The 144,179-nt window shown below is 49.2% G+C and overlaps 1 protein-coding gene across 4 annotated transcripts; it reads right to left on the bottom strand.

Annotated features, from left to right (window-relative positions):
- Window positions 1-58,428: 58,428 nt before the first annotated feature.
- ADCYAP1R1 (ADCYAP receptor type I) lies at window positions 58,429-113,874 on the bottom strand. 4 transcript variants are annotated; one of them, XM_060020685.1, is made up of 18 exons: window positions 113,490-113,874; window positions 102,276-102,414; window positions 100,661-100,766; window positions 90,021-90,128; window positions 89,529-89,573; window positions 87,973-87,993; window positions 86,694-86,735; window positions 84,052-84,161; window positions 83,419-83,516; window positions 82,807-82,939; window positions 81,806-81,959; window positions 81,313-81,373; window positions 80,562-80,631; window positions 76,208-76,299; window positions 69,187-69,270; window positions 65,911-66,040; window positions 64,458-64,499; window positions 58,429-63,234 (listed from the first exon to the last, which is right to left on the bottom strand). In XM_060020685.1, the coding sequence occupies exons 2-18, from the start codon at window positions 102,324-102,326 to the stop codon at window positions 63,046-63,048; spliced, it is 1,536 nt and encodes a 511-aa protein (XP_059876668.1). In that variant the 5' UTR covers window positions 102,327-102,414; window positions 113,490-113,874; the 3' UTR covers window positions 58,429-63,045. The 4 variants fall into 4 exon arrangements, with proteins under 4 accessions (XP_059876668.1, XP_059876670.1, XP_059876669.1 ...); XM_060020687.1 differs by lacking the exon at window positions 69,187-69,270; XM_060020686.1 differs by lacking the exon at window positions 89,529-89,573.
- Between the last annotated feature and the right edge of the window lie 30,305 nt (window positions 113,875-144,179).

Genomic DNA, 144,179 nt, shown 5'->3' with positions numbered 1-144,179 from the left:
TTTGTAGATCTCTGTTTCCTTATTGACTTCATATGATTTGAGGGCAAATTAAATGAGGCATTGCCTATTTTGATATTTCATATACATGCAGTCATATAATATGCAACCCTTTGTGCCTGGTTCCTTTTACTCAGCATGTTTTTGAAGTTCATCTACGTTGTAGAAAGTATCAGTATTTCATTTCTTTTCATGGCTGATACCCTATTAGTATGTACATACTACAATTTACTCATCATTTCATCCATTGCTGGACATTTGGGCTATCGTAGCCATTTTCTAACCACCCTTCCTCATTAATGATTTCCAGCGTGGTTATTCCTTTTTATTTTTAACTTGCTTCTATTATTTTGCAGTAAAAGACATTCAAGATCATTTGACACTTTAGTTAATGTTGAAAGACCCATATTCCAAAAATGCCTTACTTCTACAGATATATGTTTCTGCGAGAGCATCCTCCAAGACACAAATCATCAAACCTGAGTGGCTCAGTGAAAACTTTGGCGGGCAGACAATCATATAAAGAGAGACCTTTGGTTCAGTCAGTTAAGATGGCAAATGGTACATCTTCACGGCACCAGCCCCAACATTGGCATGAGCTATCACGGAAGAGGTCTTCCCTGGGTGTGGAAGGGCTCTGTCATCTCTTCTACTTCTGCCTAGTCACTCAGTCCCCTCATTACAGACCAACATCATGAGGACCTTTTCCCTAATTGGATATCAACTCCCAGGAAGAATAAGGAGTATGGTCCCATACAGAGATTACGGGGCCTGTTGAACTGATTATGTGATTAGGAAGTAAACTAAGTCCATGACCTCTCATATGGAGTATCCAAATGTAAGGATGACATCATCACTTGCTTTGTGGTGCTTTTCCCCTCCCCTTAGACTCTGCTGCTTCACATGATGAATTCTGTCCCTGAAACTGCCTCACCCAAAAAGTTGTATCTACACCTCACTGAAGGAAATGGAGATCTGGCAATGATCCAGTTCATTTGATCAACATAGCTGGCGGAACCAGATAATTTAAGCTCCAAATTTCCCCATTAATCAAAATTGTCTGACGACGGCTACATCTGCTTTTACTTTGGGTTGTATAGATACAGTCTAATTGTGCATTTCCTAAAAACTGAATTTTATCATCTGTAACATTCATAGAGCTCTTCTTGCCCACATTTCTTTCCCAGCCTGTTTGACTGAACAGATCACTCAGTAATTAAAATTCATAATCAACACATGTTGAGTGATTTTCCTCTTTCTTATGTTTTTACAATCCTTTCCCCTGACTTCTGGCTGGTTTGCCAACTGTCCCACTTTTCAGGAGTAAATACTAGAGGTTATCTTCCCAAGGGGCCACCATATTGGCTGCCTTTCTTAACCCTTTCCTCTCGTCTCAACCTCCCACCCCACCACCTCTGGAGGCAGGAACTTCAGAAACATTGACAGTTCTGACTATACCTCAAAGGCTAGTTGCAGAATAAAGTAGTAAATAGTCAGAGAAATAAAAAATGGAGACAACAGAGGGTCTGGTTCGAAGCAAATATACCACTGGCTTTAAGGCTATGATCTCCCTTTTCAGAAGGTCTGTGAGTCCTAGACAAGCCCATTAGGCATGTGCCCCTGGAATGGAGCCTGGCCAAGCCAAGCTTGTGTCAAACAAGGGGGAGGAAGGGTCAGTGGGCTGGTAGGCAGCTAAGGTTGCAGTTAACAGGAGTCAAGAAAGCCCTTTGTAAAATGTTTGCCTGGGGGCACAAAACAGATGCCTTCTGAAGAGGAAGACCAAGCTCATGAACCTGACTTAGTTTCTTTCGGAGTTGACCCTGCCGGGGAGAAAACAAAACTCACATAGCTTCTAAAGTAAACCTGAACCAAGATTATCACCAACATCCTTAACTGGAAACGGACCCTCAGAGTCAGGTCTTCTTCTGGAGTCCTTGCATCCTTCCCTGCAACACACCCATAGTTTCTTTTCTCCTCAGCACTTAGGGAAGCTTTCCTCATGAACAGATCTCTTTCATCCCACACAACAGTCCTGTTGCTCCGTCTTATAGAGGAAGCCACCACCAAAGTCAAACCTTGACGGGGCTGCCTGCCTCTGTCCCGTTCTATCCCACGTAGCTTTGCTTCTTGGGGCCCAAGAAGTTGCTGGTTCTTTAAAATCTTAAGCACTGAGATTCAAAGCTGCTGTTGTATAATCCAATGAGACAAATACTTTGAACTGGCTTGTGCATTTCTCCCAGAATTACCTTCACCCGAGTACATAAATGAGGATGCCTCCTCACTGTTCCATAAACTTGTGAAGCTGAGATGGTATTTTTAACGCACTCATTTTAAACAATGTCTGTGCCGTACCCCTTTTGCTTTTGCTGTTGGCGCAGGTGAGGAGCTGCCTAACAGCTGAGCTCCGGATCCGACATGTGTGGCCCGGGGCGGGCCTTGGATTTTTCAAAGGGTAACGTTTTCACACGTGGCAAAACCCTCAAGTGTTTTCAGTATTCGTGGCTCAGTATAGCTCCTTCGTGTGTATTTCACAGACAAGCGAGAGGCATCTAACAATGGAAATTCTATCACCTTATCTGTTTTACCTTCCTTCCATCTGGAAAGCGCGCGCGCGCGCGCACACACACACACACACACACACACACACACACCTCTAGGAAGTTCACTTTCTTCTTGAACTCCAAAAAGCTTTTATGATTGTACATAGAATCGTCTTAGAGTAGTTAGAAGTGCTATGCATATTCCCAAAGCCCTGAAGAAAACATGGTCTGGAATTGTTTACTCCAGCAGAACCTGCCTAGAAGCAATAAGATTTCCTAAAGTTCCCAGATAGATAGGACATTGACTTCCTAGCAAGAGAATGCTGTGGGCCATACCCTGAGGGCTGCGTGGAAATGAGGGTGCAGTGCCCTTAGTCATGCTTCAGAGAAACCTCAGATGGGGCAGGACTGCACTTTCTCAAAGCTGGGCCACCTACTCAGCTCTCTGTGTGGAGGAAAATAGGAAATTTTGGTCTCCCTATGGTGCCCCACAGACCATGCTACCTTTGGTGGTAAAGGGTTCCCGAACACACCACTGTGGCATTAAAGACTATTTTGAGCAGAGGCGTTTGAGTTCCTGAAATCTCTTTTCTGCCTAAAAGCAGAGTCTCCCAAAAGGACTCCAAAGAACTCAATCGTCATGAGTCCCAGAGCTTGCAACTGGGAAGACTGGCTCATCATGGGAGATGAGACACTGTCATAAAACTATCATGTCTCCCACGTTTTCTTCTAAGCATCCATCTATCTTTGCAAGAAGTCATTTATTTTCCTGTAAGTGCCCTTCTCCCTTTTCCTTTCCCCTATTAAGATGGTGTATAAGCCCCAAATTCTAAACACTTCCTTGAGTTACATCTTTCTGTGAATTCCCTTAAGTACATTTTAAATCTCTCTTTTCTCTTGCTGATCTCTCTTTTGTCAGTTTAATTTGCAGGTCCTCAAGTTCTGAACCTAAGAGGGCAGAAGAAAGGCTTTTCCTCCTCTACAGTGGGATCAGCATGTGCTGGGTATCCTCCCTTTGCCCACGCCCCCAGACCCACCCTCTCCTCTCTGCTCTCGGCTCTGCCCTAGGAGACTCACCTGTATGGACTACTTCAACAGGCCCGCCCCCTTGGTCCTCTAGTTTCCAGTTGGTTTGGCTAATGGGAAGCCTCAGGAAGAGCTCACAGAAAGAAGAATATGGTCAAGGTATTTATTCCCTCAGTTCCCTCCAGTGCTGTGAGGTCACCATGGGCTATGTCCCTCAGCTGAAAGCCCAGCTCCTGCAAGGGAGCCCACTCCACATAACTTCTCTGACTGCCTCTTCTTACCCTTTCTGGTCTAAGGGTGAGAGAGTCCTATCTAGCCCCTGGGTACTACTGTACCCCTTGAAACTTTCTGTAACCCCCTCTGCCTTTGTTCATGGTTTCATATGAACCCCTCCAAATTACCCAATTTGGATGTGTTTTTTTTTTTTTTTACCGGAACCCTTGCTCATATATAAGGAAGATGGAAGACAATCATGAATTTGGAGGCAATCTCATTACCTTTGAATGTAATCCCCATCTCTGGGGAGTCACTGAACGCCTGTTACACCAAGCCCTCTCTCCTGATTTGGCAGCAGGGTCCCAGCCAACTTTTTCATGCTCCTTTGGAGCCATGAAAGCTCAATCACTGCTCTGCCACTTTGGCCACTGTCCTTATGCTTACGGTCAAGGTGAGGGGAGTAAGTAACCAGGTACCACCACCAGCATGCCGCACTTGTGAGTAAAGGACAAACTGATCTTCTCTGTCTCTCTTTCATCAGAGAGTTGATTAAGTCTCTGCAGGATCCGGTGAGAAGACAGCTGAGCCAGCATCCACCATGTGCCCAGAAGAATCCTCTGCAGTTCCTTTGCCTCAGGTCTCAGTACAAAGCTGCACCCTCTTCACACCCTCCCCACAGAAGCCAAAGTGTCATTTAACAGAGCACTCTCCTTAGAGGTGGGAGGAAGCCTTTCTCTTCTCTCTTAGAAGAAAACTCTCATCCATCTATCTTAGCCAGAGTCCCCCCTGCATCCTCTCTCCAGTAGATCTCCCAGAAAGGGGGTGTCCCACCTAGGATACTACATGTTAGCTGCCAATGCAGGAAGGTGACCCCTTGCTTCTTGTCAGGGTTTATAAACAAAAGAGGAGTCACCTGGCCTCCCCATATGATAAGGGACACCTCTGGCCATGACACACTCACCTGCACTGTTTTCCCATTACCTAAAGGATTCCACCTAAACTCCTCCACCTGGCATTCAAGGTCCATCAGGATCTGCCCTCAATCTGTCTTTCCAAGTATAACTGAAACTCCTTATCAGGTGATAGGTTAGATGATCAGAGACCTTACAGGCCAAGTCAGGAGTCTTCATCTTCCTTGTAGGTGATGGGCCCTGGGCAGTGGGGGAGATAAGATGATTGCAATGAAAGGTCACCCAGACCCCATGCGGTGGAAGACCAGAATGGAGGTAGCCTGCGCAGAGGTGGGATAGGGAGGTTGGAAGGAGGGAGAACCACGGCTTCCTTGGAATGTGACCCTCCCCAAGGTCAGGAGAGGTTGTGAGTGAACCTGCACTCTGTTGAGAGGAGCACGTGGTATGGAACAAGCTGCTGGCAGCTCCCAGGGGGAATCGAGGGGTCAGAAGCTCAGCTGCTGCAGCCCTGCAGCCCACCTGACCCCCTGTACAAGGGAAACTGGAAAAGGGAGGGAGAGAGAGGTTCAAAAAAGGAAAGGAAGAGAAAAGAGAGGCCAGTTCGTAAAAGTCAAAGTCTCTGGGTTCTCCCAATGTCCTGAGCTGAGATTTATTCTCACACCCTCTCTAACCTTCCTTGGCATTCCAGAAAGCTGATCAGACCCTGGAACTCAGGGAGTCAGAAGGAAAGGGACATTCAGAAGTTAGGGTTAGGAGGCAGGGATTCCTGCACTGATAGCATCTCCCCGCCCTTCTGCCAGCCTGTGTGCTGAGATGTTGGCAGGGTTGCCTGGGAACAGTCATGAATCCCCAAGGTGAGCAAAGAGGCTGAGAATCCTTGTGTCCTGACTTCAAGAGATACACCCACCTCCTGTCAAAGACCAGAAGAGACAATTCACAGAAGAAGAAATAAAGGTTCAATAGCACACGTAATGCTGGACAACCTCACTACTGATGAAAAATGCAAATTAAGACATCATTTTTTATCTATTAAACTACCAAGCATTGAGAAAAAGATAATACCCATTATCGGGGAGAGTTTAAAGAAACAGAGCCTGTTATAAATCACTGGTGCTCATGTAAAGTGGAACTGTCTTCCTGGTACTTTTTAGTAAATATCAAAACCCTGAAAAGTGGCATACCTGTCACCCAGCCATCTCTCTTAGTGGATTTATCCCAAATGACTAATTAAGAATGTGACCAAGGTACTAACTTTCATCGGATGATTGCCTTATGTTCAATCCTCAGTCCTCCGTATCAAAGGACTGAAGATGGTATTTACCCCTCTTAACAAACAACTCCTCATTATGTTACCAGTTGAGTGAAAAGAATATTGATTTTTAATAAGCACATGTAGTGGCCATATAAACAAAAGTCCCACATTTCTTAACTTTCTATAATAGGCCTTAGTTTTGGGCTTTGTTTCTACCGTTCCTAGAAATAGTTCAACTCTACACACTTTTTTTTTTAATTGAAAAGACTTATATAATACATACGGCAAATAATTCAATATGGATTTGGTCCATGCTGGGTCACTCAAGAGAGATTAAGATGCAGTAACAAAAACTCTACAAATGTGTGTCATTTGTTACCACAAAGCTGTGTTTCTTGCTCATGTTACACATCCCATATGGGTAAATGGAGGGTCTGCTTCTCGTCTCCTCACTCAGGGACCCAATGTCCTGGAGCCTCTGTATCTAGAGCATTACTGGTCACGCAGGCAGGGGAAGGGAACCTGAGTGGGTACCGCAATAGCAACTCAATGCTCCGGCCTAGGACAAACACCCATCACTTGTTTTCTAGGAAGAAAAGAAGTCACATGGTTGCACAAATAATTTCAAGGGTGTGGGAATTGCCATTCTACTACGATTGTAAGGAAGAGAAGCAGAAGCAAGTGAATCAGCCTTGTTTCTACCACACAGGCCAGAGCCAGGGAGTTTGTCTCTAAGACGTGAGACTTAGTATCAGACTGCATACTTCACCCCTGAAGTTTTCTGAGAGCATTAGGAAAGAAGAAGAAACAGGATCAGTCCCCTTTACTGATGATTCATTCAGTGATTCGTTCAGCATTGTGCTAGGAAATTCGGAAAATACAAAGAATATAATCACAATGTTTCCAGGTGCTTAAATCTAGTGGAAGAGGTAATACTATAATATTGCATATAAATTTAATTTCTATAACATTGCATATAATATAGCATATAAAATGCAGGGGCTCCATGATAACTACTGACCACAATACAAGACTATTGTCTCTTAGCCTGTTTCAGGCTTCAGAATCACTCAGAGAGCTATTTCAGTGATACATAATCACGTTCCAGCGCCAGAAATATTGAATATTTGAATCAGCAAATATTCAGTGAGATAAAGGCCAGGCACATGAATTTTGATTAAAACTCCCTAGATGACTCTGGGCTCACCCCATTTTAAGAACCCTTGAAATATGAAAATGCAACAGTCATACTCTTAGGGACAAGTGGGTATTAGAGACACTAAACAGAGATTCAGAGGAGGAAGAGGAACCTGTAGCCGGTAGCCTTGTGGTCAGGAAAGTTTTCAAGGGAAAGGTGGCCCTGGGTCCATGAAGGAGGCGTAGGGTTTGGCTAAGTGGATACAAGAAGTGAGGAATGGCCAGGGTTCAGGAGTAGGTGTACGTATATATAAATTATACTAGAGGGATTAAAAAACATGTCAGTCAAGTGAGAACTTAAGTTGCAACGATGATTAAAAAGTGAATATTTAGGGCTTCCCTGGTGGCGCAGTGGTTGAGAGTCCTCCTGCCGATACAGGGGACACGGGTTCGTGCCCCGGTCCGGGAGGATCCCACATGCCACGGAGCGGCTGGGCCCGTGAGCCATGGCCGCTGAGCCTGCGCGTCCGGAGCCTGTGCTCCACAACGGGAGAGGTCACAACAGTGAGAGGCCCGCGTACCGCAAACAAACAAACAAAAAATGTGAGTATTTAGATTAGACCAATATCCAGCTCTATAGAAAGCCTTTGAATCAACGTAGTTCCTCAGCTATTTAGACAATGACAGGCAAGTGATAAGTGCTTCATTAATATTTGTTGAACTAATTAAATTATTAATTAATCAATTCTGAATTGAGTAACTGAAGATTGAATCTCAAAAGTCTAAGAAGGTAATTAATGGCTGTTTATGAATAACTGATATCCAACTTCTTTGGTTTTACTTGTCCCAGAGATCAAAACCAGAAGTGATATGGCCCTTTTGTTCTTTTTAATAATCTCTAAGCTACTCCTACTTCCATAAAGCATTCTCAAAGTTCACTGAATGAGCTGAAGGGGTCATTGGGATCTCCTAAAAGGCAGAAGCATTTTGCTATACTAGCCTCTCCTTTTAGGAGAGGCTAGTATAGCAAAATGGTTAAAATCATGACTGTTGGGGTCAAACAGACCTTGCTTTGTCACTTACAAGCTGTGTGACCTTGGACAAATCAGTCAACCTCTTTGGAAAGTTTAGATAATAGTATCTAACTCATACCTAACTCACTTGAGGATTAAATAATATCAAGACCATAAAGACAATTTAGAAAAATCTAGAACAATGACATGGTCAGGACCAGTACATCTTAACAATTACCTGAAACTATCCCCTGTGACAGATGAGGATATCAAAACCTGCGTTCAACTAAAGCCACAGAAAGACCCACATGGTAAAGCTCAAATATCAAACCACTCAGTGACCATACCTTGGTTGACATTGGATTTTAGACTTTATTAATTTATACAATTGCATTAAAAATGCTGGACATTTTGCCATGTGCTTAAACTACCTTGCCGATAGATGGAGAAAACTCCCTGCATTTTGTTTTCACAAATCACTGAGACACAGATGATTTAGCCAACAAACTTTCTTTGCATTGGCCTGACCTGTATTTACAAGGTTCTCTGTTGGCCATTCTACCTCGTTTTCTTCCCAGCCCTGTGCCACCAGCTTGAACAAACACGTGCATCTGCTCATAAGAAGCACACTCAGGTCTTTGTCTCTTCCAGGCAAAGAAACAAAACAAACAAGTAAACAGAAAAGGTTGATATGATAAAAATTGAGCCAACCATGGTTTTTGGCTATAGAACACCAAACTAGCTAAACTAATTTTAAAAATCAAAACAGACTTGACTGCATGAATGCACAATTTATTGGATACTAATCCAAAAGAGTGGGTTCATAGCTGGCCAAATAAAAGCAATAATAAGAGTAGTTAGCACTTTAAAGCGTGACACTGTGTGCCAGGAATTGTGCTAAATGCTTTGAATGGGTTACTGTGCTATCCACACAACAACCTAATAACATAGTACTATTTTATCCACATTTTGCATAGGAGGCAGTAATAACACTGAGAGGGTAAGCAATTTGCCTAAAGAAACGGCAAATCACTAAAACTCAAGTTATGTTACATGGACCTCAATTCCAACGCTTGGTTATTACCAATAATACCAACAACAGGATTGCTATGGATATAACACATGTTGATTTTAACACGGTCTTCAACAAAACTTCCTGAAATCCTTGTGCTCGGTATCTGAACAGTTTAGCTGGGTATTAGCAAAATGAAGTAAATGTATGGTACATTGATTCGCCCTGGCCAAGAAGTGTGGATTACTATCATTGCAATTCTTATTAAACTTTATGAAGGATGGTGTCTAGTTAGGTCCTATATAGCTCTGTCTTAATCAAAATATTACTGACTTGGGATGAAAACATAGAAGAACACTTAATATATTTACATATAACATATTTACATGCTACAAATAATGTTGTAAAAGTTATGAATAAGAAACTGAAGATTCAAAGACTCTCAATTGGCTCATTCTTTCAGTCCACAAGCATTTGTTAAGCACCTATGAAATGCCAGGCGCTGTGTTGGGCACACACAGAGTTAAGAGACACAGTCTCTGACCTCAATGAATTCATAATCTAGCCAAAGAAACTAATAGTCTGAAAAATGAACAAGTTGGTATTGATGAGACAAATACAGAATCCAGTTTCCGGACTCAAACAATCAGTCAAACAAGTACAGGATGGGGAGCGGGAAGTAATGTGGTTCAATAGCCCTCGATGTGAAAAAACTTTGGAGTTTATTTTGCTCCATGCTCCACGATTCAAGAGCAAAATGTTGCTCTGAGAGACACTAATGTACTCCTGGAACGTGTTAATGACGGTGCAGTATTTAGAATAAAGCAGGTGATAAACTAGCACTCCGGGAAAATCCGATCTAATCCACAGTTCCGGGTTCAATTTGGGTACCAAAATCTAAGAGGTGATGAGAGACATTTACAAACTGGAGAAGATCTAGAAGCTAATAGCAACCAAGATAATGATGATTCTGAATCATGCTCCATGAAGAATGGCTGGAGACCTGTGAAAGAGAATTCAGGAGCCTTGGTAGCTGTCTTTGAATATCCCCAGAACTGACAGGTGAAAAGAAGGATCCAGCCCCTCTCCAGAAGGCAGACTAAGTACTAACAGGAGGAAAATGTACATGGCGGGATCTTCAAACACCACAAATGCAGCAAAATCAATGGGAAAAGAAGACAGAAAAGCCTAAAGGCAGTGGTCTATTGTTGGATTAACTTTCTTACTACTTATCTTGTACAGGGTGTTTGCAGAGAAAGAATGGTACCCAAGATATTTCATAAGGGAAGATCGCAGTGAGCATCTTGTCCAGCAATTCACACCATAGCAAGCATTTTCATAAGCACCCCCTGCACATGAAGCCAAAGTAGGAGGGGGGATTGGTGGGGGGGGGGATCTCTGTCCTCTAGGAAGCTGTGATTGGATGACCTGAGCGTGAACAACACACAGCCAGCTGAACCACAGAGCAAGAAATAAAATACCCAAAGTCCCCATGAAAGTCCTGTTCCTTTGGAATTTGAACTTGACAGGGTTACTAAATCCTGAGAATTGTCCCTTGAAAATGTGTCTGGGGGCAGACTCTTCCTTTCCAACACCTGCCACCCTGATTGTTATCACCCCACTCCTGACTCCTTCACCAGGTTCCAAGGGACATTCCTTCTGCTTTAGTTGGACATTGTGTTTTTGTATTGGGATGGGGTAAGGGACTCACGAAATATATTTAAAGAAGATTACTCTGGTAGTCATGTAGGGTACAAATTGGAAGGAGTAAAATTGTGCTTCCCAAGATGAACCAGGGCATTCCCACCCCTTCCTGAAAATTCAAGGACTGCCTTTGTAATGCTTCCAATGGTAATAATTAATGTCAGCCAACAGTCACTGAATGTTTACCGAATTATCTTGTAGGAACTTTTTAAGAAATGAATTCTCTCGATTCACCATCACTTTACAGATAAGTAAACTGAGGGACAGAGAGGTTAAGGACTAAGGACTTAGGTCCTAAGGACTTAGGACCTTGTTAGTGATGATCCTTTGCCTCCCAGCCCACTCCCATGTGAACACAGGTAACCCGCCTCTGAAGTCCTCCAGTTAATTACTATGCTAGTTTGCCATCTAATAACTACTTTTCATATCATTTTAGGGCCTTTAAATTCGTAATCACTCTTAAGGATTTTTAAAAAAATAACGAACAAGATTACATATAGTAGAAATAACCTTCAGTTGAGACTTCTCGTGTGATAACCAAGGCTGTTTGTTTGTTTTCTCCTCTGGGCCTCAGTTTCTTTGTGGATAAAGGTTTGACATAAAAGGTATACGAGGTTTCTCACAGCTCTAACATTTTACGGCTCTTGGATGCAAGAAGTTGAACGCAGCCCAAGCAAAAATTAGAGATTATTAGAAAATATTACTAAGCCATCTAGAGCCATCTTTCTTTTCTTTTTTGTTTTTTACCATTAAGAAGTGAGGCTAACCGCATGAAATTGAAGAAAAATTTGACCTTTTCTGCCTTCGGAAAAACGCGTCTTCAGGAGGAGAACCGCGGGGAGGGGCGGCGGCGGGGTGGCGGCGCGCAGCGGCGGGGATGACCGGGATGCTCTCTGGGGCCTTCAGGGAAGCCGCGTGGCCCTGGCGCCCAGCTCCTATCTGCCTAGAGAGGCACGTATCCGGACAATCCCTGGATCAGACTGACCCCTAGGGGCAGCGCGGCAATCCGCAGCCAGGGCTCCCGCGCACACAAAAGGAGTCGCCGGAGCTTCCAGCTGGAGCGGGCCAACAAATCTGCAGCGAGTGCTCTCAGATGCAGACACCACAAAGCCAAAACATTAACATTTTGCTTGCTATTTATTCAGCTTCTCCGTCTTGAATTCCCCCTCGCCAAGTAGCCTCCAAATGTGTCTCTTTGGGTATCAAAGTGATCACTTTGGATTAAAGTATTCCTTCTCAAAAGATACCTTAATTAAAATGTGTGTGGTGGAGGGAGGAGGGTGGAGAGAGACCTCTGTACTTCTAATTCCTCTATGAAAAAGAAATGACTGGTTAAAGGAAAAGGGGGATGGCCTTTTCACAACAGGAATTAGGAGACACAAAATAAGTTATTTCTGGTAATTGTTCAAAAGCTTTGGATAATGATGACAATAATAACAGTATCAGGTAACATTTACCAAGTGCTTACTATATGCTGCTAGGCGCTGTTCTCATTACTTTCACTTAGCATACATATTATATTATAAGGCACAGAGAGGTTAAGTAACTTACCCAAGGTCACACAGCTGGCAAGTTGCAGAGTTAGGATTCCACCCCATAGCCTCCTTCCCTAACTGGTATACTGCGCCCCCTTCTAAGCTGTAGCACTCACAGCATTTTTCAAACCTGAATTTACGCACTCAACGACTTCAGCAAATAGCAAAATTTTATTAACACTTAGATAACCTAGCACTCCAGGTTCAAAAGGAAAAGCCAAGAGTTTCTCAAATAGGATGAAAAGAAGTAGGAAAAAGGAAGATTCATGCCTAAAAAGCTCTAATATCAGGCAAAAAATTATTGGCCAGAAAATATCAGTGAGGTGGACCCTGGAGAAGTATGCACCCTAATGTGGAAAACGTGCCCCATCCCCCCTGTACACCCAGAACCGCACCCAAGGCTCAGTGTCCAAGAAATGGTCCGTGACATTGTCTCTAAAGCATTCTTACCCCGTATTTCAAACCTGAGTCTGATCAAGTCTGTAGACCTAACTACCAATTTATGGGTAATACAGAAGACAGAAGAACATATTAAGCCATGCTACAGGAATGCAGTCAGCAAAAAACAGAATGTGGGAAATTCTATAGGACAAATGATCCAGTTTCTTTAACAAATAAATTATAAGGAAAAAAAGGGAATGTATAGATTAAAAGAGGTTTAAGTGACATATCAACCAAATACAATGGATGGACTTTCTTGGAATCCTGATTTGAATAACCAACTATAAAACTAAGTACATATACATTTATGAGACAGTCAGAGAAATTTAAACATTGACTATAAACTTGATATTAAAGAATGACTTTTTATTTTTTTAGATGTGATCATGGTATTGTGTTTATGTTTTTTAAAAGAGTCCTTGTCTTTTAGAGATACTTACTGAAGTACTTATGAATGAAACAGTATGGTGTCTGGGATCTGCTTTAAAATAGTCTATTAAAATGCTACTTACAGCAACATGGATGAACCTAGAGATTATTATACTAAGTGAAGTAAGTCAGACAGAGAAAGACAAATATCATGTGATATCACTTACATGTGGAATCTAAAAAAATGACCCAAATGAACTTATTTACAAAACAGAAACAGATTCACAGACATAGAGAACAGACTTGTGGTTGCTGTGTGGGGGCGGGGGGAGGGACGGTTAGGAGTTTGGGATTAGCAGTTGCAAACTATTATCTATAGAATGGATAAACAACAAGGTCCTACTGTATAGCACAGGGAACTATATTCAATATCTTGTGCTAAATCATAATGGAAAAAAATATGAAAAAGAATGTATGTATATGTATAACTGAATCACTTTGCTGTGTAGCAAAAATTAACACAATATTGTAAATCAACTATACTTCAATAAAATAAATTTTTAAAAATAAAAAATAAAAATAATCTATTAAGGGTAAAGTTGAAACAAGTCTGGCCATGTATTGGTTATTGTTGAAGCTGGGTAAGAGGTACATGAAGGGTCACTTTACTATTCTATTTAGTGTATACAGTTGGCCCTTGAGCAACAGGGGAACTGCCTAGGTCCACTTACACATGGATTTTTTTCAATAAGTGCATCCTACAGTACTACACAATCTGTGGTTGGTTGAATCCATGGGTGCAGGACTGAAAATACAGAAGAACCTCAGATACGGAGGGCTGGCTGTAAAGTTAGACTTGGATTTTCCACTGCATGGGGGTCAAGTGCTCTAAACCCTGAGTTGTTCAAGGGTTAACTATATACATGAAAATTGACATAATTTTTTTTATGAATGACTGATCTAACCATGGATAAATAAGGAACCAGGTGGAAAGACGTACATGGGTGCAAGTGCAGAGGTGGGCACATCCAGGCTGCTGTAAGGAACAGTGAGCAATTCAGACTAACACAGATTATGTAAAGAGGGGTGGTGACCCGTGGGTTTGGGCAGAAATGATGAGAACTGATTAGGAAGAGCCACGAATACCTGTCATAAAAAGAGCAGCTAACGTTCTTTGACAATTTCTATGTGCCAAGCATATAGTTTCCCTAACACTGTTTTGTGTTAGATCAATAATGAATTCCATCTTTCAGAAGAAAGTGAAGCTTACAGAAGGGATGTGACTTCTGCAAGCACACAGAGTCAGCAAGCTGAGGAACGAAGACCCAAACCAAAGAGTCTGACTAAATAGTCCACCGTCTTAACCACTGCTGGCGAGCAGTGTGGGATCAACTCAGAGTCGGGGCCGGGCTTACTCAGAGCTGTGCTCCGGGAAGATTCATCTGGCAGCAGCACAGGAGACGTCTTGGAAAGAAAAGAGACTGGAGGTGGGGAAACCAAAAGACCCTGTAGTTGTCAAAATGAGAGGCGGAGAAGGCTTGAACAAAGAAATGAGAGAGAAAATAAAGCGACTGAGAGGAGAAATGAAGAACGTTAAGAACACATAAGGGTCAAACAGCAGATTGCATTCAAATGACTAGAGAAAGGGAACCCACAAAGAGAGCTCTGAACTTGGAAGGATATTTAGGGAGAATAATTCCTTTCAACCACTGATATTGGGGGAAGAAGGACATATACGCTGTTACATTCGATGTACTTATGTTTGGGCGCACATTCTTTGCTGTGGAGTATATTCAGATGTCATTTTGCAAAATGATGCTTTGCCTCATGATTTATACACCATTATCTATTTAATTTCAGCTATGAAATTGAAATTAGACATGTCTTTTAAAGAAAAAAAAAGCAGACTTTGATGTATTTTTGTGCCTCGCAATTCCAGAGGCACCCTTGGATTCTGGTCTGGAAAATGGTGCTCCCTGGAGCCTTCTTGACAGATCTGGACAAAACAGCCAAGCCACCTAGAGCTGTGGGAGAGATTTAAATGGCCTCGAGTGAGAGGAAGAACCTTCTTATGTAGGCAGAAAATTGAATCCCTGATGCTCCAATAATGTCACCATGCTTGATTTATTAGACATGGAAGGAACTCTCAGCCCCTATGAGTGTGAAGCCCAGAAGGGTGAGGTGACAAGCCCGAGGTCACACAGCTAGATGTTGGCAGAGGCAGGCCTAGAAGTGAGGGCTCCTGCTGCCCTGTTTCATGCAATGTGTATGCGACTGGGCCTTGAGGTTTCTAAAACACAGCATCTTAGGAGCAATAGAAACATACTTAATAACCCCTCCAGTAAACTAATAATTTCTCATGCTTTTTCAGATTAAGAAACCAAAACGCAGCTTAACTGTCAAGGTAAAAATCTGCTCACTTGCCTGGTAAATAATTGGACTTTACAAGGGTCTACTCACCAATTTTAACAGGGATGAACATGGTTAATTGGCCGTACTCTGGGGAGAGCATCTTAGCCCCTTCATCCCAGGCACACCACCAGCTCATCATAGATATATTCTATGCCTACTTGGTGAACACACGATGCGGGGTTCTAAGAGAATGAACTGGACCTAGTTATGTCTCCACTCTATGACAAGATGATCTTAGGGAGGTTTTGTTCGCTTACTTTAAAGGCCCATTGAAAACTTAACAAATACAGATTTACTAGGCCCAAGACAGACACCTAAGAACTCGGACAGTTTTAGAAGAGTCCCTATACTCAGGGCAGGCGGGAGAGCCCGCCCTGGCCGCTTGGCCTGGCATCCTGATGGAGGTACACTGGGAGAGATGGCAGTGTCTTCGGATGCCAAGCCTGCCAGAGGCACTCAGAGACATCTGGTCGCTCTTTTAAGAAGGCAGAGACTCCAAACGGCAGGGAAAATTAATTCAATAGAGCAGAATTCGAACGCCATCAAAGTCAGGCAAGGAGCACCGAGAAACGGATCCAGGCTTCCTGTCAAACGATGATTCTGCATCTGAGGCAGGTTGAATAGTAAGCCTTTGGGGTCTGCTGGGAAGTCACCAAAATGGGAAGGAAACGCACAGCAGTGTACTAGTAGCAGTGTTCAATCGTACCAGTAGGAGTCAGTGCAAGTTGGCTGCTCCGTGCAATTTCACCCCCAAGACTTGCAGAGAGAGAACTTCCGCAGCAATGACCCCATCCTTGTGCAGACGGACAGCCTCAGAAATTAACACATTGTACCATGGGAGAATGTGGTCATAAAATTGGAGTGGTGGTTGGTCAATATACATAATAGATGAATAACCTCACTCATTTATTCACTTTCTGGGCCAGCCACTGTGCTAATACCAGAGACACAAGAATGAAGAAAACTTAGGCCACTTCCCTCGATGACTTAATGATCTAGCGAAACAAGATAAACACTTGTTTACAATATGGGGTAGGGTCCACAATAGAGGCATGAAAAAGAAGTGTTGTGGGAACTTAGAGGAGAAAGCAACTAACTCCATCTAGGGGGAAAACGATGGTCAGGAAGGTTGCACAACGGAAGTGACATCTGAGTAGAATCCATACGAGATTAGTTTACCAGGTTGGGCGAAATATCATTCCCAGGCTGCAAGGATGCAGCAAACTTGGAAACACAAGGAATAGCATCTTCAGCCTGTTGCTGTGGCTTCACAACCTTCCTTATCAGAGGACTTGTAGCTCTGATTATTGTCTCTCCCAAATGTATGCTTTAGGTCACTCACAAGAATTGTTTGACTAGTGCCAACTCTTATCATTGCTTGTTTATGGGCCAGTGATGGAACGAGCAAAATATTATAAAGCCTCCCTTTAATTTACAAAAGTACAAGAAAATAAACTTTTAAGGTATAGAGCTAAAATAGCCACTATTAAAATCCCTTCCACTCAGCCCTTAGACACATCAGAAAGAAGCAGCATTTGTAGTCGAGCACATGCCCTGCTGACCACCTCGCTCAGTATTATTGCAAGAGGAAGGAGGTTTTCAGTAGCCAGAGTTTTCTCATTTCCCACACAAATTTCCAGTCATCTTGGGCAACCACCTTGGATTGTTCCGTCATGTCATTTTTCAGAAAAGGCTTATTGCTTGCTTATCCCTTCGTGCAATGAAAGATGTTATGCTCCCTGAAAAATTCTATTTTTATTTTAAATGCTCAGTTGGGAACTTTAAACTTTGTTTTGCTAACTCATTTGCAACTGAAGCTGAAAAACAGCATATGATCCAGATTCTATAAATTTGCCTCCTAGCTTCAAAGACTTCCACTCCCAAGAGCTTGAACTCTGGTACTTCACACAGCCACGTGGCTGGAATGTGGCAGAGGACTAAGGGTAAAACTTTCCATCAGAATAGCATTTGGGGCTGAAATAGTCCCACAGTCACAACTGGGGCATCCCCACCCTTCTGTCTGGATTTTTGCTGCCCTCGCCCAGCCATCCTGGTTCCCACAGTGACCCCAGTAGGAAAAGAGCTAAAAACAGAAGCAGAACATAAAACGGTCATGGAGGTTCCCTCGTGACATCCATGCATAGAGGCTGCCAGATAATAGCGTTTATTCACCATTCTTGGTGTGCCAAGTGCTAGGAATACCATGACAAAAAAAAAAAAAACAAAGTCCAGGCACCATGGTGCATGCATTCCTGTGGGGAGACAGAAAATATATACCATCGTGTTAGTTATATAATGAAATGTAAAGCTGGCTAAGTGGGCAGACAGTGACGGTGTAGGTGGAGGCTATTTTTGTCCAGATGATCATGGACTGCTTCTTTGAGAAGCCAATATTTGAGCAGAGATTTGTCTAAAGGGAGGAAGAATCCAGACGAATATCTAAGGGAATTTGCTGCACTGTCTTCTGGGAAAGACATGTCGAAGTGCCTAGGCCCAGAGTAGGGGGGCAAAGGTGGACTCTGGTTCCCATTAGGAACCTGCCCAGGCATAAGCAGAGTGGTGATCCTGGTGGTCTGTTTTCTGTAAGAACTCTCAGTCTGCATCGCAGAAGTGCTTTGGCTGTGTCAGTGGTTACGATGAGTAGGTTTCATGAGCGCTCAAGATCCTGAAAGGAAAAGAATGATTCTGAGTTTCTAAAACCAGTAATCTACCCAGAGGAGAGAAGAATCCATTCAAATTCAAAACAACATGAACAAGGTGGTTATCAGCATGTGTTTCCAGGCCCCTCCCTTATAACCATCCCTGAACCTGTCATGGGAAAGTCAGGCTGATATTCAAATGGAAACACTGAGTCAGCAGTTAGCTGTGAGTATGGAGTCTGGAGTTAAGGTCAGGGCTGTGCATGTATATTTGAAGACTTTAACATGGTTACGGTATTAACAGCCAGGAGAATGCATGAGCGTACCCGCTGTCCTGCATATAAATAGTGAAGAGAAGGGGTTCTCTTTTCCTAGAGCAGATCTCTGGAGTTGCCCCCATCTAAAGGTCAGCAAAAGGCAAAGAAGGATGGGAATATGTGGCCAGTGAAGAAAGGGGAATATCATCTAGTTTAGTGGAACCAAAATGAAAAAGAACTCAAAAGGGGGGCAATGATAATTCTGACAAATGTTATTGAGCAGTTACTTAGAACCGACATTTGAATTCAGCAACCTGATCGTTGGTGCTCCTGACAGCAGTTTGGTTGTACTTAATGAAAGTAGGTATACATATATCAACACAGAAGGTCAAGCAGTCCCACTTACAGTGTGTAACCCAGAGAAGCTCTCTAATCGTCACATGGGGACATTTATTAGGATTTTCACTGTAGCAACATTTACGAGAACAAGGAATTGGATACAACAACAGGAAAATGGATAAATAAAATAGGAGTTTAAGCAGGATGGAATATAATTTAGCAGTCAGAAATAATGGACTAAATTATGTATGGCATTTTAGATAGATTTTTTAAAATAATATTCAGTGACAATAAAGAAAAAATTTCTTAAATTAAGAAATAGTAAGATTTAGAGCATGATACTACTATCACATAAAGTTTAAAATTACAAACTCAAAACAACACTACCTATTTTTTAAGAATATTAGGAAAGTAGACTGAAAGGACATAGCTTGAACATAACAGAGTGGGTGCATATGGAGTAAGGAGAATGGGGCTGGAGAGAATGAGGAATGGGTGGAAAAAATAAAACCAAACCAAAAAGATGGACCAACGTTGTTCATTGCCATGAACTGAGGAGTCTGACTGACTCAATTCTGTTCACCTGAGGTCCTTACTTCACGTCCTTGCAACAAGCAGTAACAAAGTTAAGAAACAAAGGGCAGAGTGAGAGGGGGAGTGATTTGTCACAAACTCGTTCCCTTTATAGGCTTCACCATCCCTATCCTCTCCCTCCCATCATCATCCTCTTCCTGATCTTTCTAAAACACCTCTGGTCAACCACCACTGCTGGATGTGTCTTTCCACATTTGCCCACTTAGGGCCTCTCTTCTTAGGACCCCTTGTGCACACTCTGTATACTGTCCTTGTATTGTCAGTACTCACCACAGTGTATGGGATTATCTGTTTCTACCTCTACCTGCCTATTCTGGGCTTCCCCAGAGGTTTCAGAGCCCATTTAGGAATTTTCTCAGCGATTCATCTAACATTTCTGCACTAATTGAGAACTGCATATACTGTTTATCCTTTCGCTTTTTTGCACAATGCCTGGCACATCTGTAGCCATAATTGTATTTTAGGTGTATGGAGTGAATGATTCAAAATACATGTCTCAGATGGACAGATTAGTAACATTGTGGAGAAATTATACCATATCTTCCTTCTAAAAGCTTTTATACTGTTGCCTTTAATAACTTTTGAAAAGTGATTTCTGTGACGGAAGAGTCAAATTTCCCATACAGAAGAATTCCAAATCATCGAGGTAGAGACTCTGCCCTCAGGGACAGGGAGCCTAACGCCCCACTCCTTAGGTGTGGGCTGCACACAGTGAGTGTGGGAAAATCGTAACTCTGCAGTGCTGAAATATGACAAACACTACCTCATCCAGGTTATCAAGGTCAATATGAACAATCATAAATCACATTGATAGGATGTACCTTTGCAATGCCGTCATGCTAATGGAACTTTACCTCTGTGATCTGCCCCCCAAAACACATAACCCCAGTCTAATCACAAGGAAAGCATCAGACGAATCCCCAAACACCTGACAACTGTTTATCAGAACAGTCAAGGTCATCAAACACAAGGAAAGTCTGAGAAATGGTCCCAGCAAAGAGGAGCCTAGAGAGACAGGATACCTAAATGTAATACAGTATCCTGGATGGGATCCTGGAACAGAAAAAAGACATTTGGTAAAAACTAAGGAAATCTGAGTAAACTATGGATTTTAGTTAATAATAACAGACTAATATTTGTTGACTAATTAATATGCCAAATATATTTATATATAACAAATATACCATACTCCTGTAATTGTTACTAATAGGGGCAACTGGGTGTGTGGTGTATGGGAACTCTCTGTACTATGTTGTCAATTTTTCCATAAATCTAACACTGTTCCAAAAAATAAAGTCTATTAAAAAATAAATTGGATTTTTAAGAGTGATTGCCAATACCGTAAGAGCAACGGCTATGTACTTTCCATTAGTGTTAGCGTTGTTAGCTCATAACCATAGGTTACCCCCTCTTCTGCCCTCGCCCAACTAGTTCAGCCCACAGGTAATGAACATAGTCACTCGTCTATAAGGCTGACACAACCAAAAAGAGTGTCAAGAAGTAAGTGCCGAGGAGACAAGTCAGCCCTCTGGCTCCTAGAAAGTAGAGCAGAATCAGGACTAGGAAGTCCCCCAACCAGTGAGTGTATGAGATGAGTCTCCTCTCAATGGAAAAGAGTCCCACCTACTTTATTGCACTGGTAGCAAGGAGGTGCAACCCCAGAGAGGAGCGATGAGAGACAGATACCAGAAGATAGAGAGATAGAGAGATAGACATAGAGATAGAGAGATAGAGATAATAGAGATAATGTACTAGTCAGGGTTCTTCAGAGAAAAGGAACCAATGGTATATATATGGTCACTTTTTGCACATTTTTGCAAAGACAATAACCTAATGCAATACTTTGCTGAGAAAATATGATTTTCTTTTCTGAGCAAACACATGTTTCTTTAGGATTAGGGGAGATCTGAATATGAAAACAGTTTATAAACTGTGATAAACTATTCACATATCAGTTATATTATTCAACCTTATTAGCACCTTAAGGTAATCAACAGAACCAACATACACTGATCTACAGGCTCGTAGCTAAAAACTCAAGAACCACTGCTGATAACAACTAAGAAACCTCAATTTGCAAAAGCCATAATGGAAAGCCCAGGCAGGTTACATACGGAGATTTCAGCAAGTTAATGTGGAATGGTGATGGACACTTAGGCAAAGAGACCGTCCTTCCAAAACAGATGTGAGAATTAAGCAAGTGGAAAAAAAGCTGAGTCAGAATAGAAGTGATCTTTTACATTAGTTGAAAGTGTTCCATTTTCTTTCTTTTTTTCTGGGTCATTTCCCGCAAGAGAATGGACTGTTAATTTAAAAAAAGAAAAAAAGCAAGATGATATTGGTATTTTCTGTATTGCTAACAGAAACAGCTGTGAAAAGAAGATAAGATAGTACTACCTCACAGGACCAGTACTGCCCAACCCTGCCAAGCACTTGGTAAGCTCTCAATAAAAGTTAGCAATTATTATTTATGCTTCAATTACTTAAACTATGCTCCCTTTACTACTTGGCTACTCTATCCTCATTCTTCTTCCAAATCTTAAGATTCAGAAACACAGATTCATGGGAAGTGGAAGGGGATGGAGAATCCATTCCAAAGACAGCCCAAACAGGGGGTCATCCTGCCTCTACATGATGCTTCCTCTAGGACGGCTAAGATCCCTTGTCACGCTAACCTACCACGAAGCCCTGCAACAGGAAGGCTTGCTGTGTCTTAAGCAGCCCTTTCTAACTTGGGACAGGTGTGTTTATAAACGCCCTTTTCCTTTTATTAAACTGAAACCTTCCTGTCTTACAGCCGCTACCGTCATCCCAGTTTGCTCTTTAGAAGCACGCAGAGTCAATCTCATTTTCCTTCCTGCAACCAGACGGCAGGATGTAGCCATATTCATCTACTCATCCCAGGCTCCATGTACCGGGCTGGCTCTGAGCTAGTGCTCAGATTTTTATTTCATTCACTAAGGCTTTAAATATTTGGAAGCAGCTATGAGGTACCTCCACGGCCTTAAGTGTCCCCCCTTGAAATCTAACTTTCCTGTTTCTTCCAAATTCCTCATCAACGCGATTCCCAGACCGTCACCATCTCAGTGGTCCTTTGGTGTGAGCACAATATTTCAGGTGCAATCTGGCCAGGTCAGAGAAGAAACGTCATCATCCTTGTTCTGTTCAGTTCATTCACTCACTGGCACCTTCTATCCTTGTTCCTAGGAAATTTTTGGAGTTCTCAGAATGGGAATTGTACCTGATACACAGCTCAACACACTTACTGTTGATGTATTACTACCTCTCCCTTCAGGGAAGAGCCCTCCCAGTTCCTTCTATATCTGTTGCGGCACTAACTTCAGCTCACCTGGACTGTCAGATTATTTGCTGCTCCTCGCTTTGGACACTGAGCTTCTTGAACTTTCCTGATGGACCTAACCTTTCTCCAAAATTAATTTTAAGAAAATAGAGTTTGATTTTTTTCTTCCTTTCACGTTGGTGAGTTTCTTATTCCTAATTTTTTCTAATTCCTTCTGATGGTCAATCTTTCTGTTTTTCCCTTCACTCAGTGGCCAACGTATATCTCTTCTTTCCTTTTGATCTATGCAGTGGCAGAAGACGTCAGCCATTCCCAGAGGAACTTGGCCTTCAGATACTAATCACCACCACGGGGGCAGGGGAGATAAAAGGAGAAATATTTTGCTAACTTGAGATTTAAAAAAACAAAACACTGCTTCCATACTTCTGCAGGCAAGTCAGCTACACAGATGTCTGAAACTTTGTGATTCTCCCAAGGAAGAGCCGACAGGTTTAATTTTAACACAATTCTTGAAAGAGCTTAGGGAACTCAGGATAACTGGTGTGCTGTAAACCTATGATACAACAGGACAGGAGGGGTGGGCATCCCCTAATAAACATGGATACTGGCCCTCAGATTTTCATATGATGACTGTTTTCAAAGGGAGAGTCTTTTATCTGAAGGATCAGATTGACAGGTAATGTTTTAGAAGCTCTTTCATCAACAAAATGGGTGGAGAAATACTAGCATAATTAACTATTTTAGCTGCTGCTTATTTTTTTTAAGAGCTGTGATTCCACAACTCTTAGTTCACTATTCTCTTTCTGAAGTAAGTTCCATTTCCTACATGGTCAAAGACAGTCTACCAACTTCTTCAAGGTCAAACTACAAACCAGTGGGATATCTGAAGTCAGGCTGCTTGGGTATGATCCTAGCTGAGTCAGACAGGAGCATGGGGTGTGGCGCATGTGACCCTCTGTGGGGCAGGTGAATGTCTAAGGGAGGGACGAGAAGGGGCTCGTGGGACTTCCCTGGCAGTCCAGTGGTTAAGACTCTGCCCTTCACGCAGATGTAGAGAATGGACATGTGGACACAGTGGGGAAAGGGGAGGGTGGGATGAATTGGGCGATTAGGTTTGACATAAATACACTACCATATGTAAAAATAGATAGGTAGTGGGAACCAGCGGTGCAGCCCGGGAAGCTCAGCTCTGTACTCTGTAATGACCTAGATGGGCAGGAAGCTGGGGGATGGGAGGGAGGTCCAAGAGGGAGGGGATATATGATACATATAGCTGATTCACTTCGTTGTACAGCAGAAACTAACACAACATTGTAAAGCAATTATACTCCAATTAGAAAAAAAAAGACTCTGCGGTTCCAGTGTAGGGGTGCTGGTTCCATCCCTTGTCAGGGAACTAAGATCCCACATGCCACGTGGTGCAGCCAGAAAATAAAAAAAAGAAGGGGCCCGTGTGAAGATGCTGCAGAAGTGAAAACGGCTGTCCTACAGAGTGCATGCGCGTAAACACTTGCGAGGAAAATCTACCAAAGTACCTCAAACCCACGACTCTTCCCACTTACACAATTTCACAGAGAATAATCACAGAGCTGGGAGAAATGTGGAGTGCGACACCAGGGAATCTGAGTTGAAAACAGAAGGAAATTCAGGTGGTGTTTTCATCTCTTCTTCCCTAGAAAGTTTTTTTTTTTTAACTTTTATTTATTTTTGGCTGCATTGGGTCTTCGTTGCTGCGCGCGGGCTTTCTCTAGTTGCGGCGAGCGGGGGCTACTCTTCCTTGCAGTGCGCAGGCTTCTCATTGTGGTGGCTTCTTTTGTTGCGGAGCACAGGCTCTAGGCACGCGGACTCAGTAGTTGTGGCGCACAGGTTTTGTTGCTCCGCGGCATGTGGGATCTTCCTGGACCAGGGCTTGACCCCATGTCCCCTGCATTGGCAGGCGGATTCTTAACCACTGCGCCACCCAGGAAGTCCCCCTAGAAAGTTTTGATTCTGGAAGAGAAAGGAGGCTGAGGTAAGTGACCAGTTGGACTGGATTTTAAGGTGCCTCTTACAACGCCAACATGATGCCTACTGGCATGAGTGCATCCAGTGGGAACCGGGAAGACATCGCTGGCAAGAAAATTCTGAATAAAGAGGGCTTTAAATCAGGCAAGAGAGAAGAGCGCCCACACGACACGGTAAAAACAGAGTATGATGGAAGCAAATCCACATTCATATATAAAAAAGAAGAGCATCTGGCTTCTTCAGAGAACCTAAAAATCCTAAACTCTTAATATTATTATTCTTATTAAATCTTTGTATAAACAGTTGATAGGATGACTTGAATTCAGCAGTGGAACACTATACATTGTCCCTTTCAAATGAATTTTATTTTATTTTAACAGAACCAAATGAGATAACGCATACAAAGGGCCCGTCAGTTAAAACTCTATTCATTCACTTATTCATTTATTGATTCTATGAAGATTTACTGCTCAGCAACTCCATGTCAGATCCTGCACTACAGACACCGCAGCTCCTTAAGAAAGTAAACATAACTACTTCTTGCTCTTATAAAGCTTACTAGCTAGTGAGGTCCCCATAGTACATGTCATGTCAGAAAGAGATATAATTGAAGTCACAGAGGGGGAAAAAAGATTCTAACAAATATCACGTGGAGAAAAGACCATAACGGGCAGAGCCAGAGTGAGACAGCTAGGTCAGCCCTGCAAGAATTAAATGCAGTCCAGTGCGATGATTAAGAGAATGGGTTTTGTTACCTGGTGGACCTTCTGGAAAAATGATTTAATCTGCGTGCCTCATTTTTGTTATCTGCAAAATAGGAATAATAATGCCCATTTACAGAGTTGTTGCAAGACATGAATGAAGGTATGCATATAAAGCCTAGGGGACATGGTTAAGTACCCAACAAATAATAATTTTTTAAAAAAATTAAAGAAACTTTCTGTCATACATTTCTGTACTATTTGCATTTTTACAATAAGTATGTATTATGATAATAGGAAAAAGGACAGAAAAGAGTCCTACCAAAAATACAAGGAAATATGCAAATTAATCCTCAAAAATGTTGATTTTGAAAAAAATACGAGGTAGGTGAAATGCTGATCTCAAAAACAAGGACAGAATTAGCCAAAGGCAACTTCTTTTTCCCAGAGGTCATGTTACAGATTTAGGGACCCACCCAATCAGCACCATCCTTGAAGAGGAGCACCCTATGTGCTGGGACCCAGCACTCCAGCTCTGGTGCCCGCCACACACTGAGCCTGCCAATGTCAGATACTGAGAAGGGAAATCCCAGGCCTGCCTCAGAAGGGGCAAAGTGTGGATTCTCTGGAAGGTCAAGCTACGTGGAGATTTTCCACACAGGCATCAGCCTGGGTAAAGAATGTTCTTTCTGATACACACAGAACTGGATATCAAGAGGATACTCTGCCACATAAAAAGGAATGGCGCTTCAGAAAACAGCCCCTCAACTCAACCAGTACAGACTGACCCATGTGAATCATTCAGACCTTTAGACATTTAATACATGCTGTGCGTTTGAGCTTTCCAAATACTCTGTGTTCTGTAGCAGAAAGAGTAGGGCTTGGATTCAGACAGATCTGACTTCAAATCTGCTTTCAATCACTTATTACTACGCGGTCATCTCTAGTTTACTTAACTATCTCCTTCTATGTACTGGACTGTAAAAATAGGGATAATACTACCTGTCTTGTAATAAATGATCTTTCGGTCTGTGAAATCTCCTAACCTAACGTCATTTAAATAGTAAATGCTGTAAATAGTAAATGGTGGCTGTTAATACCTGGCTTTCCAGATTATGATTACTTGATTAGTCAAGTATATTGAAAATTTGCCCAATCTTTACTTAAATTTGATCGTGTGAATTGAATCAGATATAGTAGAATGGACAAAATATTGGATTGGGGTATTTTATGGCCCCAGAATAATAACCACTGACTATTAAGACCTGCTGGTCTGCTTGTTTAGACTCTTTGTATGGAACTTATTCATATTTCTTTTGTCACAGATTCAAATGGATAAACAAGTGGTAGTTCCCAAATAATAATAATCTACGATTAGAACATGAAGCATGTTCAGGATGACTAAGACGGAAGCCTGGGGAGCTGTGCCTGGAAATCTTGGGCCTCTTTGATGTTTCCCTGTGCTTTCTTTCTCCTGCTGTACTATATTCTCTACTTGACTAAAGGCTTACAGGAGTACACTCTCCGGAGTTTTGTGAATCCTTTCAATGATTCAAACTTGTGTAAATGATGCAGGAACTGTTCTAGATTAGAAGATTTAAGAAATGCAACAACTAAGTGTAATGTGTAATCCTTTATTGGAACTCAGATTGAAAAAAAAAGCTATTAAGAACATTATTGAACAACTGAGGAAATTTGAATATGACTATATTAGATAACTGTATTTATCAATGTTTAGCATAATCATTATTTTGTGCTAATATATGAGAATGTTCTAATTCTTAGGAGATACATGACGAAATATTCAAAGATAAAGTATTATTATATCAACAACTTACTTTAAAAAAGTTTGGCAAATAAAAGTAAATAATGCACACATGTATAGACAGAGATACAGAGCAAATTAGTAAAATGTTAACAATTGGTAAATATAGATGAAGCATATATGGATGTTGGCTTTAATATCTTTTCAATTTTTCTGGACAGTTGAAATTTATTTAAATAAAAAGTTGGGAAAAAACTTTACTTAAACCATAAATTTAAAGATGTAAAATTCTGTTTTGAAAGGACACAGTAAATGTTGGAAAATTTTATCCAGAATGGCCAACACCAAGACAGAGTCTAGTAATTTTATCAAAACTTTAACAAAAAGAAAAGAAAACATATATTGGATATCCAGACAAAAAGACTAAGTCACTGTTAGGGGAAAGAAAATCAAACTGTCACTTTGTTTTTGACGGTAATGTGATATGCCAGATGATAGTAAGAGTAACAGTTTATATACTTAAAAAAATATAATGTGAGCCTTTTATATCGGACTAAACTGACCTCAAGAACAGAGGACATCAACATTTTAACTTTTTATTTTGAAATAATTTTATAGTTACAGAACAGTTACGAACAAAATAGTACAGAGAGTTCCTGTGTACCCTTCACCCAAGTTTCCCTAATGTTCTCATTTTCCATACCACAGTACAATTATCAAAACAGGAAGTGAGCACTGACAAAAGACTATGAACAAAACTGTAGCCCTTATTTATTCAAACTTCACCAGTTTTTCTAAATTGTCCTTTCTCGATTCTGAGATCTAATCCAGGATCCCACATTGCATTTATGTCCCTTTAGTGTCCACCAATTTGTGATAATTCCTCAATCTTCTTTGTCTTTCATGATCTTGGCATATTGAAAAGTACTGGTCAATTATTTCACATGAAGTCTCCCACTTTGGGTTTGTCTGATAATTTCTCATGATTATATTGAAGTTATGCACTTTTGCAAGAATATTTAGAAGTGATGTTGTTCTCTTTCCAGTGCATCATACAAAGGGTTACATGGTATCAGTATATCTTATTACCTGTGGTGTTAACTGATCACCTAGTTAAGATGGTGTCTACTGGGTTTCTCCACTACAAAGTCACTATTTTTCCCTTTGTAATTAATAAATTTCTTGGTGAAAATACTCTGAGACTAAATAAATATCCTGTTTCTCCTCAAAGTTTCATCCACTGATTTTAGCATCCTTTGGAGATCTTGGATCTTAAATCCAAGTTGTGGCATTTCTTCAATATTATGGTGTTTGCCTAACAGTGACTTTCTATTGCCTTATATCTTCTACATTTTTAAATTATTCTTCTTCTATAAGGAAGAGCTATCCCTCTTCCCGCTTTTTTATTTATTCAATGATTTATTTGTATCAGTATGAGTTAATAGCTATTAATTTTATTCTGTGGGTTATAACCTAATATTATCATTATTTATTTCGTTGCTCAAGCTGTTTTAGTTTTGGATATTGGGAGCACCATCTGATTGGCTCTTGTATCCTAGAAAAAGACTTCTTAAAAAAGAGATGTAAACATCACTATTAAAGAAAAGATTTAAACTCTTACCATTAAAATAAGAAAAAAAATTATGTTCATCAAAAGAGGTCACTAAGAGAATGAAAGGTAAGCCACAGAAGAGCAGAAGATTTCTACAATACTTATTACATTCAGAATAAGTAAAGGACTCCTAAGTCGGTAAGAAAATGTCAGCTGACCAAGACCAACAGACTTGAAATGGCACTTCAGGAAGGAGGAAATTCAAGCATCTAATAAACACACGAAAAGGAGCTCAACCTTATGAGTGATCAGGGCAGGGCAAATTAAAAACACAATAACATGTCACTACACACCCGCTAGACCGGTTTAAAATGAAGTACAACCGCTTTGGGAAGCAGGCTGTATTTTCCCACTATAGTTAGGATACCTGTAAACTATTACATGTTAATTCTATTCCTAGGTATATACCTAACAGAAATGCATGCTTATGTGTACCATATACATATATGATGACATTCATAGAAGCACTATTCATAAGAGCCACAATAATTGGAAATAACCAAATGTCTATCCATGTAGAATGGATACATTATAGTATCTTTACTTAATGGAATACCATATAGTAATGAAAATGAATAAACTATTACTATACATAACAACATTCATGAATCTTAAGAAGAAAGCATAAGCAAAAATTATATATATGTGTGTATATATACATATATATGTGTATATATATATATACACACACACACACACACAAGTGGTGTTAAGTGCTATGGTGAAAAAAATGAAATAAAAACTTTTAAAAATAATAGATGTAGAAAAGGTAGATTAGCCACGAGCCCTGAAATCAGTTAAAATTTTGGTGAATTATAAATTATAAATATGGTAGAAAATGGAATACAAATTTAAATGATTTTTTAAAAGAGAAGAGATATAGTAAAAATATAATAATCATAAATCAATTTAATAGAGTATTAAAAATAATTATATATGATTAATAGTCATAAACATTATAATCACATAAAATTAATAAGCTTACAATAAGAACAAATTCCTATATGAGTACATTTTAATTATTACCATTTTATATATTTTAATAATGAATAGAGAAAATCATTCCCCCCTCTCTTCTTTACCAAAACTTTCTTAGTAATTTCTTTCCATTTATTTTTATATATGACTTTCAGGATCATGTTGTCACATCCCAAAAAAGGCATATATTTCATAAAGCTTTTAAAACATATGAGTATAAATCAGCTCCCCTTGAATTTGGTGGCCAATATCCTTTTTCTAATTTCTGATTCTGTGTCTGTGTTTTCTTTTTTCTTGACAAAATCAGCCAAAGGCTTAATTATTTTACTTTCTCTTTGAATGAACTGTTAGGCTTATTTACTGGCTTTACTTATTTTCAATAAAATATGTTAATTTTTTCTTTAAAATATGTTAATTTTAATTTTCATGTTTATTATCATCTTCTTGTTTGCCTTAATCAAATAGCCACAAATTGGGACATCTTCATGACTCCCAATAGTGGCCGTATCTGTGCAACTCCAGACCCTTCTGGTAACAGACCCAACCCTGGTCAGAGGAGTGTGTACATAATTCAGCCCATCCTATTATCTTATCCTCCTGTCCACATTGATTAGTCCAGGTAAGTGAATTTGAATTCATCAGAATCCTTCAGGATTTTGCTCTAGCTCTTGGGGAACGTATCCTAGTCACTACAGTATCTGACTCATTTAGATGAGGTGAGGTTATGCTATGGTAGCAAAGCTCAAAATTTATTTCTCACTCACATGAAGTCTTCAGCACGTCCATAAGCACTCAAGAGCAACCCCTCGGGCTTCCCTGGTGGCGCAGTGGTTGAGAGTCCGCCTGCCGATGCAGGGAACACGGGTTCGTGCCCCGGTCCGGGAAGATCCCACATGCCGCGGAGCGGCTGGGCCCGTGAGCTATGGCCGCTGAGCCTGCGCAGCCGGAGCCTGTGCTCCGCAATGGGAGAGGCCACAACAGTGAGAGGCCCACGTACTGCAAAAAAAAAAAAAAAAAAAAAAGAGCAACCCCTCACAACTTGTAACTCAAAGATCCCTGTATCTTTGCTTCTCAACATAGCACTTCTAGGGTCACTGTGCAGGGGAGGACAGAACAAAGAGAACCCTTAAGTACCTCCAACTAGATATGGTTTGTGTCTCTTCCACGTAAAGCTCACTGACAACTTGGCCCCAAACTAACTGCAAAGGAGGCTGGGAAATGTCATAGTCCTTTGTGCAAGGAAGAGGCCACAGAGTAGTAAGCACATAGTGGCTTTCTCTGCTACAGACACTGAAATGGTCCAAGCCACGTCCCCCACTCTGGGAGAAACCCTCTGTGCAGAAGCTATGAGAGGAGTGGAAATTAAAAATCATGAGGGAAAGTCTGACAGCTTATGGTCTGAACCCACTTATCTTGAATGCCAGGCCCACCTCACCTTTCCACAGTCTGGGTAAGTGTCCATAAATCCCTCTTCTAGGCTTGAGTGAATTGGTATTGGGTTTCTGTCCTTTGCAACGAAAGAATCCTAACTAACATAGCTGAGATTTTTTATAGGTGTTTTTCTAACACTGATAGAACACTTAATTCACTGATATTTGTGATTTTTGTTTAGCTTCTAAAAAAAATTAATGTAGTGAGGAAATTTTTTGAGACCCTATATACTATACACTAAATAAAATTTTAGAAAAAGTGAATTTTTTATTGTGTATGCAGATTTTTATGTATTTACTAACAATCACATTAATTTTGAATGATCAGATATCCTATAATCTTATTCTGGTTTGTGGATCTATCAGAGGCTAAGGACTGCTTATTAAAGTGTCCAAATATAGTTGTGTGTCTGTCAACTTGTCCTTGTATTCTTAACATTTTATTTAATCGATATATTACTAAGTTATTCTGCACACAAATATTTAAGCATTGAGGATTATAAATTTCCCTTCACCATTGTGCCACATCCTAAAAAGTTTAATGGATTATACAAGTTTTAGTGTATAGTATTTTCATTTTCATTTAGTTCTAAGCATTTTTGAAATTTCTATTAAGTTTTCTAATGTACCTGAAGTCAGAAAACAAAATCATCTTGTTGAAATTGCTGTAAATTCTTATACATGTTTCATTGTGTTTAAGACGAACGCATACTCTATTTGACAGGTGCAGAATTTTTTGCAAGCTCCGTTAGCTCAAATTTATTAGATTATATATTTAAATTTTCGCTGGCTTTACTAATATTTATCTGCCTTTCTATAATTGGAAGGGCTGTGTTGAAATCTCCCATCGTGATGGTAACTTTGTCAATTTCTCTTTATAATTTTTATCAATCTGATGTATGTATTACTTATATATTTATATTTCTCTACATTATTTTCTTAGATGCCTAGAAATTTATAATGGTTATGTCTTCCTGGTGAATTAAAATTTTTATATTATGTAGTGACCCTCCTTGTCTTAAAATATTCTATTTGACTTAAAATTTTATTTTGACTAAATTTAATGATGCTACTCTAGCTTTGTTTTGGTTAGTGTTGCCGGGTATATATTTTTCTATCCTTCCACTTCCAATCTTTCCAGATTCTTCTTTTTTCTTATAAATAGCATAAATAGGTGTATTTTTTTCTTTTAATCTAAACTTACAGACTTCATCTTGTAACTGATGGATTTAGTTTACTTTTAATGTGATTCCTGATATATTCTGATGGTGTCTACAACCTTAATAACTGATTCATCTTTGTCTCACTTTTTCTATGCTGTTTTTTCTTCTCTTTTTTCCCCTTTTTATATTTAATAAACTTGTATTCATTCTTTTCTTCTTCCATTTTTGCTCCTCTACTGGTTTGGAATTTTACACTCCTATTTACATTTTGATTCTGTTTTCCTAAATTCCGTAAGTTGGACATTAATATTTATTTATTGATAAATAATATTTGCTTAGGTTTGTAAACTTAAGTATGTATTTATTTCTTACCTTTCCTTCTTGCATCTTAGATCAAAGACATTTTAGGATCATTTTCCTCCTACATGAACCAATGTTCCTTTAATGAATGTCTCTTAAAGGTAAATTACTCTTGTTTTCGTTTACCTGAAAACGCCTTGCAGGATAATTTTCTCGGTTGATAATTATTTTAAATCAACCAATTGAAAACATTATTCCATTATCCTCTATCTTCTATTATTGCCACTAACATCTCCTGTCAATTGATTTGTCTTTCTTTTATAAGTCCTGTCTTCTATTTCTAGCTGCTGTAACAGTAACAGAAACAGAAGAAACCCCTTAGCTCATATAAGTCACTGCCTAAATCTACTAGGAACACATTAGTAATAAGCAAACAAATATATATCACAAGACTTAAGTGTTATGAAAAAAAGATAATAAAGCTGTGTAAGAAGGAAAAGAAAGTGACAGTGAGTTCTATTTTCTATGTGATGGTCAGAAAAGACTTCTTTGGCAAGGAGCTCTTTAAACAGGGACCTTGCAGCAGTGAGGCTCTCTAAGGAAAAGCATCCCACGGACAGAGAATAGCCGTTGCAAATGCCCTGACACGGGAGTATGCTTGGTGTCAGAGATACAGTAAGAAGATCAGCGTGGCTGGAGTGCAATACACAAAGGTGAAGAGTGTTACAAGAAAATGTTGGAGAGGCAGCGTTGAACCAGATTACACTGGCCCTTTCAGGCCATTTTAAGGCTTTTGGAGAATTTTAAAGAGAGGAGTGTTATAGACTGAATTATGTTTCCCCAAAATTCATATGTTGCAGCACTAAATGTGACTGTATTTGGAGATAGGGTCCTTTAAAGAGGTAAGTAATATTAAATGAGATCATAAGGGTGGGGTCCTAGTCCAGTATGACTAGTGTCCTGATAAGAAGAGGAAGAGACACCTGAGATGCACATATACAGAGAAAAGGCCAGGTGAACACACAGGCAGAGGCAGCTATCTGCAAGCCAATGAGAGTTCTCAAGAGAAATCAGCCCTGCCAGTACCTTAATCTTGGACTTTTAGCCTCCAGAACTCTGAGAAAATAAATTTCTGTTGTTTGGGCCACCCAGTCTGTGGTATTTTGTTATGATAGCCCAAGCAAACTAACACAAGGAGTGACATGACCTGACTTCCATGTTTTCTGCAGGCAGTCCTTTCTTCCCAGCCTCTCCCCTCCAATTTAGGATATCATACTGTAACTCTGCCAGAACTTTCATCTCTTACCTCCAAGGATCTTTGGTTTCTTGGAATGGTCTAACATGGACTGATTCTTTGTAGTCTTCTTTCAATCTGCCATATAAAATCTTGCATAAAATTCCTTCATGTTTCTGGCATGGGGAGGCATCGTCTCTAGTTTCCAAGACTGTCATATTTTAGCCCTACTTTATATTCAAATAGCCGTTTCACTGAGAATCTGCAAATATGGTATTATATGTACATACTTACTTCTTCAGCTCTCCAGGAAGTCTGATGAACAGCCTATTTAAATGAATATTGGCTATAGTAACAGATTTGTTAAAAATTTCTTGATGCAGCAAGGTTATGAATTTAATAGTCTCTCTAGTTTATGAAAATCTTCTAACCTACCTGGTAATGAAGCAGCAGACAAACAACATCTGGGCAGATATTTATCTTGTTAAGTTAAACATGCACCTGGCCCCTTAATTATCAACTGTAATTGACAACTTCATCATAGCAGAGCACTTTTCTGTCCATGCCACAGTGGTGCAAGTAATTAGGTAATAATTAATGATTCTTTAAGTGCATTATTTCCTATGAGTTCAATTTTCACTGTATGTATATTTAAAGAGCAACAACTCTGTTTGTTTTACCCTTATAGACAAGGGTTAAAATGAATGAGAATCACTGTGCCTATCCTGGGTATCTGGAGGATCATCTATAATCATTTCTGACCTTTTTTTCTACTCAATGAAGTGCTTATTTTATTTTCATTCGGCCTTACCAAATAACCATAAAGTATTAGAGCTAATCATAGAGACCAAATGAATATACATTCACAAAGACACTCATCACTATGTTACACATAATAAGGAAACATGTAAATAACCAACATTGGAGAAAGGATAAGTAAATTATGGTACATGAGCTAAACAAAATATTATGCAAAAGTTTAAAATAATTTTGAAGACTATAAAAATATGAAAAAGTTATCTTAAAAAAATAAAAAATTCTCTGATTATAATTATGTAAAATATGTATGATAACAGGCAAATAATAAAAGGAAATAGGCAGTTCAGTAATGCCCACAAATGAAAATTATTTCACTAGAGAATATGAAAATGCATGTTCTATTTTAAAAAATGTTTCACTTACATTTTTGAACAGGTAACACATGCCCACAGTATAACATCCAAAACAAAGAGAAGGATATGCATTGAAAACTTAATGACCACCTTGAACCTGTCCCTCAGTGACCTTGTCCCATTCCCCAGCAGTAACTTTTGGAGAAAGTAGTAACTTTTACTAGTTTTTGTATATATTCCAGACTGTTTATGCATTTATATAAAAAAAAAAAGTATACATTTTTTTTCACACAAATTATAGCAGTAATATCATACACACTCTTCCATGCTTTGATATTCTCACTCAATACCTCTTGGAATAGTTACATGTCATTACATAGAAAGTTATCTCATTACTTTTAATGGCTATGATGTTTTATTATATGAATTTATCATAATTTATTTAACCATTCTGTATTCATGTACACTTAGGTTTATTCCAATCTTTTGCTATTTGAAATAATGTTCCAGACAAAAGCCAGAGGGATTCATTTAAAATTAAAATGAGATCAGACTTCTGATTTTTTTTTTTGGTTGTGTTGGGTCTTCGTTTCTGTGTGAGGGCTTTCCCTAGTTGCAGCGAATGGGGGCCACTCTTCATCGCGGTGCACAGGCCCCTCACTACCACAGCCTCTCTTGTTGCAGAGCACAGGCTCCAGACGAGCAGGCTCAGTAGTTGTGGCACAAGGGCTTAGTTGCTCCACGGCATGTGGGATCTTCCCAGACCAGGGCTCGAACCCATGTCCCCTGCATTGGCAGGCAGATTCTCAACCACTCTGCCACCAGGGAAGCTCCCAGACTTCTGATTTGAAGATAGCATTATAAAGTTAGAATTTTTCCCTTCATCTCCCCAGAAGTCTTTGTAAACTAAAAAGAACAGGAAATATAAACACAGAAACCACACACATTTTCTTTGTAGCAGTGGGTAAAGAGAAAAATCCTACAGATATCTATTCAGTTCATAGGGAAAAAGATAAAAGTGAAATGAATTTATACACCAAATCCTGGATCATAAGAAAAAATTCACCTTGATACAGAGCCCTTATTATTCTTCCACAGAAATCTCCTGTAAAAACTCATCCAGGAAAATTATATATACTTCAAATATTAGTAATCAGAGATTTATGCTTCTAATAATTACAGAGTAGCTGGTTTCAAATCAACTTTCCCACTAAAATCAACTAGAAATACTTGGAAATATGTTTTTAAAATATGCATTTGGAAGTTATTGGAGAGCTACAAAACAGTGAGAACTTGAGGAAACAAGTCCTAGAGAGAATGAGTTTACAATGAGGTGAGCTTGGCATTAATTTCATACTGCTTTTCTGATCAAGGAATTTGATGATTCACAAGTGGTGGCTAACAGACAGAGAGGCTGAGCAAGGACCTCCTACACTTTTATAAGACTTGGGGAAAATAAGTGGAGGGGGGCCCTAGTAAACAACCTAGGATTTTGGTTGAGAGCCCTAAAGAACCTATATTGTAGGAATAGAGATGAACCAGAAATACACCATCCCTAACAAAGACTGAAGCCCAGCTTCAAATTAACTCATTATCTGATTGTGTTAAAATTATTGTATCCTACCCTAACTGCCTATCAGGGGCAAAATAAACCTTCTCTAGGCATAGATAACACCATCCAGAGCATCTCTAAAATGTTTTTATATTCAATGTAGGGATTTAGTCAAAATTTGTTGCTACATCAGGAAATAAAAAGGAATGGTTTAAATCATGAGAAAAAAACAGATAGGGCTTCCCTGGTGGCGCAGTGGTTGAGAGTCCGCCTGCTGATGCAGGGGACATGGGTTCGTGCCCCAGTCCAGGAGGATCCCACGTGCCACGGAGCAGCTGGGCCCATGAGCCATGGCCGCTGAGCCTGCGCGTCCGGAGCCTGTGCTCCGTGACGGGAGAGGCCACAACAGTGAGAGGCCCGCATACCGCAAAACAAAAACAAAAACAAAACAAAACCAGATAGCAGACACAGAGCCACAATGTTTAGTCAATATTGATGATTCAATATTGGTTTTATAAGACACTGTCTTTAAAATAAGTGATTGCTGCTGTTCAAGAAATTAGGCAACAAGTTGGTAGGTTTGATTAGAGAACTGTAAACAGTACAATAGAAAAAAATAGAATCTTAATTTCAAAACCAAAATTAAAAACTCAAAAGATGTGTTAACAGCAACATATATATATATTATATACATATATATAATGTATATACATATCAATATAGAGAGAGCTCTGTATATCTATCAATCCACTGAGAGAGAGAGAAAATTAGTTAGCTGGGAATAGATCAGAAGAAAATATCAAAAGTAAAGGACAAAAAAGGAGGAGGATAGAGTAAGAGACATAAAAGACACAACAAAAATGTCTAATATGTATAATTGTACTCCAGGAGAGAATATAGAGAATCAGTGGGACTGAAGCAATATTTGAAGTGATACTAGACAGAAATTCTCTAAAACTGATGAAAGACATCAAGCCACAAGTTTGAGAAACACTATGAACCCCAAATAGGAAAATATAAAGAAAAAACACACCTACATTTATCACAGTAAAACTGCTAATGCACACACACACACACACACACACACACACACAAAATGTATTGAAAGTAACTAGAGGGAAAGGAGGCATTTCCTTGAAAGAATCAAAATAAGAATTACAGCATACTTCTCAATGAAAATAATGGAATCTAGAAGACAGTGTAATAGCATCTTCTAAGTACTTAAAGAAAACAACTGCTAAACTTGAATTCCTTCCCAGAAAAAAATATCCATCAAAAAATTTAAAAAGACATTTCAGAAAATGAAAAACTGGGAGAATTTGTTAACAGTAGATCTACAATAAATGAAATATCAAAGACATAAGGGAAATAATCCTAGAGTAATCATGGAAATGCAGAAAAGAATAAAGAGCAAAAGAAAGTTCAATATGAGGGTGAATCTAAAAATAAATATTGATTGTATAAAAATAATAATTGTTTAAAGGGATTAATAGGTATGTAAAACTAAAATACATGATAACAATTCTAGGGTCTTTGCATTAACAGAGAGTGGTTAAAATACTAATTTATGTTCCATTTTAATAAGTCAGCATTTGCAGATGACATGATTGCATGTAGAATATTTAAAATTTACAGATAATTTATAATGCTTGATAAGTAAGGTAACAAGTTTGTTTATGTAAAAATTAACTGTATGGGGCTTCCCTGGTGGCGCACTGGTTGGGAGTCCGCCTGCCGATGCAGGGGACGCGGGTTCGTGCCCTGGTGCGGGAGGATCCCGTGTGCTGCGGGGCGGCTGGGCCGGTGGGCCATGGCCGCTGAGCCTGCGCGTCCGGAGCCTGTGCTCCTCAGTGGGAGAGGCCGCAGCGGTGAGAGGTCCGCGTACCGTAAAAAAAAAAAAAAAAAAAAAAAATTAACCGTATTTCTTTAGGTAAGTAACAAAAATTAGAAAATAACATTTTTAAATATTATGCCATTTTCAAAAGTATCAAAAAGTTAAACACCAGAAATAAATGTAAGATGTCATCTCTTCACAGAAAACTGTAACATTTTACTGAAAAATATATTTTTAAAGAAATGGCTTAATATTACCATGTTTATGCTTTGGAAGACTTAATATTGTTGAAGGTGTCAGTTACCCCCAAATGGACCTACAGATGCAAAGGAATTTCAGTCAAAATCCTAGCCTATGTTTTTAAGGAAACTGACAAACTGATTCTAGAATTTATAAAAAAAAATGTAAAAGGGGAAAATAAGCCAAGACAATCCTGGGGTTGGGGGGGCAGGGAGAACTTTATTGAAAGACTTACACTACTAGATATCAAGATATATAATAAAATCACAACAATGTAATAATGGCGCACAGAGAGACAAATAGATCAATGGAATGAAACTGAAAGCCCAGACAGACACATACATGAACGCCTGATTTACGATAGTTGGTGATTGTGGTAGGCTGATAAAAATGGCTCCAGAAAGATAGCAAGTCATAATCCTCAGAACCTATGAATGTTACCTTATATGATAAAGCTTTTTGCAGAGGTGATTAAAAACACTGAGATGACTATCCTGGATTATCCCGGCAGGCCCTAAATGCCATCACGAGTGTCCTTACAAGAAAGAGGCAAAGGGAGATTACACACACCCAGGAGAAGGTGATTTCAAGATGGAGGCAGAGATTGGAGTGATGTGGCTATAAACAGGCATGCTGGCAGCCACCAGAAGCTGGAAGAGGCAAAGAACAGATTCTCTCTTAGAACTTCTGGAGGGAGTACAGCCCTGCCAACACCTTGATTTCAGCCCAGTGATACTGATTTTGTATTTCTGGCTGCCAGAACTGTGAGAGAATAAATTTCTCTCGTCGTCTTAAGTCACCAAGTTTGTGGAAATGTATTATAGTAGCCACAGGAAACTAATACACTGACACTGTGGAACACTGGGGAAAGGAAGGATGGCCTTGTCAGTAAATGGTGCTTGGTCAACTGAATAGCCATATGGAAAAGCAGTGAACATTGGCTTTGACTTCATATTATACACAAGCATAAACTTGAGATGAATCAGAAACTTAAATGTAAATGATTTTTAAAGGAACATCAAAAAGATAACATAGGGAACACATTCACGAAAATGAGATAGACTAAGATTTCTTAAATAGAACCCCAAGAGTAACTAAGAGAATGTACACAGAGAAGAAGATTGGTAAGTTGGCCTACATTGACATTAAGGTTTATTCATCAAAAGATTACATTAAGAGAGTAAAATTGGAAGTCATATAGTGGGAGAAGATATGATCAACTACATATAACTCTCAAGAGATTTGTATCCAGAAAATATTTTGAAAACACCTCCAAATAAAAACAGAACGACTGTCAACTCAATAGAAAAACAGACAGGAGATTTGAGCAGGCATTTGAAAAAATATAATATCCAACTATAAACTAAACACATAAAAATATGCTTAATGTCATTATTTAACAGAGGAATGAATATTAAAACTATAATGAAATATACTGTTACCTACCCATGAGAATAACTAAACTTTTAAAGATCGACATACTAAGTGCTGGTGAGCAATTTTAAACTCCATATACTGCTGGTGGGACTGTTAGGTTGTACAGCCAGCCACTTTGGAAAAGTATTTGTCAGTATCTCCTAAAATTTGACATATACATACCTTATTATGTCCCTGCTGTCTGATATTTGGGGGATGACTCTTTCAATTTCTGTGTCCTCATCTGAAAAATACAAGGATATAAAACAAAAACAAAAAGATTCTTACTACATAGGGGTTGCTGGGTAGATGAAAGGTAAACATCTTTATGAAAAGCTTAGAACAGTGCTTTGGTATGTAAGTTTAGTTTATCTGTTTTTCTTGGGGGGGGTTGTTTGTTTTTTTGCGGTACACGGGCCTCTCACTGTTGTGGCCTCTCCCGTTGCGGAGCGCAGGCTCAGCGGCCATGGTTCACGGGCCCAGCTGCTCTGCGGCATGTGGGATCTTCCCGGATGGGGGCATGAACCCATGTCCCCTGCATCGGCAGGCGGACTCTCAACCACTGCACCACCAGGGAAGCCCTATCTGTTTATTTATTTAACAAAATGAATGAATATGATTACTTCTAGTTTATTTCGGAAGGATCATAGCATACCAATATTTTTTCTACATGAGACCTGGACAAGGCCTGTTCAAACCAGTGACTGAAATTGTGCCTATTCATTCACTAAATATTTCCGAGGCTCCAAAGCTCCCATCAGCGGCTTTCAGTGACCCTGAGAATAAAGTCTGCAGTGGCGCCAATGGCTTTAAGAACTCTCCACTGGCCTTGGGGAGAGTCTAAACTCCTGAGTGCAACTTGGCAAACTCGGGCCTCTGGCTACATCTCCCCACCACTCCTTCTCACCATAATAAAACCCTTCAAGTGCCTCAGAAAAGCCATGTTCTCTCACCCCTCTGCTGCTTCCTCTGTCACAGGGTTTCTCAACCTCAGCACTATTGACATTTTGTGTGTGGGGGGGGGTGGGGGTCCGATGGGTGATTCTTTGTTATGGGGACTGTCCTCTTCACTGTAGGATGTTTAGCAACATCCCTAGCCTCTACCCACTAGATGCCAGTACCACTTCCTCCTCCTTCCAGGATGTAACAACCAAAAATGTCTACAGACATTACCAAAAGTTTCCTATGGGGCAAAATCACCCCTAGCTTCCAGCTGGGAACCACTGTTCTATTGTGAATGCTTTTACCCCCACTTGCCTGGCCAACTTCAACTCATCTTTAAGATTTCAGGTTAGATGTTACCGTTGAATCCCCAGTGTCAACACCACTGCTATATTCAAACACAGAGGTGATCAGACAAACAGCAGCATCGCTCAGCGCAGATGCAGAGGAATGGGAGGACCGAGGAAGTAGACGTGAAGTGAAGCACCACTGACTGGTAGCAGGTTGCACAGGAGGGTGAGAGCTCCGTAAGGAAACAGTATGACTCTGAAGTTCCTGCAATGATAGGGTTATGAGAGTGTAATATATCAGGAGGGAACTGGAAAGAGAGGATTGGGTGGGAGAGGATAAAAAGAAGGAAATAATGAGTTTGGTTTTTGAAACGATAGAGGCGCCTGTGGAAAAGCTCGCTGGGGATGCTCAAGAGAGGTGAGGGCTCACGCATGAGAGCAGTGAGCAGTTGCAGTACCTTCTTTCTTACCCAGAGTTAAATCTGTGCCCTTAGAGGGGCCATCCAAAATTGGGTAGAACTCACAAATTCCCTCTCCCTCCCTACCACCCCATGCCACACACACACACACACACACACACACACACACACACACACACTTGTCTCCTCTGCCTTCAAAATCACACAAAAACTGCTTCTGGAAAAAAGCCCAATTTTTAAATGGGGTTGGGATGGGGTGAGAAGATGGAGAGAAAAGTGGGAGAATGACAGTGGCAGAGAGGGGAAGCTATCTTCAGACCCTGTCTTCGCTCTGGGAGGAAGGACCTACAGAGCTGGCTCAATAAAGCACTTTAGTCTGAACAGCTGGTGCTATCTAGTGGCTGATTCTTATAACTACTGCAGTGGAAGTGCAACTGATACCTGCTTTGAGGACCGTCAAAGGCAGCCAGAGGGAAGGAATGGGGGAGTTAGGGAATCAGGAGAGGAGAGCGGTAGTGATTGGAAAGGCAGACATGAGATGTTCTTCTGGGACCCAGGATTCATACACCCAGCTTGGAACAGGGTTCCTGAACTACATTCAGGCTGCCCATTGGCGGTCTTCCATCTGCAGTCTTCTGTCAACTTCTGGGAGGCTGGCTTGTCAGAGCCACATCATTGCCTTATAATCCTCCCCGGACCCCTGGTCCCTTTTCTTTGCCTGATCAGAAGATCTCATGTCTGGTTGATGTTGTCCCTTTCTGATGTTTTCTTCCTGATTATTAGCAGTCTTTATTACTGGTGCTTGGATATAGTATTTCTTGTTTGGATATCCAACAAGCTTTTAATTAGAGAAGCAACAGGAAGAGATATTAAGCTGTATTAATGCAACTGAAAACCCAGCACAGCTAAAAGAAAGATAATCTCATAGATAACAGTATTGTTGAAAATTATGGGCACAGCTTCCAGCAAATAACTAAATGGAAAATCCCAGAGAGGGTCAATTGTTGTTAGTTGATATTTGTAGCAAAGTACAGCACCTAATAATGTGGCTGTTTCTTATCCTTGTGGGAGGCAAATAACAAGAGTTGGGATTTCCACTTTACATCGTAACTCTGGTTCTTTTTTTTTTTTTTTTCTGCGGTACGCGGGCCTCTCACTGTTGTGGCCTCTCCCATTGCGGAACACAGGCTCCGGACGCGCAGGCTCAGCGGCCATGGCTCACGGGCCCAGCCTTCCCGGACCGGGGCACGAACCCATGTCCCCTGCATCAGCAGGCAGACTCTCAACCACTGTGCCACCAGGGAAGCCCTCTGGTTCATTTTTAAGGGCCCCAGGTCCTGCAATAATGAGCATAATAAAAGTTTATCTTAGAAATAATCCTTTCACCATCAATTCCCAGAAAAAGGATCTCTAAGATGCTTTTCATCCCAAGGAATGTCACAAAAATGACCTTATATTAGGTCATCAGATAGACACTGAAATAGATTGTTTGCAAAAATTGTCACAATTATTCCCCTCCCTATATTTATTCCTTGAGTCTGGGCTGGCTTTGATTTGTTTTATCCCCCACAAAACACCGTGGAAGACACTTGCCAATTCTGAGCCTGGGCCTCACGAGGCTTTGTGTGCTTCAGCTCAATCTCTTAGAACCCTACCAGCTACAAAGCAAACAACTCCAGGCAGCCTGGTGGAGCTTGCAAGAACACACAGAGTAGAGACAACCATCCCAGCAAGACATGGTGACACATGGGAGGGACCAGCCAAGATGAGCAAAGCCATTCACAGATACCTGGGAGGGCCCAGTAAAAAACAGAAAACCACCCAGCTGATCCCAGCCCAAATCAGCAGTCTTCAGAATCATGGGCTGAATAAATGGTGATTGTTTTAAAACTCCTTTGGGGTGATCTGTGATATAGTAATAGCTAACTCTTATAAGCATTATGGCTAAATTACATCTTAGAAAATTTATATTTCCTGACTGAACAAGAAATCATGATGCCAAAAAGAAGAAATTTGAGGAATAGGTCAGATGGTATGAAGGAAGTTGGGCCTTCTCATGTTGCCTGTCTGAGGACTCCTGATTTCCCTCTGGAGTAATCCAACCCTTGCTGTAAATAACCCTATGTAATCGTTAGTACATTCTAGTTAAGCAGAGAGAGGCAAAATTTTAATAAACTATAATTCTTGTTGTTCCCACACTTACCTAAATTGTTATTTATTTTATACCTAATTTAATGTAATAGTTGATTTTCCTTACTGTAGATTTATTTCTACTTCAATTTATATCATTGTCTACAATCAGACCAATTTCTGTTTTCATGTCTCTTTCAAGATATTGCTCCCCTGCTCAAAATTCTTCAAAATCTGCCCACTTCTTACTGCATAAAAATGCCTCTGAAAACAAAATTAGTGAAATAAATTTAAAAATTGATAAACTGGACTTTATAAAAATTTAAGTGATTGTTCTTTTAAAGATACTATTAAGACCCAAAGCAATCTACAGATTCAATGCAATCCCTACCAAATTACCAGTGGCATTTTTTTACAGAACTAGAATAAAAAATCTTAAAATTTGTATGGAGACACAAAAGAACCTGAAGAGCAAAAGCAATCTTGAGAAAAAAGAACAGAGCTGGAGGAATCAGACTCCTTGACTTCAGACTATACAAAACTACAAAACTACAGTAATCAAGACAATTTGGTACTGGCACAAAAACAGAAATATAGATCAATGGAACTGGATAGAAAGCCCAGACATAAACCCACACACCTATGGTTGACTTATCTATGACAAAGGAGGCAAGGATATACAATGGAGAAAAGACAGTCTCTTCAATAAGTGGTGCTGGGAAAACTGGACAGCTACATGTAAAAGAATGAAATTAGAACACTCTCTTACACCATACACAAAAATAAACTCAAAATGGATTTGAGACCTAAATGTAAGACTGGACACTATAAAACTCTTAGAGGAAAACATAGGAAGAACACTCTTTGACATAAATCACAGCAAGATCTTTTTTGATCCACCTCCTAGAGAAATGGAAATAAAAACAAAAATAAACAAATGGGACCTAATGAAACTTAAAAGCGTTTGCACAGCAAAGGAAACTATAAACAAGACAAAAAGACAACCCCCAGAATGGGAGAAAATATTTGCAAACGAATCAACGGACAAAGGATTAATTTCCAAAATATATAAACAGCTCAAGCAGCTCAATATTAAAGAAACAAACAACCCAATCAAAAAATGAGCAAAAAACCTAAATAGACATTTCTCCAGAGAAGACATACAGATGGCCAAGAAGAACATGAAAAGCTGCTCAACACCACTAATTATTAGAGAAATGCAAATCAAAACTACAATGAGGTATCACCTCATACCTGTTAGAATGGGCATCGTCAGAAAATCTACAAACAATAAATGCTGGAGAGGGTGTGGAGAAAAGGGGACCCTCTTGCACTGTTGGTGGGAATGTAAATTGATACAGCCACTATGGAGAATGGCATGGAGGTTCCTTAAAAAACTAAAACTAGAATTACCAGATGACCCAGCAATCCCACTACTGGGCATATACCCAGAGAAAACCATAATTCAAAAAGACACATGCACCCCAAGGTTCACTGCAGCACTATTTACAATAGCCAGGACATGGAAACAACCTAAATGTCTATCAACAGAGGAATGGATTAAGAAGATGTGGTACATGTATACAATGGAATATTACTCAGCCATAAAAAGGAATGAAATTGGGTCATTTATAGAGATGTGGATGGATACAGAGACTGTCATACAGAGTGAAGTAAGTCAGAAAGAGAAAAACAAATATCATATATTAACGCATATATGTGCTATCTAGAAAAATGGTACAGATGAACTGGTTTGCAAGGCAGAAGTAGAGACACAGATGTAGAGAACAAACGTATGGACACCAAAGGGGGAAAGCAGGGGTGTGGTTGGGATGAACTGGGAGATTGGGATTGACACATACACACTAATATGTATAAAACAGATAACTAATAAGAACCTGCTGTATAGCACAGGTAAATCCACTTCGTTGTACAGGAGAAACTAACACAACATTGTAAAACAACTATACCCCAATAGAAAAATTTTAAATTTTAAAAAATGATACTATTAAGAAAATAAGGACAAGCTACAGACTGGGAAAAATATTTGTGAATCACTTATCTGATGAAGGACTTGTATAAAGAATATATATATTTTAAAACTCTCACAAATCAATAGTAAGAAAACAAACAACCCAATTTCTAGAAAAAAGGATATAAACAGACATTTAACCAAAGGAAAGATATGAGTGGCAAATAAATACAGGAAAAGCTGTTCGTCAGAATAGTTCATTAGGGTAATGCAGATTAAAACTAAAGTGGATATCACTACACACATTAGAATGACAAAAATAAAACTAATACATGAAAAGATACATGCACCTCAATGTCCATAGTAGCATTATTTACCATTGCCAAGATATGGAAGCAACCTAAGAGTCCATCAACAGATGAATGGATAAAGAAGATGTGATACACGTGCGCGCGTGCACACACACACACACACACACACACACACAATGGAATACTACTCAGCTATAAAAAAAATAAAATTTTGTCATTTGCAACAACGCGGATGGACGGACTTGGAGGGTATTATGCTCGGTGAAATAAATCAGACAGAGAAAGACAAATACTGTATGATATCACTTATATGTGGCATCTAAAAAATACAGCAGACTAGTGAATATAACCAAAAAGAAACAGATACAGAACAAATTAGTGGTTACCAGGGTGAAAGGGGAGGGGTAGGGGATTAAGAGGTACAAACTATCATGTATAAAATAAGTTACAAGGATATATTGTACAACACAGAAAATATAGTCAATATCTTATGGAGCAAAACTTTTAAAATTTGTGAATCACTGTATTGTATACCTATAACATATAACATTGTACATCAACTATACTTCAGTTATACTTCAGTGGAGGGTAGAACTTGTACTAGAACAAGTCTAACCTTCAGAAATAGAGGTCAAGAAAGTCACCACCTAGCTGATGCCTAGGATAGAGCAAGAGCCTGTTGCTGAGAGACAGGAACTGTAAGGTTGGGATGCTGATGTAAAGGCCACAATACAGCATGATGTGTGAAGTTGGAGAGCAGAACACAGATTTTCCAAGAATCAGGTTTTCAGTCAACATTTTAGAGAATCCCCAAACTAGCAAATGGGGGTCAGGGAATATTTATCCCCAAGAGCATCCCGTTTCTCAAAACAAGGCCAACAGGAAATGAGCTGCTGAAGCATAGCAGTACCTGGTAGGGGGAAATCCTCCTGAATCTTGCTTTCAAGTGTAGCCGTGGAAAACAAGGTATAAAGGAAATCCCTCCAGTGTGAAGCTTGAGCTCGGCCAGGTATGGTGAATGATGGGCTGGGGGAGAAAGAGAGCACAGAGGGCCACAAGGATCTGGGAGCGCCATTCTTTCCACAAGTAGCTAAGAACATGAGCTGCCTGCAATGTGCTTCTGTTCCCCACGGACAGCTAGTCTCAGCTGAGCCAGCCCAGCCCAAAGACCACCATCTCCGGAACCAAGTCTGGCTGTCTGAAACTGGGACTAATGGGAAGGCTGAGATGGGGTGGAAACCCCAGAGATCATCATGGGAAAGAACTTGTGTGATGAGCTCTAACAACCAAATGAGGAAAAGTTAGGGATGCTCAGAAAACATCCATGGCATTTGACGGTGCTGGCCTGGAGGGTATCTGCATTTCCAGCCCTTTGGGCGCCACTGTGCTGCTCTAAATCACAGGTCCTAGTGCCAACATCAGAGATAGAATCCTGGAGAGTCAGGCCATAGGAGCAACCATCCAACATGCGCTAATAAGAACAAATCAGCTTAACAGAATCAACTTTAAAAAATCAGCTCAGCAGATTTTTAAAAGAAAGCTACTTTTAACCAAGTCAGTGTTGGGTGGTGTTAGGGGTTCTGAAGAAGTATGAAGAAGCATCCTTCTTCAGAAACACTTTGGTGCTTCTTAAGGAGGCTAAAACCAGCCTCTGTGGGCCACTTTGGAAATTTTAGGCGGTGGGGGGGAAGGGGGTTTGATTATCACAGCAATTGGAGTTGGGGTGCAACTGGTACTTACTGGGCAGGAGCCAGGGACAGTACATATCCTGCAATACACAGGGCAGGTGCACACTATAAAGAATTGTCCCACATTCTGCACGACTTTCCAACATCCTAACAGACCTTTTGCCTTCTGTTATGTAGGCAAAAAACATGTAGGTTTTTAATTAAAACCTGGGCCAATTGTAGGTTACATTTAAACCTGGACCAGGAACACAACTCCTGGTTATACTTAAACACAAAGTATTTGGAGCGTAGTTTCAAAATACATTGCATTTTCCCAGGAAGCCAACTGCTTTGTTAATCAAGGGAGGGTTAAATTTTCATGAAAAACTTTACTGAGCTTTGTTCCTATTTTTAGATAATCACGTCAGTGACAACAGCACTGCCAGTTATGCTTGAGTCACTGGCATAGCTCTAAGAGTCTGCATTTGCAGCTGCTGTATTCCTAGTGCTAAGATGTATAGGGACAAGCATCTCCCTCTCTAGGTCTGCTAGCGTTGTCAGCTACTGAATATATATCATTACAATTTAATGCCCCTTTCTTTCTCCACATTGCAGTTAGACCACCATATCACTTTTTAAAATTAAATATATATGCATATTATATATAGGTATATGTATATAGATATATACATATAGACACAAACACACACACGTATACTATGAATTTCATTTTAGGAGACTAAAATGGGTGCTTCAGTCATAATGAGCTACATTCCGTGGCAGAAATGAACAACCCTGGGTTAACCCCTGTGACTTCAAAACGGCCAAAGTTTATTTCCAATGTAATCCGCAGATCCATACTGTTCTTGGCTCCAGCAGAGGCAACAAGAACGTGACAAAGCTTAAAGGGCTCTTTAATGCTTCAATGGCAAAGTGGTCCAGCTCACTTCTGCCACAGTTCGTTGGCCAGTGCGTGTCACATGCCTATGCCTGACTTCAAGGACCTTGGGTGAATGCCATCCCAAGAAAGAGAAGGATCGGAATATTCAGCAAAGCCCTAACGACAATCCCAAGTGTTATGTAAAAGGAAGGTAGAACTTCATAGGATCGTTTGCTGCTGCGTTAGGAAGATCCTATCCCATACAAACTGGAGAACGATAACTGGTTCTAAGGTCAGTCTGAATCACAGTGATCATGGGAGCCTTTGCGGAGGAGGTGAGATTTGAAAGGTAGATGCCGTTTGGTTCTGAAAATAGAGGATATTTCAAAAGCAGGTCGGGAAGATGGGAGAACTGGAGAATGACACACATTGAGTGCCTACTATATACAGGCAAGAGTGGACACTGTGTACAAAGTTTCTATGCAGAAGCCATTTGCCCTAAGTCACACACTTTGGGATTCCAGTGCAGGCTTGGCTACCCCAAAAGCCCAGGGGTTTCTTTCAATTACCCAGGCAGCCACTGAGCAGGACAGCAGGCTGAGCAAAGGCACAGTGGCTGGAAACGGCATCAGGCTTGTCGAATGGAGAGAGGACTATGGCCTGGTCACTGGGGACCATGGAATTCACTCATTAACACAAATGTCACTGGTTAATTCTCATGCAACACGATTTGTTTGTGCCCTTGGGGCACAGGAAGATGAATAAAACACTCTCTGCCTGGGAGACATCACAGACCAGAAAGAAGAGGGGTTACCTTGGGAAGGCACATTGGATTAAAGGACAGTGTGGTTCTGGGATACTGGCATGGAGAACGGGACTCATAGCTGTGCAGGACAAGTCAAGCCTGAACTCCCAGGAAAGCCAACTTCTCCTTGTCCCCAGAACCATCTGTCAGGCAGCCACAAGTACTCAATGCCAGCAATGGCAGGGACTTGCATTCTACGAGTTTACAGCATCCCCAGTTCTCTAGAGGGACTCTTCTCTGAATCCAGCCTAAATGAAACTCTTCAATGCTTGAACTGTGGAAAGCCTGAAGAACGTTCCAAGATCCCAAATTCAGGCTTTGGAAGTGTCTGAAACACGTTTGGGGTCAATGCTCTGTTTTAAAATAACCATCCACAACCGGAACTCAGTGGGAATTGACACTGACTGAAATTTGAACCATTGGATGTAAAAAATTATAACAATTGGGAGAGAGGTTGGACTGAACTACCTGTTCCCATGGGTGAGTGTTTGTAGAATGGTAGGAAAGAGAACTGGTGACATTAACCAGTTACCATGCTTTATTTTCACTATAGCACTTATCTGAATTCATCTAATCGTCCATTATTTGTTTTATTTCTTTCCTTCTCCACCAGAATGTAAGTGCCCGTGAAAACAAGACTGTCATATTTGCCGCTGTGTCCCTGAGGCCTGGAAGAATGCCAGGATCATAGAAGGCACTTGTCAATAGGTGTCTGTAGGATGAATGAATATTTTCTAATGTGCTCAAATCTAAACTAACCTTCAAGGCATGCTTTCCCTGATCCTGAAACTAGACATCATCTTTCCTGGGCTTCTTGGATAGCACGTTTTTGTCTGGATTCCCAAGAAGTAGAGCCTGAAATGGAGATTCTTGAGCAAGGAACTTATGGAGGGGCTGCCCTTGGGAGAAACTGTAGAGGCGTGAGGAAAGCAGGGAGGGGCAGGGGAAGGAGTAGGCAAAAATGTCGTTTCAGCAGAATCAGCCTCCTCCCGACCCTGCAGGGGGCTCTGGAGTGTACAGGGCACCACAGAGGCGGTCCCACCCGGAGGGCAGGGGGCGGGGGCCACATTGGTCAGTCTCCAGCCACAGGCAACCCCGGGTGGGAAGTGTGGAGAGGGGGTAGTGTTACCTCTCAGGCATCCCTCAGCAAGCGTCTGGAGAAGGGGCAGGTGTATGCTGTTAGCAGCCCACACCTGCAGCAACTGGACTGGCGAGGGAGCCCTGGGCGGCCACCAACAGCATCTGGGCACATCTCTCTGTTTGCCTTCTTTCAGCGTATTTATCAACTTCCCTACAAACAACAAGCTCCTTGAGACCAGCATCCTTATCTCTTTCACCTTCGTGTCCCCCAAAGCATGGGAGAGACGACATGGCAAACATCTCATTGAAAAAGTGAGGAAGGAATGAACAGATAAATGCAAACACTCATGTTTACAATTAAGTGTGAATATTCTTAGACACATATTCACTTCCTTAATGACACCAAACATATGTTTCTTACATTTATGTGACCTTCAGAAATAAATTTTCTGTATGATCAGGAAAACAGCGTAAGCGCGTGCTTCAGCAGGAAATGCGGAGGATTAAACCCACGGCAAAATCTTTCCACAGGCGATTTAAGATATAAGTTTTTCCACCCGATGTTAATTATATTAAATATCTTAACTTGCTCTTATCCCTCATTATCTCATTTATGAGTCACCGTATGGAAACAAGCCCGGTTAGCAGAACACTCCATTCTAGGGAGAGCTCCTGCGATCTCCGGGTTAGGGCCGGGCTCCCGGTGTTGATAACCAAGTGACCGACAGAGGGCAGTGCAGACCCATGCACCGATTTTTTGCCAAGACAAGTCAAGATGGGAGACTTTGCCCCTAGACATTTTGGTTGGAGGGAAGAATTGGCTCTTGGTTCCCGGGCTTTTTATATCTGCTGCTGCCTCACCTGCTTCAGGTTAAGTGACTGGTTGTGTCAGGACCTGTTTTCAGTTTTTCTCCGCTGGTGATGCAAATGAATGACGAGGCAGGACCACTCAGCAGGTCGTCTGCAGAGCCCATGAGGCCTGTCTTCTGCCCTCTGTGTGCTTCCCTGTTGTCTGCCCTGCAGGCCAGGGCCCAGCCTCAGGCCTTGGGTCACTGGGAGGCTTGGTGCAGCCTGGACGTCATGCAGGTCCACAGACCAGTTAGACCTCTCCTCAAACCTCAGTGTGTGGTTCCATTCAGGGATACGGCTCTGGCCAGTCCTGGGGTTCCAGTCAAAGCAATGGTTGCAGACGTTCTGGGGCCAGGGCTGGGTCTGACATTTTGATTGCTTGAGTGGGCCAAATACGGCAGCATTCCCTTAAACGTGCCTAAAGATAAAACCCATTCCATCTTCAACTCATCCCTTCCCCTGCATCCCTTTCACTCCAGCGAAAGGACTGCTTTCCGGCCAAGTTCCTTCCTGGGGGCAAATAAGGACTGAAAAAGGATGGGTTCCTTTTCCAGCAAGGCCTTTCCACCACCATCCCCACTGTTTCCAGGGCCTGGTTCTCACACCTGGCAGTGCCCTCTCCTTCCTTCAAGAGGCAGGGATGCAGACTGGACTCTCATGAGAGAACTCTCCATGGTTTCTACCAACACTGGGCCTGACCCAACCCATCCTGGAGGGAGAAAAGACTCCCAGCTGAGCCCCTCCCCTGAGCCAGCTGCCGGTCCTTTCCACCTAGCCCTTTTTGTGGCCTGGACTCAGCTCTAGAACCCTGGGGCAGGCTGGGACGAGCCCTGGATTTTGGTGAGAGAGGCTCGTGGTTCCTAAAGGTGCTAGGACCTGCCCCTAATAACCAGGGTTAGTAAGGACTGCAAAGTGACAAACCCCCTTTCGCGCCAGCTGCCCATCCTGCCACCACCAGGCGACTTTTAGGTCTCAAACCCCTGGGAGGTCTGGATGAGCCCTGGGCTCTCCTGTGGGGAGGCCACTGTGGTCCCTTCAAGCACTGCTGCCTGCCCTGTGGAGCCTGGGGTGAGGGGTGCCCCTTAACAGACACCACTCCTCCCAGCCCGCCGCTGGTTTCTGTCCTAATCTGCGTAAGTCAGGAACAGTTTAGGGACATATGTGTTTGCCTATGTATTTTCTGCTTTCTTGATTAGAATGTATTCCCTGTAAGAAAAAAAAAAATTCTTATCCTTAACTCATAGTTTTACTGCCAGGTACCTAAAGAACGTAAAACCTAACAGAGGTACCATGAATATTTCTTGTATAAATGTTTAAAACTCAGTGTGCCTTCAGTACAGAATTTTATGAGACAACATCTAAGAGGCATTTAATCAGATCTGGGCTCTTGGAAAGCTTTTCAGAAGAAAGTGAAAAAGTCTTCACTATAATTTCTCTGCTTCTAATGTTTTTTCTTTTCTCTCTTGTTTTTTTTTTCCCCCCTCATTCATACTCAAGCTTAAGAGCAAATTCTCATGGAAAAGTTTACTTGCCAAACCTCTGCCCCAGCTAGAGCAGACAGCTCTAACAGTCAAGACACGATATGCTACAAGAGACTGAAAACTGAACACCGTCTCACATGCGGGGCACTGTTGAACAGACCATGAGCATTCTGGAGATCCAGCTAAGAGGAAGTTCTGTTGGAGATACATTTAGTTTGGGTTATGATTAAGTAGTGTACTATTGCTTCAGTATATAGTTAGATTATCACTACCCTGTGTTCTACTCAGCATGACATACAAAGGCAGAGGGCCAGAGATCATATCATAACATGAAATGTCCTACAGTGTCCAGGACTGTGAGTAATGCTGGAGAAACAAAGTTTGGCGTGTATCGAACCAGGCAGTAAGCTGTGAAGAAAATCTTCCAGTCAACAAACATGTAAAATTTTAAGTGGAGGATTCTGTTCTCATTGGTGCTGAGTCCAAACTATCAATAATAAAACACATATTTTGACCATGGGACTGAGGTCCATTTCCATTATCTGTCTAGAAAATGATATAAAAATTGTTACCCAATAAAGATAGAATCAAAAAATGTACCGCCAAAAAGTAGGTTAAAACTATCATAATACAAATGTTATGTTATTTTTCTGGATTTTGTAATATGATAGTTATCAACTTTTTTCATCCTAAAAAAATCCATTTTTACACCTAATTTTGAATATTAAATTTTTCATTTTTTATTAAAGAGGACCTCCGCCAAAATTATATGTTTCAGGCCCCATAAAACCTAGATCTGCCTTTGTTCACATCAGATAAATTGGCCACAATCTGCTCTCAAATAGGTACAGTGTCTTGGAACTAACTGTCTGTGGGGCTGGAGCCAAGTTCACTCAGCTCTCTTCATGGTACTTACTGCACCGGCCCCTGCCTGTGCCAGTGTCCCTGGAGATGAAGAGTCAGGATTACCAACTGAGATCATGTTTAATGCATAGGAATAGATGCTTCTGCTAATGGAAGGAGTGTCTAAAGAAAAGGGGGTTGAGGAGAAAACCACAGACAATTCCCAAGCATCAGGGAAATTCGAAAGATGTGAGCTCCAAAAGAATATCAACTCAAGGAAAGCACTGACTGCCAAGCCATGCCCAAGTCTAGATCAAGGGCAGAGAGGAGGGACCTGGGGTGAGAGAGGAAAGGCAGTGAAAATATAATTGACTGAGGTAGGGGCTATCTGGAAGGCAAAGAGAGAGGAGAGTGACTGAGCGGGGTGGCCTGGGAGAAAGCCCTGAGCGCGCCAGAACAAAGATGCTTCCCGTTGAGCTGGCTGGGGAGAAGCCAGCTAAAGCTGGGGCTTCACTCCCAGACCCCATGAGAGTCTATGTGAATTGGAACAGATGTAAATGATGGTTTTATACAAGTCTTCCGGCACTCACGAGTGTAGACGGCTATCGGAAGATGGTTTGGGTTTGCTTTTGTTTCTGCTTTGAAATGGGCACTCAGTTTCTTTGAAAGTTGGGGTTGTTTGCAGAGTGAGAGGAGGTCAGTGTTCAGCCTGCTTGAATGAATTTCATCCGGCTTCACTGGCTAAGACGGAGGCCCTCTAAGGATTTAGATTCTGCTGTGCAGCCTATGATCTAGCAGGCAATGGACTCTTAGGAGCCAGTTAATTTCTGTGAGAAATGCTCAAAAAAGGACCATACCAGGACCAGGGTGAGGTGTGTTTGCTTTTTTATCAAAACACATGGGTGGTGCCAGGAGGTGACTGTGGGTGAGAGCAGGCTGTCACCCTCTCTTGCCCCACATATCCATCATTGACCCACATGTCTTCCAAATTATCTAAGTCAAAAGCAGTATGCCAGCTCAGCCAGCGAAGCTTCAGACTTTCTTTCCCTTTGTTGTGCATTGAATTGTGCCCCTACCCCCAAAAAGACACACTGAAGTCCTAACTCTAGGTACCTATCAATGTGACCTTATTTGGAAAAAGGGGTTTTGAAGATGTAATAGGCTAACATGAGGTCGTACTGGATTCGGCTGGGTCCTAACTGCTTTATTTTCTTCATAACATTTTCCTCTATCTGAAACCAGCGCATTTCTTTTCTTCTGTACTTGGGATGTAAGCTCCTGAGAGCAGGGCCCTTATCACAGGTGCTCACCAGGGACAGAACAGTTTCTGGCACATAGTAGGTACTCAAGAAATAATCATTAAATGAAGAGTCAGATGCTCAACAAGCATTTGGTGAATCAATAAATGAAAGGTACAAACCCTATTGCCACCATCCTCCTTCTAAAAGGATTTACACCCCAAGCCTGTCCTTTACAGAAACAGAGGAAATGACAATTTCAAGAAAAACTATCTCCATATGAACATAGACAATACCACATCTTAAAAGTTAGAAGAGCTCTTGGTGGCTGAGTTTCACACGTGGAATCCTTAATCTTGCATCCACGACAGGGAAAAAAGGCCATCTCTAAGATCAGATCAGAAGAATGGCTGTGACAGGCATCCAGCAGGGGGCAGCCTAAGATAGTTGGGAGGCTTAGAAGCACTTAAGTTGGGTTCACTTGAGGACAACTGACAAAAATTAAAAGACCAAAAAAAAAAAAAAGTGAACTACATCACCACTCTGATGGGCCCCCAAATTAAAAAGACATTAAATAATGTAGCAGCTGCGAGGGAGCAGAATCCACTCAGGAAATGCAGTCATGAGGGCGCAAGAAAGATGTAGGAAACCGGAACTGAGGCAAACATGCCCTCACACCTCACACCTCACACCAGAGTAGGTCCCTGTGGGTGGACATAAGCAGCTCCCTCAATTCTGACTGGGGACCATCTCGAGTTATTCTTTGGTCCAGGTTGGAGACTGCATCCCCCAGTCTGTTTCCAGTTGTAGAGTGGGACATCAGTAGGATCAGTTAGCCTCTGGGTTTTCACAAGTGTGGATGAGCTTAGTGACCGTCAGCTAAACCCTGAAAGATCTGGGGTTTTGAGACTATGGCACAAACTACCGTTTGCCCGCCAGTATCCATCCTCCCTTCTATTTTTACTAGGGGTGCATAACATCACCTGCCTTGAAGTGTAGCCTTGTGATTAACCGTTGGCCAATGAGATGTAAGCAGATCTGAGGCTTCTTTTAAAAAGAAAATTAAAAGACTAGGAGGGAGCTTTTGCCTTCTCTCACTTTCCCCTGAGTCTGGTGACATTCACACCTCTGGGAGCCATTCTGGGACCACGCGGTGACCCTGAGAAAGGAAGTCACGTGCTAAGGATGGAGGAGCAGAAACGGAGAAGCCTGAGTCCTTAGAGGGACCATACAGCCACCATACCAATTCTGGAGTGCCTACCTCTGGACTTCTTCAATGTGAGAAAAATTAACTTCTGTCTTCTTTAAGTCACTGTTCATTGGGGTTTTTCTTTTATAGCCCACTGAAATGGATCCTAGTTGATTCAGAGATGGTCTTCTACTTACTCTGATTGAAAATAAATGACATCCATGGGCTGCTTTTCTCCTGGAACTTTCTGCTTCCTGTCCCTAAACAGTGGCCTGGGAAGAAAAGTCAATTAAAGTTCACGTTGCTGATGTCCCTGCTTGTCCTCCCTACGCCGGGAAGTTAATCATTGTCAAGCCTCAAGGTTCCCCAAAAGGGACTGTGATGCCCAGCCAGTGTCCTTGGGTAGAAAGTCTAGAACAATGGTTCCTAAAGCATTGTCTGCAGATCAAGAGCAGCGGTACCTAGAAACTTCTTAGAATTGCAGATTAGCATGCCTTACCTCAGACCTGCATCAGAAGTTCTGAGGGTGGGCCCAGCAATCTGTATTGTATCCAGCCCTCAGATGATTCTGAGGCATGCTAAAGTCTAAGAACCACTGGGTACCCAAGAGGAATTGCTCACACCACCCGGAGCAAAGAGCGTCATCAGAAATAACCAAGGTTGAAGGCATTCTTTCATGGGGCTTGGGACAAAAGAGAGCTGGAAGAGTTGACTAGTTGGGAGGAATGGATAGAGGAGACAGGATTTAACAGGTGCTCATCTGAACTAAGTCTTTGGTTGGTCTTCACAGTTGCCAAGAAATTCAAGACTGAGATGGAATTCAAGGCTTTCCATTTACTTTTGGTTCTCTTTGCTTGTTGAGTGTGACCTCTCTCTGCGAGTGAAACATATAGAACCTCAATATATCATGGTCACACCAGTAAGAATATTTTTCTAAGCACTAGGGAAGTCATCTTTGTGAGCGGTCGGCATAGTCTGACACACAAGGAGACTGATTTTCAACCTTCAAGGGTAGGTTCCATTTTGGAAGCAGCTCAAGATATCTGCCAGGTAAGTCATATGACATAGCCTGATAATTTCCCTTAGGAGCGGAAGAAGAGGTGGACCTGGAGAGGAAAGAGCAGGGGTGATCTCAGGCAGCCTCCCAGCTGGGGAGCACCCGCACCGGATACCTAGGAGCTTTCGGCGAGTGGTCTAGCTGCCTGTAGGGATCCCGTGCAATTGGGCTGGGATTCATCTTTCCGTTGATTTGACTTCCCCAGAGTGGCCCACCCGAACACCGAAGGGAGCTGGCTCTGCAACTGCTGTAGACCTCAGGCCTGCGGTGGTAGGCATTTATTTCAGGACTTTGTAACCCTAATGTTCAATCTAGAAATTCTCCAGATGTAGGAGCCTGACCTCCCCAAGGTTAAATTTCCAGCCTCATTGCAGCTAGAACACAATCTGATGGACTCACGTGAGACTTTGATTCAGAAGTGAGCAAGTGGAAGAAAGGGGCTGCACGTGGAATTGGGCTTGCTGGTGACAGAGACAGCCAAGCTATTTGCTTTCAAAAGTGGTTAATTGTGAGGTTGGGTCCCTGGCACAGAAGAGACATCCCTGAACTGGTAGCAGCAGCAGCCAACAGCTTTGCCTCAGTTCCATGACATGATAAGGCTTGAGACACCTTTTCTGGTTTCTCCAGCCTCAAAAGAATTCTACGAGCTGCCTAATATCCTCTTTTCTAAACTTACTTTCTGATTCATCAGCCAAAATGATCTTCTATAGCTAGCAACTAAAAATTCTAATATAAATATGGGCATTGGAAGTTGTGGAAAATCAATAGAACCTCAAGGAAATGGGGGTTACCTGGAATTGGTTATCTGGTCTGGCAGGGGCTGATGACTCGGAATGTCCAGAAGAATTAGGGGAGCCTGTGGTTACCTGTGGAATAAAATGCTCGCTGCAGGCAGGCTTTGGGGATAGCCAGTGGCCACTCTCATAAAACAATATAAAGGCCATGAAGCAACAAAGACTATGAGGTGAGCTGCTTCCATTTCTAGGAACCCAGAACATCCAAGTGACCTCGATTCCACTCAGGTTGCATGATCCTTGCAGGTCCTTTTGAGGTCAGGACTTTACTCTTCCAAGTCCATTCTAAGGTCACTCAGGCCCATTCTCATACCTTTCCCTTGGACTCGAAAAGGCTACAGGACCTTATAGACTGGATTACTCTGGGGGATCAGATTTCCTCCCCTTCCACCTCCTCTCCTCCCTGCCCTCCACTTCTGCCAAGTTACAGCCACCAGGAAAAAATGATAAGACATTTATTGAATCATCTATAGCAGTTTGACATTCTTAAAATCCCGGACAAGGTTGTGAGCACAGCGGTAGCAGTGAGGTCTGTGGGGCTTATCTTTATTGTGGGAGATGAGACCCAGGTGGGCCCGGCTCCCACAGCGAGCCTGGACCACGTCTGGGATGCCAGGGGCGTCCCCACTCCAGCCCTCACAGGGGCAAAGCTACAGAAGACAGACATAAGACAAGACACACATGGCCAAGCACAGACACATCCCAGGACATTGAGTTCAGGAAAAGGAGAAAAATGAGCACACAGCCCTTGAGGGATGTCCCAGATTCTTGAAGGATCCCCATGGGGGTGGCATGGAAACACTAACATCACCCACATGGAAGTCTCCTCATTCTATCCGAAGAACAAACGCCCAACTAATGGGAATAAACGTGGAATTCTGTGTCCATCAGCGCCCACTGGCCTCCCCCTCCACCCCCCAGTGCTGGTGGTTTTGCAAATGGGGCAAAGGTTAACCCAGGAGGGCTCAAAGCAGTTGACAAACAACATGGGGTCCCGCTTTCAGAGGTCTTCACCCCACTAAACAGCTCACACCTGTGTAGTTTCCAAAGCCCTTCCATATGCAAGGGCATCTCACCTCAACCTTGCCCCTGACCCATGGGCCAGACTGAAAATCATGTCCACCCATTTCTCAGATTAGGAAGCAGAGGCCCAGAGAGTGCCTGTGCCTTGGAGCACAGAGCAGGTGGTCAGGTGAGGCTAGAACGCAGGTCTCCCCTCACCACACCGACTCCACTGTCCCTCCTGCAGTCTGGCGTCCCGACAACCTCCGTAACCGGAGCCCTTCTCCTGCGCAAGGCTGAATATTTTCTGGTCGGAAGCTTTACTGGGTGTCTTGTTCTGGCTCACGTGCAGGGGGGCACATATTGGCAGGCCATTTCCCCATTCAGGTTTGTAAAGCATCCTGGGTCGCCAGATGGTGCAGGCACTGTGCTAAGCCCACCTGTCTGCGTCTTCTCATCAGCCCGATGGGGAGGTTTGACCTGCAGATCTCCAAGTTTCCTCCCAGCTCTAGTACTTTGTGAGTTTCCCCAAAGATACATGAAGGAGTCCAGGCCAAACAACAGGTCAGTGGCAAAACTGGAAGACGCCCAGGTCCCCTGCTCCCTGCTCAGGGCTCTTCCAGAGGCATCCATGGTCACTGGGCCCAAGTAGGAACTTATGATGACAAAGCACTCCCTGCTTTCACTCTGAAGTGGCCTTGAGTGGATCAAGGGTACTCACAGAATTACAAAGAAGCCTCTTGTAGCTTTCCTTCCGGGAAGGGAGAGGGTCAGATGAAGGAGGTGGGTGATAACGGACTTGAGGGTACTTCAAGGCTCGGGCCCCAGCTCCAGCTCTCTGGCCCTATGCCCTAGAGAAGCCGGTTCAGGGAGGGGTGTGGGTTAGAGAAGGAATCACTGCAGGCCCCTGGATATGTCAAGGAGGGTCACGGAGCTGCCCACTGAGACAGAGAACATGGCCTGGCCTCAGGCATGGTGGGAAGTCATGAAGTCTGTCGTGCTGGGGACCGCCAGAGAGCCCCTGAACCCCGATTCCCACACTCTGACCCCTCACGGTTTCCCTGACAGGCTCAGCATCTTTGACTTGGAGTCCCATTTCCCCCAGGGCTAGAGTCTCTCTCTTGATACTGCTTGACAGCACAGTCATGACAGAGGATGAGAGATTTCTTCATCCCAAGGAACACTCTGCCTCCCCTGGGTGAGTTCTGTCCCTTAGGATTGCACAGCACAAAAACAACCCCTTTCTAGAGACACGGAGTCAGATAACTCTGCTCCTCTCCAGCCCAACCGTTCCCAAGGCCCTTCGGCCCCTCCTCACTCAGCATGATTTCCTACCTGTTCCTGGTCCAGGTGAATACTGCAATCCTTGCCTGGAGCCCATTCCCAGGAGATGGCTGATGTCTAGACGAGAATCTCCGAGATACAGTGGGCTATAAAAGCTAGCTAGTCTTATTGCCCATTTTACAGGTTTGAAAAAGCAGGTCAGAGAGGGAAGGGTGGTACCCAGACCTTATACTGTCCCCCCACTGCCTGTGACCCTGAAGAACAGCTGCCTGACCTCCTGGAGCATTCAAAATACATCGGGCGCATCTGCTCACAAGGCTGGCAATAATTTGTTCAGAGACAAAAAGCAACCAACAGGAACCTGGAACCTCTACGAGGATGCAGGCCCACAGCTCAGGGGGCAGCATGGCATGGGGATTCGGGGTAGATTTTGCTTTTGCTATTTTGTGATGATATATGTATAAGATCAAACCCTCTTCTTCCACAGTGAAGCAGACCTGCTGGTGGGGGCGAGGATGAAGAAACAGGGTCCAAACTCAGGGTACCGCTCCTAGGATCTGGGGGTAGCCATTGCCCACCCAGACGTGGCACCCTGCCCCAGCCGGGACACAGCTGGGTCTGCATATCATGCCCTGTCCAGCTGTCCCTGGCCTGAGCCTTCCCTCTCACTGTGGTGTCCAAATGTAAGAGACAGATGTCCCATTTCTAAGAAAGGGAGAGTACACAGCATCCAACCTCCCTCCACTCATACACAAACACAGACATTTCAGAACCGCAGACGATACACATAACAATGGTGCCCTTTTACCCGCCCTGGCTTTGAACTGGAGAATTACTGAAGCACAGAGCCTGGAGAAGCACTAGAAGTCGCCTCATGTCATGAATGGGGAAACTGAGGCCCAGAACAGGGATCACTGTGTCCACTATCTCAGCAGTCTGAGCCCAGCTGGGGCAGACTGTGTGTCTCTGGACACCCCCTCAGGTAACACACGTGGCTCCCAGACAGAGGGAAGGGGATCATGAGGCAGGTAGGTGTAGGGTGGGAAGGCCGCCACACACTCCATGGCCAGCCTGAGTCGCCGTGTGTGCCTGGAGCAGGGAAAGCAGGCCCTGCCCTCCTCTGGCTTAGCCAAGACCCAGGGTCCACAGTGCTTCCCTGGACATGGAGCTTATCTGTAAACCAAGCACTAGGCCCTTCTCCAGCCACTTCGAAGGCCTCTCCAGGAACACGTCCCTTCGTCCCCTGGGCCTCTTCCTCTCTATAAAACCAAGCAAAGCAACATTCCCCATCCTCCCAAACTCTCCACGTGTTCCAGAACGTGCCCGTCAAACAAGCCCACACACACACTTGGACAGAAACACCACAAGCTGACACAAACGAGGGGGGCCCCGCACAGGGGCCACTGCATTCTAGCACTTTCCTCCACCTGTCCTGAACCTGGTTCTGCCCCAGTTTAAATTCTTAGGGTGTGGTCTGGTAACGTGTGGCTGGGCAGCCACTCCTCCCATCAGCAGCCCCTGCTAACAAGCATGGCAGGTGTGGCTTCCCCTCCCAAACCCTACGACACCCCGGCATCCGTGCTGACTCCATGTCTAAAGCGCACAGAGGGAAGTCTTTGCAGAGGTCTCCAATTTCATTAGCTGAGCCCAAGCCAGAGAAAGCTGGTGACGGAGGCTCCTCGTGGTCCGGGGCGGTGGGGGGGCGATGAAGGGGAGCCCTGGGCCCTGGGCACGTGGAGGTGTAAGGTGCTTCGCGATTCACTGATATCACAGAAAGGTGGCTGGTTCATCCCAGTCATGGCTTTGACTTCGAGGGGGAGGGGGAGGGCTTAGGGGCTCTATATGGTGAGCGTAGTTGGGGAAGAGTTTCTCTGAGGCATCCATCTCTCAATGTTCTGCAACTGATGCCTGGGGACAGGAGGCACAGAAGGGAAGCTACCAGATGAACCCCCGCCTACCTTGAGTCAGGGGTAAACTAATGGAGGTGGTGAAGGTCTTCTTCCATGGGTCCCTCCAAACTCTTTCCATCTCCATTCCAATCACATCCACTTTTCTGGCTCCTGGCAATTTTTCTTGGGCCAAATGAAAAGCACCAGAACTTTCTCTGGCCTTAGCCCCACATCCAAACTGAAGACTCTGACTGGAAGAGCCCTGGAGCTTTCCCACTGTCTGATACCCAGGAACTGGGCACCTGGATACCAAGATGTTGGGTGAGCATGGGTCTCGCCTGCACCGAAAAGCACTCCACGCTGGACCTCTGGCAGCCTCGGGGACTGGGCCAGGCCTGAAAAGAGCCACGGGGTGGCGAGCAGACTCAAAGAGTCCATACCGAGAGTCAGACACTGCAGGGGGGCTGTCAGGCAGGGCCCACCCCGAATCCACCAAAGCAAGGTCACCAGCCTCAGCTCACAAGGCCTCCCACACAGGGTCAGGCGATCACTGAGGCTGGTGGGGACAGGGTCTGGTGGAGCTGGGGACCTGCCTGAGGTGAGCAGGGACACAAGGTAGAGGGGGAGGGATGGGACGACTTTCCCAAAATTAAGGAGTATTTACATGTCTGGGGTCAACGCCCAGGGGCCCACGGTGGGCGGGGCCAGCGCCAAAACGGGGAGGGGAAATACCCGTCTGCGCCCTGCATCCTTCTCCCACCTCGGGGAGCTGGGCTCCCAGCCCAGGGCCAGCCCGAAGGGAGAGAAGAGGCACAGCACGCGTGGGCCGGCGCCCACCCACCCGAGCCCCAGCCGCTGTTCCGAGGAGAGGAGGGGGCAGGGTGGGCTCAGGTGGCCAGGTTGTCGGCTGGGAGGCCAGACATGCGGATCTGGGAGCTGCTTTTGCTCAGGATGGAGAGCTGGGTGCCCCCGTTCACCCCGCTGCTGGCCAGGGACGGGTGCCGGTGCTTGAAGTCCATGGTGAAGTAGCGGTTCACCTTCCAGCTCCGCCACTTCCGCTTGATCTCCGCCTGCACCTGCGGGGGGCAACTCGGGCGGTCACTTCTGGGCAGACACCCTCCCACACCTCACCTGCCCGCCTGCCGGCCCTGGGGCCCCTCCCAGGCGGGCACTCCCATTAACGGTGGCTGCAGATGAAGATCGCCTGGAGAGCTTTAAAAACCCAGATGCCCAGACCATATCCAAATCTCTGGGGTGGGGCACCCATATGTTTTAAAGCTTCCCAGGGGATTCCAATACGCCGTTAGGGTTGAGGATCGCTAAATAAAGCACCCTTCTGGGCCAAGACCCCCATGCTGCTCTTAGCATGGTGCGCGCAGGGCATGCCCAGTTTCAGCGTCCACATACCCACCCCCTTCGCCAGCACTTCTGTGCGGTGCCGGCACCCTCGACCTCCAGGTCCGGCTCCCACTTCCACCGTCGGTCCTGACAAGCTGCTTGTACTCCGACTTCTTGTGTCTCCCAGCCACTCCCTGCAGGGCCCTGTCTGCCTCTCCATATCTACCCTTATCTGACCCTTCGGTAGGTGGTCTGAGCTAATCTTCTTATTTCTCAGATGCAAAAAGAGGAGGAAGCCTGCCACAGTCACCCAGCCAAGGCCCAAGCACTTGGTGCAATGACTTCTGCCCGCTCTCCAAAGCCATCCACCCATTCAGCCCCCATCCCCATCTCAGCATCTCTGTTCTGCACTCTGCTCAAAACCCTCACCCTAACAGGCCTGGAAATGGAGCATTACTAGAAGGTTCCAAGCCGCTCCCCAGGGTCCCTCAAGTCCCGCTCTTACAGGGGATGGGTTTGGGCAGGCAGGCCGGCCTGCTGGGGGCAGGGCTGAACTTTGGATAGCTCCCCACTCAGCACCCCTGCCCATCACCAGCCTCAGAAGCTGTATGTATCATCTCCTGTGCTTTGTCCTTCCTCACTTTCGGTTCGCCCTGACTAAGGTGTGTCTTACGGTGAGAGCCCTCCCAGGTGGGTCTGCACTCAACAGTTGGTGCCTTTATGGAGGGAGCTCGGCTCTGGAGGCTGGGCCTCAGCTGCACAGCAGGCAAAGCGGGAGAGAATCTGGCACAGGGTGGAGGCCGTCAGGAGACGCCGGCACAGCTGCCGGCCCCCTCCTGTAGGTGCTGGGAATGTGGCAGAGTCAAGGTCGGGAGGATCAGCCCTGTGCGCCCAGCAGGCCACAGCCCTGTCTGCTCCCCAGCAAGCTGTACCTCCACTGCTAAGAAGGCCAGGATCTTACCTCCCCATTCAGAAAACAGTAGAGAACAGCCACCACAAAGCCCTAGGGAGAGAAGACAAACAAAACCTGAGAATGCCAGCAAGGAGCCCTCCACCCGGGGTGCGTGGGAGGCCGCAGGAGCAGCGAGTGACACCAGGAAGCAGAAAACTAAGATGATCTGAATGCAGGCACCTGCCTGGGCATCCGCGGTAAGATGGGAAAAGTTCCGTTCCACCAGGATGGCCACGTCCATGAAGCCAAGTGGCTGGCGGGGGCGTTCCCTCCCACTGACAACCCTGGCTTTGGATCTCACATTCCCTTGGTCAAATTCTTCCCATTCCCAAGGGCCAGCTCTAACCCACGTTCTAGAGGAGGCCTTCCCTGCACGCCCCAGAGTGTCCTCTGGGCTCCCCAGCCAGCCCGCAGACCCCCTGAGGGCAGCAGTCCTACAGGACAGAGCAGTCCTGTCTGTATCCGCCACCACCTCCCCACTCCACCCTCCCGCGGCCAGACACCCTCGTACGCAGAACACACAGAACACCACGGAAGTGCCTGGGGCAGAGTAGGTGCTCGGCTCTTCTACACACATTCTTGACTTATATTCTGTGCATTCAGAATTCTTGTGCTGAGACAGGAACCCCAGGCTCTGACTCCCAGGCTGGGGCTTCGTCAACAAACCTCCCAGCCTTCCCAGGCTAAGAACCCGAACAGGTAAAATGGCTTTGAATTAAAATGGGGCAAGGGAGAGGGTCCGGTCAGATACACAGAATAACTTTGCGACCATCGAGGTCAAATACTCCTCTAAACAGCTGGGCTAGGGAGAGGCGCTCTATCCTGGGGACTTTCAAGGGAGCCACCCACCACCTTCACTGCCCCACTCACGCGCCCACCTGTTCATTTACTCACTACGCGTCCTCGCACTGACTCACTCACCCCTTCACGCACTCATTTACAGCCCCGCTTACTGATTCCTTCATGCACGGACTTACTAGTCTCTGGCTCTCTCATTCCCTGGGTCCCTTATTCACATATCTGTTTGCTCATCCCCCCGTTCAGCTCATTCAGCTCCCTGTGACCAGATCCTGCGCTGGGGATCTGTCTTACTTGGGTAAGACAAAGCTCCAGCACTCACGGGGTGCACGTTCTACAGGCTGAAGTCAGAGAGGTCTCTTGAGGCCACTCTGCCCACCCCCGGGGCCGATGGTGAGGGGCGGGGAGCTGCCGCCTTTGATTGCCCAAGGGAGGCCTGGCTCAGGACACCCAGACGCAGCAGCAACAAGAAAATAACAGCGTGTCTTCTCGTGGGAGCCTAGAGGGTGGACAGTAGAAAGGGCTCTCCCAGCTCCCTTCTAATCTAGTCCTATTATTCCAGAGGTGGAACCTAGAATAGGTTAAAGACATAGAACCACCAGCAAGGGAGAGGCCAGGGCCCTGGCTCCCCATGAGTTCTGCCCTCCACACACACCACACCTACCTGGAAGGAGCCCAGCCCCAGCTCAAACACAAGTCTCTCCCTCTTGCTGACGTCCTCTGGGGAGAAAGCAAAGACCGTGTAGTGGATTCCAAATAGTGGGATGAGCAGCAGGGTGGACCGGGCGAGCCGTCTGTGGGGAAAGAGCAAAACCGCTGCTCCGGGAGCTGCCAGGGCTTGGGGCCAGAGCCATGCAGGGCAGAGAAGCCCAGTCCCAGCCCCTACTCTCCCCCGGAGCTGGGGCCCTTATCCACGGGCTCCCTCAGGATTCTCTCCCGGTGCGTGGGGCCTGGGGGAGATGGCAGCCAACAGAGCCCAGGCTTCCAGAACTCCCTGGGAAGTGCTGGGGAGACAACCCCCTGTCTGCAGGGCACCCATCCCTCTAGGCCATGCCGGTATCCCGTACAACCACTAAACGTGCACATGTGAGTGTGTGATTTACACAGACCCTTTCTGGGAGGTGCGAAGCCTTTGGGAAAAGTGAAGTCAGGGCAAAACCCTGGGATTGGATTTGGAAGGACAATACGAGGTGTCCTCAAGCAAAAAAAGCATTCTCCTGCTCTGAAGAGCAGCTCCCCGTGCCTGGAAAGAGCAGCCCCTAGGGAACCACAGAGACCGTCGGCTTTCCTGAGTCTGGGGCTAGCCAGGCATGCTCGTGGAGAGGGACGGAGAGGCGCTGATGACAGGGAGGCGGGTGGGGAGCACTGGGTAGACCACAGAAGGAGAGACACGGGAGGGGTCCTAGGAAGGATTTACTGACTCCGAGCATAAACAGGAGGAACCTGCCACCTGGGAAACTGAGCTGGGGGAGCAAAGGCTGTCTGCTCAGGTGGGAGTAGAACGGGCAAGGGAGAAACGGCCCAAGGGACCTCAGTACTCTCTGAGGCCAGCTCTTCTGAGGTTCCTCTGACTGCAACTGGCTCCTGGGCCCAGTGGGGAGGGGCTCTTGTCTGAGAGGGTGGGGTACAGAAGCCACAGGAAAACATCAAGAGTAGGCATGGCGACGTGCTCTTTGTGGGTCCTGCTCCGGGGGGAGGGCGGTTCCCAGAGGGTCTCCAAAAGGGGGGACCCCGTCTCTGCCCACCCCAGCAGACTGGCTCCCTTTGGATCTCCTGGAAGAGCCAGCCCCGCCTGACAGGTGCAGTCCTCCCCCTGGGCCCTCCTAGCAGAGCTCGGCCCACCAGCGTGGGCAGCGGGGTACGGGGGTGGCCGTTTGACTTGGGGCAGTCACGCCGTGTGCCCCTCCCTCCCTCTTTCCCATCCCAGCCTTTCTGGGAGAGAATGTTCTACTGAATGTGGGGCCTCCGGATTTCAGGAGTAGAATCCACGGAGTCTGAGTGATGCCCGTGGCTGACCAGCATCTACCAAGAAGGAAAGGATGGGGAAGGGGAAGAAAGAAAAGCAGGGGAGGGGACACAGCGGAAGGGGAAGGAATAGCCTGGGGAGACCTTCAGGTGGACCAAGGCTCAGTCCCGGAAGTAAACAGCCCCTCGAGTGCCCAGTGCCCACCAATCCTCCCCGTGCTCACTGACTGCCCATTCTACAGGACCTGGGGGTGCCTGGACCAGAGCGGGCGCCAACAGGATCTGAGGGGCTCCCACTCGGAGCCCAGCTGAGTTTGGGAGTGGTCTAGCCTCTCATGTGTCTGTCCTCTCTCGGATGTGGCTCTCTGAAGGCAGGCACGGGACCTCACTTAACTGTCATCTGCCCTGGCCAGCACACGCCCTGCACAGGGCTCACACTCGGAAAGTGCGTGTCCATGAAGGGATGGCCACACGGGCCCGGGATGAACACCTGGGAGCCCTTGACACTGAGCATGACCTGAGAGCCCTGCTCATGCTCATCTCCAGGCACCCAGAGGGCAGCGAGAAGTGCTGGCTGGAGAATGAAAGTCCAAAAGGAAGAGGACAGTGGCCTGGAAACGCAGGCGTGTGGACATCTTGTGGGTGCCTCTGTGACCCTGCCTAAAGGGGTTACTTTAAAAGAGCAGCTTAACTCAAGAAGCTGAGGAGGGAAGGCAGCCCGGGGATGTGCCGCGGTCCCTGCCTTCTTGCCTCCTCTCCCCAGAATGGATCTGTTTCCAGGGATCTGCCCCTGACGTTTGAAAAGTGCCCTGGAAACCAAAAGGCCAAACTTCTCCAGCTTCCGTGGTGGTGGCGGATGGGACAGGTTTGGTACGTGAGAAACACAACCTTTCAGGCCCTTCCCGGCCCCAGGCAGATGTGGCGAATGCAGCAGGGCATCCCACAGTATAGTCCAAGGGCAACGCCTTCCCTCCCCTGTGGCCCCAGTGCAGCCCAGGAATAATCAGGGACTTCTGCCAGGGACCCAGGGCACCCGCATGACTCCTTTTGGTAGATGGGACAGTGGAGGCAGGTGAGGAAGTCACTAGGTCTCAGAGTCCGAGGACCTCTGTCCTTCGGAGGCCTTGGGATGGGAACATATGGTGTGAACCTTGGAACCCCGCGTTGAGGAGTCACAGACTCAACGCTACGATCTGATTAACCCAGAGAGACCGCGGCACAGGGCCTTGGCCTCTGTCTTCCTGCCCCAAGGAGGCATCACCGGGCCTCCGGTGTACAAAGAAGAGCTCCAACGGTCAGAGCCCCCCGAATTCCAGTGGGCTCCCCCACTTAAAGGGGTGTCCAAGTTGGAGCTGAGGCTCCAGCAAGAGATGCCCCAGGACTCCCTGGGTTCAAATCCTCACCCTGCCAACCGTGTGGCCTTGGGCGAGTCATTTCACCTCTCTGCGCTTCAGTTTCCTCACCTGTAAAATGAGGATAATACAAGTACCCACCTAATAGGCTTGTGTGGGGAGCCAGCCACTCAGCACGTTCGGTGGGAGTGAGGTGCGTGGGGTGAGGGTCCCGCCCCCTGCAGGAGGACAGCCTAAATGAACTCAAGCTCAAGGCCCTTAGAAATAATCTGGCAGTTGCAAAGATTGAAACCCAGAGACGTGGGGATTGGCGGAAGACCACACAGCACGACAGCGGCAGTGGCAGAGGCTTCTGCACCGGCCGCGCCCCACCTGCTCCACAGTGGGCACAGCCCCATGCCCGCAACCTCCCCTCCTGCCCCAGGCCACGAGGTTGCAGAGAACTCACAAGACACACAGATGTCAACATGCAACAGCTGGGAAAGGGCTTGGGGCTGGAGGCACAGGCTCGCTCCCTGCTCTCCTCCAGCCTGGGCGGACGCAAGCTCTGGGCGGCGGCAGCAGCAGCATGCGTCCCCCTCCCGTCCAGAGCACCCGGCCGCAGCCACGCCACGCACACTTACAGAGTAATGGTGGACAGTTCTGACATCTTGCAAGGGTGCTGCTGAGCCCGCTGTGGCCTGCAGTAGCATTTCTGCACGCAGCTGCTGGGTGTGACAAGATGCGCATTACTGTCAGCTGCGGGCACTGGGCAACGAGGAACTGAGGTGGGACTTAGGGCGACACGGCTCACAGGGCGGGCAGAGAGGCCCAGGGTGTAGAGAGAGACAGGGCCGGGGCGTCACGTGGAGGAGAAGGAGGAAGCCAAGGGCCGAGACGTGGTCAGCTCTGGACGCAGAAATACACACCTCTACATATATACGTGTGTGCACGGACGCACAGGCACACGCGAGCCCTCACACTGGGAAACCGACAGGTGGTGGGGTTCGGGAGGGAGGGAACACGTGTGTTTGGAAGGTGGGGCCTGACTGGGGCTCACGCAGGGGACCAGGAACTGTCTCCAGAGTCAGCTCCAGGCACAGAGCATGGCCTTGACGGAGATCCCTCAGCAAGATGGGCAGCTGGAAACTCACGCCATGGACCTCACGCCGGCCCAGCCCTGGAATCAGGCCATTTCTGCACCTGCTTGTGAGAACCAGCTGGAGCACCCACTGGTCCTCCCCCCACCCTCCCCTCCCGCACCTTCCTCTGACTGAGCCCCCGGGTACCTCAGTGTGGGCCTAAGGGGAGCAGAGGTAGGATGGATGGAGCAGACCCATGAAACACGACACATCCACCATGTAAGTTAAAATTCAGTGAAAAATCCACTTCTTGGGTTGCCTGAGCCACACTACTAGGGCTCAACAGCCACAGGCAGCAGTGGCTCCTGGGCCGGACAGCATGGGTCTGGGGCATTTCCAACACTGCCGAGAGTTCCACTGCACAGTGCTGGCTGGACTTCTCGATAAAAGTTCAGAGGGCAGGGGCTGAAGGCTGAGAGAGAACCTTTCGGGCTCTGCCCCGCTGCCTGCGGAAACGAGTCACCTTAAGGAGACACCCACAGGTGGGCCCAGGATGCCCGTCCAGCTCTACCCGGCACTGGGCGAGGCACAGAGCTCTGCCTCCTCAGAGAGGTCTCAGGCTCAGTTTCCACCTGCTTGTGCTTGCGTCGGCACAACTCATTTGTTTCCATCTCTGACAAACATGGAAGAAATGGAGTAAGAGCTGTGTCACCTCGTCAGACTGCAGAAGAGGTGCCCATTTCACACCCCCTCCTCAGGCACCGTGTGGCGGAGCTCCTAGTAGCTGCTGGCGAACTGATCAACCTGAGGGGGTCGGATGCAAATAAGAACAGATACGCACAAAAAGGCCAGACCTTTGGCATTCATGGATTCATAATTTGTGATTCCCACTCTTTTAAGAGTAAGTCTGAAGGTCCTTGACATGTAGTGACACGTCATTTTGCTGAGGCGAACATGTGAATCACACACTTCAAAGATGGGGCAAGCCGAGGTCCACCCAGCATCCTTGCCTCAGTTATGTCTGTGGTTCTCTCATTTAATTAACAACATGTTTCAATTCACACCAGACTGTGAGATGGGCACTAGTGAACCATCATACAGATGACGGATGTTATGATGCTCTGCTACCCAGACCAGCAGTATCAGTACCACCTGAGAGCTTCTTAGAAATGCAGAATTTCAGAGACTGGCTCAGACCTGCTGCCTCAGAATCTGCGTTTTAACAAAATCCCTAGGTGCTCCACATGCAAATCAAAATTCCAGGAACACTGTTGTGAGGAAGTCATGTATTTGAGAAGTTTTTCATGTGCCTCAATGAATGTCAAAGGTCTGTTTTGTACACATACAAAGAGACAGATGGACACATACAAGTATGTTTTCCTCAATAATTAAAAGAGCTTAATTGGGTATTCAGGAATGGAAGCCATTCTAGTCTACAAATTTATTCTCTACCTTGCCCAGATTGAAAGGTTGACTACTCTCTCCTACAGCCAGTGGCCTGACCCCTCAACCTTGGCCTGGAAATCACAGAAATCAGGGTCCAGGAGCCCAAGAGCCCAAACCTCAGATGTCACTTCCTGCACACCCGAACTCTAAAGCTTCAGCTGTTCTCCTCTGAGACCCCCTTTCCCCAAACCTCCAATGACTGTTCAAAAGAATCCAGTGAAAAGAAACAAAAAGGAAAAGGGGTGGCAGAAAAGCCAGAGACAGGCATGAGAAAGAAAGACATCAGAATCTCTGAAAAGTCACTTGTTAGTGAAAAACAGAAAAGAAATGCAATCAACAGGAAGAGAGAAACCTAGGCTGGCTGATCAGCTCAGTTCTCATTTGGATCCAAGGGAGGATAAGAAACTCAGACAAGGGTAGCGGACGGAGGCTGCTTGGAGAACCCCACAGCAGGTGCACGGCTCACACCCACATCTGCAAGTCAGGGAGCCCTGGCTCCCGGGCCTGACTCTGCCAAGGCTTTGCTGTGTGTCTGCAGGAAGGTCAAAGCCATTTCTAGCCCATCTATAACCCAGGGATGCAGCACATGGTTTCTTCTGACCCTGCTTTGGTCTCAAGCTAAACTCCATGAATGCTGCGGTGTCTTCTGCGTGCAAGGCTGCCTGGGCTGTAGCCCCAGGATGCTAGACAGAGAGCCCTGCAGGGGAACCCTTTGTGGGCAGCACCCCTGTCTATTTCACCCTGCTCCTAGCGGTCAGCATAGCATTGGACACTCGGCAGGCCCACAGAATGTTGTGACCTGAGCTAAACGTTCTCCATAGGGTCCCTCCTGGTGCTAAGATGCTGTGTACCCACAGAGCCCCGGCCCAGTCCCCAGGGAGGCACTCCCCACCACACTGGTACGCCAGCCAGCAGCCCAGTTCAGCAGATCTTGGAGTTTCCCTGCCCACCCTCCTTCTCCCCCACCGCCCCCCCAATGAGGACCAGCCAGCCCTCAGTGCCCCTGGCCTGACCTGGGGGGGTCAGGGCACCTGAGCTCAAAGCTTTGTTTGACCACTGACTTGCTGATTTTAGGTGTTGCCACTTTCCTTCTCTGGACTTCAGTTTCTCCACCTGCAAAATGGGGGCAAACATTCCCTACTGCCAATCCCTAACAGGAGCTGTCAGGATAGGGTGCTCCCAGACAAGGGAGAGAGTGCTTTGGAAGGAGAAGATAGAGCCCCATGTGAACTGGGAGCCTTAGGCTGTGGGCTGAGAGCTTCCCGGCTGCACTTCTGCCTAGACATGGAAAAGTCTGTCTTCAGAGGCGAACGTCATCCCTCCGACACTGGGTAGGTCACAGCCCTGCTGCGCTATATGCTATCGGGTTGGCCAAAAAGTTCGTTCGGGTAACATCTTACGGAAAAAACCTGAACAAACTTTTTGGCCAACCCAATACATCACGGTGTCTGTTCTCCTTCCTTTACCCCAAGGTGCCGTGGGGACCTGCTCTGTGGGATGCCTGAGGGAAATACAGATGGGGTTTCCCTCCCTGACCCCAGACCCAAGCGGCAGCTCCCAATGCCCATCTTGCAGCAGGGAGAGCACTGGGAATAAAGCCAGCTCCCTGCAGGGCCAGGCCTGAGATGCTCTCAGCACAATCAGTGTCTGCCCTGAAACCTCACCCTCCTGTTTCTCAACCAGTTGGCTTCTCACAGAGGTAAACTCTGGTCCCCGAGACAAGGCAGGCTAACCCTGACCCCAGAATGGGGCTGAGCCCAAACCCTCTGCCCCAAACCAAGTCGAGCCTAAGCGCAGGCTTAGCCCCGACCCAGGCCCACACTCCATGCCTGGCCACTGCCCAAGTCCTGAGCTCAGCCACTCCTACCAGCCAGTGAGAGAATGGAGGTGGCTCAGGGCCACTGTCTCGCTGCAGGAGCCCCAGCCCCCAACAGGTCCCTCTGTGGCTGGGTCGGGAGCGCCGTCTTGGTCTAGGGAGGAGGACAAACCCTGATCATCTGAGCAGCTGGAACCAACCTACAGGAAGGGGAGTGAATGCTGGTCTGAGGGCACAGGCAGGGGGTCCTCTCGGGCTTTCTTGGGGATGCCCAGGCTTAAATTTGTTCTGGAAACAGAGGAAAAACCCGGAAAGCTGTTGTGGGCAGATATGAAAGGATATCAGCCCAACACGTAACTCTGTTGACCCAAGGGGACTCGGACGCAGCCCCTAAATCTCCCTCTCCTACCATGTCATGCCCCTTTTTTAATCCCCCCCATTGTCTACCCCCCTCCCCACCTGCAGCAGACACCTCCCAGCTCAAAGCACTCCAGGTGGGGCAGTTTTTTACAAGGCTGGAACCCACTGGGGCCTCTTCTTCCAGGAAGCCTTGTTTAACACTATCTTCCTGTCTGTAAGGTCAAGAAGTGCTGATGGTGCAGATGATGGTGGAAATGATGGTGCAGTCGAGTTTGAAGTCAAGGGTCTGCCTGCACTGTGGCTATGGCCTCACTCTTTCCTGCTGGATTCATCTAACTTCACTGATAACTAGTTCCCTTGGCTGTAAAATGGGGATTATGTTTAATCCAGATTTGCCGTGTGGGCATTAAACGTGCATGTACTGAATGGCAAGTGTTTTTAAATGCTCTGAAGTTCTTCGCGGCATGGCCACTTTGAATGTCCCTCACTTTCACCAGTAGGGTCTCCTGGACCCTAGAAACACTCAAGCATGATGCTGCATTTAATGGGATCAAGCTGATCCCTTGTCCTGTGTCAGCCCTCCCACCTGGCTCGCAGACCACATCCACCTGAGGTTTCATCTTTGGGGCTTGAGACGAGCACAAGTTTAGATTTCTCTCAAAAAAAAAATGCTGAGATTTGAGGGGGATTTTTTACACGATAAAAGTAAACCAGGGCTTCCCTGGTGGCGCAGTGGTTGAGAGTCCGCCTGCCAATGCAGGGGACACGGGTTCGTGCCCCGGTCCGGGAAGATCCTACATGCCGCGGAGCGGCTGGGCCCGTGAGCCATGGCCACTGAGCCTGCGCGTCCGGAGCCTGTGCTCCGCAACAGGAGAGGCCACAACGGTGAGAGGCCCGCATACCGCAAAAAAAAAAAGAGTACACCAACTACAGCCATACCCCTGGGATATTGTGGGTTCAGTTCCAGACCACAGCAATAAAGCGAATACTGCAATAAAGCGAAATATTACAATAAAGTAACTCACATCAATTCTGTGATTTCCCAGTGCATATAAGGGTTATGTTTACACTGTCCTGTAGTCTGTTAAGTGTGCAATAGCATAATGTCTAAAAAAAAAATGTACACACCTTAATTTGAAAACACTTCATTGCTAAAAAATGCTAATCATCTGAGCCTTCAGTGAGTCGTAGTAGTAACAAAGATCACTGATCACAGATCACCACAACTATAATAATGAAGACGTTTGACATATTGCGAGAATTACCAAAATGTGATGCAGAGACACGAAGTGAGCAAATGCTATTGGAAAAATGGGGCTGACAGACTTGTTCAACACAAGGTTGTCACAAACCTTTAATTTGTAATAAAAGCGATATCTGTGAAGCACAGTAAAGTGAAGCGTGATAAAATGAGGCATGCCTGCAGCTGGTTCTTTAAACGTTTGTACTTAAATGTATAAACCCTGTGCTAATTACAGATGGTTCTTACCTATGCATTAGGAAGGCCTGACAAGACTCTACCGCTCCCAGTCTACAATTTACCTTGAAAACCCTGGCTCCACACTTCCCTCCCTCCAGACCCTGGGGTTCTTGCTGCCTGGGGAGGGATGTCCAAGCTGGTAAAGTATGTCCGGGGTCAATAGAGGGTCCTTACTCAGGCTGCAGCTGAGCCACCATGTGTGACCCTGCACAGGCAGAGTGAGGGGAAGCTAGGAGAGGCCCCAGAGGAGAGGTGCCAGGGACCTCAGAAGAAGAAACAGATCCTACCAGGAAGCAAGGTGGGGCAGGAGCTGGGGGAACCATGGTTGCTTAGAGCTCAAAGGAGAGACAAGGCCGACTTTGCTACCCACCAGCTTCAGAGGCCCGAGATGACTGCTAGCGTGGGAACCAAGCCACCCTCAAGCAGGATAAGCAGGCCAGACGTAAGGACGTGGTTTCTGACACTGGACCAGAAAAGGTGAGGGGAGCGGTGGGGCCCTGTTTTGTGGCTCCTGGGGAAGAAGGCAGGAATGATCTCTCCGGGGCAGTTACTTGCAGACAGCTGGCCCTACCAGCCCATCAGGGCAGGGCCTCCAAGAGTTTATGACTTATGTGGATGAACAATTTCCAGCTACATAACATACACATATAAGCAAAGGTTGGTAAACATTTGCCAAAACATGAAAAAATAAAGGGCAATAAATGGAGAGCCAAAAGAAGGAGGGGAGGGGCGGTCAATGTAATCATCCTACACGCGGGGAGAAGCAAGCCTGACGGAACCAGGCCCTAGGCTAATCCCTGCCCCCAGTGGAAGGGCTATCACAGGAGAGGTACCCAGGCTGAACAGAGACCAGGGGCAATCTCCACTGACCTGGGGAAGCCTCAAGGAGCCTGAGGGAAGGATCTGGCGCTGATCCCTGAGCAGTTCCTGCCTCTCCCTCTCTCCGGGAGCATGGCAGGGTGGAGGAGCCCTCTGCTGGAGTCTCTCTGCTGTCCCACTTGTCCACTGGGCAGCCCATCAAGGTTCTGAGCCCCAGGTTGCAGCCTCTGATGGAGGCCGGACCAGCCCCCTCTGGTGCCACGAGAGCACTTCAGCTCCTTCTAACCTGCTCTCTCCTTAAACTGAGGACGCAACACATACGGCTTCCACGCCAGAGACTGTCCTCAGATTCCCTGTGCCTAGGTGGCCCCTCCAGCCAATCACAGGGCACCAACCTGCCTCCCCGGGGCCGGAAGTGCCTCACAGCACACACACCCAGATGGTCACGTTCCTGACCACAAAGCAAGAAGGGTGAGATGGAAGACGGCTGCGGGAGAGGTGGGCAACTATATTTTACAGGTACTTTAACCCAAAAGAATTCTTGCCAATGCCCGTGCGAGGGTACCCCGTCAGCGACACCCAGGCCTTCTCCTCCTGTGTCCTGTGTGCAGGGCCCATACAGCTGTTGGACTTGACCATGGCATTCACCTAATGGTACTTACAAGTAGATGCTGGACTCATTGCCTCCCATGTCTGGAGACTGAAGTTTCTGCACGAGGATGACAATGATGCCGACGAAGAGCACAAAGTTAACCTGAGAAGCAAAGAAAAACCAGATGAAAACGGTTCTGAGCAAAGACTTTCCACACCCCGGCCTCCGCACTGTCTGTTATTCCCCCGGCAGGGCCCTCCTCCCATCCAGGCAAGATCCCATCTAGGCTTAGAATCTTCAGATGGCAGCATGAACACTCATTCACCCCCCAGCCTCCCTCCATATCACTGAAATGACAGAAGAGAGAGATGAAGAAGAATTCCATAAGAGTACTGAGAAATAGCAAAGATTATCATGAGTGAGCCAGAAAAGGGAGCAATCTCTGGAAAAGAAAGAGCCAACAGTGTCAGGGTGATGGAAAAACTACAGTGCCAAGGAGAGAAGAGGCTATCGCAGAAGTGAGAGCTGTCCTCTGGAGAAACTCCAAGTCCAGAGTCACTGAATACAGAAAACCAGAATGGACAACCATATAAGTATTATTAATTAAAGGACTGCCTGGGAATAGCAATAACGTTTACCTTCAGACAAAAGCTCTCTAAACAAAGTGGGAAGCTGTGTGTATGGTGAGGAAGGAAGAGGGAGGGGAGCAAATGAAAAGAAACAAGGCGACTACGCGGCAACATCTGGCTGTAGCAAAGCAGCGCTCAAGGAGGAAACGGAGAGCCTAACACTAACTTAATAAAAAATAATAAATATTGAAAATAGAATAATTAACCATTCAAATCAAAATCTAGGGAAAGAGTACCACAAATTTAAGTTATACAAGAAAGAAGTTAAAGATAAAAATTCATTAAAGAGGGCTTCCCTGGTGGCGCAGTGGTTGAGAGTCCGCCTGCCGATGCAGGGGACATGGGTTCGTGCCCCGGTCTGGGAAGATCCCACATGCTGCGGAGCGGCTGGGCCCGTGAGCCATGGCCGCTGAGCCTGCGCGTCCAGAGCCTGTGCTCCGCAACGGGAGAGGCCGCAGCGGTGAGAGGCCCGTGTACCGCAAAAAAAAAAAAAAAAAAAAAATTCATTAAAGAAATACAAAAAAAAAAAGTAGACTTGATCGATAAAAATAGAATTTTTTGGTTTTGCTCTGCTCGTTTTCACAGATCAAGTAGAATGGTAAAGCCTCCTCCAGAGGGCAGGGTTCTGTCAGTCCTGCTTTCTACTGCAAGCTCAGTGTCTAATCAGTACCCGGGATTTAGCACAGTAAATACTGTTAACTGCACATGTTAGTCCAAAAGGAGAAAATGCAATCAAGCACATTTAGGGATGAGAAAGAGGACAACAGATGTACAGAATATTTTAAATCATCACAAGGAAAAAAAAATCAAACAAAATGGGAAAATATAAATTAATCAAATCAAATCAACATGTAGAAAATGAGAATAGAGCAATGACCTCAGGAGAAATTTAAAAAGTACTCAAAGACGTATGCATGAAAAGGCACCAGCCCAGATAATTTTACTGGCCAGTTTCAAAATACCTTTAGGGAAGATGTAATTTACATACTACTTCATTATTTAAAAGCAAATAAAAAGAAAACCTCCCAAATTACCTATGAGGCTAACAAAACCCTAGTACAAAACCTAGACAAGGACAGAAAGTGTGTGCGCCCACACACACCCACGCACACGCCTAAAACCGGAGAACTTACAAAGAACAAATGTAAAAACTATAAACAAAATATTAACAGATAGAATTTAGCAGTGCATTAAAAGAACAAACAGATCACGGCCATAAAGGTTTTATGTCAGGAATGCAAAAAAAATCTACTAATATTTGTTACATTAACAGATTAAAACAACGAACTACCTTTATCCCACATAAGATTGGTGAATAGTTCAATAATGGAAACATCAACAAAAACATAAGAAATGAGCACTTTCGTACTCTGCCTGTGGAGGGCAATTTGATATCCATGAAAATGTTAAATGTATACATCCTTTGTCCCAGAAATTCCACTCCTGGGATTTACTCTAAAGCATATTCACACATAACTCAAGAGTATGCACAAATATATCCACCACAACATTGTTCATCATGAAGATAAACTCAATATTATAAATGTCCATCACTAAGGGAATGATCAACTAATGTCTCCAAAACACATTTGATAAAATTCAACACCTATTCCTGACTTCTAAAAAATAAACACTAAAACAAGAAAAGAATAGAAACTTTCCTAATTCAGTGAAGGTAACTCCCCAAAACTATAGCAAACACCATCCTCAAAGAAACCAAAGAATAAACAGTATAAATATTGGAAATGAAAACTAAAATGTATTTCCATTTATAGATCATGTAATTTTCCATGAGAACCAACTGAAAATGGATAAGAACCAATAAAAGAGCTTCAAAAGGTAACCAAGGAAAGAAAAAAATACACAAAAACTAATAGCTTCCCTAAGTCCCAGCACAAATACACCCACTAGAAAATATAACGAAAGAATGATTCCTAGACACAGGACGAGCACAAACGGAAAGACACCATAAAGGGAAACCTAACAAGACAACTAAAAAAAACTGTCAAAAATGACTCTATGAGAAAGACTGAATAAATGGAGAATCATGCCATATTCTTGGAAAGGAAGACTCAATATTTTAAGAAAACCACTTCTCCAAATTTGTTTATAAATTCAATGGAGTTCCTATAAAAATCTCAACCAGCCTTTTTTTTGCAACTTGACAAATTTGCAACTTGACAAATTTGAAAGTCCATCTGAAAAAGTGAATGTGCGAGAAAATTTGGAAGGGGAAAAAAATAAGAAAGGGGATATGAGCACACCCGATATCAAAACATGCTGCCAGTTTACAGTAACCTGCCACAGGAAAAGCCAGATAGATTAGTTACATGGAGTAGGAAGTCTGGAACTAAATACAAGTAGAGTACATTGAATGTTTACGATAAAGCGGCATTTGTACGTAATGGAGAAAGAAGGACCTATTCAATAAAAAGAACTGAGAGGGTGGATGTGCGGCGAGCCGTTTCTGACCGGCAGAATAACGAGCCGCCACACGCAAGATTCTTCTCGTATCACACTTTATTGGAGCACAGCTTGGTTGAAGAAAGATGGAAGGAAGACCCCGCAATCCTATAGCAGTCTGCTTATATAGGGATTAAGAACATGTGTCGCTCTGTGATTGGCTTTCGCCGATGGTGCGATTTGTGAGCCAGCATCGGATAGGTCGCTGCTTTAAAACCTCATTAGTATACTTAGCGCAAGCGCAGTGGCCACAGGAAGGATGACTCAGCTTATTTCAGCTTCCTGCCGCGTAGCAGTTAGCTGACCGCGCCCTACATGGATGTCCACCCATTGGAAAAAAAATAAGGTTAGCTATCATTTCAGATCAGACAGAGAAATAAAATTTCAGATAGATTAAAGGCATATGTGTAATAATGCAATCTATAAAATTGTTATAAAACGATTAAGAATACTTTTATATCTTAAGGTTGGGAAAGACTTCCATAAACAAGAAATAAGACTCAGTGCTTCCCTGGTGGCGCAGTGGTTGGGAGTCCGCCTGCCGATGCAGGGGACACGGGTTAGTGCCCTGGTCCGGGAAGATCCCACACGCCGCGGAGCGGCTGGGCCCGTGAGCCATGCGTGTCTGGAGCCTGTGCTCCGCAATGGGAGAGGCCACAACAGTGAGAGGTCCGCGTACCACAAAAAAAAAAAAAAGAAAGAAAGAAATAAGGCTCAGAATTCATGATGAGAAAGCCTGACGGTCTGACTATATAAAATTATGCAATCTTGGATGTATACTTACAACATGTATAACAGATGAAGCATTACTATCTATCGAACAGTAAGAAAGATAACAACTGGACTAGAAAAATGAGCAAAGAATAGATAATAACCAGAATAAAAACAAATTGTCAATAAATATTTGAAAAAAATGCTCTGTTGCACCAGCAATATGGAGAAATGCACATTAAAACAATCAGCTACCATTATCTCCCACAAGGCTGTGCAAAAATTTAAATGATTGAAATTACAAGTGCAGGCAATGATATGGGAATACCCTTTGTGACCCAGCAATTCTACTCTAGGGATTAATTCTAAAGAAATATTCACACGTTTTCAAAACTATGCACAGAACTGTTCCTAGTAGCATCTTCCATAATGAGGGAAAACGGGATAAAGATAAATGTCCAACACTCGCGGAAGAGCTAAATAACTTGTGCGTCCTTTTTGCAGAATATAACACAGCCACGGGAGGTTGGTTTGTGTGGTGACCTCTTTATTTCTCCTCCTCCCTTGCCTTTCAGCCCAGGCCTCTGTTTCTTCCCTGCTTCTTGTCCCAAGGACACTCACCATTATGGAGCCAACCACAGGGGCTTTGATCACCCACCACAGAGCCGTGTTGTCATTCATATCCCAGCAGCTGCAAGACAGACAGAAGGAAGAGAGATGATGCTTGCGGGCATCATCTCTCCTGGCTGGCTGGAAGGGATGCAAGGGCATCACCATCTCCTTCCAGCCAGCCCCTCCTGCAGCTCTGAGGAGGGGCTGGCTGGAAGGGATGCAAGGGCATCACCATCTCCTTCCAGCCAGCCCCTCCTGCAGCTCTGAGGAGGGGCTGGCTGGAAGGAGAGCTCTCAGGCGGGCTGCACACCCAAGCCCAGCCCTGGTTCAAGTGCCTTGGTCCTTCCCTCTGCTCCCCTGTCAAGGCAGGGACTGGAGTCCAGGAGTGAGGGCACCAGTGGGCTCCTGGGCGAGGGCCACGTTCCCCCTTCAGACCTAGGGCTCTGGGGGATGCGACCTCACCCTCGATATTCCTCCTCCCCTCCCTAAAAGGAGAACAGCCACTCAGAGTTGGGCCCAGAAGCAGAGCAGGACTCTGAAACCTTGCACATTCCCTCACTGAGTCCCGGCTGAGATGTGGCTGGGTGGGTCCACCCGCAGTGGGGTCAGAGCACAGTCACTGCCCAGGGCTGGGGGTGCAGCCATGCCCGGCATTGGATGGTTTGCCTGAGACAGTTCATGGGACATCAGGACAGCCGCTGACAACCATCTGTAAGAGCCTCCCTGGGGCTCCGGCCCTGGCTCTCGGGCAGGTACTCACCCTGTGTCATCGAAGTAGAGCCTCAGCACAGCCCACACGGACACACACACAGTTGGGGTCCCTGGAGAGCAAGAAAAGGAGCCCCGTGATAACTGGAAAACCAATAGGCCCAGTGTCCCCCTCAGACTTGGGGCTTCTGGGGGCCAATGAACCCCTCAGAGGTGGGGTCCCGACCCATGGGGCATGTCTCCCTCTCAGACCTGGAGTCCTGGGGATCCTAACTGTCCCTCACACCCAGGTCTCCTGGGGGTCCATGTCACTCCCAAACCCTGGGCTACCTCGCCTCTCAGGAGGACTCTTGAGCATATCCCCTCCATCAGACAGTGGGCTTCCTACGAGAAGAGCAAGAAAGCGTCCAAGAACCGGGAGTGTGCCGTCAGCTGCGAGGCAGGTCAGTGCCTCCCTCCTCTGACCTGACGCTCCCGGACGGCAGGACCAAGGACATCCCCGGCCATGAGGCCTGAACCTGTCTGGGAGACAGCCAGGGACCTACCCCAGCCAATGAGGATGTACCAGTAGAAGTATCTCCTCTCGGGGAAGAAGGTCTCCACCAGCAGCGTGAAGAGGTACAGGCCCTCAATGAACAGCCAGAAGTAGTTGGATACGACACAGTAGTGGAAGAAAACCATCACAGCCTTGCATTCCACCTGCAAGGAGAGCGAGGAGGGGGAGGGTGGCACGAGACCCCACCGAACCCTGAAAATCCAGCCCAGCAGGACCAGAGAGGATCCTGAGGGCCCTTCAGCTGAAGCATGCTTGGGTTTAGACACCCCGTGGGTCTGAAAGACTCAACATTCCTGGATTCAGAGTTTACAACTGCAGCATCCTGTGAGTCTGAGTCGAAGCTGCCATGGAGGCAGCTCTGCACAGGTCAGAAAACATGGAACCCCCTTTTCTCCCCAGGCTCATTCTCCCCGACCTTCCCGTCCCGTCCCCAGTGTCCACAGGAGAGGCGAATAAGGAGGACCCTGCAGGAGCCTCCTTGGTAAAATAAAGGTTTCAGGCATCACGTAGGTTAGGGGAACACCCCTGGCCCCCCGGAAATCTCACAGATCCCCCTCCAAGTGAGCCCTTTCAGGTCAAGGTCTTGTGCTCTGGGCTGTTCTTTCCATCCTGCCCCAACGAAGCCTATCTTTTCTGCTCATCTCCAAATGTATCAGAACTGAGGAGGTGGTCTGGAGGGAACCCCAGCCAATCAGCCCCTTGGCTCCATCTTGGGTTAAACGACCCGTGGTCAAGCCAGCCCTCTTTCTGAGCCTAGTCAAGCGGGACTTGACATTTCCACCCGACCCTCCTCCACTGCCCTGCCAAGGACACACAGAGGCCAAGGGACAGGAAGTGAAGTCCCGCTGGGGTCTCACTGGCTGCTAGTAACTGCAGGGTCATTCCTGGGTTTCCGTGTTCACTGGGGTCGATACCTTAACCTGCAGGAAAACACCTGGACGGCAGGGCGTCGCAGGGAGGGCCAGTCCTGGCAGGGCTCCGCGCACTCACAGTGGAGACGAAGCAGTGGTTGCCGTCCTGCTCAGCGTAGAGGATCCAGTCTTTGATGAAGACGGAGATGGCCCTCAGCATGAACGACGCAAAGAGGTTCATGTGGATGAAGTTTCGGGTGCAGTGCAGCTTCCTACACCAGCGGCCAGGGAAGCAAAAGGCTTTGAAGTAAGGAACTCCACAGCCTTCCACCCTCCACCTCGGGGTCTGCTTTGGGCCAACTCCACGGCTTTGTCTCAAGGGGGTCCTCCACCTAGACCATCCCCTTCTTCCCACCTAGACTCTAAACCCTCGCTCACTCCCAGGCCCCTGCCACCTGGCCCCACTACCCTGTGACCTACTCCCTCCTGTGACCTCTCTTTATCTAGACCAGGAAGATAAAGTGAGGAACGTAGGTCTCCTGCCCAGGGTCTTCCTTGCTGTGTGGCCCTGGATAAGTCCGTTGCCCTCTCCGGGATCAAGTTTCCCATCTCTTATCCTAGGGGTGGGGGAAATGCCTTCCAAGGGACTTCCAGAGCTGACATCCAGGGAAGCAGCGGGAGGTGGGAGGGATGGAGCAAGGGCTCTGAGCTGGGGTGGGCTGCGCTCAGTCGAATGCTGCCAGGGTCTCACCGGAAACGACACAGGATGACCATGGCAGTGGTGAGGGTGACGAGGGACGTGCTGTAGCCAACTGTGTACAGGGCCTTCACCGACAGGTAGTAATAATCCTGGAGCAGAGCACAGGACACGCAGGGCTCCACGTGGGGCCTGCCCCCGGCCCCCGGCCCCCACGGAACTGCATCTGATCTCCCAGGCGCCCCCCAGCCACCTCCTCCCTCTGCAGGGTCCGCACTGTGCAAAAGCTGAGGGCTGGCAGAGTGCAGGAGCACTGACCAGCCAGAAGGGGGCGCAGCCTCATCCTGGGGGAGGAGCCGGGAGGCCCCCTGCTGGGCCCCACATTAACCCTTCAATGGCTGGGCCACAGAAAGTCTGTGTCTCCTGAAAGAGTAGCTAGGGAGGTGGAGGACGCGGGCTGGGGGCCGGAGGAGCTCAAGCAGCAAACCAGTTGTTTCTCAGCCCAGAATGAGCGAATGAAAGTCCCGCCCTCTCATGCAGCAGGCTACGCAGCAGGTGCTCATGAACGCTGCCTGGGGACCGGAGCTTCTGCACGTCCATCAGAAGTGCAGGCCTCTGGTAGACACACCCCTCCACCCACCTCCTCAGCCTCATCCCTCCACCTCCAGGTGAGAAGCAGACACTCACCTGGTCCCCGGTCTCAGACTCGTACTCATCAAACCCACAAGCGTCGAAATAATGAGGGAACGGCTCCGACCATCCATCCTCTGTGCAGTTCCGGCTCACCACCCTCATGCCTGCAGCAGAACAAAAACTCAGCAAGCCACAGAAATGATTTAAAAGGGCTCCGAGATTCTTAATCGAAAATTACTTCTTAAGCGGGAATTCCTGGAAATCCACATGCCCGTCTGAGAAGCATGGCAGCTGAAGGTTCATGAGATCCTCCACTGTCCAAGGGAAAGTAGTCATTGCTTTTACCCTTATACAAAGGACGAGGAGGGTAGGAGGACAAGGTGCAAGCTGACCTCTAAACAAGGGGTGAGGGGACTGAGCCAGAACGAATCCAGCCTCCTTCCGCCTAGGGAAAGGCCTGAGCCCCTGCCCTAGGCCCTGGGTCGGCACTTGCCAAACTTCGGCGAGCAGAAGAATGACCTGGGATCACAAATGCAGATTCCAGGCCCGAAGATTCTGGCCCAGGAGTCACCTCAGGTGGTGGTGCAGCAGGAGTTCTTGTCAAACCTGGAGCTCTAGGTGATGCCTTTACCGGGAGCTCTGGGCCTTCCAGCAGCTGCAATATCCCGTGTCGAAGGGACGCGTGGCCTGCTTAATTAACAAGGACCAGACCTCCACTGACCTAGCGTCGGATCTTATTAAGATACATATTTAGGTTTAGAAAAAAAGAGACTTTGCCTTTTCAGGTTTAGAGGTCTGTTTCCTGTCACTAATACACTTTAGTTTTCTTTTGCTCGAGTTTAAAGGCCATTTTGCAGGACACCAGAGTGGGCAGGAGTCATTGGCTGGCTGCAGAGTGGAGTCCAGTCCGGTTTTCACCCCGCCTGGGTGCCTTTTGGCCTTTAATGATTGCTCATTTCACCTTCCCCGCTCCTGATTGTCTAAAGGTGAACCATGGATGTCTGGGGGAGGGGAGAAGGCAGCAGCCACCCCCTGCCTCCAGCCCAGTCCCGGAGTGTGGCCCCAGGCTGACCCCCCTTCCCAGACTGGCTTCCTGGGAGTTTACCTGGTATGTTAGGACACCTGGGGTTGGCTCTTCCTTTCAGGATTCAGGGGCCAGAAAGTCGTATACAAGAGACATCTGCATAAAAGAGGCTCCAACACCCATGTTGTTGGAAGAATCCCCCCCCCCGTGGCCAAGGCCACCTCTGGGGCACTCAGGAAGGGGGGCAAGGGCAGAGGCCAAGAAAGGGGACCCCTACACTTTTCCAACCTCGTGTCCTGCTGGTTGAGTTGGAAGATCTAAGGCCAGTTCTTTTTTTTTGCGGTACGCAGGCCTCTCACTGCTGTGGCCTCTCCCACTGCGGAGCACAGGCTCCGGACGCGCAGGCCCAGTGGCCATGGCTCACGGGCCCAGCCGCTCCACGGCACATGGGATCCTCCCAGACCGGGGCACGAACCCGTGTCCCCTGCATCGGCAGGCGGACCCCCAACCACTGTGCCACCAGGGAAGCCCAAGGCCAGTTCTTTTTAGCCAGGAGTCAGAAACGCACTTCCTGGGACTCTGGGAAGCAGCGGAGGGTGGGCTCTCCTGCCATAAAGAGAACTCTGCCCATAGCGGGAGGACTGGTCTCCATCGCTGCTCAGATTCTGAGTCTTATGACCCAGGACAAAAAGGACATCTGGCAGGCCCAGGGAGAGAAGGGCTCACTTCTGTCCCACAGTTTGATGCCAAATGGTTCCTTCTTCCAGCAAATCTGTTTCAGGCTGCTACTGGCAACCTCTTTCCAAGTCCCTCTGAACGTTTCTTTCAGAAAGTCTGCACGTCCTAGGGGACCACGGCCTTGGCCAAGCCCTTCCCTCCCCTGGGTCTCCTCTCTGCTTTGCCCACATCGGGGTGGTGGGAAGAGGAAAGGGAAGTCGCTTTGAAAAACATTTTTGTAAAAAATATCCTGGAGATACAAGCCATTTCCTTTCTTTTATTTTCCTTCTTTCTCTTTTTATAATACAGCGTGGGCTCAGAAAAGTATAAACCTTTTTGTTCAGAACTCTTCCATGAATCTGCCACTCTACTGCTCTGATAGAAATCTCCGGAAGATGAAGTCCTCTCCGGATTGTCACCACCCTGCAGTGGCTGCACCTACTTCACTAGGCTGTTTTGCCCCAGCACCTCTGTAGGAGCACAGAATCTTAGGGCACGGGTTCTCAAAGTGGGTGCCCCCCCAGACCAGCCCATCAGCATCCCCTGGGAGACTGGCTAGAAATGCACATTCCCAGGCCCCGCCCAGGCCTGCTAAACCAGACTCTGGGAGTGAGGTCCAGGAATCTGCTTTAACAAGCCCATTAGGTGATTTTTAAAGTATGAGAACCACTGTTCTACATATGGGAGTTCAACGCTATTGGAGACCACTTAAGGAGCTCTTTACTGAGATCTGTGCTTCCCTGAAATTGTATGCACAGTGTTCTGTCTGAGCACTTGCGTGCAAATTTCCATGGAGAAAATCCACGGCTTTATCAGAGAAGGAAAGCGAGCTGCCAAAGATCACACAGCCAGAGAGAGGTATAGACCGGCCTGGAAGGAGGGGTTCCCCAAGTTCACAGGTTAGCAGATGCCCTCCCTCCAGCCAGCCCATGGTGAACCCCAGCTCATCCCTTACCTGAGGGATCCAAGGAGTTACTGTCAGCAAATCCGAACTCTCCTGCAAAACAGGCGTGAGCATGAGTCGGGACACCCGGCCATCAGCTTGCCTGGGCTATCCACTGCTTACTCTGCGCCGTGGAAGGCCAAGGCTGCCCCTGGCCTGAAGGATCAGGGCTGGGGGAAGGTGGGATCTTGGCCAAGAGGCGGCATCACACAGAGTAGCCACACACACCTGTCTGACTCACTGCACCTTCCAATGCCATCTCATTTGCTTTGTATTTCTATGATGCTAATGGTGGCCCATGACTCAGTTCTGCGCACTGGACCACAGGGAGTGGAAATGGGACATTGTCGGGAGGATGGGAGGGCCTCTGGAGTGGGAGAGGACTGGAAGAGGGTAATTGGGCCTTTCCTCTTTTTTTGTAGGTGCTTGTTGTTTATCTATTTTATATAAAGTAGTGTGTATATGTTAATGCCAAACTCCTAATTTATCTCCGCCCCCGCCTCTGCTATCCCCTTTGGTAACCATGTTTGTTTTCTATGTCTGTGAGTCTATTTCTGTTTTGTAAGTAAGTTAATTAACTGGGTCTTTTCGAGAAAAGGGCAAAGAATAGCAATATGGGTCCTGGGCTTGCATTTTTTCTTTGGTGCTCAACCCTCAATCTCAGCCCACAAACCACTCCCATCAAAGGGAACCCAGAACTCCAAAGACTTCCTCCTCAGACATTTTTTCTCTTTCTCTCCTGACTCTTTATTCCCTCCTCCACCCGTTCTTTAGGCTGAATCTCCTGTTAGCAGTGAACCCCAATTTCCCCTCTACTTCTCAAAATTCTGTTTTCAAGGTGCAGCTGACATGCCACCTCCTCCAGGAAGCCTCCCCTGACATCATCGTTATTCTGCCCGAATGCCACCTGGTTGGGTCTCCTCTACTCTGGAGCTTGCCATACATTCCAACTCCACATGTTGGCTCACTCACACAATCAGGCCTGTACGTGTACATATGCACGTGCCTATGCACACGGGTGGCCTTGTTTGCTAACCCCTCCAACGGGGAGTGGGTGTCAACTTCCCAAACAAGCTCATGAGCACCCTGAGACCAGGAGCTCCATCTTCCATCTTCCTGTGTCTCCCCCACCTCCAGATGGCCAAGGAGGGAGGGGGTGGGGGGGAGGTGGGATGAACCCAGCCCCTGATGAGCCTCTCATTCCACCCCCACCCACTCCCAGCAGTCAGAGCCAGGCTCCTGCCGGATGGACAGATGATCGGCAGTCTGTCCTCTCCAAGGTTCCTCTTACCGATGGTTTCCGTCTCCCAGACTGAAACAGAGAGAGACAGACGGACAGACAGAAAGACAGAGAGAGAGAACACAGAGGTGAGCAAGGGGTCTAAAGTTAGGTCTGCTCTCTCTGGGCCCTGCTGACGATTTCCTCCTCTTTCCCACTCCCAGACTCTGGAGAGAGGCTCTGCTGGGGGCGCCAGAGGCATGAGAACTACAAGCTGGGGCTGGACCAGACACTGGAGACTTCTACGACTCCCTCGAGAACAGGACACAGTTAAAGAGAAATATCAGAGGCATGTGTAAGGAGGAGAGCGATCAACGTTCCCGTCTCTCCAATAGCCCGCAGAGCAACAATTATTACAATGAGATTCAGCCCTGAGAACCAGGAAATAAAATGAAAAAACGCCACCTTCAGCTTTCTAAGTATTTAAGGCAAGTCTCACTAATCCAGCTCTGTGAATGGAGATGCTAAAAAGGCCTGCCTTAATGAACCATTAAGAAGCAGGGGTAAATAACACATTCATTGTGCAATTGCCAGAGGGAGGCACAGAGTCTGAAGGAAAGTTTATCTTAAGAAAATGTTATTTTACTGCTGATTCATTTTACTTTTTTTGTGGTTGGAAAGAAGTAATCCTGCCATGGTACCTGACCCAGAGTAGCTGTTCCGTCAACTTTAAATAAACGACTGAACGAAAGGAGTACGTGAGCGGAGGAAGTGATTAAGTTGGTTTCTATAGGAATGAATTCGAAACTGGGCTGAATCAGCAGGCGGCCACCTCGCCTGACGTCCCACCATTCATACTGTGCCTCTTGCTTCAGAACTTCCCATCCTGCCCTGGGTCACACCCAGTCCCCGCGCTGTCAGGATGGAAGAGTTCAACTGCCACTCTCCTGCTGGGCTGGCTGGAGATTCTGGAGGTGGGAGGTGTGGCTAACAGGCCCTGCTCCGGAGCGGAAGTTGGGGGGAGGCGAGGCAGGGGTGCGATGCAGCTAGACCCTGCCTCCTCTGGGCCTGGGCAGGGAGGCAGAGATGGGGCCCTGGCACCCCGATACAATGCCACTACCTCCCTCCGCCGCCTCTTGCAAAAAGAGAAGTCCAGGCACAGTCTAGGTTGCTGGACTTCCAGGTGTGAAGGACTTTGCCGCTGCCTCTCACACACACGTTAGGGACAGCGGCAGGCAGGATTCTGTAGTGAGGTGGAGCTTGGAGACTCTCCACTTCTGGAAGGACACTGGCTGAAGCCTTAGGCAGGTGAAGGACGAAGCTGAGACCCAGGTCTCAAGGGGCCAGAGCCTGGTCGCCCACACGTGTCTCAGACTCTCTAATCTCCTCAGGAGCCCCACCCTCCGTCCTCCTCAAACCAAGGCCCCAGCCCAGGGCTCAGCGGTCCACGGGTGGTTCTCAGTACATCGCCGGCCTGGAGTCCGGCCCCGCCACCTCTCCCCGCCCAGCCCAACTCAGCACCCCTCAGCTTGCCACCCTGCTTCCCGTGACACCTCCAGGGTTGGGGTAGAGGGCCAGTCTGGCTCCAGGCCTTTCCCAGTGTCAGTGTGGACTCATCAGCCACCAACCTTCTTTAGGAGTCCACGAAGCCTCCACCAAAGACAGGAGCAGGCCTGGAGAGACCACCAGACTCACATTCAAAGGAGAGACTCCCCAGAACCCCTTCCCCTCAGACCCCTCCCCATGGAGAGGCGGTCACCCAGGCCTCTCTGTGCGAGTGATAACGGTGATAACATCAGCTGACACCACTGACCATTAAGACATGTCCAGTCTCACTAAGGGACTTCTCGCTAAGGAACTTGGAGTCCAAGCTCGAGAGCCCAGCCACGATGATGCACCTCCACGTGGACTTGCCACGTCTGAGGGGTGCTTCTGTGTCCCTGTGTGCACGAGGGTCCGTGATTTCATCTCCCCACCAGCACATGAGCTCTGGAATGGGAAGTATCTGCCTGCAGGGCGCCCTATGTCCCTGGTGCTGGTCTCTCAGAAAAGCCTGAGGTCCGAACAGGGGAGCAGGCTGGACCCAGAGTGGCCTGAAGAGGCCCCCGGGGGGGACCCACCTTGGTCTGGGTTGAAGATTCGGAAGAGCTCGGGGCAACTGACGAGGACCATCTCACCCACGTGGGCAGGCTTCCAACATGTGATGTTGTCCCACATCCCAGGGCAGCCTGTGAGGAAGGGAACCATGGTGAGAGGGCAGCCAGACGCCCACATACACACACACACATCACACGCACACATCACCCTGCATGAGCTCTTCCACGTCCCCAGGCTCCACGTCGCGGTGGGGTCCCACTTCAGATCGACCTCCTCGGTGGGCCCTCCCTACGCCTCGGGGGAGGGGCAGGAACCGTCTGGCCCAAGGATGGTGCTCTATGCCCTCTCCCCCCAGTCGCCCAGCGCCTTTCGGGGCAGACCTGCAGCAGGAAGACGACACGGAGCTGGGACCTGAAGAGGACCACAGATTGGCCAGATGGGGGTGGGGGGAGGAGGGGAGAGGCCTGCAAAGCCGAGGCCCCGAACTATGAAAGGGCTCGGAGCACAAGGAGCCAGGAAGCAGGGAGCACCTGAGGGGCCACTGCTGGCGAGGCACCCCCGCACCAGGTGAGCACCGAGGGCTGGAGGAGAGCGAGGACAAACCGAGAGCTATTTAGGAATCGCCAAGGCGCGCGACTCGCTGGACGTGAGCTTGTGGGAAAGGAGGAAGAGGTTGGGCTTGATGACCAGGTTTTCAGATCTGGGGGGCTCCGTGGACGCTCCGACCCCCGTGCCTGCTCTCCTTCCAGCCCTTGCCAGCCTCTCTGTGGAGTCCTCTGTACTCCCATCACCACCACCTCCCCTCCCCTTCATGCTTCACCCCTCGTCTGACTCCACCCCTCCTCTCCACGGAGAGGCCTCTTGCCCTTACAGACCTCTCCGCCCTTATGGAGTCGGCTCCACCCTGCCCACCCCGACTGCATGCGGGGGCTCGTGTCTGCCCTGCCCTCGGCCCCTTGCCCCACTGCCCTTAAACGAGACCACCAGGCCCAAGGACTTCAGGATAGAATTACACAGACAACTGCCAACCCTGACTCCTGCACAACACGGGGGCTACCTTCCATGGCCAGGGGCCTGCTGGATATCCCCACCTTGAAAGGCCTAATCCACACACAGCATGTCCAAGACTCAACTCAGCAGCTCCTACAAACTCTGATTCCCTGTCTCAGCCCCAGCTAGAGCCCTGGAGTCACTCTTGCTTCGTCTCCTCCTCCTTCGTGCTCCACAGCCGACCGGTCGCCAAGTCCTGCCGGTGTGACGTCTGGATATTTGTGGAATCCATGCCCTACCCTCCATCCTTGCACTCCCACCTAGCTAAGGGCTGACCACCTGTCACTGGGACCATGGCTACAGCCTCCCCAGTGGTCTCCTCACTCAACCGCACAGAGCTGTGACCGTGAGCTCTTCCAAAGGAAGATCGGGCTGGGTCACACAGCCGCCACCCCCAGTGAGCACCTTCCAGCGATCCTGTCACCTCAGCTGTAACGTGGTTCCTAAGGCCTGGCCCTTGCTTCTCACTCTGGCACATGGGGCACGGGTGAGGCCCTGGGATGAGAGCTCACCCAGGGAAAGGACGTGATGTGAGAGGAGCCTGGAACCCCCCGTTTTCCAGGTGGGCAGAGATGTAATCATGACGGGGGGGGCAAAGGCAGAGAAGGGAGGCAGCAGTGTGGCGTGTCTGACGGCAGAGTACAGACTTTCAGAAAAGGGACCACATCCTGCTGAGCGGTCTATAGTAAGGGCTTTGGAGGGCTTCCCTGCCATGTAAGGGACAGCCAGCGCTTGTCCCAGCCCACAGGACTGCTAGGAGGACTAACGAGTTCATACATGTAAAGCTCGCAGAAGAACGGCGGGCTCGCTCAACGCATGCTCGCCATTGTTATTACCATTGATTTCATTATTTCAATTAGGGGTCCCTGGGGATCATTCCCCTAAGAGAGATGAAACACAGCCCTAGCAGGTGAGAAGAAAGGCCAGTGGAGGGCCTTCAGAGGAAGCCCGGGCAGGTGCTGGACAGGGATGGGGGCCCGGGGCGGGCCTCATGAGCTCACAGCCTCTCTGTTGGGGTCCATGACTGACTTTCAGGTCCTGTTTGGACCAGAAGGCACCCAAAGCTTCCAGGTGCAGAAAACCCTATCTCTCAGAACTCAGACCTGGCTACTTTAGAATTCACACCCAATCACATTAGCCTCTAGCATCCTGCTCCCAGAATGACTGAGTCTGGGAGACAGAAGCATCATAGAAAGCTCTGAGGACAACAAACCAAGATGACGAGGATGCTGGGGCCACATGAAGGGAGATGGTCCCAGGTCTGTTACTGACGATTCCTATCCGCCCACCACAGCAGGGCCCCAACCTGCACGTGGCTGGTTATGACAACATATCCTTGAGAGAGACCTAACAGTCCATCTTTGGCCGCCATGGCCCATGTTGACCGTGGAATGGCCATGGAGCGTGGCCGTGTCTGGCCCATGCCCTGGGAACCCCAGTCAACAGATGTTCCCTAGATGTGGAACGTTAGGCCCTGGCACGGCCTAATGTGTTCCCCTGAGTTCTGTGAGCCGTTATAGCAAATGATGGAGCCTGAAGAGGAGGCTATGGGAACTCCTTTTTTTTTTTTTTTTTTTTTTTTTGCGGTACACGGGCCTCTCACTGTTGTGGCCTCTCCCGTTGAGGAGCACAGGCTCCGGGTGCGCAGGCTCAGTGGCCACGGCTTACAGGCCCAGCCGCTCCGCGGCACGTGGGATCTTCCCGGACCAGGGCACGAACCCGTCTCCCCTGCGTTGGCAGGCGGGCTCTCAACCACTGCGCCACCAGGGAAGCCCAAGGGAACTCCTGATTTGTAGCCAAGACAGACTGAAGTGTGGGTAACCTGGGGCCCCACGACTTGCAACTGGCATCTGAAATGGGGGAGCAGTCTCCTGAAGCTGACCCTTAACCTGCTGGGTCTGTGCTAACTCCAGGTCGTTAGTGTCAGATTTGAATTAAATTGTAGGGACATCCAGTGGGTATCCGTAGAAAACCGGAGAACTGCTTGGTATGGAAAACCCACACATTTGGTGTCAGAAATGCTCTGAAACGGTTTTGCTTTATGGGACAATGTCCCCGACCCCAACGGGAGCTTTCAGCCATCCACACACCTCTCTGGCCTGCATCACTGGGGTCATAGGAGACGCAGGTCACCATCTCGGGGCTTTCCAGGATGCCCTGTGCACATTTCTCCCGTAGGTATCAACTCCTGGCCTGACCCACAGAGGAAGAGAGGTGGGGTCTGTCTCCTCTCCTGTTCTGGATGGGGTCTGCTCTGGCCTCAGGAGCCTTGGAGCTGAATCCTCCCAGGAACGTCTTCCAGGGAGATGAGGATGGGATTTGGGCTCCTGAGAGTGCCTTGGGTTTTTCTAACTAAGGACAGAAACTCATTTTCCTTCCACGCCCACAACACACATCCAGTTTCTCTTTCCCCATCTGTTCCAGACTCCAGTCCCAACAAAGCTTAGTTCTGTTGAGGCTAGAAGATTTCAAGATGCCATTTCTCCCCCACTCCCCCTTCTCCTTTTACCTTTTCTGTGTCTTCTCTTTTCCCTTCCCTTCCCTCTTTTTCACTCATTTATTCAAGAAATATTAAGTGCCTATTACAAGTCAGACACCGGAGAGCAAAAGTGGGGTGAATAAACCCCCCTGGTCTGTGCCCGCACGGGGCTTATAGCCTGTGATCCTGGGAATGAGTTTGGATTTAATACCAAATGCTGAGAAGACCTTGGATGGTATATTACTTTCCTGTTGCTGCTATAACAAAGCAAACTTGGTGGCTTAAAATGACAATTTCTTATCTTACAGTTCTGGAGGTCAGAAGTCTCACTGGGCCAAAGTCAAGTTGTCAGCATTCCTTCTGGAGGCTCTAGGGGAGAATCTGTTTCCTTGTCTTTTCCAGATTCAGGAGGCCACCCACATCCCTTGGCCTGCGGCCACTCGCTCCATCTTCCAAGCCAGTAGCATAGCATCCTCAAAGCTCTCTCCTCTGACCCTCCTGCTGCCTCCCGTCACCTATAAGGCCGCTTGTGACTACACTGGATCCACCTGGATAATCCAGGCCACTTGCTCCATCTTAACTTAATTATACCTGCCAAGTCCCTTTTGTCATGTAAGGCAACACATTCACTGGCTTTGGGGATTCGGACGTGGGCCTTTTTTTTTTTCTTTTTTTTTTTTTTTTGCGGTACGTGGGCCTCTCACTGTTGTGGCCTCTCCCGTTGCGGAGCACAGGCTCCGGACACGCAGGTTCAGCGGCCATGGCTCACGGGCCCAGCCGCCCCGCGGCATGTGGGATCTTCCCAGACCAGGGCACGAACCCACGTCCCCTGCATCGGCAGGTGGACTCTCAACCACTGCGCCACCAGGGGAGCCCATGGACGTGGGCATCTTTGGTGGGGGCATTATTCTGCCTCCCACAGATGGGTCTGAAGACGCAGAGTCACATGATCTGATTCAGCTGTGTGGGAAGGTAATATATTTCAAGAGCAGGAAAGCAAACATGGAGACATGTCTGTCAGGACATGGCAGCAGTCCAGAGGAGGGTGGTGGGGCTCGCTTAGGAGCCATGGCAGCCAAGGTAGAAAGGAGTTCTGCGTAGGAGAGTCTGTAGGCAGGACTGACAGGACTTGGTGACACACTGGCTGGACCCAGCCGGTGAGCGTGCCAGGGAGCGTTGGTGCTCATCCGTCTCACGTGACTGAGTGCTCACCCATGGGAAGAGGGGGGAAGTGATGAACAGGTCTCAGAAACATCCCTCGCAGACTCCATACCCTTTCTCTCTCTCTCTCCCCTCTCTGCAGCATCCCTGGAGGCCGCATATCGAGGGTGGCAGTGTTGCGAGATGCAAGGAGCCTGGATCTCTGAAGGACCGGGCAGAGTCGAACTCCACCTCCCACCTCTGCTGACCACGCTGGCTGGTGACGTGTGCAAGCAGGAAATGTTATGGTGCTAAGTCTCTGAGATGTTAAGGTTCATCTGTTACCTCAGCATGGTCTAGGCTACCGTGACTGATGCACTAAACGGGAGAGAGGGGCCAAGGATGACACCTGGGTTTGAGTGTCCAGATGGCTGGCCGGCTGAGCCACTCGCCACAGTGGGGAGGGCTGGATGAGAAGCAAGTGGTGGGGGGAATCGGCAAGCTGGAACTCAAGAGTGTCATCTGGGGTATGTTTAGTTTGAGATGATGTGAAGAGCCAAGTGAAGCCAGATTTCAGATAGGCAGTTAGACAAGTTACTGGCGTTCAGCGGGGAAGTTGGAACTGGAGGAAGAGAACGGGAAGTAGGCGGCACAGGGATGCTCTGTAGGGCCGTGGACCCGGGTGACGTGTCCAGCGAGAGGGCGTAGATTTGAGAAGAAAAAAAGAGAAGAGACTAGGGCCTGGCCCCAAACGAAGAGATGCCACCACTCAGAAGAGGAGCCGGAAAAGAAGACTCAGGAGGGGTGGCCAGAAATACAAGGAAAACCAGAAGACGCTGGTGACACAGCAGCAGCAAAGCCTGCTTCAAGGAGGAGGTGGTCAAGTGCATCAGACACGGCTGCGGGGTCGAGAAAGTTCCTGTCCTCTTCTACCCTGTGCAGAGGAAATCAGAACCGGTCCTCTTCCCTGGGAGAACCCTGGGAGAACTCTCCACTCTGACACCCCAAGCCTTCCTTGGGCCGCAATTCCACACGAAGCCTGCCTGTGCCCTCCTGGCTCAGTCTGTCCCGCCGAAAGCCTCTATGGGACTTGATGGGAGGAATTCAGGCACCGGGGGATTCCCGCTCGGGGGGAGAATGCTGGGCACACTCTCCGGGGCTGCTCCCACTAAGATGCTGACACACAAAGCAGCCAAGGAGAGGCGGTGCCTTGTGACAGCAGGAGGGGAAAAGACCACTTGGGCAGGTTGAATGGAGAGAGAACGCAAGAGCCATTAGCCCCGACTGGAACAAAATAAGGAGCTAATCTCGGGTTGTCATGGTGATGATCCTGTCCAGTTCCACACAGTGTTCAAAACTCGTGAGACCAGGGGCGCCAAGGGGACTCAAACAAAGGCGCAGTCCTCTCTTTGAGAAGCTGCCTGAGGATGCCTGCGTATCGTTAGAACAAGCCCCTCATTTCGGCATGCGACTCACGGGTAAAAAATGATTCAATTTACTGAAATTTACTTTACAGCCAATGTTACTGATCCATAAAATGAAGAGCAGCTGTGAATTCCGTGCTGGGGGAGTGGAGGAAGGACTGAAGATGCAGCCCTCCCCTCTGGAAGTCAGCGGTTCTCAAAGTGCAGACCCCGGAGCGGAGCGCCACTGGGAGCGTGCCAGAGACCCAGACACTCAGGCCCCGGCAAATCCACTGAGTCAGAAACTGGGGCTGGGCCCAGTAATCTGGGTTTTCACAAGACTTCCAGGAGGTTCTGATACAGGCTTAAGTCTGAGAACTACGGACCAAAGAGAAACAGGTTTGGACAGAAACAGAACCCTTTGTCAGATCTGGGGAGCGAGTTCCACAGAGGGCGGGTCCCTACAGGCCCCGCCCCCTCCCCACGATGGGGGTCTGTGCGTTCTCGGAACAGCTGGGAGGCACAGACAAGAAGCTGGTCTTGCCCCGAGGATGGGGAGCCTGGGCCCAGCCTTGCAGTCGTTCCCCCGCCCTCCTCCAGGCCTCTCTTCCGGTGAGGGGGTGGAGCCGGGGGCTAGGGTACACACTCTGCACCCTGAACAGGCCTCAGAGGCTGGGTCAGAATAGCAATGAGCAGGCTTTCCTGTCTCTCCTCCAAGCCACTTCCCTCCTGACCCTGCCAAGGCCACGTCAGGCCTCCCTCTTCCATCTTCTCCAGAGTATGGGGTGTGGGACCCCCAAGGAGGACCACACCTGACCAGCCCACTTAGATGCAGGGAAGGCCTCCAGACTCATGCAAGCCCGCAGTCCCACAAAGAGGACGTGCTGGCAGGACTCACCCTGGACAGGCAGGTTGGCCAGGCTGAGCCGAGAGAACACAAGTGGCCAGCCCAGCAGGCAGTGCCTGTGCCCTGTGTGGGTCTGGGGACGCTCCGGAGAGGAGGCACAGGTTCCCACGCACAGGAGTCCTTTCTGCTTCTCTCTAGGCACAAGAGCACCGCAGCACAAGAGGGCCCTCCCTGGCTGGGACAGCAGACCTGGGTCCTGTCCCAGAGCTGGCTCTGGCCCTCGGTGTGACTTGGCCAGCGACGCCCAACTCTGGCCTCAGCCTCTCCGTGCGTCCCATGATACAGCCGGACTTGGTGCTGTCTCAAGGTCTGTTTAGCATTCAGGAGTTTGGAACGAGGGACAAAACCACTAAATATATCACCTCAACAACGGTCCCAATAAACATCTTTAAAACCCGCCAGGGACGCTGTGGACAAAACCACCCAGTCAGAAAGCTTGCTTTCACTCTCCGCTATCTTACCTATATTTTCTACCCCCTTCAGCTGCCTGCTGAGCGCCGGTGCCCCTCCCTAGCATATCTCTGTCCCTCGGCTTCCATTCTGAAGGCCCCTATATGCAATACGGTCCCACGTTCTCTTTGCGGTGAAGGTCCCAGGATCAGTGAGGGATATGGGTTTGAGGGGATGCAGGTGTCATCCTGGGAACCCCTCACCATCCCCCCAACCACACGTACATGCCACAGACACGCCTCCCCTCTAACAGATCAGTGTCTTCATTCCAATGCACTCACTTTATGGGATTTAAAAGATCATGGGGACACACAAGTAATATATATATATATCTACAAGCATTGCTGTGAATACACACTCACAGTCACTGGAACAAGCTGACAGATTTTCTTTTTCAAGTGTGTTTCCGGGACATCGGCTGACCCCTGGCCAGCGTTCTGTGCATGGTGTATGTGCTTGGGACAGAAGGGGCAGGGGAGGTGCAGAGAAGGGGTACAGCAGGAGGGCTGGCCTCTCTCATGTCACCCCAAGCACATACATTCACACCATAATGCTGATTCTCGCTTATAGTCAGATTGGACTCTTGGCTCCCAGCCAGGTTTGCCTGGACACTGGGGGCTGCTCTCTGGCCCAGGTTGACATAAGCACCCTGGTAGAGGCTATTCTCTGGCCAACCCAGTGGCTCTCAACCTTGGATACACTTTAGAATCGTCGGGAGGCTTTTAACACGTACTCTCAACAAGTGCCCCCGTCCGAACGCCAATCACGCTGGTGTGGGGAGGGCCTGGCCGTCAGCATCTTTCAATTCTCCCAGAAGCTCGGCAGGCCCCACCCCTGGCTTTGCCCTCACTCCGCCCGGGCCGGACACCTAAGATCCCAGCTCGTCATGTGAGTTGAATGAGTGCACGAGAGCGTGAGGGGATAAGTGAGCAAATGAATGAGCAGGTGGATGGGTCAGTGAAATTCTTCCACAGGCTTGGGGTCCTTTGACCAGGTTCAGGTTTGGGGGTGACCTGACTTACAGGGCCCCCGAGGCAGGACTACGAGAGGGAGGTCCAGGCAGGGTCCTGGGCAAAGCTGGAGGCACGGCAGCTCAGGGGATGCCACCACTGCCGTCCCCTCCGACCTCCAACTCCAGCGGCGGCAGACGTGCAACACACAGATACCTGCTCCCGGGCCCTCAGCCACACGTCCCTCTAGCCCATCCCCACCGACTCCAATTCGGGGTTCCAGACCTAGGGGGGGGCTCACTCCCTTCCCCCACCCGCCTCTTGCTGCTGTGGTTCCCGCAGCCCAGAACATCCATCCCTCAGCTCTCACCTGCCATTAAGTGCCTACTCCTCCCTAGGGCCTAACTCAGGGGTTCTTAGCTAGTTTCTCGTCAGAATCGCCTGGGGAGCCTCTAAAAATCACGGTGACTCCAGTGGAGTGAGGCTCTGGCCTAACTGGTTTGGATTGTGTCCTGGGTACATTTTCCTCAAAGCTCCCTGGTGACTCTGACGTACAGCCAGGTCTGAGGACCAAGGACCTGATGTAAAGGCCACCTTCTCCATGAATCCTTCCCCACAGAGAATTCCTTTCATCGTCCTCTCCTGAGCATGCCTGGGGGTGGGAGCCCCTCCCGGCAGCACTGGTCTGCCCCTCCTGGGCTGGCATCCATCCTTCCATCTGCCTCACTCACACTCACACCTCTGCCTGGATGCCCCTGGGGGGAAGGCGGCGGGGTTGGGGGGGGGAGGTCTTGTCCTCTCCCTGCCCGGGGCTCCACAGGTGCATTTCACCTACATGCCTGCTGGCCCAGTCCCAGCCCCACATCCCACCTCGACCCATCCCTACGGAACGCTTCCTACTACTCGATCCCAAGTATACCTGAGAGCTGCGAAGCAGGAACAATGGCCCCGGGTTGGGAGGGAGGCACCTGGGTTCCAGGCCCACCTGAGCCTGCCACTTCCCCTTCCTATGGTTCTAAAGTCACTGCCCTCCAGGCTCCACATTCCCATCCCCTAGACAAGAGGCCTGGACAGGATATTCTTTGAGTCTCCCGCAACCGTGCACCCACCTAGGCCCCCTGCCTCAGGTTCCCTGGCTGGTGAGGCCTCAGATCCACTTTTGGCCTCAGTGAGAGTTGAGCAACAGCTCACCTGGAGGGAAAGGACAGCATGGCTGGGAGTCACTTCATTACCAGTTAATGCCTGCTGAGCTGACTGGCTGGGGAGCCCAGCCCAGCGGGACGATCACATTTAACTGGGCTGCTGACTAACCCCGCATTTAAACGGATGGTGCCCAGAAGAGCTCCCTGTAAATGGGGAGGAGCGGGGGGAAAGTGGGTCCCTCCAGGGTGGGTGGAGAACCCCACCCTCCAGTGACTGGTGAGTCCTCCAGCGATGCCCCCTACCCCCAAACCCCCAACTTCCCACACAGACCCTCTCCCTGGCCCTGCTGGAGTCAGGAAGCCGAGGGTGCCCTTGCTCTACGGGCCTCAGCGTCCCATCTGCACAGCAGGGGAGTCAGGAGGAAAGGGGTTACACAGGACCACTGGTTCTCAGCCGGGGCCATGCCACTCCCTTGGGACATCTAGAAAAGTGAGGCTTTGGGGACTGTCACTGAGATCAGGGGCAGTTAGGGGTATCTAATGGGACAGCTAAGGCCACTGCATGTCCTGCGGTGCGTGGTACCATCCAGCACAAGGAAGCAGCATCCGGCCCCCCAGGCTGGTAGCAGCCCCAGGAGAACGGAAGCACCAGATACGCACAGGACTGGGGCTCCTGCTGCCTTGTTCTCTCCCTTCTGATGGAGTGAGCCGAGGAGATGGAAATGACCCCACACCTCATGCTCTGGGGAGACCAGGTGCTCTCTAGCTCGGCCACCAGCAACAGCTGTGTCCCTTCCACCACCAGGCCCAGGCAGCCTGCTAACGAGCTCTCCGACAGCTGCTGCTCAGCCCAGACACCAGCTCTATCCCAGCTCCCATGGGAGTGAAGGTGGCCACGTCCAGTCACCCGGGATAGCCCCTTCCAGAGGGAGGCATCCAGGGCAGGCCATCCCCAAGGAGGGCAACCCCAGTGTCACTGCCTAGAGCAGATCCAGGGCTCCATCACCCCAAGGGGCTTTCTGAAGGACCCAGGGACCTGTACCCTCCACTACTTTCTATAAGTTGGCCAGAGGCTGGGACATCACTTCTAAGGCTGGCCTGGATGTGCCAGGGATGGTGGCCCTCCCCGCCACCCTCCTCACCTGGGGAGGAGTCATTCAAGCCCATCAGCTCGTTGGCCCTCTGAATCTTCTCCAGGCACATGGCTTGTCCCTTCTTGAAGATGCAGTCAGAGTGCATGGCGGTAGCCTGCAGGAGGCACAGGGGATACATGGTGAGAAGGAACAGGGAGGTTCACCGACAAGCCCTGCTACCTAAGCCTCCGGGGCAGTGGGAGAAGGGGAGTGACAGAAGCAGGAAGACGACAGTGACAGAGAGGTTTCAGAGCCAGCGGGGACCCTGCCTCCACTTCGTCACAGACGCCATGAGGACTCTTCCCCTTCACCAACTCAGTGTGGGACCTGGGCAGATCCCACCCGCTTCCTGGGTCTCAGTTTCCATGTCTTATAATAACATTAGCAAGTACACACAGAGCACTGTACTAACTGAGTGCATTACTCTGTCATATGCACGCATATATATATCAAGAGTACTACAAAGCAGGCGCTATTTTTACCATTTCCCATTCCACAGATGGGAAACTTAAGCACAGAGACGTTACGAAACTTGCTCAGGGTCACACAGTGTAGTAGACTGTACAGCCAGGATTCAAACCCACGCAGTCCAGCTCCAGAGACCACGAGGCTACAAGTGCACTTTAGGGGAGCAAGCAGGAGGTGAGAAAGAGGAGGGGCTGAGAGAGCTCATCCTCTCTCTCCTCTGGGGGCCCGGGAGCTGCAGGTGAAGGACAGTGGTAGCATTCCGTGGGGCTTAGTAGCCACTCTCATCTACTCCTGCCCCATGTGACAAAGGAGGGAACCGGGGCTCAGAGAAGTTTAGAAACTCCTGCCCAAGGTCACACGGCTGGTTAGTGGCAGAGACTGGATTTAAGTGTAGGACCAAGTAACTTCAAAGCCCACGGATGCTATCACGACAGCTGCATCCTAGTGTTGTCACTTCAACTCAAAACTCCAGGGCAGGGATGGTCCCATAAGGGGATGCTGGCGAGTGTGGAGGCAGGCACAAGGCATCCCAAGCTGCCGGAGCAGTGCTCAGGGATCCAGTCTAGCTCAGACCGTTCACAGATGTGCACGGAAAGGGATGAGCTGGTCTGCGGTTCACACAGTAAGGCAGGGCAGAGGCAGGACTGGCATCCAGGGCTCTGAAGACAGCTGCATCCATGCTGGTCAGAATTCCCAGGTTGAGGGGCAGGGCCCAATGTCTGGGAACCCTGCACCCCATCTCTCTCACTCAGAGACATGAGCAGAGAGCAGCCTTCTGAGCCCTAACCTGCCAGAGACTAGTGAGCTGGGGACCAGGATCACAAGTGCCTTCTGCAGCCTTGACGAGGGCCCCTGCATACGGTTGAGCAGGCTGTGTACTGTACAACTCTAAAGGCTGCCGCATATGTTACTATCATAACAGATTTGTAAATTATGTAACAATTTCTGGTCAAATCGGTACAGGGTCTTGAGGAAGGGGCACCCTTTTTAGTTCACCCAGAAGTGCCAGATGGTCCAGGGGGGTCCTGGCAGAGATACCAGCCATGTGAATTGAGCTCGGCTGATAGCACACAAAAGACACGGGTTATCTGGGGTGGGAGCTCAGGTGAGCCTGGGGTTCTAGCTGGTCATGGAGGGGAGGGTCCTGGGCCCTTACCATAGGCAGCAGAAGGAGGGCAGCCAGGGAGGCCTGTATGACACTGGCCATGATGCTTCTCAGTCCAGAAGGAGGCTCAGGCCAGTGCTGCCCGCCTCTCACTCACAGCAGTTGCTGTTCAGCCCCAGGTATCTACAGGCTAGAAAGAAAGGAAAGGTATGAATCCTGCGGGTCCGGCGGCATAAGAGGGGCGGCGACAGCCCCCCACCCCTACCTGCAGCAAAGCCTCCAAGGGTAACCCCCCTCCGTGCCTTTGTGCTATTCTTTATTCTTCTATCCCACAAGCACCGGCCGAGGGCCTACTCACTACCAGGCACTGGTGGTACAGCAGGGAACACGCTGGCTCGGGCGCCTACAAGAATGGTCTGAATGGCTTTCTCCTCTGCAGCAGGTGACTGTGTCCCCAGATCTCCCTCCACGGGAAGAGAGTTTTAGCTGGCACACGCGTGCCCACCTGGAGAGGACATTTCCAGGTGCCTCTTGCTCTCAGGTGCGGACATATGATGAATTTCCCGCCTATGGAAGGTGGGTGACAGTGACACGTACCACCTATGCGCCACCTGTCCCTAAGGCATCACGTGCTCACCCCTGCTGCTCTTTCCCCCTCCCCGATGCCAGACCCAGGCTGGACAGAGCCGCCAGGACAACACCAAGAGGCGGGGAGCGACACACCGAGAGGAGCCGGGATGACTGAGCGCACCCGCGGCGCTGAGCCACCCAGCTAGCCTGACGGCCTACCTAGCTACAGGCTGCTACGTGCCCTCCTCTCTAACTCACTCACTCATACAGGGCCGCTTTGTTCCAGCAGCCAAGCCCGGTCCCCAACAAACATAGCCTCCTTTCACCCTGCCGCAGCCCACTTGGCCTCCAGGATAAAGCCTTTACCAATGCAACAGACAAAAAGAGTGACTACTGAGAAGGATGTGCCTGGACCTCGAGGACCTTCCCCCCAGAGCTCCTGTGGCTCTGAGGCCCGAGTTGCAACTAAGGACCAGAAAGGGCACGGGCAGTCGAGTGAGGAGCCTGAGGGAGCCCCAGCACATGCCCAGAGGAAGAGTCCGGTCAGCTTCTAAAACTGATCATTAACACATATTCCCTGCAAGCCAGCAATTCTGCATCTGGGTGTCTATCCTAGAGAGAGATTTGTGCTTATACAGAAAGAAGCATATGAAAGGATATTCACTGCAACATCATTTAAAATAGCATCAATAGCAAAAAATGCGGCCGCCAACCATCCTTCGAGCAGGCACTGTTAACAGGCCCCTGCATAGCCATACAATGAAATACTATACAGTAATTAAAATGTTTTGTTACTACTATTATTAAAGAGATTGAGTAGGCCCATGTCAGGGCCACCACTAACCCACAGGTGGCTGGTTTAAGAGGCCCATGGGGGCTGCTTCCCAACCATGAGTCCTTACACACCCCCCATCAATGGGCAGAGCAGCCAGTACCCTGGGGCCCTTTGTGCCCCCAGTGGCTGCCTCCCTCCCTCTCTCCTTGCCTCAACAAGCTCCCCTTGGCCTCTCCAAGCTCAATCTGGTGACAAACGAGCACCCGAAAAGGAGACAGAAAACCAGCCGCAGGAAGGTTCAAGGAAAAGGGGGTCCGTTTCATCTACCCACTGTTCTGCCTTTTTGGCGCCCACTTGGAAATACTGAGGGAGGCTTTGGTATCCCCAGGAGATGCTCTGAGAAGCCCAGGGTAGCCGTGGGGATGCTGGCCCAGCCTCTCCCCCAGGGGTCAGGAAGGCCTGGGCAGGCTGGGGAAGCACTGGCCTCAGCACCCCTGGGCACCCCAAGCACAGGCTTCAGCCTCTGTACCCACTCCCAGGACCTTCCATACACCTCGTGGCCACAGGCTGCCTCTGGCATGATGTGACACCAGTGGTCCACATAGGGGTCGGTCATCTCCACTATCCCTGGGGAGGCCAAGGCCCTGTCTGCAGGGAGCTGGTGTTCCCTACCAACCCGGCTGGAAGAGAGGAAGGCCGGGCCCACAGCTTCTCAGCAGATGCTAAAGACTGAGGGCCTAGAGGAGCTACTAAGGCAGAAAGCCTCCGAGACCCGGATTGACTCTCCCGCACAGAGGACAAGGTCAAGCCAAGGCCTGCTGGGGTCTGGAGTCAAGGAGGCTTCCACCCAGGACAGTCCTGGGTACCCCCAGCACCTCCCTCGGCACAGCCTGTGGCCTGGGCCTGGGTTCTGGCCTCAGCACTTGGCCACAGTCAAGACCTTTGCTTCTGCGGGTCTCAGCCTTCTTAGCCGAGAGGAAGGTGACTCACCACCTCAGCTCCCTCCTTGGCCTGCCTCACAGCCAGCCGGGCCCAGACAAAGCCAGAGGAGGGAAATGGATGCATGGCCTGTGTCTCTAAGTGGACACACGGTGCTCCTTCCTGGAGGCCGTCGCCCTTGTACTCCCAGCAACATGCCACCAGAAACACATCTCTTGGGAGAGACCTCTGCCCTGGGACATAAAGCAAGCTTCCTGGAGGAAGAGGCCTGGGAAGAGTGCTCAGGGCCCCCTGAGACGGCAACAGCACTACCCCCTTCCTTCAGGACTGGGTCCCCACAAATGAGACTCACGGCCTCCTCCCCCGAGCCCTGACCCGGGACGCAAGATGAGCTCTGACCTCTTAACACAGTCCTCAACATGGGCTGCTCAGCACAACCACTGAGGAGTGTTTAAAAATACCCCTGCCCATGGGGCTTCCCCGGTGGTGCAGTGGTTGAGAGTCTGCCTGCCGATGCAGGGGACGCGGGTTCGTGCCCCGGTCCGGGAACATCCCACGTGCTGTGGAGCGGCTGGGCCCGTGAGCCATGGCTGCTGAGCCTGCGCGTCCGGAGCCTGTGCTCCGCAACGGGAGAGGCCACAGCGGTGAGAAGCCCGTGTAAAGCAAAAACAAAAAAATACTCCTGCCCGACTAAGTCAGAATGCCTGGGTATCAGTGTTGTTTAAGTTCTTCAAGTGATTCTCATGTATAGATAGGATTATAAAGACTCCATTTTAACCTTAACTTATTAGAACCAAGAGAGCTGGCCTGGGAGAGCTAGTGGCTTGCCCAGCTGGGGATGCGCTGGAGGGCAAGCGGGTGGCAGCGGGCAAGCAGAGAAGGAGTTTGTGTTCTGAGGACTGGCGGTCTCTCTCTCTTTCTCTCTCTCTCTCTCTGACACACACACACACACACACACACACACACACAGAAACAGGTTTACAAAGAAGAGCATAAAGACACGTCAACTCCACAGAGACAGACATTTATCCCCAGGGCACGCACCTGAAGGCATCAATATAAACACCCATGTGTGGAATACACAAAGGTGGAGATTCCTTCAGGGACTGAGAGACAGCTCCACACGCCTTCACAGAAATGCAGAGGCACACTCAGAGCACAGCACAAAGGTGTGTGCAGAGGCATCACACAGCGATTTAGATCTTCACATATGTTCATCAGACTATTGATGCATATTATCACACACACTCATTCTGCAAAGGCACTCAGATATTCAGCGGCAGTCAGATGTATCCGGATTCAGATGTGGCCGCAGGTACACACACACATGAGCATGCGCAGACACACACACACACACACACACACACACACACACACAGACACACACACACACACACACACACACACACACACACACACACACACACACACACACACACACACACACACACACAGACACACACACACGATGCCCAGACTTGCGGGCTGCTTATCCCTGCAGTGGATTAAAAACAAGCTGAAGCGATCAGAGGCCCCCGCCTAACCATTCCCCCGCTCCCTGCTTTGTCACCAGGCTGCTCAGACAACGCGGCGAACCAGGAGAGCGGCGTGCCCCCAGCCCAGCGCCGCAGGGTGGAGGGGCTGGGGTACTCTCAACACGAGGCCTCCTCTGGCACTAGACCCGGGTTCCTGATTCCCACTTTTGCCCCCTCTTGTTCCCCTTCCCCAACTACCGTCCACCCTCTGCCCAACAGGACACAGACACTCGCTAGCCAAGAGATGGAAAGAGGGAAGCTGGGAGCTCCCAGGCCTTGACCTTCCCACGCCCGACCTCAGCTGGAAACCTCAGAGACGACCTCCTGCAGCCTCTCCACGATGGTGACCTCAGCCCCCACCTCTTCTCCCCTGACCCCCGCCCCGAGGCAACTGGGCACAGCCCCTGCGGGACAATGCTCAGAGTTTACGGTCTGAGGCCACCTGTCCCAAACCTCATACTCCTCTGGACCACATGCCTGGCTCCTCTGTCCCAGGAAAGCACTTTGAGATGTGTCCCCTGGGTCAGCCATTCCCAGCCCTGTCCCCTGCACCCTGTTCCAGCTGCCTCTCTCCTCTGGACTCCCCCAAGCTGCCAGTGACCCTCCTAAGGGCCAGGCCTGGCCACTGCAGCCTGGGGTTGGACCCTCCCCTCCCTGAGGATGGATGCTGGGCTCTTTCAGCCCAGCCACGCATGTGGCTCTGGATGACCTGGTCACTGATACTCCCAGGTGCTCTCTCTTGGGTCCAGGCTCTGCTGGGATAAACTGGCTTTTGCAACTAATCTGAGGACAATTAAACTACCTCCTGGCGTGTAGTGTGGTGGACTCAGGAACCATTTTGCTAGGGTTTTAAGCTTAAAGACCTCAGGGAAGCCACTTAACTTTTCTGTGGCTTAATTCAATTATATGTGAAAATGGAATAACAGTAATACCTACTTCATAGATGTTACTGGGAGGCATCAACCAATTGATACAAGTAAACTATGGAGAGCGGAGTATAGCCTGGCTCCCAATAAGGGCTACACGTGTGTTAACTACTATTATTATCTTACCACTTTGTGTTCAGGTTTCTTCACCTTCCTGCTGCCACCTCCACCACCATAAGCCCTCTGTCATATTCAAAATAGGAACATCAGGCCTGCTGCACTTTTATTTGCTGATGGCTAACATTTATTAACCACTCGGTACATGCCAGGCACTCTTCCAAACAATCAGCATGCATTAACTCATTTCACCTGCCCCAAACCCATGCAGTCGTTCCTAGCATTATCCTCATTCTATAGCTGAGGCGACTGAGGCACAGAAAGGCTAAGCAACTTCCCCAAGGACACACAGCAAGCATGTGGTAGAGCTGGGAAGTGAACCGAAGCAGCTTGGCTCCAAAGCTTGTGCACTCCATCCCTATGCTCCTGCCACTCTCTGTTATTGGTAAAAGGAAGACCAGCTCAGAGTCCATTGGTACCCTAGTAGTACCCTCTCACATCCCTGGGGACTGGCCAGGCCCTCTGCTACCCTCTGCCCACACTTCTATATCTGAAGCACCCTCCTTAAGAAGAGTGAATTACAGACACAGCATTTCAGACCTGAAATGGACTTTAAAGGTCACCTCCCCTACAGTACGGAGTTTCCTGTGGGGAAACTGAGGCCAGAGGCGGGGGAGACACTTCCCAAGGTCACACAGGAGAGAGTCCCGGAGCCCTGCCTGGGGAGAACGCACGTGCCCCCCTTACAGACTTGGGAGGGCCTGCCCTCCTCAGGCCCCAGAAGCCCAGCAACTGGCCTGGGGCGGGAACAGAAAGAGCAGCTGTTTTCCTCCGGCGAGCCACTGCGCCAGGCACGCAGGAAGACGGCGTCATCAGTCAGCACACCGGAGCCAGCGGTGACTCACCGGGCTCTGACTTTCCGCGGGCAGTGGGAGGGGACTCGGAGACCCTGCAGCCACCCCCCACACTGCCCCACACCCTGCAGGACCCTTTCTGCAGCCCCCCAGCTGAGAGTGGTCCAGCTCCTGGGCTGGGGCGCTCAGCCCTCTCCAGCAGCCAGTCCAGGGCCCTCGGGGAAGCTGACGTCTCTCCACTGCACCCTTCCAGGCCAGCCGTGAGCAGCACAGGCTCCTTTGTCTCCTGGGAGCCCCCCACAGTGGGAGGGCAGCATCTCACTCCTCCTCTCCATGGGGCCACACAGCCCTGGGTCCCTCTTCTGCCCTCATGGAGCTGAGGCATCTCCTACTGGACTCCTCTGGCCGCTCCGCATCCCTCTCCCTCGTGGGGCAGTGCCAAGCCTGGGCACCACACCAAAGATGACCCAGGGAAGGCGGACCCTACACCTCCCTCGCTCTACACGTGCTCCCTTTATTAACGAAACCTGAGCAGCACTCGCCTCCCACTTCCTCCTTGCCCTCCTAGTACAGAGGACCAGAGAGGGAAGCCTGAAAGATGAAGCACTGCCTCTCCAACGCACCCCTCAAAGGGAGAGAACTTAACTTCTTTCTGGGAGACAAGAACCTCTTTCCTCCCCAATAAGGTCAGAGCTGATAAAGGTCAGTGTCCAATGCCGGAGTGAGGGGTGTTCTGGCAATCAATGGATTAATCATTAACGCTGACGTTCCTCTTTGATGTTCCAACGTTCCCCTTTCAAAGCCTGGTCCCCGGAGCCCTGGGCACAGCAGGTGACAGAAGCCAGGTCCCTGGAAGGCCTACGATGATTCCACCCAGGCCCTGCATTTTACACAGAGGGAACCTGGGCTCAGGGTAGGGAAAGGCTGGGCACACATGCACACGGGTAGTAATATCCCATTTCACAGGTGAGGGTTTGAGGCCCGAAGAGACCCAGAGCCTTTCCCAAGGTCACGTTGCAAAGCCCTTCCACACTGGCTAGTTCAGGCACATCTCCTGTCCTGGAGGGGTCCTGGGAGTCCTCTGCCTGGGACAGCCCCCCAGGGCCTGAAAGAGGATGAGGGGAGAAGAATGGGAAGGAGGAAACAGAAGATACCAGAAAGGGGAAAGGAGGGACGGGAAGTGATGGAAGGCGGTGGGAGGTGCGTGGGGAGAGGGCGGGAGGGAGGGCACAGGAAGCAGGCTCTGGTTTGTGGAGAGTTTGCTTAGCACCTCCCAGGCGGGGGGTGAGGCTGGGGCAGGTGGGATGGCGAGCACTGCCACCTGCGCTGACCCCTGCTAGCCAGCAGTCCCTCCAGAGTAGCTGTGAGGCCCTGGAAGGGCGGGCCAGCTCTGACGGGCACAGGTAGAACACGCGGTGGGGACCCTCAACCCTGAGGAGTGCCGGGTGGACGGGTTTAGGAAGGTGAATGCGGGGTGTCGAGGGACCCAGCAAAATACCAGGAGTTGGGGGTGGACGAGAGGGTGGAAGACTGGTGCTAGTCTGCGGATGCCAGGGCCACTGCAGCCTAGCTCCACGGGAGAGGGCTGGGGGCACTGAGGAGTGTTACAGGGCAGTGACGTGCTAAGCTGCCCGTTTAGGGAGTATTCCTCAGAAGGCTGGTGAGCTGAGCGGAAGGAGCAAAGCGCAGGCAGAAAACCTATCCTGGATTCAGGGTAGAGGTGATGGGGGCCTGGGCAGGGAAGGGCAGCTGGAATGGAAAGTGGGGGACAGAATCCAGAGGCTTGGGCAAGTGGGAAAAGAAAGTCTCCCTGGCCCACCCCTCTGGGGAAATGGCAGGAAACAAATGTCAGAAGGGGACAGACAGGAGAGATAGGAAGAAACCAAAGGCAGGACCCGATTCACCACACGACCTTAAATCAGACACTGGGACATCGGAAGTGCCCGCAAAGGAACTGTGTGTTTAGTCTTTTGTCTCAGCCGCCCTTCTCTGAGGCCCATTTTTCACGGGGGAAAGGTGACAGCTAAGGCAATGCCTGGAGCTGGGAAGAGAATGTCCAGATATTCCACAAGGCCAATCTAACCTCCTGCCACCACCTCCAGGAAGCCCACCCCGGCTGCACCCACCTCCACTGGCCTCACCCTCCTCTGAGAACTACCAGCCCTAGATGAGGAGCCCCTTACTCTTGCCTCGGCTATTTCAGGCCTCATCCTTCTCTTTGTGAGTTTGAAGCCTGTCTGGGAACAAGGGGCATGTCCAGGTTTCCCTGAAGTTTTCCTACTGGTGGAGATGGGCATGCCCCTGGCCAAAGAGGGTGAATGGGAATGGGGGCTCAGGACCTGTTTGGTGAGCTCAGCGATGCGATGTCCTTTCATTTTCAGGCATGGATGTGGTCTCCGGGTGTCCTTAGTACAGGAGATTTATCACATGAACACAGCAGAGGCCTGTCTAAGGTAGGATGCTGAGGCCAGGCATTACATAGATGGGCACCCTGAGCTCCAGGCAGGGTGAAGGGAAGGCCCCCCCTAGGGCGGCTTGGGCCCCCAGGACTAAGCCCCTCCCTTCTTCCACCTCTTAAACCACTTCTCTTTGCTAACCTACAGCCCAGGGGTTCACAAACCCTTCCAGCAGGTCAGATCCGGCCTGTCACCTATTTTTGTACAGCCAGTGAGCCAAAAATGTTTTTTCATCTTCAAATGGTCAGGAAAAAATTAAAAGGCTCATACTTCATGACACAGGAAAATTGTACGAAATTCAAATTTGTGTCCGTAAATAAAGATGATCAGAACATAGCCCTGCTCGTTTGCATAAGTATCATCTATGGCTGCTTCTACGTTATGACAGCAGGATGGAGCAGTTGCAACCTAGTGTACGGCCAGCAAAGCCTAAAATATTTACTATCTGGCCCGTTACAGAAAAAGCCTACCCACCCTCGTTCCACCCTCACGCAACAACACACACGCTTTCTCCACTCAGTGCAACGTGCATCTGGACGCTCATTAAGGAAGAATTTGTGATCTTCACTGGGCAGACGTCTGAGTCCCCAGGTGTGTCGAGATCTGTGTGAGAGGGTGTGTCCCCGTGTCCGTATGTATGTCGTGCTCTGCTGTTGTATGTTTGCCCCAGTTCTCTGGCAGGTGTCATGGGAAACCTGCATGCCGCCCCGGCAGTGTGTCACTCCCTCTCTGTGTGTCACTGTGGAGGTGGCTGTCACCATGTGCCTCTGACGGCATCCAGGGCTCAGTACAAACACACCACAGCTGAAGAGTTTGCAGCCTGAATGTTGCCAGGCAGCTGGACCACTAGGCCCAGACCAGTCAGACCCTGGACTTGTAGATTCCTCCATTCAGAGGTGGCCAAGGCTTCCAGGGCCCCTGCCCCACCTGTCTGGACATGGGACCTCTGCTCACATACCTCCCCAGACAGGAAACCCACAGTCACCCCAAGTGTCGGCTCCACACTGGGTAGCTCTCAGGGAAGCAAGGCCTTCCTGGCACTGAGCTGAGCTCGTGCTCTGTGCTTGGCACACCTTGGTTCTGCCCTCTGGCAGACAGCACAAGGTGTCCTCTGCTTAACAGTGCCAGCCCTGGGTCAATGAAATCTTCACCCCTAAGAGGCCAGAGACCTGGGACACTGAACCTGAGGCCACATCCCCAGGAAGAAAGCCACCTTGTGGCCTTAGCTCTTGTCTTTCCTAGGCTCTTAGGTGTAGATACTGATCTCTAAACACCCATTTTGTGTTGTTTTGTTTATTCAACACAAATTGAGGAAATGTCCCAAAGTAGGAGCACGGCAAAGAGGGGTGGCCGCACGAGAAAGGATGTATTCCAAAGCGTTTCTCCAATCAACGCCCTGCCAGCCTTAACCTTACACAAAACAGGACCTTAATGAAACTTTTAGCCTGATTAGTTCTTAGAATGTAGGAAAGAGTCCTTCAAGAGGCTTCCCAGAGATAACCCCTCTCACTGCACATAGCGGCAAACAGAATCATACGGTCTTGTCCCAGACACAGAATCATGGATGAACTACCCACCACAGGGGAGGGAAGGCACCGGGTTCGCCTCCCTGGTCACCCCACACACACTTGTTGATGAACTGTTTGGAAGATCTGGACAGGGCCTGCCCCAGTGTGTTGTATCTCTAATTCATATACTCAAATTTTGACTGGTGTCCAGACTGAAACCTCTACTTGCCCTCCCCAAAGTCAGTGGAGAAGAGGAGCCCCAGATTCATCTGAGGACTGGGGGTTCTGCCAACCCGACCTGCACCCAGCACCAACTCAGACTGGCCCCCTGAGAAAATCTGAGCGTTGCTGCCCCCCAACCAAGGCCCATACACAGTTTTGTATCCCCTTCAGAAGCCCACAGCCGCTCAGAGCCTCCAGCCTGACCTTCACAATGCTTGTCTGCCTCTGCCCAAGAGGGTCCCGAGGCAGGCTGCCCTCCACAGACTGTGTAGCCCCCTCCCATCCCCCAGCCGCCCCCAATGCAGCGCTGCTCACTAGAAGAGCCAAATGCTGTATATTTTCTTTTGGTGTGTGTGGGAAGGCGGGGGGAGCGGATAAGGGAGACATGCACCTGCACTAAAAGCATAGAAATCATCTGGAGAATTTAGCAGGGGTCCTCCATCCTTCCCCCAGCAGCTTTCAAAGGGGGTCTGAGCACGGGCCAGGAGTGAGCTTCCACTCCCAGCTCCACGTGAAATACAATCAGCTCCTGGCTGGGCTCTCCCCTGAGCGTCTAGCTCCATCCATTGGCACCCTGGCCCCTTCGGACCACCCGCCACCCAACCTGCAAAGGTCCTGCCTGCCCAGGATGTGGGCCCCAGCCTCCCGCAGCTGCAGCACGAGCCTGTGCCTTTAAGGCAGTGGGCAGGGGTCTCATCTCAGGCGAGCCCACTTCAGCCAGGGGAGGCCACCGCGTTTCTCCCACAGGCCCCCGTGGGGCGTTTCCTCGCGGGATCGCAGAAGCCCAGGCATCCGGACCCCCGCCTCTCTGCGCCGCGGGAAACCGAGAGACGACGCTCTTCTGAACAATCCCGAAGGTGTCACTACAGGGGGACATTCTCCGCCGGCCCATACTCCACTCTGTACACAGCACGCCGCTTGCCCACCCCTCAAATCCCGTGAGGACTGCGGTACCCAACCCCCTGGGGACCCTCCAGCTTCGCCTGGCCGCGTCCGTCTGCCCTGGGAGTAGAGAGACAGGTCCCTGTGGGTCCCTCCGGCCGCAGTGCCTTCCCTGCCCCTGGTCCTCCCTTCTGGCACGGAGAGGGGCGCGAGGTAGCTAGCCCACCCCACCCCCTGCGAGCTGCAAGGATCGGTCGCCCCCGAGCATGATCCCAGATATTGGGAGGGCGGGGGAGGGGGGCGAGAGGGAGGGTATCAGACAGTCGCGCAGGATGGGTGCAGCGGCGGGAGACGGCTTCATTTAGGTTTCGGGAGGTTGGCCCCGCTCTGGCCCTGGCCCGCTCTCCGTCGGTGAAGGACGCTGCTTGCGGAGACAGCCGAGCTGGAGGAGGGGCTCCGCGGTCCCCAAGGGGCGAAGGTTCTGGAGTCGGGGGAGGGCGGACAGGGCTTAGAGGGGCAGGGGCGGCGGGGCGGCCCTTACCTGCTCACAGCGGGGCCTCGCCGCGGGGCCGCGGGCTGCGGGTCGGCCCGGGGCAGACTCCGCGCCCCGAGCCGCCCGAGGACGGGGAGCGTGTGCGCTCAGCAGCGCGCGCCGAGCCCGGGTCTCCGCGTCCGTGTGTCCGCCGGCTGCCGGTATCCGTGGGTCCCTGCGCGGCGGAGTGAGCTTGTGCGCACGCGGGGACCGCGCTCGCCTGGAGCCGCCGCTGCCGCCGTCAGTAGCCGCCTGGGGCCCGAGCGCGGCGCCCCCCGCCTGCCCTCGCCCGCCCTGCGCCGCGCGCCAGCCCAGCTGGGTCCGGGCTGCGGAGAGGCGCCGCCTCCACCGCGAAGCCAGGCCGGGGGCAGGAGGGAGGCGAGCGACCACCGCCTTCCCCCAGAGCACTTCGCAGGCTGGGGGTGGGGTACAGGCCAATGGGCGCCCGGGGGAGGGGTTAGGCCGGGGATGGGGTGGAGCGGGACCCCGCCCGCCGCACATGGGAGCAAGAGCTTCGGCTGGGAGACCTGGGGGCGAGGATGCGGAGGCAACAATTCCCCTCTGTAGTTCGGCTTCCGGGGCTCAGCGTCGGGCCTTCCCCGGGGCTCACCGCCTTCCTTTCAACCCTCCCGAGATACCCAGAGCGAGAAACCCTCTGCCTTCTCCCTGCCACGTCCTCCTGATTTCCTGTCTGAGCCAGCTCCTCCTCCTCCAGGAAGCCTTCCTTACAGGGCAAGTCCCAGACTCCCCTTGGGATTTTCTTTGCCCACGCAGCCCTGGCCTGGGAAAGTCAGCTAGCTCCGGCATTCCTGCCTGGATGTCTTCAAATGTGATCCCCTAGAAAACGCCTCTATGGCCAGAAAAGGGAGGTGGGGGCCTTACCGGGGCGGCCTACAGCAACTTAAGATGACAGTGCTCTGGAGTCAGACTGCCTGGCTTCAGTCCCTGCTGTGCCAGGGCTAGCTCTGTGAGCTGGGGCAGGGGACTGGGCATCTCTGAACCTCAACTTCTTCCCTGTACGTGGGAATCATAGTACCTACCCCCCACCTCTTAACAACATCATTAAACAAGAATGGTACACACATCCCAAAGTAGGTTTTCACTGATTTTATTTCCTCACTAATGAATTAATTACTATGGCTACTGTTATTGTAGTACCACTCAGCCTCCTCCTAGTACAGATGGATAAGTTGAGGCTTATTGCGGGGAACTAAACAGGTCAAGACAATGTAGCCAGTTGGTCGTGGAGCCAAAGCCCGACAGAGAACAGTTACCCACTCCCACCAGCCAGCACATTGCTTCCACCTGCCCCTGCTCACGGTTTCTGGTCACTACCCCAGGTGTCAGCAACCCAAGTCTCCCTCCATAGCCCCATCCACAGTTCTGCAACCAGGCTCTGTCTTTCCTCATTCAAGTCATCGTTCAGCCTCCCTGTGGGCCTGAGTTTTGGGTGTGGCCACCTTGTTGAGGAAGCTTCAAGGAGGAGGAGGGAAGAGAAAGAGACTTAAGCCTTTCCTTGGGAATTCTAGTCCAACTGGGGAGGAGAGGACTGGAGCGTGAAGCAGGACTCCATAACGAAAACTTGAAGGAAGTATCTGGAATGATGCGAGGAGTTCCCTGGGCCCGCTCAGTGAGTTGATGATTTTTCTTTACTGCGCAGTGAACCCTGCCCCCCTCTGTATACCACACTGTTGGTCTTCACGGATCACATTTCTTTCAGTCCAGAAAAGCTTCCTGGAGGAGGAGAATGTTAGTTCTTCTCTGTATCAGTATAGGGTGAGACCCTTCTGGAAAGAAGAGGGCCTGGTGCCTTGCTAGAGTCAGACAGACAAGATGGACAGGACTTCCCTCTGGACCTGGGTACACCCCTTTCTAGATTGTTGCCATTACCCCTGGGAGCCTACTTTCATCTGTCTCCAGCCCGGGTATCTGAAGATCAAATAAGATGCTGTGTGTGAAAGTGCTCTGTAAACTGTGAAACATCGTGAGGGGGAAGGAGGGGCTGCGGCAATCTCTGAGTCAGGAGGGGAGCATGGAGCATGGGACGCTGGAGGCATGAAGTGTGAGGAAGGGTGGAAACCAGAGTCACCTGCAGCAGGCCAGCCGTCCCTGGGAATGTCAGCGGTCGGGCGGCCGGATGAGGACCCTTGGCTCTGAGTCAGCCTTCATTTCCGGGTTTATTCCCTTTTCCATACTCCAGGTCCCTCTCTGGGCTCTGGATCCCCTGCCCTCTGTTCTGTGTCCCGGATGTATGTCTTGGTGTGGGCAGTGAGCAGGTTGGGCACCTCTTGCTCTCTGCCTGGGCAGCCAGTGGACAGGAATGAACCCGCAGTCCTCTGCTCACACCCCTTCCCTTCACCTGTTCTCCCTTTGCTGCAAGGCCCCTAGCCAGAGGGTAGGCTCCTAGCTGACCATAGCTAGGGGTCAGTCAGGGCTCCAGGTCCCACTGTGCAGTCCATTCCCTGCATGGGGCAGGTAGGGGTGGAAATCCAGCTCCTGCTCTGCCCACTTCCCACCAAGCCAGGCATGCAGAGTCCACCAAAAGGGGTGCTTTTTCTAGCTGGTCCTGGACAGGGCACCTCTCTAATTTTCTCCAAGGTGCTGCAGTCCTTGTAGATGGCTTCTAATCCCAGCCGTACCTAGTAGCATCAGCCTGGATGAGGCACAGAAATGAACATCATCAGAGCTGGGCTCCAGGAAGGCTGGCTATTCCCCTTCTCTACGCATGAAGTGCCCAAGCCCGAAGGGGCCACAGGACTGGCCCAAGGACGCACTTTTCAGACTGGGGACTAAAGCTTGTGTCCACATGCCCAATTTAGTGTAGTTCTACCTAGTGGGCTATCCCTGTCATGCTGAAGCAGGCTGGGCTTCCATGCCCCAGACCGTTCTCTGCCCATCTAGGCATATGGCTTTGGTCTCTCCAAACAATCTTGGTTCTCCCTGAGCTATGCCAGGTCTGGTCCCCCAGACTGGGCCTCCCCAAGGACAGGACCACAGTTTCCTTCTTCTTCCAAGATAGCCAGCCCCTCCTCACCCTGCCTGACTGGCTTGAGGGAGACGGGGGGCCGAGGGACCACCCCTGGGAATGGTCTCCTTCCAGAGGACCCCTTGAGTTGCCTTCTTTCCCTTAGGGTGGGAGGCTGGGGCATCTCCTCAACAGCTTTTCCCTACCCGGAGGTGCTCACTGCCTCGGCTCGCTTCCACAAGCCAGCCAGCCAAGCAGGCAGCCGCCGAAAAAGATAGATTTTAATTCAGTTTTCTGAGATGTGGCTGAGGGAGATGGATGCCAGGCTGCCCTACCCAGCATTCATCTCTCCTGAGCAGCGCTTCCCCCCCGCGACTCCCGGCCCCCACCCCTCTCCAGCCACACCAGCCCAGCTGCACAGGCAGGGAGAACAGCACATTCGAGGACACCAAGGGGTTTTTATTGTGAATCGCTGACATTTGCTGAATGTTCACCTTGCCTTGAGCCAGTGCTTCTCAACCCTCCTGTGCTACAGAATCCCTGGGGAGCTTTCAAAATGTACCCATGGGGGCTTCCCTGGTGGCACAGTGGTTAAGAATCCACCTGCCAATTCAGGAGACACGGGCTTGAGCCCCGGTCCGGGAAGATCCCACGTGCCGCAGAGCAACTAAGCCCGTGCGCCCTAGAGCCAGTTCTCTGCAACAAGAGAAGCCACTGCAGTGAGAAGCCTGCACACCACAGCGAAGAGTAGCCCCCGCTCGCCGCAACTAGAGAAGGCCAACACGCAGCAGTGAAGACCCAACACAGCCAAATATAAATAAATAAATAAATAAATTTATTAAAAAAAAAAATGTACCCATGCATGGGCCTCACCACCAAGATCAGTAGACAGTTGGTCTGTGGTGAGGCCTGGCCAAAAGTATTTTTTTAAAAGCTCCCCGGTAGATTGTAGTGTGTAGCCAAAGCTCAGGACCACTGCCGTAGGCCCTCTGCTAAACGCTTTACCTGTGCACGTCCCAAGGGGCCGTGCTCATATGTCCAGAAGCCATGAGAGGCGTACCAAGGTGCTGTCCCTCAGAGCCCTTGGTAACCGTAAGCATCCTGTTCTACTTCCTCTGGGAGCTGTACACAGGTTTTTGTTTTCTATGTGCTCCAGGACATGAAAAGGATGCAAAATTGCTGCCTTACGGGCATTTGCCCATTGAATTCATATTTGGGGAACGTCCTGGGCATTCATTGAATAGCAGTCTATGGAGTATGGGTTTCTTTCTATGGAGGAGCAAAATGCTGACCCTGGGTCACTTCTCCCCCAAGCTAGTGGGAGCCAGAGTTCTAGATTGTGCAGCTCTGGGGAAAGTTTGATTCTGAAGGCCCTCTGGTCACCTCCTGCATCTGTGCTGGAGTCAGACAGCCAGGCAGGCTCTGAGAAGGTCCAGGTGCATCAGGGAGTGCCCACTGGAAGGCCCAGAAACACAACAGGGTGAGCAGCAGGGAGGCTATGGAAGGCTCAGCCCCACGAAGGGGCGTAGGCCAGGCCCATTGCCTCATAAAGGTCCCCTCTCCCGCAGATACGCAGGCTGCAGGGACATTCCAGGTAGCAGGGCCTGGGCTCCCCTGGGCGAGCACCATTCCCGAAGTAGGCCCCCTGCCCTCTCCCGCAGGAGGCAGCATCCTCATCAGATAAACCAATACCCTCCAGAGCCTTTTCAGCCACCCCAAGGACCCTTGGAATTTTCTAAGAAACCAAGGCAATGAACATCAGCCTATTTAGATCCATGGTTTTCAAACTGTATTCCAGAAGCTCTACAATACTTGAAGCTGCCTCACCAGAAACCTGGAGTAGAGAAGGAAGGGAGACCTGTCTTCCTGTCTTCAGAGCTTCCTGGGACCTCCACAGAGCTGAGGAGTCCCAAGTCCTCTGTGTTCCGCCCCCCACAGGGCACAGCAGTAGATACAGATGAGCAAGGGGAGGATTGTCAGAGCAGGGGGAAAGGACCAGGGAGACAGGGATCTGGAATCCTAAATTCTAAGTGCAAACTTGACTAGCTAAGCACCCCATTTCACAGATGAAGCAGATGAGGCTCAGAGAACAGGAATGGTTGGCTCAAAGTTATAAGGCTAACTAGTAGCAGAGATGGGGCTGCATACCAGGTCTTTGAGCACTCAAGTCCTGAGTTCTCTCCCCTGAACCATAACTCTTAAAAGGGAAGATACACTTCCCGGGAGCTGGAACGTGTGGGTGTAATGGGAGTAGGTACCAAAAGAGGTAAAAGTGAGAGATACATATGGAGAGCCAAACGCCCTGTCTTCTTTCCCCATGTACATAAATCCTCAAATGCAGCCTCTGGCCCGGAGAAGCATACACCCAAATACACATACCACTGCACGCGACTATACTCTGCACACACGCACATGTGCATTTCCATCCATTATGTATGCCCAAATGTACATTCACATAGGGTCCAAGCGTGTTCACGCACATACACAAGGGCACCTTCCAGAGATCTGCGGTGTGAAAGTGCATCGTCTCTACCAAGAGAGGTGTTTTCTCTCTTACAGAATTGAACCAGGCAGTGGGCCACTCTGCAGCGGCAGAGCTTCATCGCTGTCAGGCGGTTCTCCTCAGAGAGAGACATTTCCCATCCACCTTCCATAGTCCCCTCTCCAGGGGACTCAGCTGTTTACCCATGGGAGCTGAATACCCTGCAGGGAGCTCTGGTTGAAGGAGAATGTGCTACTTCCATTCCATTTCCAATTCTCCTCTATCCACAGGGCTTTCTTTTCTTCCCCCACCTTCACCCTCTCCAACATGTTCAGCACACTCCGGAGTTGGTGTGTAGAATTCTGCTGCTGCAGGAAAAGTCCCCCTCCAGGGCATCCTACAAATGGGCCACATTGTGTGTGTCCGAGAGCTGTATTGCTCACGCCTTGCCCTCTGATTGCCAGGTGCTAGCTCACTGCCTTCAGTCTGGCTCCAGCTCCTGTTGGGGTGGACACCCACACCCCCTCTGCCTGTGCTCCCCTCCCCCCTTGCAGGTCCCACAGTCAAGGCCAGGTCCCACTTGCTCTTGTTACAGTTTCCTCAGAGCCTGACTTGGCTGCCTTGAAAATAACAGTGCGCCCGGCCCAGCACAAGTCCTCGCTTTTACAGAGGACCTCGGCAAGCAAGCAAAGAGGTGCGGAAATTACAGATAATTCACGTGGGAGGAGGCGGCAAGCGTGAGGCATGGATACGGCTGTTCCCAGAGAAGCAGCTCGGGATAATCGGGAGCCTGTGACAGGCTGAGCCCTGACTCAGTGTCGTGATGCTGATAATTATATTAAAAGCAGGGCAAACAGAACACTCTTTGACGACCAACTTTGGGAGCAGCTTGGCAGCTAAGGAAACAATCCTTTGCCATGGCTGATGGGAGCATTGTCTGTGAGGAATTCACTGGGGCACTGAGGCTCTAGGCCCTGAGCGGGGACTGGGAAGACAGCTGGAGCCAGCAGGTGGCACTGACCCAAGGCCTTGCATGCACTCAGGGGCAGGGTTTGTAGATCAGGCTTCTATTGCTGGGTGACAAGTTCCCACAAACTTAGCAGTTTAAAACAACGCACACTATTTACAATAGCCCGGAGATGGAAACGACCTAAGTGTCCATCATCGGATGAATGGGTAAAGAAGATGTGACACATATATACAATGGAATATTACTCAGCCATAAAAAGAAACGAAACTGAGTTATTTGTGGTGAGGTGGATGGGCCTAGAGTCTGTCATACAGAGTGAAGTAAGTCAGAACGAGAAAGACAAATACCGTATGCTAACACATATATATGGAATTTAAGAAAAAAAAAAGTCATGAAGAACCTAGGGGCAAGACAGGAATAAAGACACAGACCTACTAGAGGATGGACTTGAGGATATAGGGAGGGGGAAGGGTAAGCTGTGACAAAGTGAGAGAGTAGCATGGACATATATACGCTACCAAATGTAAAACAGATAGCTAGTGGGAAGCAGCCGCATAGCACAGGGAGATCAGCTCGGTGCTTTGTGACCACATAGAGGGGTGGGATAGGGAGGGTGGGAGGGAGGGAGACGCAAGAGGGAAGAGATATGGGAACATATGTATATGTATAACTGATTCACTTTGTTATAAAGCAGAAACTAACACACCATTGTAAAGCAATTATACTCCAATAAAGATGTAAAAAAAAAAAAAAACAAAACCAACGCACACTGATTATATCACGGTTTCCCTAGGGCAGGAGTGCAGGGGGGATGCCCTGCTCAGGGTGTCATAAGACTGCAATCAAAGTGTCATTCAGGCCTGGGGTGTCATCTGAGCCTTGGGGTCTTTTTCCAAGGTTGTTGACAGTCTGTTCCTCATGGTTTTCGGGCTGAGGCCCTCAGCTTCTAGGGCCCCATCTGGCCCTCTCTACCACATGGCAATTTGCTTCTTTAAGGCCAACAGCAGAGAGATTGATGCCTCTGTCTTTGAGTTCTAGACCCTCTCTTAAAGGACTCATCGGATTATCTCAAGCCCTCTCAGGATAATCTCCCTTTTGACAAATTTAAAGTCAATGCATTTAGGGACTTTAACAACCTCTGCAAAATCCCTTTCCCCTTTGCCACATAACTAGCCTAACCAGGAAAGTAAAATCCCATTATATTTCTAGGTCCTGTCCACATCCAAGAGGAGGAGCTTGTGTGGGCTTGTACCCCAGGGGACCTTACAATCCTGTCTACCGTAGTCCGTATCACCTGGAGACTGAATATGAGGGATGGGGTGGGAACAACCTATTGACCAAAAGCTCTCTGAGGTCAGAGCCTGTGTCAGTCTCATTCCATCCAGGTGCTTGGTATGAAGTCAGTCCTCAGAAAATATTTTTTGATTGAATAAGTGAGTCACCAACTCCTACCTCCATTGTACAAGTGGGGAAGACAAGGCTCGAGGAAGGAAAGTAATTTTTCAAGTCACCCAAGGCAACAGATGACAGAGTTGGAACAACAATAAGCACTACCATTTATTGAGCACTTACTGTTTACCAGACACCATGTTTGGTTATTTTCCCAGCTCCTCAAATTGCCATAAAGCTGTGTGATTAGGGATGATGAATACCTCAGGTCTACACGTGAAGAGACCAAGTCTCAGGGAGGTGAAGTAACTCGTCCAAAGATGCTGCTGGCACGATCGCAAAGCCAGGACTCAAGCTCACTCAGCTTCATCCCAGTGTCCCCAGTGCTCCCTTTTCCATGCTGAGTTGCCTGTGTATGCAGGCGGGACAGACTGAGACCAGCGTCAGGCCAGGTGTGCGGGAATGCTTGGGGATGCTTGTCCACCCTCGCCCGTACCTCTGCCCACCGCTCTGCCTTCCTTCCCGGGAGGATTAAGTCATCACTCTGTTTCACACTGGGCCACCCAGGGCCTGACAAGGCGGGGAGGTGTTTCTAATTACTCATAATTAGCAGGCTGATTAGTCCTGTCACATGGGATTGTCTATTTTAGCTCTCCTTTGCGTTCTGGGGACACTCCTTTGGAAAGGAGGGGACCCGTCTGCATGACCAGGGAGGAGAGGATGCAGGGGAATCTGACTGGGATGGGCAATCAGGTCGTTTATGACCACAGAGGCAAGCATCTTTCTGAGCTTAACCCTCCCACCAGATCCCCATGGGAGCCTTTTTCCAGCCCCAGAGCACAGAGAACATGTGTCCTCCATAGTGGAAACGGAACCTGGCTTACTCCCCAGGGGAGTGTCCTTCCCCAGAGATGCACATGCATTGCCACCTTGCCTTCTGTAAGGCTCTGGTCAAATGTCACTGCCCTCGCTGTGTGATAGCGTCCTCCCTCGGTCACTGTGCCTACCCTCACTCTGCATGATAACACACTGGTTAAGCGTGTGATTTTGGAGTCAGACTGCTGAGTTCCAATCCTGGCTCTGCCACTTGGACAAATAATTAACCTTCTGTGCCTCAGTTTCCTCATTTATAAAGTGGGACTAAACAGTAGCATCTACTTATTAACATTATTATAAATGTAAATAAGTTAATATATTTAAAGCATTAGACTTCCCTGGCAGTCCAGTGGCTAAGACTCCGTGCTTCCACTGCAGGGGGCCTGGGTTTGATCCCTGGTCGGGGAACTAAGATCCCACATGCCTCGTGGTGCAGCCGACACTAACTAAATAAATAAAGCATTAGAACGGTGTCTAGCACAGAATAAATACGATAAAGTGTTAATAACTCCTTTGTTCCCTCTTTTTCTTTGTAGCGCTTATCACTACCTGATATCTGACATGTTGCATATTATTTGTCTATTTGTTTAATATTAGTCTCCCCTAAGAGAATGGAAGCTGCTTGAGGGCAGGGTCTTTCTTTGCTCATTGCTCTATTTCCGGCACCTAAAGGGGTTGGACAATGTTTGTTGAATAAGTGAGTGAATCCCACCTTCCCAGGCAGAGGTTTCATTTCTCTCTGTGCTCTTCATAAGTTCTCATTTAAAGAGAATAAAAACGCAACTTCCATGCCCTCATCATCTTCCAACCTCTGTCACCCTGATTCATGACCACAGTCTCCATTTCTGGAACCACAAGACCCCTTTGTCCAAAGTCTAGCCTACGGTGAATAGTCTGAGACCATAAGATCCTGGAACTCTAGAATTCATGAATTCCTAGAATGGACGCCAGGCCTTGAAGAATTCCAGAATGGAACTCTGGAATCGCAGAAAGTAAGCTGAGAATTGCTGTTAGGACCCAGGAGTCTTGGAGAGGAGGCCCAGAATTTCAGAAGAGACTCTCAGAACCGGGTCACTGGGAGAATCTGGTGAGACCAGCTGGCTCCGCGGTGTTGGCTTCTTTGCAGAGACAAAAACACAAGTAGGGCTTCCCTGGTGACGCAGTGGTTGAGAGTCTGCCTGCCGATGCAGGGGATGTGGGTTTGTGCCCCGGTCCGGGAGGATCCCACATGCCGCAGAGCGGCTGGGCCCGTGAGCCATGGTCGCTGAGCCTGCGCGTCCGGAGCCTGTGCTCCACAACAGGAGAGGCCACAACGGTGAGAGGCCCACGTACCGCAAAAAATAAAAAAAAAAAAACACAAGTGATGCTGGTGCTCAGAGCTGAGGGGCAGGGAGAGAGGCCAGGATGGCAGTGGGAAGGGGCTCCCCTGTGAGGGTTGCTAGGCGCTGGCCCTGGCCGCAGACAATGAGGCTGGCTGGGTAGGTAGAGCCAATCTCCTAACCAGGAGCAGAAAGAGAAAGGGAGGGAGGGGCTTGCGGTTACAGGCAAAGGGTGGGCATGGCTGGCCCTAATCCCATTACAGCAGGCCATCCAGCTGCCAGGCCTAGCTCTGCCCTCCACTTCAAAGGCAGGCTTAGGCCGCGCAGTGCTTGGGTTTCAGAAGATGCTCCATCTTGTTCTGAAGTCTGTACCCTAGAGCAGGAGTGTGGTTGGGTCTTGAGCTCCAGGAGACTCAGGGCTAAAAGGAGGATGTGGTGAGGGGTCAGAGGATGGAGGAATCCCTCAAGAAAATGAACTGACCCAGAGTAAAATGGTGGTACTTGGTGAGAATTCTGGATATAAGACAAAGTTTCAACTAATGGACACCTGACACTACTTCTACCCTGAAAATTGACTCAATCCCCATCAGCCCTTTGACCTGGGCTGGACACTGAACCCTGAACTTGTCTCAAATTAGGTCCCAATTCCAGTCTCAGAGTACGCCCCTGTCCCAGCTACAAACTAACCTCTAGACTGAGCCCCGGTCCCAGCTACAGATTCTTCCGGACAGTGCCTCATGAGCCCACAGATCTCTGAAAATAGGATTCACCTCAAAGAATCCAAAGACCAGTAGGATTCCTTAAAATGGTAGAATAGTCCCACACCTCTGAGGCCTGCTGGCTTCTAGAAGCAGCTACAAAGACCCGGGCTGAATCCCTCTCAAAGCCCAGAGCAAGCGGACTCTCCCCTCCCTGCTGTGGGAAGGTCTTCTGTTCAGATGTAGCCCTGCGCCATCCTGAGCTCTTTCCAACATGAGAAAGACAACCTGGAAGGAGGTCAGTGGACCAGGGGTTAACCTGACCCAGAGTCAAGATGCTGTTGGAGATAGAGATACAGACTGGCGCGAGAGAGTCGGGCGAGTGACTGTGGAGGTGGCCCTGGTGATATCTGAGGTGGAGATGGCCACGGGGATGCTTGCCTCGGTGATCTTGGCAAATGGAGTTGGTGACATAGATGAATATTTGTAAGCCCGGTGGTAGCCACATACCCCATGCGGGTCTCCCAACTTTTCTGCTCTTCCCTCAACTGCACTCCTTTCTGCCCTTCTGCCACCCACTGTCTTGGCCTCGACTTGACTGTGTTTAGTGTCTTGGAATATGTCACTGTTTTTCCTTAATGAGCCTAGAGCTTTTGGAGGAGGGACCCTGTAACAATACAAATAACAAATAAATTGGAGTCTTTGTGTGTTCCCTGTTTCTCCTTTTTTTTTTTTTTTTTTTTTTTTGTGGTATGCGGGCCTCTCACTGTTGTGGCCTCTCCCGTTGCGGAGCACAGGCTCCGGACGCGCAGGCCCAGCGGCCATGGCTCACGGGCCCAGCCGCTCCACGGCATGTGGGATCCTCCCGGACCGGGGCACGAACCCGTGTCCCCTGCATCGGCAGGTGGACTCTCAACCACTGCGCCACCAGGGAAGCCCCCTGTTTCTCCTTTTAGTATCTCCAAGGTGGAGGGATGGCTGTCTTCTTCCCATCAATATGGTGCCCAGCAGAACTGGAGGCTTCCCCGCGCCAAGGCACTTAAAAATGTCTGACACACGCACTGCTCACTCCCAGGAAGGTAAGGTGGTCCTGTCTGGAAAGGATGGATGGACCCACTGACCTCTCAGAGCTGTGATCACCTGGACGAAGAAGCAAGAAACCATCACCCATATCCCAGGGGCTGTGCCAGCTGCACCATTAAGGGGCAGCCTGTCCAGCCTCACTTGGCTCAGATGCCCACAGGAAGTGAGGTCACAAGGAAAGGCCCTCTATCCTCTGGGCTATCTTCCTGTTCAGTGCTGCACAAAAATCTCTCCACTGGGATGCATTTTCTTTTGGAGGGAAGTGGAAATATATGGTGCAGGGAGCTCTCGTGTGATGGGGAGAGAACCTGCATTCTAATCTGGGTCACAATGCTGCTTCTAACCCGTACTGGTGCCACATAACCCCACACTGTGAGCATTCGGGTTAGGATACTTCTTTATTGCCAGGCTGTCCATTGCTACTCAGACCATGAAGCATTAGTCGAGTCTCCAGTTCTAAAGGCTAGTGGCATTGCCTCGTCATTGTGACATTAAAAACACTCCTGTGCATTCCCACCACTGCCCTCTCCCTACCCCCTTGAGAAACTATTCAGAGAGATTGTCTATGAAGGACTTGCCAAGGGAAGAGCCTCAAACCTGCTTAGCCAACATCTTCCCACCACTTCCGGGCTATATGAGGGGGGTAAGGAAGAGATGTTCAGATTACTGAGGATGCATTTGTTGGGGGTTCCCAAGGGAAGGCAGGTAGAAAAGGGCACTCCCCTCACCTCAACCCACTGAAAGGAGCTTGGAAAGCCTGGAGAGGTTGGCAGTTTTTGCTGAAATTGGGTGACGCGGAGACTGACAGCTGACAACCCAGAGACATGTCCCAGCACAAGGTGCAGGAAGAACTATAGCAAGAGATTGGATTTAGCTGTGGAGGTTGCAGAGCCAGGCAAGGGCTTACATCAAGGGAGGCTAAACAGAATCATTTGGGCAACTGGACAGAGGGTGTACAGGAGGCACTGAGTAGGGAGTTAGAAACCTACTTCAGCAGTCCTGAGGGTGATGAAGGGCTGAACTGAACTAAGGCAGTGGCCACAGAAGGAAAAGGGAGGGGCTGGATCTGAGGAAAAAAATAAGATAAATGAATGGTAACTATTTTTGAAAACTCCAAGAGGCAGAACCCATTAAGAGGATCTTTTGTTATTGTTATTATTCAGTGTTTTAAAACGTAAAACTCTCTGGAGAGGGAATATATTGCATGCCATTATCAGTCATTAACACTTGAGCATGAATTAGCTGATTCATCCGTGGAGCCGCTGAAACTTAGCAGACGCAGATTTTAAACAACCTGGTGGGGAAAGGCAAAAGGAAAATGAAAGACCTAAGTGGGAACCAATCTGGACACTTGGAGAAGGTGATGCAGGCGGAATTGATACGAAGTGACTTCAGACAGACTGCTTTGGACAGGGAGTCTGGAGAACAAAGTTTAAGTTTCTGTCCTATCCACAACCTACAAGCCCCAGGATCCTGGCAAGTCACTTAACCTCTCAGAGTCATATGTGACTCATGGATGATACTGTTATCTCACAGGGTTCAGTTCTATAAAGGAACTTTTTAAACTACCAAGCTCTGTGAAAGGGTATTATTCCACCAGTGTGATGAAAGTTAACCTTGGCAATGGTTACCCATCACCTTTCACTGAAATGCAGTCAGCCCGTCAGTGGCCTGTCTTCTTAAAACTAGTTTTGTCTCTTCCGAGGAAAACTGGATTAGTCCTAACGGGTACAAAAGGAAAAGGGCTAGAGAAAGGCAGAGAGAATTAGCGCAGCTAGGAAGTGTTATATTCACCAAATCGTTTTCCCCATCTATCTAATGGTAGTGATAATAGCTCGCCTCACTATTACAAAATAATCCCACACCTCTAAGCATTTTTAAGCAAAGGGGCTATAGTTTTCTTCTTTTTGCTACCAAGTAGCTGTGATCTTGTTTTGACGTTTTTGTTGCCTTGGTTTCCCCAGCTGTAAAATGTGAAGGATAACGACACACAGGGTTGTTGAAAGGATTAAATGTGTTTCAATATATAGTGCCTCAGTGGCGTCTGGTATGAGTACGCTATAAACAGTAGCTACACTACTCTGCCACTGCCACCACCATCATGACTGATCCCCAGGGCTCTGGCATTCAGTAGACAACACGTACGTGTTTACTGAACTAGGCTGCTCGTGGGTGTGGAGCGGGGCGGTGGCGGGGGGAGAAGTGTGCCCTGTCACACAGGTGAGGGAGTGCAGATTCCAGCCCTCCCAAGCTCTCTGTGCTTGCTACTCAGAACCTCAGCTTCCCTGACAACCAAAGGGCTCAAACAGTCCCTTCCAAAAAGAGAACTCAGTAAAGAAGATTGCAGTAGAGAGTTTTCTGGTACCTCCTTCCCAATTCCTCTCCTCTGAAGTTGGACACAAGACCAGGACCCCTATCTTTAGCCCCCAAATGGCTGCCTTTCTGGCCACCTGGACCCACGATAACCTTGAGTCAGGTGGAGAATCCAATGTCAGTTGATTCAAGCAGGACATCTCCCCGGAAGTCCAGGGTCACTATCTAAGAGCTTAGTCGACATCCCTGGCCCAGCATTTCCAACATTGAACACAGGATCCTTCCCCAACTTATACCCACCTCCTAGGGCCCTGTCTGCACACATGGTACCACATTCATCTCCATGGTAAGCCAGAGACCTGGCAGTCATTCTTCACACTTTCCCACGCCTCACGGTTCACCCAGGCAACCAGCATTTCGTGAGGGCCTGCTATGGGCCAGGAACCATGCCAGGCATGGGGGCTGCAACAGTCCCTGCCCTCCTGGAGCTTACAGTCAGATGGTGTGCACAGAAGTTAAGCAATGATCATACAAATAACATAATCCAACCTGTGATATTGAAATAAAAGAAACGGTACCATAAGTCTACATAACAAGGGGCCTGATCTTATCCACTAGGTCAGAGAGGCTTTCCAGAGAAAGAGTCCACTTACCTTAGATCTGAGGGACAAGATCTGATGTGACTGGGCGTGGTGAGATGTGGGGAGTCGGGTGGGGAGAGGATACTGCAGCAGAGAAAGCAACAAGAGCAAAGACCATGAATGGAGACATGAAGCCACCTGCACTCAACCCACTGGACTCAGACCAGTGCGGCTGGAGGACAGACAGCAAGGGAGAGAGGCTTGATCTGAGGCCAGAGGACCAGGCCATATCATGAGGGACTTTATCCTGAGACAGCGGGAAGCTGCTAAACAGGTGATCAGGTCTCACTTGCATTTAAACCAAATCACTCAGGATGCAAAGGAAAAACCAGGTTGGAGGATGTGGGGAGACCAACTGGGAGGCTATTGCAGTAGGTGAGGTAGGAGATTATGGTTTGGGCTAAGGGAATGGTGGAAGAGGAAGTGGAAGAACCAGAGACCATCTGAGGAGATGAAATGCATAGGACTACGTTTCCCAGTTTTCTCTGCAGCCAGGTATGAGCCTGTGTCTAAGTTCAGGGCAATGTGACGTTCACTCAGCGTGATGTGAGCAGAAGTGATGTGAATGACATCCAATCTGTGCCCTAAAGGAAGGGCCATGACCTCCCCTTCCTCCTTGCCCCTTCCCACTGGCTGGAATGGGAGCGTGACGGTGGGAACTAGAGAAACCGTCTTGGACAAAGAGAAGAGAGCTGCTTATGAAGGAGAGCAAAGACATGTGACTGAGAGGGAGCCTGGGCCCCGTGATTATGGAGTGGCCACACCCTGAATCTCCTACCCACACTTTTCTGTAAAAAAGAGGTAAGCGGGCTTCCCTGGTGGCACAGTGGTTGGGGGTCCGCCTGCCGATGCAGGGGACACGGGTTCGTGCCCCGGTCCGGGAAGATCCCACATGCCGCGGAGCAGCTGGGCCTGTGAGCCATGGCCGCTGAGCCTGGGCCCCAGGGCCAGAAGGCTGTCCCTTCTCACTCTACACTCAGAGTCACAAAACCCCCTGGCCCTGCCAGCGGCTCCTCTCTCAAGACACACTCTTTCCCAGCTGGCCAGGGACAGCTCCGAGCAAGGTGTGAGCTCTGACGGTGCCCTGAAGGCTCCCTCCTGCCGAGGACCCCCCTGCTGATTGGGTGGCCAGCCTCGCATGGTCACCCAAAGGCACGGACGATGTGGATGTTGGAATCTCAGACAGAGCCCTCCTCGTGACATCACCCCCACTGGCCAGCGTCCGTGGGTGTGAGCTCCGACCAGGAGATCCCAGCCACTCAGCAGGAGCCAGAGCAATCAGATTGCAGAAATCCATGAAAAAGAATGGATTTTCTTACTGCGCTCGGAGTCTTTAATTTCCTGTTTGCCCCCAAAGGGCCTTTTCATCGACAAAGCACTTGGTTCTGTGGGCAGTGCGGTTGAAAAGAAGCTGCTGATGAAGAGATTAGCGATCGGGGACATGCAGGGGCTGGTGCACCGGGACGACCGCTCTGACGAAGCGGCAGGGGAGCCCAGACGGGATGTGCGCTAGGGGCGGGGGGCACCCAGAACGCCAAGGGTGGGCGCACTGCGAACAGAAGCCAGGTTGGGCTGTGGTCAGGAGCCAGGTGGCAGCGAGGAGGTTGCCAAAGCAGAAACAAGTGCTCTTGAGAACAGATTCCTGAACAGAGACCTTTCAGATCAGCTGAGAGAGACCGTGGGAGTTAGGGCTGGGGGCCAGCCGGAAGCTTCTAGAACCAGAGGCAGGACACGGGAAGCTCAGATCAGAGTCTCTACCCATCTCTCCCACTCTGAATCCTGAGCTAAATCTGTGGGCTATTGCAAGGAGGAGAAATTTCTTACCCAGGTGAAAGAAGGAGGAGTAGCCTGGGAGAGACGGGGTTGATGGGCTTATGAGAGGGTGGAGGGGAAAACAAGCACTTTATCTGTCTCCAACCATAAAAGGGATGTGTATGAGGGGGTCTGCTCAGCTCAGCTACAAAGAACTGTAGGCTAACTTTGACGTAGTTAGGATTATAGTCAGACATACCGGAGGACCTCCTGGTAACGAAATGTGGGTCCCACTCCCACACCACGGGGCTACCTCTCACTTTAGCTGGGTGCACTGGACCTAGCCCGTCCCTGCTCTTTTCAGGAACCAAGGATGCCTAGTTCTGGGAACTCAGCATGAGTCTGGCCACGGGTGTGCCCACGGGTGAGCCCAGCCCCCCCAGAGGGCCTACGTTGGGAGTGAGTTCTCCTGCTATCTTGCTCCAACCGCACAGAGGCTCACAGGTCAACCTGAAAACTGACCACACCCTCTTTCTTAAGATACCTTCTTTTCTTGCTGAGTTTTCCTCTTGCCTCACTGGCTTCTCTCTCTCAGCCTCCCATCAGGGCTCCTTCTCCATAACTCGCACTCTAAATGTTGGTGTGCTCCAGGCTCCATCCTGATCAACCTTCTCTCCAACATCTGCAGTCTCTCTTAGTGATCACATTACCCTCTATGGCTTTAAATTCCATTTATCTACTGCTGACCCCCAATTGTCTATCTCTGGCCCAGAGGTCTCCCTGTAAACCCACTGCCTTCTTGATGTCTCCAGTTGGATGTCTACAGTCATCTCAAACTTGGCAGGACCACCCAGAACACTTGAGTCCTCTTCCGAGCTTGTTCTCTCCCCCCAGCTTCCCTTTCTCAGTGACTGGCATCACCCTCCACCTGCTGTTCAAAGCAAACCCAGTGAACCAGCTCTATACTTACTCCCTGTGTGGCCTTGGGCAAGTTACTTAACCTCTCTGAGCCAAAGTTTTCTTAAATGAAAAGTGAGAATAATAACAGTATCTCCCTGATGAAGTGACTATGAAAAGTAAGTCAAATGGTGTATGTAAAGAGAACAGTTGGGGCTTCCCTGGTGGTGCGGTGGTTGAGAGTCCGCCTGCCGATGCAGGGGACACAGGTTCGTGCCCCAGTCCAGGAAGATCCCACATGCCGCGGAGCGGCTGGGCCCGTGAGCCATGGCCGCTGAGCCTGCGCATCCGGAGCCTGTGCTCCGCAACGGGAGAGGCCACAGCAGTGAGAGGCCCACGTACTGCAAAAAAAAAAACCAAAAAAAACAAAGAACAGTGCTTGGCACATAGTAGGCAGTTTAATCAATATTATCACTGTCTAACTCAGCACCATCCAGTAGAAACATAATGTGAGCTACATATGATTTAAAATTTTCTACTAACCACGTTAAAAAAGATAAAAAGAAGTGGAATTAGTTTTAATGATATATTTTATTTAACCCCATATATCTAAAATATTTTGATTTCAACATATAATCAATATAAAAAGATGAATATTTTCCATTATTTTTATTGTACTAAGCCTGAAATCTGGTGTGTGTTTTACAATCCCAGCACATCTTGGTTGGGACCATCCCATGTTAATGCCCCAAAGCCCCCCGTGGCCAGTGGCTGCTGCGTGAGCCTGCGCGGTCTAAGTATCTCGAAGTTTCCATTCTTCCTCTACAGCAGTTTCTCAACCTCTGCACCGTTGACATTTTGGGTAAGTGGTGGAGACAGAATGTGAACCCAGAGTCTATACAGAAAGAGCTAGAAATGTGACTCCAGTGACCCTGGATTATCCATAAAGAACAGCAGACCCGGGGGACACCAACATTTAGATCAGGGCTTCACAGCCTTAGCACTATTGACGTTTGGGGCAGACAGTCCTTGGTTGTGGGGACTGTCCTGTGCCTTGCGGGATGTTATACAGCATCCCTGGCCTCTACCTACTCCAGGCCAGTAGCATCCCCAATCCCACTTTCCTTCTTATCATTCAGGCCTCAGTATAAGGCTCAGTCTCCCATCCGTGCCCTCGGGAGAGACCTCAGGCTTTGTTAAAGTCCCTACTAAACCTTGCTCTCTGGAACAGCCGGAATGTGTAACCACAGACATCTCTATCCGCCTCCAACCTCCCACTGCTCTTCACTCACTCCCCACCCCCAGAGTGTAAGTCTCTGCATGCTGCCTGATGTTTTTCTAGGGTACCATTGTCTGTTTCTTCAGCCTGAAACATAAGCTTTGGGACCACAGGGACCTTGTCTGTCTTGATTACCACTGTCCTCCCAGCATCCTGAAGAGTGCTCGCAATCAGTATTGAAGGAACCAACGCCCTTTCTGTCTTGGCCTCCAGGCCTCAGCTCCAAGTCACCAAAGCTTCCCCACGCAGCTGTGCCAGGAACCTGTCTTGATTCTCCAGGGGATTGGTCAAACGACCTCTCCAATTGCTGCTTGGCCGGCTCTTTTGGATGGCGATTCAGGTTCAGCCCTGAGCTATGGCCACCTACACAGGTGGTGAGGGACTGAAATCCATGCGCTGCGGGGCTATGGCTGCCAAGAGAGGGCGTATTTTTCTAATTCACACAAAGGGGGCACAGGGGCTGGCAGTATCCTTGCCTGACTGCCTGGTGCTGCCAGCTGCCCAGTCCCAGTGGAACTCCCCATCACAGCAGTGGTCCCTTCTGGTGCCCCAAGCCAAGACCCGGGGGACCCAGTGTGGTTGGGGAATGCCTGCGTCTTTGCTCTGGACCTGGGAATCTGCTGGAGGTGGGATGATGTCTGCTTCCCATGTCCTTGTCTTGTGGGTGCTGGGAGATCTCCGCTCTCTGCCCCCCCGCCCCAGCTATTCACATGCAGAAGCAGCTGTCCCCAGGACTCTCTCCTCTCTGCACATCCCCCTTTGGTCCCACCTCCCAGGGCCAGCTCCAGCTTCCACATCTGTCAGGACAGGGGTGGCATGGCGGCCTTAATGCAGGAGCAACTCTAATCTAAGGAAGAACTGCCCAGCCACCAGAGCCTGCCAGTCCTGGGAGTGGCAGCTGGGAGAAGGCTTGTCACCAGTGGTGTGGAGTGAGGAGCAGAGCGTGGCTTCTGGATCTTGGAGCAAATGGCCCTGGAGACTTTGTCTAGTACATGCCATGGAGAGATACACTCTCTGATGTCCTGCTGGGGCAGCTGGGGCAGCTTTCCAAAGACTGTTCAGGGCCCATTCCACAGGCCTCTGACATCCCAACTGGGGTCTTGTCTCAGGCCTTTAGAGTCTGGTGGGCTAGAGATCGGCCCCGACTCCTTTGATAGATGGAGAAACTGATGCCCAGTGCTGTGAGATTCCAAATGGAGTGTTCTAGAAAGCAGGGGTCACCAAGAGGGCAGTGTTAGGAGGATGAGGTAGGCGGAGGCCAGCCAAGGCTCTGAGCTACTTTCCCAGGGCCCCTGCCCTGGCACCGCCCCTCTCAACCCCACTCAGCCTTTGTCTGATTTGCTCCCTGCGACAGCTGGGGAGGATGGGCCTCGCCCTGGCTCTGCCATCAGCCATCTCTGTGTGGCACTAAAGATGTGTGCAGGAGCCAGGCCTCGGCAGCGAGCTTGGCAGGCAGCTCGCCGTTGCCTGGGAGACCACAGTGGAGGAAGGGTGCTCCACATGGCTACCGAGGGCCAGATGGCTGGTGGTCCCAGAGGTGCCTCTCCAGGGGGCCACAGCCTCAGGTACACCTTGCAGGGGTCTCCTCGACACCCAAGAGGCAGATGGGGAAGTTGAGATGCCGAGGGTGGAGGGCTTTTGTGGTTGACACACTGGGGGTCAGTGGTGGGGAACCCAGGACAGAGCCAGGGGCCCTGCCTCCCGGCCCTGGGCTCTGCAGACCTCCAGGACCTGCAACCCAGGAACACACCACCAGGGGGCGTATTGGTCTCTACAGCCAGGTCTCCCATCGGTGCCCTCGGGAGAGACCTCAGGCTTTGTTAAAGTCCCTACTAAACCTTGCTCTCTGGAACAGCTGGAATGTGTAACCACAGAGTCTGAGGAAAACTCCCAGCTCTGGATGCACTGGAAGTGAATAAGCCAACAGTGAGAGATGGAAGCTGGGCCCCGACTGGGGAGCCAGAAAAGGGGTGCTGAGATGGGGGCGGCGGGACCTTGGAGCTGGGGAAGTCCACCCACTTCCTTCCACAAGGAAAGAAATCAAAGGGTGTGTTGGGTCGGGGGTGAGGGGGAGTGCAAGCCTCTGAGAAGGGCTGTCTGGGCTGGTTCACCTCCTTAAAGCTGGCAAAGCGGCTATGGGGCCTCCCGCAGACCTGCAGAGCCCCTGCGGGGCGAGGTCACCATCCTCAGGGCGGATATGGCTCAGCCCTGCTGTGTTCAGTACTCAAGCCTTCTGGCCAAGTGCTTAGGTATGCTGAGCAGGACAAGGGCCTGGAGCTGACCCTCGAGCAGAGGAGAGGCTCACCTGCATCCTGTGCATGGAGATCCGAAGGCCGGTGGCTGCTCCCCTCATCCGCCAGTTCGTGAGCCCATGAAGAGTGCGTCCTGGGCTGGAGTCTGAGGCTGGGCCTCTCAGGGTTGTGGAGACAGGTGGGGTGGGACCATCAGCAAGGGACGGGGGAGCCAAGGAAGTCTTCCCAGAGAAGGGGAGGGAGAGGGGACAGTCAGGTCCCTTCCTGCGGGAGGTCTGGAAAGACTCAGCGCAGCTCCAAGCACAGATCCTGATGGGTCTCTTCTCCTGGAGCAAGGGGTGGCTGGATTCAGGCATGAGACAGCCAGGCAGGCTCTCGGGGTTCACATAACTGAGCTAACTGCGCCGCAGCCCTCTCCTCCGGGGCGCAAATAGAAATCCCCACCTGTCTGGGGTTGTCACCCAGGCAGCGTCTGCTCTCTGAGAGCTGCCTGCACCCAGGGGCCTCCCGCCCGCAGCCCCCGCCTGCTGCCTGAGCTGTCAGCCCAACTCCCAAACAAGCTGATTATCCCCATTTGGGGAAAACAGAAGCGCCGTGCCTGAGAAGAGGCCTGTCTTTTTAGTGAGAAGTAATCTGAGGAAAACTCCCAGCTCTGATCTGCAATAGGAAGTGAATGATCGTCTGTCAACTTGGCTTTCTCCTGACACAGGGGCAAGCTTCCACCAACATCACCTCCTCCAAGAAGCCTTCCAGGCCTGCCCAGGCTCACTGCAGGATTCACTAGACCCTCCCAAGGCCTGTGGTGAGCTTTCAGTCAATATTGCCCTGTGTAGTCTAGAGCTTTGGTCTGTATTTTAAGAGACTCCTCCAGGGAAAATTCTCTTCCTGCTTGAATGGGGTGATCTACGCAAGAGATAGGGATGGAACAGAGTTTCAGATCCAGCTTGCCTCCTTTGGGGAAGAAAAATTTGCAGCTTAGACCTTCACTCAGTCAGTCTACTGAACACCCCTCATGATTTCCTGCCCCTCTCCTTGCCCACGAGTTCCCTGCGCCTGGGATGCCCTTCAACGTATCTGGTATGCCCATGTTTCTTCTATCGAAGCTGTCAAACCCCAGCCAAACGGAACAAAACAGAACCCCAACCCTCCCCAGCTTAAGGGGACCTCAGACCCTGTTGTAGCTCCACCTGGCACAGTATTCATTTGAGGGGACATCTTCACGCCGCTCTTTCCAGCCTAGAAGCTCCTGTGGGCAGGACTATATCAGCCATGTCTGTCTGCCCAGGATCCAGCCCAGGGACCAGACACAGTTCATGTCCAGGTGCTGAGTGAATAAAAATGAAAGTTTCCTCTGTCTCAGCCTGACTTCTCTGCCTGCTCCCATCTCTATTATCTCCTGGTGCTGTTGCTTCCAGCTTCTCCCTAAACTCTAAGGAGGCTCCTTGTGTGATGCATTACCCAGGGTCCCCCTGCCTGTCCTCTCTGGGAGGGGAACTAACATTCTCTGAATGCCTCCTCCAAGGTGCCAGGTAAGGTGATAAGTATTCTGCACATTGATCTGGTCTAACACTCACAGCACCATGGTGTGTTTGGTGTAATGCTCCCCACCTTACAGATGCAAAAACTGAGGCTCAGGGAAGAAACAGACCTGCCCTGGGTCCTCAGCCGCAGAGCAAGGATCTGAGTTCCAAGTCACTTGCTTCCTGGGCCAGCACTCTCTCCTCTACATTCAATCAAGTTTCCAATGACCAAGCCTCAGGCAAGAAGCGCTGCCCCTGGGAGGGCTCACCCTGCAGCCCCTCCTCCAGGGTGGACGCCCACCTGAGCCCGCTGCAACCGCGTCATATCATCATCATCGGCTAACTGTTAGGGGCATTTACCATATACCAGCTGCAGTGCTAAGTGTTTTGCATATATTGATACATGATAAATTTCACAGCAACTCTTCGAGGTTTGTGCTTGTATAGTCTCCACACTCAGATGAGGAAACTGGTACAAAAAGGTTAGCAAACTTGCCTAAGATCATAGCTATTAAGTAGCATTGTCCACATTCTTAATAGCATTCAGGCCAGAGACACAGGAACTGTGACTGTGCCTCTGCCCTGCAGCTAGCCAGAAAGATGCCTGGGAGCACCTGCTATGCTGCCCCCCACCCCAGGGGCACACTACAAGGTGCCAACTCTCCTCCCTAGCCTGTCTGCAGCTTCTGAGGGTGGGCCCAGAGTCTGCCACCCTCTCTCCCCAAAGGCCCAGGCTGACTGTGAGCTCATCAGGGCCGGGACCAGATTCATCCTTTTATTTCCTCCCACAGGGCAGCAGAGACCAGAGCTGCACACAAAAGGAGTGTAATGATTTTACATATGCGTTGATGACCTTCACTCCGCCTGCTTCCAAAGCAGATGTAAGATGGTTTTTCAAATATTGAGATGCGTAATTAGGACAATACAATTATTCTTTAAAACAGAGCTGTTGGAATCCAACCAACAGTCAGGAAGATGGAGTTCTCCCGGGCAGCGGGAGGCCCCAGGCTGGGATGCAGGAACCTGGGTTCATGTCCCTGGCTTTGCCACAAACAACCTCATGTAAATCGCTCCTCCTCCTTAAGTCTCAGTGTGCCTATCTGTAAAGCAGGCAGGCGGAATGTATCGTGCAGAGATTGAAGCTGATATACAGCTACGTGGAGCTGCAGGTGTTAATCACAGACACTCCGGTGGCTGCTGCGAGTGGGCACGGGGGAGAGGGCTCAACAGCGGCCCCAGCCCTGTAGCCCCACTGCAGTCAGTGTGACTACTTTCATGTACCTGAGTCGCTGCTAAATATGTTTGAAAGCCCACACCAGGCAAGACGTTCTCTAAAGGTTTTTCCACGTTTAAAGCCCTTGACCTCTCTCCATGTTGCCGGCCCACCTACCCACAGCAAGCCTCCATTCTGGGCATAGCTGGGCGTTTCTTATATTGTTGAGCGCGGGGGGGTGGGGAGATACGGGGGCCCTTTAGGGAAGGGGCTACAGTTCAGGAGCTGGCATCTGGCAGGGGTTGCTGAAATAGAAAAGAAGCTCCCTTTTCTCTCTGGACAGGAACTCGCCCTGTGCCTCTAAGATCCGAGTCTTGTGTGTTGGTCCCGGAGCTGTGGATTTCAGGGGCCTCCCTGACCCTCCTCAGCCCAACTCTGCAAGGCCTCCGTGCTGCAGGCAAGTGCTGGGAACACTGTGTCATCCAGGAGATCATGTCAGACACAGGCTGGCAGGCGGATGGCCCAGATGAGCTCCTGATCACCAGTGCGCACTGGATGTTCCAGCCACAGCGGCTTCAGACATGACTCAGTCGCTGCCCAGACTGCCAGGCGCCCCCATGTGGACCTCAGAGGCTGTGGCCTCAGCTGCCCAACACCCAGGCGCTGACTGCCTCTCTCAGTCATTGGAGTGGGTGGCACAGAGCCATCCACTCTCCCAGCCAGGGCAACATGGCCAATTTACTGGTGCACCGTGTCACCTCAGAGGGTGGCCCCAGCCTAGGCCTCCCATCAAATCTAACCACCCCAAGCCCAGGCATGGGTTGCTCATGCAACAGGAGATCTGAACTGCAGCATAAAATTCAGCTTAAGCCTGCATGGCACTCCTGCACCCCTGGAAAGGGGGAGCTCTGGGACATGGGAGTGGAGTACAGGAACTGGTAACACACCTGGGCCTGTGCTGGCCTAGGTCTCTGGCTCTGAAAGTGAGAGAAAGAGAAGGGGGCTAGGAGGGCTGAGAGGACAGATGCCCAAGACCTGGGACAAACGGGTTGGGAGAGGGTAGAGATGCTAGGCAGTCAGCTGCACCTTCCCATGAGCACAAGATGGACGGCCTCCCTGGGGCTTTGGGGGCCCAGAGTAGTGCACCTGCACATTCCTTCCAGGACAGCTTGCAAACCCAGTGGGTACCAGCAACAGCAGGTGTGACTTAGCTCCTGGGCTTTTCTGTCAGCTGACCCCGTGCTCTGACTCACGCCTCACCACACCCCCCTCTGCAACACGGACACCTAAAACCATGCCCCTGGGCTTCCTTAACCCCACTCATTGACATTCCTCCTCTTCCCCCCATTAAATGATGCTGGTCCCCAGGGCTTGTGTCCTCACCCTCTTCTCACTCTCAGGCAGCACTTAGACCGGGTGCGTAGCACCATCTCTGCGGGGGGCGTAGAGATGGCTCCCACAGACTCTGACACTCCCACCACATCCCCACCCCCACCCCGCTGAGCACCACTCTCTATCCACAGCTATTTGCCAATGAGCCCAAATCTGTCATCTGAGCCCCACACCTATCTATCCAACTATCTACTGGACGTCTCCAAGTTGATGCCTCACAGACACACAGCAGTCAGCCCGTCCAAAACCAAGCTCGTCACTGTGTTCTCAGTCCTTGTAAATGACACCACTATCCCCCCAATTGCCCAAATCAGAAACCTAGTTAAGAATTAGCGTCTTCGGGGCTTCCCTGGTGGCGCAGTGGTTAAGAATCCGCCTGTCAGTGCGGTTCAAGCCCTGGTCCGGGAAGGTCCCAGATGCTGCGGAGCAACTCAGCCCGTGAGCCACAACTACTGAGCCTGTGCACTAGAGCCCTCGAGCCACAACTACTGAAGCCCGTGCACCTAGAGCCTGTGCTCCGCAACAAGAGAAGCCACTGCAATGAGAAGCCCGCGCACCTCAACGAAGAGTAGCCCCCGCTCGCCTCAACTAGAGAAAGCCCGCGCACAGCAACGAAGACCCAACGCAGCCAAAAATAAATAAATTAAATAAATAAATTTATTTAAAAAAAAAGAATTAGCATCTTCTACATAGATCACTCCCACCCTGATCTAATCCATCCAGGCCTATCCCTCATCTACATTAGAAAGGTATTTTGTTTCTCTTCTCCAACCACAAGGAATTGCCCCAGCCAGGGACTGTTACCTTTACCAGTTGCAATATCGTCCCAACTGGTCACCAGGCCTCTACTCTCACCCACTGTCCAGCCAGGGGCTGAATGAGTTTTGCCACCTGTTAATCTGACCAAGCCATTCCCTTGCTCCAAAATCTTCAATGGCTCCTATCTCGCATTGCATTACACCTAACACCCTCAGCCTAACTCTCTCTGCCATCGGCCTCCAGGTCTGTTTTCTCTTTCCTGACTTACTCTCCACTCCATCCTCCCTTGATCCAGTCAGGGAGAGTTTTCCTTCATCTCCCCCATCCTTTCTCGGTTCATTTTCAACTCTTGCCCCAACTTTGCGAGATGATACCTCCACCTGAGTGTTCTTCTGCCTTAATCCCCGTGTCCAAGTCCTGAAAGACCAGCTCTATCCACTCTCCTACATGAGTCTCGCCAACTGCCTCGAGCCTCGCGGACCTCCCTTCTCTGAGCTCCCCTGTTCCAGAGGCTGAGCCCTCCCCTTCAGCCTGGCTCTCACCTCAGCCTGGGGTCTTCTCTGGCTGACGTGCTGATGAGGCTGGTCTCCCAACCAACCAGGGCCTTCCCGAGGGCGGGACCCAGGTCTCTATCCCAGTCTTTCCAGGAGGGTAAGCAAGTGAAGACCAGGACATAAGGAAGAGAGGGCAGAGCAGGGCCTCCTTCGATATCTGGAGGGACCACTCATGCCCTCCACCTTACCTGGCCTGGACAACTACTTTTATTGCTCTCAGGGAAAAACTCTGGGATCCCAGTGGTCCTGGGTGGGTTTTTCACCGTGTCTTCTTGCGGGGAGCAATTTGGGAGCCTGCATCTTGCAGCCGGGAGTCCAGGTCTGGGTCCTCGGACCCCTGGCATTTACCCCCTACCCAAGCATGGACCTGGGCTTGGGAAGGCTGCTTTCTGAGGCCCTGGCAAGCGCGAACATCCTCGGATTCAGAAGCCGCTCTCTCCTCCTTGACCATCGTGCTGCTCTCCGCCCTCCCTTCTCCTAAACTATAGGCTGAAATCTCCAGGCCGTTTTAGTCCAATTTTCTCCTCAAATAGACAGGTGATTGTGGCAGTGCGATCTGGTACCTGCTGTTCAGAATCAGCAAGGAGCAGTACATGGGACAGATAATGAGGGTTATTGGGCAAGGATGAAGCAGGAGCCCCTCCTCCTCCTGCCCTCGCCCTGACACCCCAAGGCCGCTCCCCAAAGCCGGAACCGAAAGAAGCCCTCCCTGCTTTCCCCAGTGGGGCCTGTGACCCTGGGCAAACCACCTACCGTCCCCAAGTCCTGATCCCCTCACCTGTACAGTGGGCGTTAACATCTCCTTCAGAGGGTTAGGTGAAGATTAGAAATATTATAAAAAGCCAGGGAAGAGGCCATTGGAATTATTGGAAACTATTACTTTTGCTTGGATTCTCTCACCATCCTTGGCAGGCTGTCCGAGCCAGGATCATTCTCCCCCTTTTGGTGGATAAGGGACCAGTGTGCAGAAGTTAAGTGTTTGCCTATTGTCTCACATCCATTCAGAGAGCCCCAAGTAAAAAGCACGTATTTACGGCGACTGTATGTTGTCCGGGGCTTGGGGCTCTACCTGGATTATCTCATTCAAATCTCATAACACCACTATGAAAAGGTCCTATTATTATCTCCAGTTTACAGATGGGCAAACTGAGGCCGAGGCTGTTTAAGCAACTGGCCCATGGAGGCACGTAGTGAGCAGCTATCAGGGATTTGAACCCAGGACATCAGATCCCTCAGCGTGCCATGCTTCTTCACCACCAAGTCCCCTTTGAGTCTAAGGACTGAGGGCAGTGAGCCTGGAGGGCTCTGGTCAGCCACACCCCCGGCGTTGGATCGGAGCCCCCCTGGGAGCCCACAGACTGAGGAATGCACTGGGGTAGCTAGTCCTCAACCATTTGCAGACGAGGTGGCCAGATCCAGTGAACCAGGAAGTGGTTCCTGAAGGAGATACACAAACAGGTAGATTCTGCTTTGTCAGGTAAGGGATGAGGGGTGGGAGAGGAAACCCCTGCAGATCCCCCCTCCCTGCTTCAGTCTCCCTCCTGATCTCTTTCTCTTCTTCAGGTCTCCCACATCCTCTTCCACCTGGTCCTGCGCCTGGCTCCCCCCAGATCTCTGTATGTCCACCTGCCCCTCCCTCCCCAGAGCAACCCCGCACATACACCACGGGCAGGCTGAGAGGGGTGGCCAGTGTGCTGTGTCCCTTGTCCTAGCTGCAGAGCTTGCAGCCCGGGCCGTGCCCCACACGCTGGAGCAGAAGATCCTCATTCCGAGAGCCCGCCCCCCCCGCCCCGTCCCCATATCTCCATCCAGGCAGAAATGAATCCGGCTGGCCAGAGCTGGCGCTCACACCAGCCTTTCCTCCAGTGCCCCTGCCCCTCCCCTCCCTCCTCCCCTCTTCCTCCCAGATGCATTCACTCACTCACTCAGCAAACACCAGGTATGAGACCTAGTGCTGGAGTCCAGAGGTGAAAGGATGCAGCCCAGCCCTGGGCCTCCAAGGAGCGGGCGGACACAGCGACTGTTTCCCCACCGTGACGAAGTCCTGTACCAGAGTTATTCTCAGGGGGGTCTGTGGGAACCTAGGTAACGAGGCTGCTCTCTGGGAGTCAGGCAAAGGCGTCAAGGGGGGACTTCTATGCATTTCCAGCCTAACCTGGCCTGCCCTATCTCATCTGAAAGTCCGTGTGACTTCCCGACCTCAATTACATAGGTGCTGAGTGCTGGAGGTGGAGCAGGGACTCGTGATGAGCCCACCCCCGACCCTGTCTCTGCCCCGCTCCCACAGCCCTGTCCCCAGCCGGCAGGGCTGACCCCCAGGAGCTCAGGGGCACAGATGCCCTCCCGGGCTTTCTGACTGGGGCAGAAATGAGGCACAGGGTCCCTGGGGCCTCCACCCATCCCCTGCCCTCTCAGAGCCAATTCTCTCCCCACCCAAGACCAGCACTACGCTCCAGCTGGGCCTCCACCCCACACCCCTGCACCCCCCATCCAAGCACTGACTTGGCCCCCTGGGGTCCTCACCCTTTTCCACCGCCAGCTTCCCATCAGCAGGGTCTTGTGCCTGGTATCAGGGTGGGGTCAGGAGATGGAAGGCAAGAAGGAGGAGAAAGTCCAGAGACACACCAGGCATCAACTCCTGCCCCTTCCTTACCCCCCATCAGTGGTTTCTCTTGCTCCACTGTTGGTGCCAGGGAGGAAGTGCGGGTGAGGACAGGAGCCCAGGACATGGAGGGGCAGGAGAGACCTCAGAGACTGGGAGGGGCCCCCGGCAGGCAGCGGAGGCTGTAAAGGCTCTGATGGGGACAGGAGCTCAGATCCTTGTCTGCTGAGTGCTGTGTGCTTCTGCTGGGGGCCCAGGTGGGAGCCAGGAGAGGAGGCTTCCTCTCTTGCCCAGGCCCCGCAGAGGACCCGCCTGCGCCTTGCCAGCAGGAAGGCAGTCTTATGCAAGGTATAGACCTTTTTATGTCACAGATGAGGACAACTAAGACCAAGAGAGGTTGCCCAAGGTCTTTAACAAGGTCACACAGCAGGGAAGTGGTCCTGGCGTAAAGCCTCTGACACAGATCGAGTTCCTCAGGATGGCCTAGTTGATGGGGGACCCCTGTGGCTGGGTGGTGGGCTGTGGAGTGGGCACTGCTCTCCATTATGGATGCCATCTCTCTCGTTCCCCACCAGGATAAAGATGGCTCCCACCCAGGTATTGCAAAGGAGGAGCCGGCTCTACCCGTCTGCCAGGCTCAGAGAGTACAAGGCCAGTTCGTGGTGGTACCAGCTCCAGCAAGACTTCCTCCCCTTGCCAGCCCTCCCTCCCCACCTCCCTCCTGTCCTCCCACACCGGGGGGGGGGACAGAAACTGGCTAGCAAGCTGGAAAGTGGCTGAAGGACGAGAGAAGTACTAGGAGAGGAACAAATCCCCCCTTCCCACTGCACGCTCCAGACCTGAGCTGGGCAAGGGGGAAAGTGCTGTTAAATCAGTTTCAGAGTTTTAATTCATGTCTCCGCTATGGCTTAAGAGCAAGCGGAAAAGACATGGGACCAGCCCGAGTTTTCATCTGAGCAAGAGAAGACTTCCTTAATAATACATTTGAAAGAGGCCATGAGATCCAAAAATAAAATTATTTTCAACAGCCACAAGCCCCGCTGATTCAACATATACATGTAAAGAACCAAGACTGACGCCTGTCCCGATATATGTGAGCTAAAATGATGACCATCCGTAGGTCCCCTCAGTCCATCTGACTTCACGGGGCCGGGTGCTAGTCGTATGGTCGCAGTAGCACATGCGTTCTTGGGCTGCCTTTCTGTTTATCCGCTCTGGGTACCTCCCACTGCAGCCCTGCCACTAGCCCATTCAGTGCCACTAGCCAGGCAGGTCTCTGCCCTATCTGGGCCCCAGTTTCTCTGTCTGTAGCAGGATGAGGCAGATGAGATCATTTCTAGAGGCTTGGCCCATTTTAACTTGTTTAAGTGATAGCAGGGGTCCCCTTGTCTGTGCTCCTCAGAAGTCCTGGGTCTAGGTGAGGAAAAAGGTAAAATTCAGGAAATTTCACATAAAATGGATGGCCTACTTCTCCTGACCATTGAGCCAGTGTGTCCACATGGCAACGGTCAACTGGAGTGCGTAGGAGCAGTGCCCATCACCCAGAAAAAAGGGTCTCCGTGTGGCCACAGTCCCCGCCATTCCCCGTCGCCCCCATCCCTAATGCCAGCTGCCATTCATCACCAGACGTGCTGTTGTTTTAATAGAAAATTATTTCTTTGTCAATGTGTCACTGTCCAATGTGGAAAATTGAACTGGAGGGAACATATGTTTTAAGAAGAAAATAGCAAAGGGAGACCGTTT

Source organism: Delphinus delphis, chromosome 9 (genome assembly GCF_949987515.2).
Source record: "Delphinus delphis chromosome 9, mDelDel1.2, whole genome shotgun sequence".
Taxonomy (NCBI): domain Eukaryota; kingdom Metazoa; phylum Chordata; class Mammalia; order Artiodactyla; family Delphinidae; genus Delphinus; species Delphinus delphis.
Note: the sequence above shows the minus strand (reverse complement) of the source record. Positions and strands in the feature narration are given on the sequence as shown.

Excerpts from the sequence above, each read along its gene's own strand:
- ADCYAP1R1 (XM_060020685.1), bottom strand. The coding sequence starts at position 102,326 with ATGGCCAGTGTCATACAGGCCTCCCTGGCTGCCCTCCTTCTGCTGCCT. Across the intron at positions 87,994-89,528 it reads TTCGTGGACTCCTAAAGAAG|TCTGGGAGACGGAAACCATC; the intron begins GTTGGTGGCTGA and ends TCTCTGTTTCAG. Across the intron at positions 64,500-65,910 it reads TGGGGCTGGGCTCCTTCCAG|GGCTTTGTGGTGGCTGTTCT; the intron begins GTAGGTGTGGTG and ends TTCTCTCCCTAG.